Source organism: Rhea pennata, chromosome 1, assembly GCF_028389875.1.
Source record: "Rhea pennata isolate bPtePen1 chromosome 1, bPtePen1.pri, whole genome shotgun sequence".
Taxonomy (NCBI): domain Eukaryota; kingdom Metazoa; phylum Chordata; class Aves; order Rheiformes; family Rheidae; genus Rhea; species Rhea pennata.
Genome location: NC_084663.1, coordinates 57,147,753 through 57,251,020, shown reverse-complemented (window position 1 = coordinate 57,251,020; position 103,268 = coordinate 57,147,753). Strand labels below are relative to the sequence as shown.

General features: G+C 47.5%; 6 protein-coding genes across 13 annotated transcripts; 1 reads left to right on the top strand and 5 right to left on the bottom strand.

The window, feature by feature from the left end:
- The first annotated feature begins 447 nt into the window (after positions 1-447).
- On the top strand, positions 448-8,273 carry KCTD17 (potassium channel tetramerization domain containing 17). 3 transcript variants are annotated; one of them, XM_062588521.1, is made up of 7 exons: positions 454-660; positions 1,721-1,829; positions 3,634-3,725; positions 4,652-4,747; positions 5,155-5,280; positions 5,981-6,124; positions 6,299-6,488. In XM_062588521.1, exons 1-6 carry the CDS (start codon positions 454-456, stop codon positions 6,071-6,073), a joined length of 723 nt encoding a protein of 240 aa, XP_062444505.1. In that variant the 3' UTR covers positions 6,074-6,124; positions 6,299-6,488. The 3 variants fall into 3 exon arrangements, with proteins under 3 accessions (XP_062444496.1, XP_062444505.1, XP_062444512.1); XM_062588512.1 differs by lacking the exon at positions 6,299-6,488 and having other exon boundaries at positions 448-660; positions 5,909-6,214; XM_062588528.1 differs by lacking the exons at positions 5,981-6,124; positions 6,299-6,488 and adding an exon at positions 8,145-8,273.
- Positions 8,274-8,726: 453 nt separating this feature from the next.
- On the bottom strand, positions 8,727-31,780 carry TMPRSS6 (transmembrane serine protease 6). Of its 3 annotated transcripts, XM_062588484.1 has the most exons (18): positions 31,097-31,780; positions 29,253-29,409; positions 28,904-29,046; positions 28,643-28,710; positions 27,194-27,378; positions 24,218-24,259; positions 23,032-23,236; positions 22,525-22,661; positions 21,804-21,916; positions 21,215-21,324; positions 19,639-19,784; positions 18,616-18,714; positions 15,549-15,662; positions 15,187-15,303; positions 14,235-14,403; positions 11,945-12,216; positions 10,539-10,675; positions 8,727-9,836 (listed from the first exon to the last, which is right to left on the bottom strand). In XM_062588484.1, exons 2-18 carry the CDS (start codon positions 29,407-29,409, stop codon positions 9,678-9,680), a joined length of 2,373 nt encoding a protein of 790 aa, XP_062444468.1. In that variant the 5' UTR covers positions 31,097-31,780; the 3' UTR covers positions 8,727-9,677. The 3 variants fall into 3 exon arrangements, with proteins under 3 accessions (XP_062444468.1, XP_062444476.1, XP_062444483.1); XM_062588492.1 differs by lacking the exon at positions 24,218-24,259; XM_062588499.1 differs by lacking the exons at positions 28,643-28,710; positions 29,253-29,409; positions 31,097-31,780 and having other exon boundaries at positions 28,904-28,979.
- A 4,896-nt stretch (positions 31,781-36,676) lies between these two features.
- Positions 36,677-52,995, bottom strand: IL2RB (interleukin 2 receptor subunit beta). The gene is made up of 9 exons (XM_062588441.1): positions 52,791-52,995; positions 52,340-52,466; positions 50,516-50,621; positions 49,157-49,265; positions 47,932-48,080; positions 47,345-47,516; positions 45,540-45,636; positions 43,649-43,733; positions 36,677-39,627 (listed from the first exon to the last, which is right to left on the bottom strand). Exons 1-9 carry the CDS (start codon positions 52,870-52,872, stop codon positions 38,800-38,802), a joined length of 1,755 nt encoding a protein of 584 aa, XP_062444425.1. The 5' UTR covers positions 52,873-52,995; the 3' UTR covers positions 36,677-38,799.
- A 12,559-nt stretch (positions 52,996-65,554) lies between these two features.
- Positions 65,555-74,542, bottom strand: C1QTNF6 (C1q and TNF related 6). Of its 3 annotated transcripts, none has more exons than XM_062588462.1 (3): positions 74,484-74,542; positions 70,358-70,595; positions 65,555-68,731 (listed from the first exon to the last, which is right to left on the bottom strand). In XM_062588462.1, exons 2-3 carry the CDS (start codon positions 70,587-70,589, stop codon positions 68,184-68,186), a joined length of 780 nt encoding a protein of 259 aa, XP_062444446.1. In that variant the 5' UTR covers positions 70,590-70,595; positions 74,484-74,542; the 3' UTR covers positions 65,555-68,183. The 3 variants fall into 3 exon arrangements, with proteins under 3 accessions (XP_062444446.1, XP_062444455.1, XP_062444437.1); XM_062588471.1 differs by lacking the exon at positions 74,484-74,542 and adding an exon at positions 71,538-71,613; XM_062588453.1 differs by lacking the exon at positions 74,484-74,542 and adding an exon at positions 71,484-71,537.
- An 8,496-nt stretch (positions 74,543-83,038) lies between these two features.
- SSTR3 (somatostatin receptor 3) lies at positions 83,039-84,244 on the bottom strand. The gene has a single exon (XM_062569336.1). The coding sequence runs from the start codon at positions 84,242-84,244 to the stop codon at positions 83,039-83,041; it is 1,206 nt and encodes a 401-aa protein (XP_062425320.1).
- Positions 84,245-90,603: 6,359 nt separating this feature from the next.
- RAC2 (Rac family small GTPase 2) lies at positions 90,604-100,714 on the bottom strand. 2 transcript variants are annotated; one of them, XM_062569314.1, is made up of 7 exons: positions 100,525-100,714; positions 97,554-97,625; positions 95,689-95,806; positions 94,131-94,193; positions 93,175-93,334; positions 91,624-91,758; positions 90,604-90,852 (listed from the first exon to the last, which is right to left on the bottom strand). In XM_062569314.1, exons 1-6 carry the CDS (start codon positions 100,557-100,559, stop codon positions 91,628-91,630), a joined length of 579 nt encoding a protein of 192 aa, XP_062425298.1. In that variant the 5' UTR covers positions 100,560-100,714; the 3' UTR covers positions 90,604-90,852; positions 91,624-91,627. The 2 variants fall into 2 exon arrangements, with proteins under 2 accessions (XP_062425298.1, XP_062425307.1); XM_062569323.1 differs by lacking the exon at positions 90,604-90,852 and adding an exon at positions 90,865-91,042.
- Positions 100,715-103,268: the final 2,554 nt, after the last annotated feature.

The following is a 103,268-nucleotide window of genomic DNA, read 5'->3' as shown; positions in this document are numbered from 1 at the left end:
CAGTAGCCCCTTTTGCAGGGATAGTGAACTGGGGAAAACTACAATTCCCAGTGCCCTTTTGTGCATGTCTGTGCAAACTACATTTCCCAGAATCATTTAATGAGCCAGAGTTGATGTTCATGGAAATAAATGCTGAGGATTTTTGCATAACACCCCGCACCTCTGAAGTGCTGGCCAGCCCTTAACTTGACTAGTTAAAACTGGAACAGGGGAGAAGCCAGAGAGCATCTGCACTGCGGAGTTTCAGTTCTGCCATTCCTAATAGCAGCAGTGATATCCCACAGCCTACAGCATCCTTCCTCTCCCCCACTCCTGCCCCCCTTGGCGGACACAAGGACCCTAGCACCTCTGGGAAATACGGCTGCCACAGAAAGAGAGGCAGATGAACTACAGATCCCAGCATCCCCTGGCAGGCAGCACCTGCAGCAGTCCCTGCACACTGAGGGGATGAGGATGAGGATGGAGGGCGGGGAGGAGATGCAGGGCGCTGCAGGACTGCGCTGCACCTGGGACATCCCATCACCTGCCAGCACCCAAGCCAAGTGGGTGAAGCTCAATGTTGGGGGCACCATCTTCCTCACCACCAGGCAGACCCTGTGTCGGGAGCAGAAATCTTTCCTGTGTCGCTTGTGCCAGGGTGAGGAGCTGCAGTCAGATCAGGTAAGGCAGCAGGTTTGCCTCCTGTACCATGCCTCGCTGAGCACAGGGAGGGCTGGAGGGCTGGAAGGATGCTGGGATGGAGTTAGACCCCAATAGCTGCAAGAGTAACTGAGTAAAAAAAAAAAAAAAGCTTTTCTTCTTTCTCTCTCCTGGGAAGAACCTCCTCTTGCTTTCCTTGCCAGATGCTACCTTGCTATGTTACAGCCTTGCAGCTGTCTTTTCCATCCGGGGAAAAAGAGAGACCATCTCCCTTCCTTCCTGGCTGTCCTGTCTCACTATCTTGCAAGATCTCCTGGGTCTACATCCCAGCTATTGACTCAACCTTGTTGCCTGTAAGGGGCATGTCTGCTGTCTCACACTAGCCCTGTACATAGAGTCAGAGAAGGAGTCAGAGGCCTTTTTTTGGGGGTGGGGGGGTGGGGAGGGCTTTCTTAGCTGAATTTGTCCACGCTGAGATGGGCATTCTGGGGATAATGAGCCAGGAGTTAAAATCCAAGAAAGGCTGATGTGGACTGGGGACTTCTATAGTCCATCTCAGTAAAGTAAACTGCAGAATCTGGTGCCACTTACTATAGGAATTAAACTTTCAGAAAGTCAAAGTTCTACCAAAACATAAAAAAAAGCCTGGATTTTTCCTCCAAAACTTTGGTTTGATGTGACGAGTGTTGCAAACTAGTTTACTCTTCCCTCTGTTGGTGCAGGCCAGGGACTCCCTCACTTAGGCTTTGGCCTTGCACACTGTCTGGCTGTTGTCTTGCATAACTGACTGTATATGCATCTATTTGGGATCCTTATGCTTTATTTCCTCATCATCCTTCAGATCATCTCATAAAGAAGAAGCAATGGCATGTTTTTCTTCCACTGGAGAGCTGCTATGTGTATGGTGTAGTGATGGTACTGTAGAGAAGAAACCATGGGCCTTGCTCTTGGTTTCTAAGGAACCTTAGAAATGGTGGACATTTTTGCTTGGATTAGCATTTTCCTCTAACCTGGAGCATTTGAGGGTTGGTGAAACTTTTCCCATGGGGTTTTTCTCCTCATGGTCTGTCTCTGTTGCTAGGATGAGACTGGTGCATACCTAATAGACCGAGACCCCACTTACTTTGGACCCATCCTGAATTTCCTCCGTCATGGGAAGCTGGTCCTGGATAAAGATATGGCTGAAGAGGGTGAGTTTTGGAGCTCAGAAACTTCCAGTTCAAGATTGCTGCTGGAATCAGAACACAGTAGGACTTGCTGTCCACCTTGTTGTGTCCTGTTCTTCTCCTGAAGTTCGTTTGGGGAGATCTGAGAGGGATGCCTCAGCAGCTCTTGGAAAGCATACCAATGCCTCCTTTACTTAGGGGCTTTGGCGTAGGTGGGGAAGGCATCCTATAGTTGTTGTGGCTTCTCAACTGTTACTTCAGCAGAGCTGTCATTGCAGTAGAAGTAGGCAAGGTCTCTCAGCTTTAATAAATCATTTTATTACCTGTTTCTGAACCACTTTTAATCAGGCTTTGTGACTGAGGTATCCGTTAATAATTCAAAGTTTCTACTAGAAATGAAAACTCAGAAGATCAAATTGACCAAGCTCATCTCTTCTGCTGATTGTAATAATGCCTGTAATAAGATCATCATTAATCAGTGATATGCACTGATATGTTACTAGTGCCCTTATGAGTTGTAGGCTGCAGCAATTTCTGTGGAACAAGGCAGACAAATCAATCCCTCATTTGAGGTTGATAGAGTCCAAAAGGATAACTCACTAACATCATCTCAGGGTTGTCAGCTAGCAATCTCCAATGCTTTGGGGTTTTTTGGACATCAGAGTATAACAAGTAGCCAGTTCTAAAGACAAGCTGTGCTGTTCAGCCTCTGCCAAGTACAGTTTCTGCAGGTTCATCAGTCTTCTTGTCTCTCTCTTAAGTATTTTTATCTAACAAAATGATTTTTTTTTCAGAGTTGTATTATGAGTTATGATCACAAAAAATGCATCCAAGCAATGGTATAGAACTATAACAAACATGATTCTGAGATGCTTTCTACTTGCTACGTCTTGTAATCCTTGCATCAGACAGAGTTCAGCCACAGGTTTTAACATAAAAGCTGAAGCGTAACAGGAGTCTGGTTCACAGCTTAACATCTCCTTTTGTTCCTACCACAGATACTTGGGCTGACATGAAATAAAACTCATCAGACGATTCAGGGTATAATGAAGGGCTCTGAGTGGGTTAGACAGAGCCAGCTCAATCCCTCCTGCCTGCTTGGTCTGTGCACTGCCTTGAGGACATGTGAATGTTGGTTGCTAGCCTCCTTCCCTTCCTGACCTACTGTGAACCCACCTTGCTTCCTCAAAGGCCTTTAATAAACAGGAGAGTCTCACGAGAGGTGATAGATGCAGATAGCATAGAAAAAACCCCCACACATCTCTATTTACTTGCTTTGAGGTATAAAACACAGATGAGAGATTGTCTGAAATGTGTGGAGATGCTGGGCAGGTACAACTCCAATTGGCCCAAGAGAACAGTGGGGGTTTTCTAGGGTCTCTCACTGATGAGGTCAGAATAAGTCATGGTTTTCTACCTTCCAAAGACTGCCAAAGCAATATGATAACTAATATGCCTTAGAGAGAGGCTGGAGCCTACATTTATTCATGCTGGCCAGTAATCTGGTAGTTGTTGTTATACTCTCAGAGAAAGCCTTTCCTTGCCTGGAAAGGTATTAGCAGGCCTTAGCTCAAACCTTCACTGGCAGTGCCTGTTTCTGAAGTAGTAGATTGCTTAAGAGGATTGGGAGCACAATGCAGAAAGACAGAGTCAATTTCCTGGAAGAGGTTCCAGCAACAGAAATGTGTTAGTGAGTGGCTGGAGTGTCGAATCTCCTTGTGGAAGGGACAGGACCATGGGAAGCTCAGAGATGATTTTTTGCAAGTCAAAAAACAAGAACTGTCTGTTAACTTTGTGTCTTTGTCATCTCTCTGTCTTTCTTTCTCAGGAGTCCTAGAAGAAGCTGAGTTCTATAACATCGGCCCTTTAATCCGAATAATCAAAGATAGACTGGAGGAGAAGGATTACACAGTAGCTCAGGTATGGATGGAAATGGCCAGGAAAGATAAGAGTGGGAGAAGCAGAAAATGCTGAAAGGGAGAAGTGAGTCTACAGAGAGGGCAGATTTGGGAGAAGCAGCCAGGAAAGGAAATGTGTAACTAATTAGAGCTTATATGTTAATCTCTGCATAACAAAACCTTGCTGGAGACAGGCTACCACCATATTAGTTACGATAAAACAGCCTTGCTTTGCAGTCCCAGAGGTATTGCTGGATGTAACACTTGAAACAAAATTGGCTCCAATAACTTCTCAAATAAGCCAGCTGATTACTGTGAGATATCTAAGGAGAGTGGAAATACAGAGAAAAGAGCGGAGGAAATGTGGGGAGAATGGCTTTGGAGTGGGGAGCCCCGGGAGAATAATCACAACAAAGAATAGGGAGATGCCTGTGGAGGTACTTAAGGGGAAAAGAGGAAGGGATGTCTGTGGAAGAGTTAAATGCAGAAAATGAGGCACAAGGGATCGATCCTGCGGCAGAGTTGCACCTTCTGGCCAGTAACCTTTCTAAACCTGTCTTCTGGGAATGTTTGGCTGACGTCTCACTTTTCATCATGTCTGCCTCAGGTTCTAAGCCTCCAGCAGCAGCTAGTCATTTTGTGCTTACAAAACCCTATCAGCCTTTGTGACATTTGTATAAATGACTTTGTAATGACAAATGCAAACTCTCCACGGGAAAGAGCCCAGTATCTTCTGTGGACAACGTAGGAAGATCTTAGCTCAGTCCTTTCCTTCCAGAATAGATACAATTGTTCTTGCCTCCCTGGACAGAACAGTAGAAAGCTAGATTGCAGTTTCATCTCTCCTTTACACTTAAAGAGGGGTACTACTGCATTCCCTTTTGCATGAGGGCAACAGCCTTTAGCATGGGACCTGGGCAACACGATTCTCTGCAATTTTGCTTACAGGTGCCTCCTAAACATGTCTACCGCGTGCTACAGTGCCAGGAAGAGGAGCTCACTCAGATGGTTTCCACTATGTCTGATGGATGGCGATTTGAGCAGGTTCGGGGAGAATAGAGGAGGGTGGGCAGGAGCTTTCTTTTGGGGAAAAGATCACGGATACTGGGCAGGGCCCAAGCATGGCAGCACACCTTCCTTCTCTGGGAATATTAGTTCAGTCACTGATGGTGCTATCATGTTGGCTTCTGCCTTGCCTCTTCCTTAGAAGCTTGGAGGATGCTGTGTGTGTTTGTGGAGTGAATGAGGTTAAGGTGTTTGAATCCTGGCCAGCAGTGCGGAGAACCCTCCTGCTATGTTGTACCACTTTCTCTGCTTTGTTATGAGGCCTTTCTGGTGGAGATAGGGATTAGACTCCATGATGCATGAGGAGCTTTTTCTCCTGCTCTCTGGGTGAAGTGGATGTCTGTAGTAACATGGGTACGTGATCCTTGCCCTCTTGTCCTCTCTAGCTTGTGAACATTGGCTCATCCTATAACTATGGGAATGAGGATCAGACAGAGTTCCTGTGTGTGGTCTCCAAAGAGCTGTACAGCTCTCCCAATGGCCTGAGTTCTGAGCCCAGCCACAAAGCCAAGGTGAGACCAAGTTTGGTAAGGCTCTGCTCCTGTCACCTATGAGACCCTTCATGTGGTTTACTACCTCTTTCTTTCTACCCTCCACTGTGAGTGTGGGGCACCTCAGATTGAAATATGGGGCTTGCCTTGATGTTCAGCATCATGATATTATACTTGTTGCCCAAAAGGAGGAGTACATGTGTTGGAGGTGATGGTATCTAGCTGTGTATGGCAAATGGTTTTAACAAGTGACCTCAGCACTTCTCATGCTACTCTAACATCCTTCTTATCCTGCCTCAGGACCGTGTGTCACTCTGCCATTAGGGTGTGATTGCCACCAAGGCCTTACTGCATGCCCTTTCCTTGTTGAGCTAGGGGGCCAGGAGTTCACCTGGTTCCCTCTTAAGAGAAGGATAGAAACATATGCATGACATCTTGTAGGCAGCTTGGATATGGGAAGGAGTGTTAGCAAGTGATGACAGGGTTTGGGCAATAGGATCATAGCATTTGTAGATAGGTTAGATGCCTCTGACCTGATGACACAGAAGAAGACCAGTCTCTGCTTCCTGACCCAGAGCTGTCTTGGCCATAGGGAGAAATTCCTTTTATGCCAGTATCGTGAACATTGCTTTATGCCCTTGTGTGTGAGCAAGAACCACCATGGCTCATCTTGCAAGTGTCTCCACTCTTTCTTCCCTTTGTCCTGCATGCTGGGCCGCAGAGCACAGAGGAGGACCTGAAGGAGGAAGAGCAGGAAGTGGAGGAGGAGGAGGCAGAAGCAGAAGCAGAGGAGAAAGGTGCAGCAAATCCATGAGGAAAATGATAAAAATAACCCCCCCCAAGCATAGACCCGTCCACCTTTCTGGTGAGAGTTCACAGCTAGTGGCAGGGAAGCAGTAGGGCACGGCTGGGAGGAGATCACTCCAGGGAGCAGGAGTTGCTCTGGGGATGAAGATCACACGTGGGAGAGCTGTTGCCTTGGTTGCTGCTTTGTACTTTTAACATTTTGGTTTATTTATTGTTTTATTTTTGTTTGCAGACTCTCCATCTACTCAGGATTCCACTAAACTCTTTCTTCCTCTGGACCCTCCTTCCTGCTCCCCACCCTGTTCTCTACTTGTCATCAGGGTGTCTGTCTCCTTACAGTTACCTTCCTCCCACCCTATCCCACTTCCCTGCCTCCAGCATTTTTCTCTCTGCTCTCTTTGCCCCCTCACAGCCTCTCTTCAGCAGCCCATGTTCCTACCTCCCCTCCCAAGCCCAGGGCCCTGTGTGCTCCCTGCTCAGGGCCCTGTCTCTGCTCCTCACTTTTCCTCCTCTGCAGGTATGTTACCTGTCTGCACTGTCAGATCCTACCAGTTTGAGCTCTGCATGAGTGACTCACTTCCTCCCGTCTTACAGATATGGGCCTGGTTTGTAGAGCTGGGGGGTGTGGAAAGGGAGGGGAGGCTGAGTCATTCTTAAGGCAGCTTTTCTGATTGTCTTCATATATGGGTCTTAGTTGCCAAGCAGGCCTTACAGTGCTGGACTAGAAGCTCTGGCAGCAGAAGGGCAATTGCAGCTGGGAGAAATGAAGAGGAGTGGAAATAAATGCAAAGCAGGCAGTGGTGGCACAGGAGGAAGTCTGCCACGTGTCTGCCTGACATGCATGCCAGATCACTTCTCCAGACTGCTGTCCATACCTTCTTTGGCAGCCAGAGAGCCATTTGCAGAAGCAGCTTGTGATTTTCCCCTCCCTCCTCTTTCTTCCCTGGGCATTTCCCTCACTGCCTCTGCCAGGGTGAAAATGCAGAGGGAGCAGGTTCACAAAGACAGAGCAGAAGCTGCAGCTCCTTACTCCCGATGTTCTCACAGCTGTGTGTGAATGTGCCTCAGTGCTCTGTGTTGTGCTTAGGGAGGCTGCCTGGCCTGGGCTGTGTGAAGCTGGGGGGTTGGGACATACAGAAAGCTTTAAAAGGAGGATGCCTCTCTCTTACTGGAAAGCTTTGGGACTCTTGTTAACCTGGAGATGCTGAGTACCACTTCCTGTCCTGATGGACAGCACTTGTTAGTTGTCTGGTATTTCTCTCACCCTCTGTTTAAGAGCCTCTTTGTCTGTGGCTGTGGGACTTAAGTATTATTCTCTTGAAAATCAATGTATGTTACTCACACAGATTTTTCCCTCCTTTTTCTTTTTCTCCTCACCTTTATGCCTCCTTTCATTTTTTTATCTCTATTTTCATTTCCTCTGTCATGTGCTCTTTCCCTCTTCTTATTTCTCACTCTCTCCTCCATGCTCAATTATTCTTTTTCTGCCTTTGATTTTGTTTCTCTCTCTTCCATTTGCTAGCTGTTACAAGCCAAAGACCTGAGGATGTGATCCTGATCCAGCCTTTTAAATTGTGGTTTATATCTTTATTTTTGTACTGCAGTGTATAGCAGCCCCTTGCGCCACAGCAATACTCCCCTGCTTCCCCTTCACTCTTCACATGCAGCCTTTGGTTCTTACAAAGTTGCCTTTATGACTCAGGCCTCTGGTGCACGGAGGAAAGAGGAAGGAGGATGGCAGATGCTCCAAGGAGTCCCTGACCTGCTGTAGGATCAGGAGCCCACAAACACCTCCCGTGCCTACCAGATTGGCTTTCCTTAATCTCACAGAAGCCCCTGCCGGGGACATCAGTGCTCAGCCACTACAACATTCGTTCCTTTCCCATACCCTACCCACAGGACTAGGGCACTGATGTGGTGGTATCTGCTGTAGGAATGATGGCCATAGTTGCATGGGGCAGTTAGTCTGGGCTTGTGTCCAGAGGGGCACTGCATTTTTCTGAGCCTGCATTGCTTGTGGGGTGTGCCTGTGCTTGGTAATATGTTTGTTGGTGCCTCCCTCCCTCCCTGTCCCCCAGAAGAGCCCTGTGTTGGAAGACAAAGATGAGATAGGAATGCTGCCTGGGTACCTGTGGAGAACATGCTAGTGGCTGACATAGAGTCTGTTAGCAGGAGGAGATCCTTGACTCTGGGAGTGGGAAGTTTGCCTCGCCGCTGTGTCTAAGGACACCAGGTTTAACTCCTGAATAAATTTCACAGTCTGTTCCTCTGTGCTTTGTCTCTCCTTTCAAGTGGCAGAAATTTGGTGGTAGTGGAGGAGGGTGGGGACTGAAAAAGAGGAGTTGGATTCATCACCTGCAGCCACCAGAAGCTGTTTATGCTTTATCCTTTATGTTCTGGGGGTTGGCAGTACCTCCCACTGGATCTGTGTTGTGTCCCCACTGAATGCAGCTGGGCCAAGTGCAGATTTGGCTATTGGTGTTTGCACTCCTAACTCATAACAATGAGCAAGCACCACCCATCTAGCTGATAACTGACCCTGCTGTGCCCGGGACATAGCTACGGTGATGGTGGTATCTATTTTGCCAGTATCCAGTGCTATGCCAGGACTGGAGTTTGATCAAAAAAAGATCCAAACCCCCTCAGAGAAAGGCAAAACAGAGCAAAAAATATTAATTTTATTTCTAATTCCAGAGAGTGGCTCATTTTATATAGATGTGTGTGTGTGTGTGTGTGTATCTTTAGTTAAAAAAAAAACAACAAAAAAATCCCCATAGCAGTCACTGTCTAAAGCACTGTGCCCTTAGCCTTCTCCCTCATCTCTTGGGTTAACTAAGCTCTGGAAGCAGATGAGATATTACTTCATGTTAAAGATATTTAGTAGGGCACAGGGAAGTAGATAGAAAGCTTCTCAAATATTTTTACTGAGGGGCTAGGGCTTCGCCTGAAGGAATCCATTGGCAGCAGTGGAGCCTGGATGTTATTTCAGCAGGCAAGCAGGGACACATGCTTGGGGGTATGATGCTGGACTAGTGCCTAGGAGTCAGTGAGATGTGAAGAAATTGTCTAGCTGAGCTGAATAGCACATGCTAGCTAAGAAAAGAAGCAATTAGGGAGATGGAAGAGGAGGAGTAATGGGAAGGGATGAGGGGAGAAGGATGAGTGGCAGGACGGAAGAGGGAGGCAGATAGATTTCACAGTTACTGGAATCGCTAACTACATCAGTCACATTTTCTTTCAGCAAATATGCCAGTATAAGATTGTGGCTGAATCACATGGTTTGTGGAAAGTTCATCTCCCCTTATTCCTCTACACAGAAACCATCAGCTTGGGACCTTTGCTGTTTCCCCCTCCCTCCAACTGTTTTGGATGGCTGGCCTAAAAACATCTTGGGATGTTCCCTAGGAAGCACTGAGGGGGAAGAGGGCCTGCCTGCTTCCCTCCATCATCTCTTCTGTAGGCTTTCTTCTACCCTGCTCACAAGAGCACCCCAAGTCTGACAATATCCCACACAGAACCTCTCTCTCTCTTTCTGGGAGAAAAGTGAGCAAGGTCAGGAACAAATGCCATGTGAGACTAGGTCTGGTGGGGGAAGGCAGAGGTGGAATTTCTCAGCTCATGGTTTGATTCATCCAGCCCAGCACTTGTGTGATCCTGGTGTATACTCCGTAGTAATTTGGACGTGCACATCCCATCCCCCAGCTCACCAAACCAGCCAGAAACCACTTGCCACTGGGCTCCTTGCAGGCTAGTGGACCTCCAGAATCACCCTAAAGAAAGGGAAAGAAAAATAGGGTTATGGTGATCTACCAGCTTCACCTGCTGGATCATTACACTGGCTTTGAGACCTTCTGTACTCAGATTCCTGCAACCCCTTTTCTCATGCTTGGGACATCTGCAACATCCCTGGGTACCTTAGGCAGATGTCAAAGTCTCCTAAGGAAAGATATGATCTGTTATATTAACGCATTTCTTGGCCATGCAAATTCCTCTCCTTTAGCCACATCCCCAGAAGTTATCAGCTCTATTGTTTCCTTCTATTCCATATGACATTTCCAGGCTGCCCAAGTATTTGGAGAGTAAGGAAAGTGATGGATTGTCAGGTGATCGCCTGAAGCAATGTGAGTCAGAGGAATTACTTGGGGTTAATTGTAAAATACGCTGGTTCCTGTGTTTGACAGTTGCTGATGAGGATGAGAGGGGAAAGGATTGATGTAGACATGCAGATGATTTGGGAGGGGGAAATAAAGAGATGAGAATGGGTCAAAATAAGAAAAAGAGAAGTCTAAGTGTATTTGGACCCAGGCTAAGGCAAAGATACTGGGAAGAAGTGGCCTGCGAGCTGTTCCTCACTTAAAGGAATGGGGTGGGTGAGTCAGGCACCTTACGGTTTTCTATTGGAGTTCATTTGGGAGATTGGGGATACACTCCACTACCGCTAGTCAACCCTCATCCCACAACTCCTCTGTCACCTGGCAGGCATCTTTCTTGCCCTTGTGGTACCCAGCACAGAGCATCCTGGGAGAAATCATGTAGTGATAGGCCTCACTGCAGATGTCCTGCTGGATGAGCTGCACATCTACCTTCTGCAGGATGTTGCTGATGCGGCCTGAGGGGGAGGAGGGTAGAACACCAAGAGCAGCACAGGTGAGTAATGGAGCTTCCCGCCACCTCCCATCAACACCCAGACCACGTCCATCTCCATCTGCATGCTGAAAGTTGTCTTACGAATTTCCATTCTGCTCTCCCCTGGCATGACAGTCTCTGTCTTCTAGCAGAGTGCTTTGCCTACATGGAAAGGGTAACATTCCCTGTTCCCAGAGAGGTATGTTGTGGGCACTGCAGTTCTTGTGAAGAGGGGGATTCTAATTTGTGGCAACACCTAGGGTATCAACATTTGTGTTTACTTCTCATTGAAAGGAATGCTAAGCCCTCCCGGCTAGATAGGCAAACTCAGGCATGTCCAAATCTGAATAGAACCCCGAGTGCTTCTGGTTAGGAAGCAACTGGAGCAAGTGTGAGTGTGACTGAAGGCACTAAGAGGGACTGGGAGAGCACATCTATATTTCTGTGCCACGCAACACTAAGAAAAGAGCCTGGGTACATTTGCTGGCCCTATGGGCAAGGAAGAGGGAATAGTCATGTCCATACAGCTGAATGCTCTTCTCCCCACAAAGAAGAGTGACCTCATCCATACCACACCATGGGAACAGATATTGACCCATACTGTCCCTTAGTTGTATTTAGGCACTGCATGGCCAGAACTATGTCAATGAAGCATGCTAACAATTACACAACATGGTCCTCAGCAGAGAGTGCTCAGACCTTGCACTGCCCGCATTGAGTTTATTAGTACAGATGTTGCTGCAGAGACTCGGGTTCTAGGGTCTTTGATATGCATAAAAAATGCTGCAGGGGCCCCAGACAGCTGTTCCCAGGAGAACCAGGCTAATATGGTTTAATGAAGAGTAGTCTTTCATCTCAGCTCTATCCAGTCTGCTATTGGCCCTAGAGAACAACCTGACTGGAGCCCACATGTTGGTGCAGGCATGGGACTGGGCCTTGGGACTGGGGCTTTTCCATGACTCAGTCATGGCTGAACAGCCCTACAAGTCCTGCAGGGCTGTTGTAGTCTTTGGATGAGGGAACACATGCTGTTCTCAGGTACCTTCCCAGACTCTCATGCCTGCCTCTGAATGCTGTCTCTGGGCCCCAAACAGGCAGCTTTGGCCCAACCTGTGAACTGACATCAAACATGGCAAAGGAGGCATGATGTTTCTGTGGTGATCAGAAATCTATTTTGCCTACCCCACATCTGAACTTACGTTTCCACCTTGACCCTATTACAGGAGGTCACCAGCAGAGACCCTACACCTACCGCCCTCCTTGATGGCTCCCCAGCCAGTGATCCAGCAATGAAGGCCAGGCTCAAAGAGGTGGGAGGGGGCAGGCAAGCAGATGGGCTGGATGAAGGATGAGCTGATCACAGGATGGTCCAACTGGAGCAGGGCCACATCATAATCATGGCTGTCCTCCTCGTAATAAGGGTGGAGGAATAGGCGGTTCACCTTGAAGGACACCTCTGTATGACTGGTGGCATTTTGGAAATACTTGCCCAAGTAAACAGTCCAGACGGAGGGGGAAGCCAATCTGTTAGATGCAGCAGAGAAAACAACTTATCACTTGAGCAGATCAGGATGGGCAGAGCCTAGTGGCTTCTGTCATGCTCCTTTGAAAATATCTAATATGTGTCCAATATCTGCTCTGAATGATCTGTTCCCTCAAAGGAAATTCTTTTTCATTTAGCCACTGGTTTCAAGAAACTTTTTGAGACATCTCTTTGATGCCTTGACATGCCTGTCTAGTGGGACTGACTTTTGGCAAACACTCATATGTACACATTTGGTTATTTTCTTTAACAAAGCAGGCTAAAAGGTGTATCTTGTTAGGCAAATGAGGGAGGTTGGTCAAATACAAATGATTATGACAGGGCAGGGAACAAGGACTGAACAGGGAAAACAAAGCTGCAAGGACATAGAAGGGGACATGGGGAAGGGGAACAAGATTTAAGAAACTTCTAAGAGGCAGTGATATGAGAAAAGCAGCTCTGAGATGAGGACATTAAAAGGCAAGACAGCCCCTTACAGAAGCAGGGGCTAAAGCTGGGGACAGTCCAACAGGAGGATACCTCTGAAAACAGAACACCTAAGAGTTTTGTTGTGGCACCTGAGGGAGACGGCTGTTTCTGGCAGGAGGGTGAGGAGCAGAGAGAAACTCGCCCTGGATCAGAGCAGCATGAAGCAGCAGAGGACTGATTCTGAACTCAGGGTCTGGTCCAACTTGTGTCTTACACATGCTGTGCTTTCTCCCACACTGCCCCTCTGAGTGAAAAAAACTTCCTGTTTCAGTATGACTATCTCCTGTTCTAGCTCCAAACTCCCCTTTGGGATTCACCTCCAGCCTGTTTCTTGCACAGCCTACTGCCCTTGGCTTGATCCTTCACTGGCTTGAGCTATTCTTCTGCTTCACTTTCTTTCCCCTACTTCTGATCTCTCACTCCACCTAAATTCTGTCCCTGACACACACAAAACACATACACACATGTGCACTGCACTATCAAACAAGGCTGTGTTAGCTCCATCCATCCTACATCAAGACTCTGCAAGTGGCAGCCAGATGGTCAGAATCATCCTTCACAGACCACTCATACTCCAGTGCTGACGGGTTTTCTTGAAGGGCAAGGAAGCCCTGGGTGGTAGGATCATAGTAGGAGCATGGCAGAGGCAGAGTGAGGTGGGAAGTGGAGCTGTGAACTAGCCCCAGTTCTGCAGAGGTCTATTGTGCCATGCCGAGGACACTGGCAGCTCCCCTTGCCTGTGCTCACACAGCTTCAGGAGGGGAAGTCCATCCATAGCAGCTGGGAAGGGGAAGAGCAAATGGAAGCAGAAGATCCCTGCCAGCACACTTGCACAGGAAAAGGAAATTTTGGAGGAGGTGGAGGCTGGGCCAGAGGGAGCACACTCCTTCTCTCTCCCAGCCTGGTGACCCAGCATTGCTCTGAGCCCTCCTCCTCATTTCTTCCTGGTTTGAAAGAATGGGATGGGCCTCCTGATTTGTGTTTTACTGATGTTTTTGTAGTATGTGTGGACCATGAACATGCACTGGATAGAAGAAACTAGGAGAGAGTTAGAGCTTCTTCCTGAGAGGGCAAGCCTTCAGATGGGCATCATTGGATCTGAACAGCATCCTCAGCAGATAATGCTACCCCAACCTCATCCTCGTACCCATGGATGTTTCACTGGTTATGACAACATGAGGATGAGCCAGAGGCACAGCAAAGGCAGAACTGTGAAATATCTTTTGCTACTGTTGCTCTCCCGAAACTGCTCTGTGAATCCCAGCATATTTTCCCTGTGAATATATATGAATATATATGAATCCCTTTTCCCTTCATGCACACTCACATACTAATGCATGTATTCATACCCCTCTGGCCTTCATAGGCCAAATCCATTTTCTCTAGCTCCAAGCCACAGGTAAGCATGCCATGGGTACCAAATGAGAGGTGCAGCTGCTCCACAACATTCTCACAAGCACAATGAGGCTCTTGTCATGTATAACATGGAAAGTAATGCAAATTCTTCTCCTGCCCAGTGCTCTCCATTTACCTGTCATCCTGAAAGCAGTGTGCAGCTGAGACTACCCAGCGGTCAGCAATGAGTGTTCCCCCGCAAATGTGGCGTCCCCGAACTTGCAGGCTGGCTTGCCATGGCCATTCCCCTTCTACAGAATCAGCACCACCCACAATCCTGCTGAGAGGGGCTTGTAACCCACAGTCTGAGGAAGAGAAGATACAGCAGGTATTTAAGGGAATATGGTATCTCGTGCCTGCCCTTCGTTTGTTACTTAACTGACTGGAGAGTTTGAACTCCAGACCCTTGGGCCCTTGTCTCATCCAGCCAACAGTTGTTTTACATACTGTCCAGGAAAAACCCAGTGAACAATCCCTCCAAGTAAATGCCCCTGGCTGATGCTTGCACAACCTTCTCCTACATTATAGTGCCAGCAGCAATTTCAGTTTGCGGATGCTTTCTTGGCCATACCTTGTGTATACTGATACTGCTCGGTCAGGGAAATCTCACAAACGTTCTCCTTCACTGCTCACAGAGACTTCAGAAATACCAAGCAGGGCAATGAAAACAAGCTCTTTCCCAGCCAGTACCACCAGTCATGGGTGATTTCCCTGGCTGGGGCCTTGTAGGATGGCATTACTTCACATAAGCCATCAGTGGTCCAACAAGCAGCCTATAGGCAGGACCTGGCATGTGAGACACTTCTGTTTGGCCTGATGCCTCTGCCTGAAGGAGATGGGGAGTAGCTGATCAAAAAGAATAAAGTTCACCCTCACAGCTCAGCACAGAGAGCTGGCTTGTTGCTGCTGCTGCTGCCACCATGGTAGGATGGGGCAATAGGTACTGCAGTCATGGGGCTGGGGAAGAGAGAAGAGGTTGGAACAAGGGAGGGTGGATGCTTATGCTGGTGTGGCAGAAGAAAAAGTGGCTTGCATGTATGTGGCACCCTGAATCTGCCTAGCTGATGTGTGACTGAACATTTCCTCACCGCAGTGCTTCTCATCGGACAGGTCCTTGCAGTCCACAGTGGCATCACACAGAGGATTAGGTTTCTTCACACACGTTCCATCTTCACAGCGATAGGTGAAAGGCCCACAGGGAACTCCTGCGAAGGTGAAGGGGAGCCAAAGTTGAAGGAAGGTGGCAGGTTGTAGATGCAGCTGAAGGCTTTTGAGTGGCGGAAAAAAGGCAACACAAAGCTTGGGGAAACTCCGTAAACCATTACAGGGAATTTCCTGAGGAAATTCCTGATAGCTACAAACAGGTTCAGAGTGAACATTGTGAGCAGGTTGTGAGCCTTGTCAACATCAGAGGAAGGTATTCATCAGCCTGGCACTGTCCTTTCCCTACCTTCACTGCACTGCTCTTCATCACTCCCACTGACACAGTCCAGTTGCTGATTGCAGACCCTGCTGAACTCAATGCAAGTGCTGTCCTCCCGGCACTGGAACTTTGCGGAGCACACTGCATGGACGGAAACATCTCATAGTTAGACACACAAGCCAAGGCTAGATCTCCTTTCCTATAACTGGGTGCTACGTAATATTTGGCTAGTGCAGGGAAAGAGTTTCTAAACTCCTTGCTTTGCTAAAGCATTCCTGGCATCAGATGCAAAGAGCAGATGTCAATGAAACAGTAGGGGTAGATTCCCAGACTAGGCATTTCTTTGTGATGTCTGCACCAAAGTCCACCTCTTTCAAGTAACAACGTTTCAACCTTCATTGAAGGTTGAATTATAACTTTATAACTATAACTAGATTATAACTTTAGGATTCTTTCTGGCAGCTTAATATGCTGCTATGAGTTCTCTGGTCTGAGGAAATTGCCAAAGTGCAGACCCTTACTCTAAAAGAGCTGCAATGCTGCCCAGCTCATATCTCTACTGTGAACACAGCTAATTTCTTTTTCGTGCTTTCCTCAGGCTCACTTAGTTCAGAGTGCTTGTTCCCATCATCAGGCTTTATGCAGGCTATGCTCAGCTCTATCAGCTCTATCAGATCTACACTGCCTTCCTGAGAGTCTATTTAAGCAGTGAAGTTTACAAAACACATGACAATGTCTAAGAAAGTCACTCTGCAAACTCTGGCCACAGTATGTGGAATTTATTTTACCAGCTTGAAGAACATGTTTACAATGTACAAGGCAGTTGCTGATGGGAGACCTGCTAGGTCGCACTGGAGGAATGTGGACTCTAGTACCAGATATACAGATACCAACTTGAGTACCAGAAATTATGTAGCTGCATTAGCTGAAGAAGCTCAACTGCTCTTAGTGTCAGGTAAGTGATGTCAGGGCCCTAAGTGCAACAGGCTCTGTAGACTCTTACTCCAGCTCATAAAGGCCAGCTCTGATAAGGTGTAGGTGTGTCATCTTGAAGCAGACCACCATGATAAGAGGGGTGAAGAGGAGGAGCCTGGTCCCTTTGCTCAAAATCTGCATTTAATCTCAGGCCTGTGCTATTGGTCCTTCCCTGAGATATGTTGCAGGCATGCCTACACTCTGCCTTGTACCTTGGTGATCCTGACTTCACTTCTTTGTTTGACCTTTGATCTGCCTCATCACTATGGACTCACCTTATAGTAACTGGACTTTTGACTAACCTTGATTGCTATTACTGGACCTGCTCTGCTCGCCTTGCTCAGGTCCAGTGGGACTGCATCCTTGCTGGTGGGGTCATGGTCCCTCCTGCCTTGCTGTCACCCTCAGCTCCTGTACCACCTTCCCTTACAGAGTAGTTGCTCCTGTTGCTCTCTGATGGGTGAGTCCTAAACCCTGCTGGACTCCTTAGTGTCATTCCTTGGAGTTTTGGTACTTACTGAAGGAGGAGAGGAGCATAGGGTGCCTGCCTGTCATACAGTTTGATCTCTGATTGTAATTTTTTTGTGTCATGAACTCTCTCCTTGCTTTGTGCTTGTGGGTATCTATGATGTGCAACACCAAACATAATGAGCCAGTACCTCCCTGGCCTCATCTTACTACAATGACTATTTCTTCAGTAATTAGTTTGAGGCTTCCAGATGTCTAAGGACATACAAAGGTCTGAGGCAGTGTGAACTCTGATTTTAAAGACAGGAACTGTTCCATACAGACGTGAAATATATAAGCAGGGATGCAACAGTGGTGAGAATATAAGAATGGAAGCAAATCATGATGTGTCAAGAGGGATCTTATCAGTATCTATAAATGTCTGATGGGAGAGAGTAAAGGTAACTGAGCTAGACTGTTCTCACCTGTATCAAGTGATAGGATGAAAAGCAATGGGCAAAGAAGTTGAAATACAGGAAATTCAATTTAAAGTAAGAAAAATCTTTTTTTCATGGTAAGGATTGTCAAACATTTGAACAGGTTGGCCAGAGAGGTTGTGGAGTCTCCATTATTTGAGATATTCATAACACAACTGGACCTTACCCTGAGCAATGTGCTCCAAGAGGAGCACCTGCTTTGAGCAGGAGAATGGATGAGCCAACCCCCAGAGGTGCCCTCCAACCTGAGCGGTTTTGTGATTCTGCGAAATATCTCATACTTCAAGCATTGAATTAAAAGGGAAACTTATTTTAGAAAGATTGCTCCTTCCTTTTATGTTAATCTTTTCTGTATCTTCCTCTAAATCTTTTGGAATTGGTCTCAGGTTCAGGGACCGTTCTGTCTGTGAACCAAACAGCTATAGGGGACAACTAATGAAAAATCAGTGGTGGCAGCAATGTGATGAACACACAGGAGTGGGAGAGTGGCTGAAATGTGTGTCAAGTCTGAGCCTGAATAGCTGTTCCTGGGAGAATGGGTTTTTCTTGGAGTCCTCAGACAAAAATGACAGTGTCTGTGTCAGCATTAACTGGTGCTGGTCTGAGGAACTGATGGTGGGTTGAGGACACAGACACTCTCAAACTGGGGGGCAATATATGGATCAGGGCCTGTACAGTTCAAGTGTCTCACACACAACCTGGATGGGGTGGAGGGAGAGGGAAGAAGGGGGCTGAGAGCAGGACAGCAGATGGATTTGGTTGGTGGTAGGCAAGATGGGAGGACTGGGGGTGACACCGTGGACTGTGACAGTAGGGGGGGCTGTAGGCCAGGGCTGAGCTTCAGTGTCAGGCCTAGGAAAGAAAAGCAGAACATGGAGGGGAGAACCTGGGCAGGGGGGTCATTCAGTCTATATTGAGATTTTGGTGCATTGGGATCAGGGGTTTCTGCAGGGGAAGAATCCATTTTCAGGAGAAATTGGCACTTCTGCTCTGGCAGGAGCAGGCTGAAGCTGCCTGGCAGTGGGATGAGGCCTTTATGAGTACAGAGGTTTCTGCTCCCAGGGAGAGTACAGGCTGTGCCAGGCCACCTGAATCTTCTTCCCTCCCAACTTTTGGAGGGCAAGGAGCTGTGTCCTGCTGAGACCAGCAATTGGCAGAGAGGAGAAATCACTCACCACAGTTTCTTTCATCCAGCCCATTGGGGCAATCTTTGATCCCGTCACAGGCTGGGACACACAAGCCGTTCACAGAACACAGGAACTCCTCGGGACAGGCTGTAAAACCACAAGTGAATAATTAGTCCCCAGTGACTGGAAACCTCCTCATAGCAAGCACTGTGACTTGAAAGTCGAGCATGGCGCTACACACCTTCCTAACCACATGTGTGTCATAGCAGCATGCACATGGCACTCACTAAGCTCCCCAAATTCTGCCATCTTAACTGCCCTACACAAGGGCAAATGAAGCTGGGCTGTGCAACAGGACAAGGCAGCTTCCCTGTTTCCCAGAATATCAATGGGCAAGAACAAAGACAGTAACCCACCTAGCATGGTATACCTCTGCTTTAGCCCTGAGTGCAGTGGCAAAGCTGGAATAGATTCTTTGGGGCTGTTACTAAAACCCAGCTAGGGCCTTTAAGGGTTTGTCAGACACATGACACAGGTGCATGTGTTCAGGACTGTGTGAGGAAGACTGAGAAACCTTGGAAAGAAAGACTGCAACCGTGCCTTGGCATATGTGTGTATGTGTATTTGTGTGTGGTTTTATTTGTCTCTCACTGGCACAAATTCCAAGGTAAGCAGGAAACAGCTCTCTCTAAGGGCTTTTATAATCAAAACAAAAGCCACTTCAAGTCAGAGATACCTCACTGAATTCCCAAGGCCAGTAACGGATGCAGAGGTGAGCCTGTAAGAAGTTCTTTGATTCTGGCCTTGGAGCCTAGATGTTCTGAAAACACAAGGCAGGGCCGTGTGCAGATGCAGCTTCACATGTAAATCCCCTTTTCTGTGGCAAGTAGGAGATCTGTGGTGTGTGTTTCACTGTGCTTGTGAGCATGTGCATGAAGAGCAGTTGGCACCTAGGACTCGCAGGATGTGTCGTGTGTTTCTCCTAACAAAAGCCAGGAGTGCAAGGGGTGGCTGATAATCAGCTGGAACCTCCCCATCACACTGAGGGGCAGAGAGGCAGCTTGGACTTACGGTCTGACTGGTTGTACAGGCTGTAGGCAGCCTGTACGCCAGGGCCGGTTAAGGATATCTGTGAGGTGAAGGTGATGGTGATGTCAGCAGAGGATGTGACAGGAATCCGCTCAGCATAGGCTTGCAGGGTCCGCAGGCCACACAACCTGACAAGCAAACACAGGCATGATGTCCCAGGCAGCGAGGAAAAGGAGGGCTGCAAAGTGGAGCCAAGTGGCCTGGGAGGAGTTGTGACCGGATTGTGGGGAGGGGACCACACAGGTGGGGGGCAAGTAGGCAAGGCAGAATATCTTCACTATGGCATGAGATTATGAAGGGGCAATGGGAAAAGGCTATGGCCTTTTAAGCCCTGCCAGCACGTGGAAGAGCTGACATTGAATGTTGCTCTGCCTGGCCGTATCTTAGTGATTGTGCAAAGCCAGCCTGAGAAGACAGTAATCCTGGTGAAACAAGGTGTCCTCTCTGGCTGCAAGGCAGAATAACTAAGCTAGCGACTGGCCTGAAATAACTGCTGAAGCTGTGTGAGGAAGCTCCAGGGACAGAAAGAAACAGGAATGAAAAAAAAAAAAAAAAAAAAAAAAAAGAAAAAGAAAAAGAAAATCCACCACACATGAATACTGTAATAGAATTGCTTACAGAGAACAAGACAAAAATAATCTGTACATACCATAACCCAACCCTACTGTCAGGCCATGTGTGAGGCAGAGTGACCCTTTGTCTTTGGACATTTTCCCCTTTCTGGGCAAGCACTGAGTTCAGGCCACACAAATCAATACATTTCTTTTATATTTATCTTCCCTAAGTCATGGTCTAGAAACTGTGGTGTGACAGTTTAAGAGAAGGGCAGGGAAAGAAAATGTGAAAGCCTAAGCTTCCTAAGCCAGAAGAACAGTGTTCAGTAGCTTCTGGATCAGATCCATGAGGGGAAAAGCAGCTACTGCTACAGCAACAGTGGGGATAATGTTAATGAGATGAATTTTGCAGAGAAGGGGGCAATTTGGCATGGATCTATCCAGCTTGGAGCCTATTTCGAGGACATGGGAGTGCAGCAGCTGTCACTCCTTTGCAAATGGGCAGTGGTGTGCAACATCCCCAGCGAAGTGCAGGGACTGGAGTCAGGAATTTCTACAGGAGGAAGTAGCTCTTTTAAGAGCAGGAGGATATGGAGCTTGGTGGAAGATCTGTACAGAGGTGAATGTGAGGCAACGGCACATGCAGCTAATATTGAAGAGGTGGTGACAGGCAGATCTGCAAACACAGGAGATGTGGGAGGACATCAAGGTTACATACAAAGTAGAAAACTAGGAAGCCTGATGCAAACAGTAAGACTGAAAAGGCAGGCTAGTAGCTCAAAACAAATCTGTAAGAAATGTGTTCACTGGGAAGCCTGTGAACCAAGGAGGCTGAAAAACAAGTAGAAAAGCAAGAAGCACCAACACAAACAGTGGCCACTCAGTAGGTGATGGGATTTCCTTTTTTGGAGATGGTAACTGGCATGAGCAGAGGATCTGCAGAGATTTAATCCCAGCTCTGAGGGTGAGAAAAGAGAGACAGAAACCAGGGCCCCAGCACACACCTTCTGTTTTGAATTATCCACTGGCCTTGAGTACAGGGCAGGTCATACTTCTGTCTGCTGAGGGCATAGGCATCGAACCACAGGGTGACCCCATAGTCAAGAGATGGAACCTGCAAAACAGGGGATCCAGAACAGAAGGGAGTTGGCTCCTGTGAATGCTGCAGCCCAGCTGAGGCAGAAGAAGTGAGCAGAACATATGTGAAGGGGGAGCTGCCAATTCACACATTGCAGGCAAGAAGGAAGCACCATCCGAACTAGGGCAATGTAGTACCCCAGGGCAGCTCTATTGCTGCTCTCAAAGTGTGGTAATTTCTAGTAATCAGGTTCTATCCTGAGGAACTCCACCAGAGGAGAGATTTCAGATTCCTCCTCAGCTATAGTATCTCTGCTCTGGCATACATCTCCCTCCTCTTCAGCAACATTTACTGTGGGAAACATAGGCTGGTTGGGCTGGTTGTCACTCCCTACTTGCATTTCATGACCTTCTCATCAAGAGTGCTGGCTGAGTGCTGTTGCCCTTTTATGTGGGAAGTACCATATGGGTTTCAGGAAGGAATGGATGTTCCTGTGGGAGCTAGCTAGCTCTTACCGTCAAATGCCATGTGCAGTGCGTGTTGGGTGAGTAGTAACTTGGGTAGTGTGGCGTGCCGATCTTCCCCTGCAGTTCCAGGCCTTCTCGTAGGGTTATATTCACTTCGCAAGCTGTAAACACAGACATTCAAAGCCCCACTGCCTATCAGCTGAACCTCAGCCTAGGAATACCGTGTCCTTGTCCCATTGTAAGAAGCAAGAAAAGGGCCTCTAAGACCTGATGTTAAAGGTCACTAGGATGTTCCACCATTCCCCTACGAAACACCATTTCTACCTGGCAAGTCTGTTGGCTTTCTCCTCCCGATCAGAGAAGAATGATGATAATGTACTTTGCTGCTTTAGGCTCTCCCACTGAACTCACATTTACCTGCTAGTGGAGCCAGATGTGTTGTCCAGGCCACACCTGGTCTGTCCATGCGCAAGAACTTGAGATTGTTCCTGAGATATTATGATCACTCATGCTCTGCTCACCAGGGCTTGGTCTATAAAGCCTTGCACTAGACACTAACGAGACACTAATGAGTCCAAGGTGAGGAGCAAGCTCTAACCTGCTTTTTACTAACCAGCTCTAACCTGCTTTTACTGACCACCTCTACCCTTGCAGTCTTGAGTGAATTCTGCCCCTAATAGAGATGGAGCATCTCTAGAAGCAGTGGTGTTATAGAAGATAACCTATCTCCTTCCTGTATCTATGGCCCTCTTCCTCCAGCCTTCATTACCTTTGAGGGGCACAGCCTGTGCTGAGAGGATGAAGGGGTCATAGTAGCTGTACATGGCTTTCTTCCACACAATGGACATCACAGAGCCTGATGAAAGGACTTCCACAATGGGCTCCTGCCGGCTGCAACCATAGATTCTGAGGGGAAAGAGAGAGCAAAGGAGTGAGAAAAGGGACGGGAGTGAGTAAAGATAGTAGCAAGTAAAAAGAGAGAGAAGCACAAGAGAGAGACAAAGGGAGGGCTATGTTGTTCAAAGAGCATGCCTGTTGTGAGACGCTAACTGAATCAAATCAAGGGTTAGCAGAGAGACAGCTTGTGCTGCTGTAATCTATCAAGCGGCAGGATTGACTCTGTGATATCCCACATCAGTGACTTCATCTCATCAGTACAGACTGTGTATCAAAGAGAATTTCCTCTGATGTATTTTAACACCTTCCCCTACTGTGGCATGTTGTGCCATCCTGCCTGGCTTCCCCGCTGTGCTCATTCTGCTCAGCAGCTACCTACGAGGTGATGAGGTGGTTCTCCAGAGGCCCTGCTGCATCGTACATAGCCAGGCGATCCCTGCACTCTGGCAGAGTCCACTCCAGGCGTAGCTTGATCATGTAGCCCTTGAGGACATGGAGATGCCAAAGACAACTGGAGGCCAAGTAGTCAGGGCCCTCCAACCTTAAGACGTCATCTTCCTGGAGATAGCTATATCTATAGCAACCTGAATCCAAGGGGGAAAAAAAACAAACAAATAGGACTTAAATCTCAGGGTGAAGTAAACTGAAAAGAGGGTAGTTTAGTGGTGGTGTTTAGGGAAATTAAGTTATGGGCTTGTCATTTAGACTATCTGCATGAACCCGATTTTAGGGTTAGGCTGAGTCATCCCAGTGAACTCAGGTTACTTTCACGTTTGTTCTTAGTGACCCCAGTCATCTCTTACTGGTGCCTCAGTTTTTCTCTGTGAAAACTGTCCCCTCTCCCTTGATTAAGCCCATACTCCTTCAGTCTTTTCATATTAACGTAACACAGTTGTCTTCCACTTGTTTCATTTTCCTTTTCCTTTTTCTCCTCTCACCCTCCATATTCTTTCCTGCTTTACATTCCCTTTATCTGTTTTCCAGGGCTCAGCAGACTTCCAGGCCCAGACTGTTGAGTAAAGGCCAATTTAAATGTGAGTTTTCAATAGTACATTTGATGCAAGCTGCCAGCCACAGCACTTAAAACACTGACTGAAACTATCTGAAGCACCATTGAACATCAAAAGACATAGATGCCTAAACAACTTACACAGCATCCAGGGCAGAGTCATGCAGGAAAACTTCCACCTAGCTCAATAGGTTTGCTTGGGACCTGGAATTAATATTGTTATATTTGACCAAGCTAATCAGGGCAGGCACAAGACCTTATTAAGGTGACTACACAGCCCCTGGGAGCTGGTATCTCTTATAGTAGTGTGTTACAGAGTGCAAAGGTGTCAGACTGCAGCACTCTAGCATCTAGCTGTTTCATGCAGAGATGGGGCCATGAGTGTTTTGCCAGGATTCAGAACTGTTGCTTCCTTGCTACTGTTCTCATTCACCTTCCCAGGACTTATACTCCAGGAAGCCAACAAACTTTCTGGCCCCTGTAGAGCTCCCTCCCACAAAGTAACAAACTCAAAACAAAAGGAAAAAAAAAAAAAAAAAAAAAAAAGATAGCCTACCCAGAGTGGATTTCAGGACTATTATGTCTTTCACACTGGATTCTGTTAGAAAGGGAATATGTAAAGAAAGATAAACAAAAAGAGAAAACGTGACAGTATCTAAATGTTAGCATGGTAGATGATAACTCCCTTCCTAAATAATTGCCCCCTTATAACTTTGACATGGGGAACTCTTCAAGAGCTTCTCTATCTGCTCTCAGGTCCTGTTTCAGTCATGTCTTCTCCATCCTACGTCACTGGGAAATCTTCCTGGCCTCTCTCCCAAATCTAACAGCTCTGATCCATCATTTCCAACTTGCCAGAGGCTTTTCTCCTTGTTTCCTTTCTCATTTCATGGTGCCTTTCCTGGTCCTCCTTCTCCAGTCCACAAGGGCTGGGCAATAGCTCACATAGTCGTATCCCTTTCCTATAAGCAACATCAAAGGGACACAACCTCACTTCCCAAATAGATCACTGGCTGCCCTGAGAGGTCACTGCCCTAAGAGATCACTGCCCCTCTCCACTCTCCTCTTGCTGGAGATGGAGCACACATCCTTTCTGGTCAACAAGGAAGGGCTGAAATCTAAAGGGCTTTGCATCACAGTCTGTAAAAAGGTCTCCTGTGGGAAGACACTTCTGAAATGCAAGAGAAGCACAAGCTTAGGACAGCCTGTGAATTTGGCATAGCATGTGGGTATGAGTAGGTTAAATGCTAACTAAAGCCAGCAATGGCAAATAAAGAATGGGAATATACTCCTTGGATTCACATAATTCTCACTGAAAAGAAAAAAGAGGGAGGAATGCTGAAGGAGTGGAAGGAGGTCTCTTGTGATGATGACTGGTTGATAAAACACTGAATGGCCTTTTAGGTCCCACCTTTGGGGGAGAAAGATAAACAGAAAGCCTTCAGCCAGGACTGCAAACCTGTACAAAACAGAGTCTTTGGGTGGACAACCCTTTTAAAAGAATTAGGTCTTGCTTCACCCTCCCAGCTGAACTGAAAGCAGCCAGACATCAGGTGCTAAGGGGAATAATTGTCAACATAAAAGTCACCATGAGGTCAGCTGGATGTGAAAATTGCTGTTGGGGCCTTGCCTAGTTCAGGGGTTTGGTCTTTTGTAGCTCATAAACAGAGCTTGCAATTCTTTGGGGAGAGCTGAGCAGTTTTGTCATGATAATAACAGATGTTGTGGAAAGGGTGAGCCTACAGGCATAATGCAGACTCCTAAGGAAACACTTGTGCTTTAAGGAAGGACATGGGGGTGTACTGAGTTAGTGTTATAGTTGTATCTGAAGGTAATAAAACTGAGTCCTGGAAAGAAAGGAGAATGAAGTCCTGAAGTTCTTTGGGAGAAAGGGGAAGATAGTTTTCTGGTGTAAGCGTAGCCATTAATAAAATGAAAGCACTAGAGAGGTTAAAAAACATTCCTGTATCAGTCAGTGATGTTTGCAGCTCTGTATTTAGAGCTAAGCGGGTCAGCAAATGAGTCTGTTAGACAGTGAAGTGCCTTGCCATATTTTCAATCCTATTTCACACAGCAAATGAAGCCTGAGGTTAAGTCACTTGCTTGACATTATTATAGGCCAGCAGTGTAAGAATTTTTTTGGCTTCAGCCACAGATGCTAGACTGTGCTTCTGACTGGAGAGGGAAACAGAAAGGTCTACAGAAAGCAGAGGAGCTGAAGAAACTACAATGGGTGTTAATTCTAAGATGGAAGAAGTTGTGGTCTGCTTATGTAAATCTGCCTGAAATGAATAAAACAGTGAAACAGATGTGAAGGGAATAAGATGGAACTGGGAACAGCTAGAAGAATGACACCATAACTCTCTGTTTTTTTCTGGATTAAATTCTGAACTGAGTAGATAAAGGGAAATGCAAGATGGGCTGACTTGGAAACATTTAGCATATTATCTTACAACATCTTTCTTAAGAAAGTTAATTTAAATTGGCTGAGCATAAGGTCTGTTGTGCTGGAAATAAATCACAAGTAGAAGAAAGTGACTAATGGTGATTGCAGGAGGAGAGGGCTTCATGGGAGGCTAATGAAGATCCAAAATAAGATTTAATGCAAGGATGTGGATGAAGGAAAAAAAAAATTTGAAGGAATTTTTTCAGGCACCAAATAATCAACCACCAAATCAGAACAATTGAGATGTAAAGGGAAAAGTTAAAGAAAATATGAGTGGGATATATTAAAATGAGATTCATCTTAGAAAAATGCAAGATAACATGTGTGGGGAAAGAAACTTGGAAATGAGAAGCCTAAAGGAAAAGAATAAGCAAGATATATTAATCCTGTGTGATTTGGGGCTCTGTACAGAGTTAAGTCTCATTGTAAAGACTAAATCCAAATTCCACTCAACTTTGATGCATTAAGTATAGACACATGTCTTAGTCCTTGATTTAACATCTATTTTAGGAAACTTCTGTAAGGGTGTCCTTTTAAACGGTCTGTGATCTTCACTTTGGGCAGCAATAAATAATCCTTAAGATAATATGTCAAGAGCTGAAGTGGCAACAATACTTTGTCTCACAGAATAAGACTAGTGGTGACTTAAGTATGTTGCCTTTGTTATTATCGCAGTTAAGTGAACTTGAATAATCTCCCAAGGGAAAACAGGAATTACTTACTGTTTTTGAACTGAGATGAGCAAAGTCATGACCAGGGTAAGAAGTGACTACACAGAAACCAAACTTGAAGAGGGAGAGAGAAAAGAAAACTATTACCTAGGTGGTCATGGATGGTGATGTCTCCAAGAATCTTTAATCTTTGAGACAAGGATGCTGCATGTCAAACTTCAGTGCTCCTCTATGAGGAAGAAATGTACAATTCTCTCTCTTATTCCTCACATCTTCCCTATCCTCTTCAATATGCAGATTTTTCCTTCCCCTTCACAAATGACTTCTGGCTTCTTCTCATAGACCCACCTCAGCATTTTATAAGCTTCAGCCCATTTCTGACTACTCAGGCCACAGTTGAGCAGTGGGTACTTACCCAGCAGAACCAGGGAGTCAGGATTGACCTTATACTCTGTCTGATAGGACAGGCTGCTTGAGCTTTTGAAACGAGTGGTGAGTTCTTGGTGGAGCGTTGCATTTACCCTCTCAGCAGTCATCTCCTTTTGCTGATTCTCAGGGATTTGGAGGGCAAACCAGAAGAAGAAGGTCAGAGCCCCCTCCCTAACAGAGAAATAGTGTGTTAAATATCCCCCCCCTTTTTTTTCACTGCAAGTGAATTTAATATCCCTAAGAATCACTGGAGTGACAAACCCCAGAGATAACCTCCCACTTTCTATTTATCCACAAATCAGACATAGCTGTGTGGACTTTTCCAGCACACACCAGCCCAGCAACTGTGACCCAGAGGAAACACTGTGAGTAGGGCAGAAGAGCTGTTGTATCCAGCTCCTGTAGTGCTAGTTAATGCTCAGACCTTCAGGGATGGGAGAAAGCCATTTTGTGCCATATGGCTTTCGTGATGACCGGAGGTGTTCAAATTTGTGTGATAATTAAGTCAGGACTGGTCTAATGAATATGCTTCAGGTAGAAAAGACCTGTGGTCAAGGGTTGAAATTAAATGCTCAAGACTTCATTGTCTCAGCTCCCAATGGAGACAAGTGGATGATTTACAGCTTAGTACCTTACCACAAGCCATTAAAGCTGGGCAGGGTCAAGTTGCAGGAGACCATGACTGTGAAAGCTCTGTTCAACCAGCTGGCAGGGAAAATTTGCTGGGGGAGGGGGAAGAGATGTTGAAGCAAATCTTTTTTTTTTTTTCCAGTGACATGCTAAAGAAAAATTTCAAGTGAAACTTTTCTTTCTCTAGTTGAAAATGGAATTAAATCAAAATTGGAATAGCCATTCCATAGCCGAAGGACAAATTTGGCATATAGTTTTCCATGGAAAGATCAGAACCAATTGGATAGGCCAGTTTGGAAGCTATTTGTGCTTTCCTGAACTACTGTGATGATCTGCAAAACTGAAGACCCATATCTGTCCCATTCCACTCTTTCCCTGTTCCCAGGTAGACCATGCTTCTTGGCTGGAACACCTTTCCCATAGTGCTTTCTTGCCTCTTTGTTCTGGTGCTTAGTATCAGCCATAAAAATGACTTTCTTGAATTAGAGAAATTAATTTCCAAGTACTTAGTTTCTATTGAGAATGCCAAGCCCAGATTTTCAGTTCTTCCCAGTCATTTTTTTCCCTCTCTTGAACCTTTGTCTCTGGGAAAAAAAAAATCTCAATTTTGGCTTTTCTTCTTGACCATGAATGAATATAAACACCAAAATATCCACAGGACAATTGTGTTGGAACCATTCTGGTTCTGGACTGTCCAGCCTGGCCTAGAGCTCATAGTGGGGACTGCAGCAGTTTTCTGTGGCTGGAACAACTAGCTGGGAGTTTTCACATGTGAACAACCAAAAATACTGTGGGTGCTACTCACCCAAATGCATAGACTGTGCTCGAGTTGTAATATCGCCCCAGCTCTGTGGCACGAATCAGTTCCTTCAGCTGTAACGAGAATGTAATCTAATAACTATTGAATGATGTTACAGTGAAAAAGGACCTATAGCCAACTCTGTGTTTCAGCCCTCTTGCTGTACAGACCCACCAAGTCTGTCACTTTGATGAGCATACTTGATCCTTCCTCCTTCTACTCACTGAACTTTCTCAGGGCCAAATCTGGTCATAAAATTGCTCTCACCATCTTTTGAAGTTTAGCCGACTCTGTCCAGAAGGCTCTGGATTCTGACCGCCCGAGGTCTGCGGAGTACTGGCTATTGAGGACCTGGAGGCTGCCAGAGTAAACCTGCAGAATGGCTGGTTCTGGGTGCCGTGGTCTGTAGTCTGCCAACATAAGACACTGCTAGATTACCTTGCTAATATGAAAAAGAGAGGGGTTTACCTCAATATTTGTGTCTGTAAAGATCACTCAGAGTCACTAATGCTCTTTGGGGGATTGCTGGGCATTATCTTAATTAAATTAAATTATCTTAATTATCTTAATTATCTTAATTAAATCCTGTGCAAGACAAAATACATTGAACTGTTACCTAGGAAATACCAGGTTGCTGTGGCAGTTCCGGCCAGCAATAGAAAGGCTATGCAGAGGGGCACGTAGCGGAGGCGGTCACATGAGTTAGTCTCAGACTCATCCTTTGAGAGGGAGTTGGCATCTTCTTCTTGTTCCTCAGCCTCCATCAGGGGCATCTAGTGACACAGCATACTAGATCAGGCTGGGTTTTCTGCATCCCCTTACATCCGTCACTGGAAGTGCTCTGCCTCATCTGTACTCCTCTCCCATGACCTACAGCCTCATGTTGTCTGTGTGCTAGACACCAAAGATTTTCCTCAGTGCCACTGTGAGTAAAACTCTAATCCAGTGGGAAACAGGGTTGTAAGATACTGTCCTTTCTGTCTATTCCTCCTTGGCAATACTTAAACTTCCAAAGACATCTCCTAGGTTTCCATTTACTGTCCCCAAATTCAAATGAGTACAGTAACGAATTTCTCTAGAGACGAGAGTGATGTCCTCCCAGGCTGAAAATGGTTTTAAAAGTGATATTTTATTGACCTAGAGGTAAACACAAAAGAAAATCCTTGACCTCACATACACATACAAGTTGCGCACAACAGCCCCAGCGTGGGAGCCTGCAGTTGCACTCTGCCTTCTGTGCCCTTTTGCGCTCCATCCTTAAAAGTAAACAAACCCTGCCATTCCCACCAGACCAGGTGTCCTACAGTTAAGCCCACTCTGGCACAGACTCACTAGGTCTGCTAGTGAGTGAAGAGCACCTAAACAAGGTTGGGCCCTCCACCCCCCTCTTTTGGTGCCACGGAACACCTTCTGGCTTCCTTTTCCCTTCTTCCCCAGGCTTCTTGTTTTGTTTCCTCCTGGATGCTCCCACCCTGTCAGGCCCAGGGTCTGAAGGTAAGAAATGCCATTTCCTAAGAAAGTCATAGTCATCTCAGTTACCTTACCCAGCTACTTTCCCTCTCTCTTCATCTGTGATCATCTAATGCCTTTCTAATTTCTCAGCCACCACCAATGGCTTTATGTGTGGTTCCGTGGTTCCCTGGTTGGAGAGGAAGGGATGTAAATACATCTGTGTGGGAGGACACAGTGGTCTTGGGGAATGTCTCTGCACTGTGTGTGTGTGTGCATGCCAGGTGGTGTGTGCAAGTATGCTGATACGAATGCACAAGAGGGGCTTGCTGCAGATGTGGGAAGATATACGAAAGGGTCCCATTTTAGCCTGCCTGAGTACCTTAGAGTGTTCACCAGACAGGCTAACAGGCTTCTCAGTCTCCTCACTTTTCCCAAGTTACTGAGTATGGCCCTCAAATCCTCCAGGTTGCCTTGCAACACAGAAACATGCTCACAGAATGTCTTACATCACATTGCATTACACCAAGCAAATCCAGAAAATAATCACAAAAAAAGCTTAGCTAACATTAGTATCAAGACAAATGGTGGCACATTTGCTTGCACTAATGTATACTTCCAGAGAGATACATGGTACAAACAGGCCTAGCATGGTCTGCTCCCACTTTCTCTTCATGGGTGATCTTCCTATGAGCCCCCTTCAGGGGTCTTCTTCCCCTGGACCAGGCAGAGCAGTCTAGCAAAGCCAGGGTCCTTCTCCTCTATCATATCCCTTCAGAAACAAAAGGCATAAGCAAAGAACCACAAACCAAGGGGTGAGGGCAGGAGGGCAGTAAACAACAACAATAGAAGAACCTTTCTTTGTTAGAAGATTTAATGTAGGCTCTGGGGTTTCCCACAGAGCTGCAGACCTACCTCTGAAATCTGCTGCTGCCTGTGAGGCCAGGCCCACACCCCCTACGCAAGCTGGCTCACACACAAATGGGGAAAGAGAGGGAGGATAGTTTTTACCTAAGCTGAAGGTCTCCTCAGAGATCAATAATCTGATGCCATGTCCCTTCAGCTCGACCTTTGTCCTGCACCGTCCTGCACAAAAGGTCAGCACACCCCGTACAACTGTGTTTCTTTCCAATGGAGGCTTCAGAGGCTTGCAGGCGTAAAGATCTGCAGGTTCTACACGGAGGATCCTGGAAAAAGTCAGATTAAGAGCATCTCCAGCTGCGCAGAGAAGGCTAATCCAGGAGGCTGGTACAGATAGGTTAGATCGTCCTCCTCAGGGAACAGTGAGTTGCTGAGCAACTGTTGTATTTCTTAGTTACCCTCCTTAGTCCCACTGGAGGGAGAGGCACAACGTAGGGTGTAGGCAGGCAGAGTCCCCAGCATGGGGATGGAGCAAACTCCAGCTGACAAGTGGATTACTTGAAGAAGGAAAGGTGGCTGTGGTCAGTGAGTCTAGTTACTGCAGCTGTAGCATGGCTGAAGACAAAGTGTGGCGTCTCTCAGTGCTGACCTTAGGATTCCCTTTGTTCTTGTGCTCCTTGCCACCCAGTCTCCTGACTCACTCCAAGCTCCCCGTACTTGCTCTCACTGCCCCTCACTCCTCCCTCCAACATTTGATTTTTTCTAGCTCTGGGTTCTCCCCACATACTTTGCCTGCACCACCTTCTGCTTACAGCCCCACAGCTCTGTACACGCCTGTTGTATTTCCACAAAAAGCAACCCTTTTCCATCTAGAGCAAATAAAGTTATTCTGTCAATAAGTATGGGGGAGGAGGGAAGGTTTGTCCCTTTAGCCAATGGGAATGACCTGGGGCTGAGCTCATTTGGACCAGGGCTCATTTGAGCTCGTTTTATCAGCTGGGCAAGGATAGCCATTTTCAGCTCTATCACTGCTCAGATTTCATCTGGGACTGTGTGAAGACCAAAAGTCATTTCTGTCATGGCCTTGTATTGGATTCTAGTAGGTAAACATTAAATTTGATTTAAAGCTTGTGTTGTTTGACTGGGCATGCCAGTGTGGCATGCCAACTAACCTGTTGTTCTATATATGAGAAACTGAGACAAGTGGTGACAATAATAAATGTTTTCAGAACTGTTCAAGACATTTAAGAGACTAAATTTCATTTTTAAAAGTGACTTCAAGCTAGAATTTCCCCAGATAAATGAGGACCAATTGCATCTTTAGTTACATATGTATATGTGCATGGCTTTACCAACAGTATACTGTGAGGTCTTGCTGCAGTTACCAGTTGAGGGTAATTCCTGATGCCAGAGACCTTTCTTGTTATCCATCTTTCCTGGAAAGAAGCATCCTCTTTCACTGGTGTTTCAGCAGAATGAAAAATACAGAATCTCAATCTGATCTTTCTAAGCAAGCATACCACATCTATCACCACAATCTTTTGAATCAGATAAGGATCCAGAATCTTGATCAGAGCTGACTTCAGAGGAATTCCTTTACTGCAAGTGCCCCTTACTTTCCGCTTCTCCACAGTAAAGAAGGGAAAGGATGTGGAAGAAGATTGAGAGTGATATTGGCTTTCTATAAATGAGATCTCTTGGAAAGATGGAGACGAGAGACGGGACAGCTATCTTTGCTGTACCCAAGCTTAAGAGAAAAAGATCCATATGTCTGTGGCTGTTAGCCAAATATGTTCCACGTAGCACTTCAGTTCAGCTTTGTTATGACTCTGGTACTGGTGAGCACTATCATAACATCTCTCTGCAGTTTTGCTAGCATTGTGTGTTGCATCAACTTGGGAGAGGAACACAGAATCATAGAATAGGATCATAGAATCAGTAAGGTTGGAGGGGACTTCTGGAGATCATCTAGTCCAACCTCCCTGCTCAAGCAGGGTCACCTAGAGCATGGTAGACAGGGTTGCATCCAGGCGGGCCTTGAATATCTCCAAAGAAGGAGACTCCACCACCTCTCTGGGCAACCTGTGCCAGTGCTCTGTCACTCTCACAGGGAAGAAATTCCCCCTCACCTTCAGGTGGAACTTCTTGTGCTTCAATTTCTGCCCATTGCCTCTTGTCCTGTCACATGGGAAAACTGAAAAGAGTTTGGCCCCATCCCCTTGACACCCTCCCTTCAGGTACTTACAGACATTGAGAAGATCCCCCCTCAGTCTTCTCTTCCCCAGGCTCAAGAGGCCCAGCTCTCGCAGCCGTTCTTCACAGGGCAGGTGCTCCAGCCCTCTGATCATCCTCGTAGCCCTACACTGGACTCTCTGCAGTAGCTCCATGTCTCTCTTGTACTGGAGAGCCCAGAACTGGACACAGTACTCGAGATGAGGCCTCCCTAGGGCTGAGTAGAGGGTGCAGGATCACCTCCCTCCACCTGCTGGCAGCACTCTTCCTAATGCACCTCAGGATACCATTGGCTTTCTTGGCCACAAGGGCACATTGCTGGCCCATGGGCAGTCTGTCATCCACCAGCACTCCCAGGTCTTTCTCTGCAGAGCTGCTTTCCAGCAGGTCAGCCCCCAGCTTGTACTGGTGCTTAGGGTTATTTCTCCCTAAGTGCAGGACCCTGCACTTGCCCTTGTTGAACCTCATGAGATTCCTCTCCGCCCAACTCTCCAGCCTGTCCAGGTCTCTCTGAATGGCAGCACGGCGCTCTGGTGTGTCAGCCACTCCTCCCAGCTTGGTATCATCAGAAAACTTGCTGAGGAGGCACTCTGTCCCTTCGTCCATGTCATTGATGAATAAGTTGAACAGGATGGGACCCAATACTGAGCCCTGGGGAACTCCAGTAGCCATGGGCCTCCAACTTGACTCCACACCACTGATGACGACCCTCTGTGCTCTGCCTTTCAGCCAGTTCTCAATCCACCTCACTGTCCACTCGTCTAACCCACACTTCCTGAGCTTCTCTAGGAGGATGTTATGGGAGACAGTGTCAAAAGCCGTGCTGAAGTCAAGGTACACAACGTCCACTGCTCTCCCCTCATCTCCCCAGCCGGTCACTCCATCATAGAAGGCTATCAGATTGGTTAAGCAGGATTTCCCTTGGTGAATCCATGCTGGCTACTCCTGATCACCTTCTTTTCCTCCATATGCCTGGAGATGACATCCAGAATGAGCTGGTCCCTCACCTTTCCAGGTATGGAGGTGAGGCTGACTGGTCTATAGTTGCCTGGGTCCTCCTCCTTGCACTACTTGAACACTGGAGTGACACTGGCTTTCTTACAGTCCTCAGGCACCTCTCCAGTTCTCCATGACTTTTCAAAGATGATGGAGAACAGCTTGGCAATAATATCTGCCAGCTCCCTCAGTACCCATGGGTGCATCCCATCCAGGCCCATGGATCTGTGGATGTCTAGCCTGCCCAGAAGGTCTCTAATCCTATCCTTCTCAACCAAAGCAAAGTCTTCCCTTCTCTGGACTTTCTCCCTCACGTCCAGGCGGCAGGATTCATGAGGGCTGCCCTTAGCAGTGAAGAGTGAAGCAAAGAAGGCATTCAGTAATTCTGCCTTCTCTGTATCCCTTGTCACCAGGGCCCCTGCCCCATTCAGTAGCGGGCCCGCCTTTTCCCTAGTCCTCCTCTTGCTGCTGCTGTATCTGAAGAAGCCCTTCCTGTTGTCCTTAACATCCCTTGCCAGACTCAATTCCAACTGGGCCTTAGGCTTCCTTGCTGCATCTTTACATACTCTGACTGCATTCCTATAATTCTCCCAAGTAGCCTGTCCCCTCTTCCACAGTCTGTGTATTTTCTTCTTCTGTCTGAATTTGGCCAAGAGCTCCTTGCTCACCCACGCAGGTCTCCTGCCCCCTTTGCTGGACTTCTTACTCATAGGGATGCACCGCTTTTGAGCTTAGAGGACGTGATGCTTGAATACTAGCCAGCTCTCCTGGACCCCCCTTCCCTCTAGGGCCTCAACCCATGAGACTCCACCAATTAGGTCTCTGAAGAGCCCAAAGCCCGCTCTCCTGAAGTCCAGGATTGCAATCCTGCTTGTTGCCCTAGTTCTTTCCTGCAGGATCCCGAACTCCACCATCTCATGATCGCTGCAGCCAAGGCTGCCCCCAACCTTCACATCTCAACGAACTTTACAACCGGTTCCTCTCTGTTGGTAAGGACAAGGTCCAGCAGGACACCCTTCCTCGTAGGCTTCTCCATCATTTGTGACAAGAAGGTATCATCAATGCATTGCAGGAGCCTCCTGGACTGTTTGTGCCTTGCTGTGTAGTCCTTCCAGCAGATGTCAGGGTGGTAGAAGTCCCCCACGAGAACCAGGGCCTGTGATAGTGAGGCTACTTCCAGCTGTCTGTAGGAGGCCTTATCAACTTCCTCTTCCTGGTCAGGTGGCCTGTAGTAGACACCCACAACAGTGTCCCCCATGCTAGCGTGGCCTTTGATCTTTACCCATAAGCTCTCAATTGCCTCCTCCTCTACCCCTAGGCAGAGCTCGATGCATTCAGGTTGCTCTCACATAAAGAGCAACTCCACCACCTCACCTTCCTGGCCTGTCTTTCCTAAAAAGCACATAGCCATCCATGACATTGTTTCAGTCATGTGAGCTATCCCACCATGTCTCTGTCATTGCAATAAGATCATGGCCCTGCAACCGCACACAGATCTCTAGTTCTTCCCGTTTGTTCCCCATGCTGCGTGCGTTCCACCACGTGGTATTTCAAAACTGCTTTTGGGGACCAGCAGAGAAAGGGCCCCAAAGAACGGAATGTCATGCCTCTGGTATTCACAACCTGGGTTACTCACATATGAGACTACATGACTTTGTCTTCCTGGAAGAAAGGTCCAGTTATCACTAGATCTTATGTTGAGCACTTCCTGCAGCAGTGTGTCACACATTCACACCCAGTGTGGCTGCTAAGGCAGTGCTAACAGTTAGCCAGCTCAGAAAGCTGTCAGCACTTTCACAAGGGTGAAAAATACTGAACCAGCTGGATGATTTTCAGGTACTTGCAGCAGCCTCACTTCCAGCTCTGCTTTCTGGGAATCAGGCAAAGGGAATGTGGGAAAGAAATTTCTGAAGCACATTTACCAATATCCTCCTTTTTCTATGATGATATCTGAGGGATTCACCCCTCTGAAACATGTTCTCTTCCCAGCCCCAAACCTTCTGCCCACGTAGCTATCTTCCTTCCTTCCTTCTCACAGGATACAGTGATACAAGTGCCAAATCGTCTATGGAGTGTTGTATCTTCCCTGAAAATGCAGTCTGAACCTAGGCTTCTGTCTGAGATTTAGGCCTGACTCAAAGCCTACTAAAGTCAGTCAGGGATTTTTTATTCACTATGAAGAGCTTTGTAGGGGCTACCACAACTGATGTCTTTGGCCAAATGGCCCTTTCTACAAATACCTCCTTTCTACACCTTGCCCTCAACATCCATCTGCCCGCACACCTCTCTGACTGCCTTTGAATGGGAATTATCCCCTCTTTTAGGATGTTGAGTCTCTTGGGAAAGGAAGGAGGAGGAAGGCTAAAGGTCCATTGGTGCCAGCAAAGCTTTGCCTAGTCCCTATCTAGAAAAGGGCTGTTATTCCTACTCCCCCAGCCACCCCATAATATGAAAGACAACAAAATGTTCTGGCTCCATTGACATTTATTTTATTAACAGAGGCAAAGTGGGGTTTGTTTTTTTGTTTTTTGGTTTTTTTTTTTCCTCTTTTTTTCATCTTAGCAGCAAGGATAATTGAGAAGCTTATGAAGATGTACATAGGAACAGGAGAACCCCAGTGTAGCAAGGATCATCAGCCCATGTAAGATAGCATTTTTTCACATAATTTTCCCATCAGAGGTGAGGGATTCAGTGTCTCTTTATGAGGTACATCTGGGAGGCTTTACAAGGCACAGCAAATAGCTTGGCAAGCCTTGCCCTTGCTTATCTGGGAAACTGAGAGCTCTACTTCACCTGCTGTCTCCTGGAGATGATAGAGAAGTTCACATCTTGAGGTAGGCACAAGAGCTGGTGAGAAAAGGGATATAGCTTCCCTAGCCCTCTCAGCTACATTCAGGCCTAGCTTCTTTGAATAGTTTCTTCTGAGGTGAAATTCAAGCTAGTGGGTGGCCACCATTATCTGGGATTCATAATGACAATTAGGCTGCATTAATGCAAGATCATGTAACAATGTGGGACTAGGATAAAGGGAAACTTAACACTTATATAGACAGAGGTCAGGAAGAATTATTTCTGGGTGAAACTCAGAGGGATGACAGAAATACCAACAAGTTTGATACCTTTGAACTTTTTTGATCTAAAAACTCTAAGAACAAAGATCTTTAGTGCAAGATTGGTATTTTCCGCACTTCTGATTGGTCAAGAAATATGACAAGGAAATAGACAGACAGTAAAGGTGATGAATGTAAGGATGAATGGAACAAGAACAATGTCATCCTTCACCTCACCACCTTTATTCTGTGGTATTTTGCTATTTCTAACAACAGATCAGCAAATGTAGAGGAAAAAGTAAAAAAAAGAGTAGTCATTGCTATCTCCAGTTTTTGTGAGTAGATTGAGGTTTTCTTTTCAGCAAGGGTACTGATTTGTGAGTTACTTTTCTGGGCTCATTCACGTAGTCTTTGTTGCTAATTAGGCAATGGTTTCCTTTAAGCAATGGAAGGAATAGGCAGCACCACTGCAATGTTTTCCACTAATACAGGATGTGGGATGGGCTATTCTGCAATCAGCTTATCGTAGTCAAATAACTGTATTTTGCCTGAAGGGCAAAGAGGCTTTCAATTTCATGAAAAATATTGCAGCAAGAGTGGGAAATTGTGTGTATTCTTTCTACTGCCATCATTAGACTTGGGAGGGGCAGGGGATTTCCCCAGTATTTTTAACCCGATAATGGGAATTTATTTCAACATTGTACTGCTTAAACAGCTGGCATATTTTTGGCTCTAAGCTGACCTTAAAGATCTGACTCTAAAGCTGGACCAAGTGACTGAGTATGTAATCCCTAGTAGCCTGAAGTGGGGGGACCACAGAGAAAAACAGCACCCTTGATCAGTCAGGAGGAAATATCCTTATCCAATTTTTCATCAGCCCCAGCACTCATTGACAGTGCCACCATCCCTTGTACAAAATCTCACATCTACCTCCTTAGGCATTTCTCCTCCTCAGTAGAGGTTTGTGTACCCTATAGGCTGGGACAAGGGAAATGGAACATGTGGCTGCTCAACCTGAAAGCTGGGTGCTATTTTCACACCAAAATGCAGAGCATGGAAGTGCTGGCACAGCATCCCATTGGGAGCTGACAGGAAAAAAAACAATCTGCTGAGTTTTAGGATGGCACTTGAGCAGTGTGGGAAGTTATTTCTATGCCAGTGGTTCCAGTAATAGCAGAGGAACAGGCTTGGTCACAGAAGTGAGTCCTTGCTGTCTTATATTCCTAGGAATACAGTTTCTTTGTCTCCATTAGCTGTGTAGCCGCTGAACAATTTTAATGCCTCTTCATAATTTTCTGTGTGTAGTTTTATCTTTATTTTAGCTAAGTTCTCCATGCAAAAGGTCCTCTCATTTCCTGTGGTCTGCTTTACCCTGGAGACAAGTGCTACTCATATATCCATCCATGAATTTACATCTCTTCTAGCTTATTCCTTTTCTGGGTTTGCACCATTCTAGAATAACCCTGTCCTCCATTCCCATTAAAGGCCACAATCATGCTTTAAATAGACAAGTTGTCCATCTGGCCCTCCCTCCAGGAAAGGCCTTTCCCACCTGTGGGTTTCTGCAGGCAGATCCTAGACAGAGCAATGGCTGTATTGACTTTGGAGGTCCCTCAGAGAAAGGTAGGCACCAGTGTTTGGGACCTGGCTGAAGAAGGCTGTTCTGCAGGGATCCTCAGCTTGGGTTTGCCTCAGAGGTGTAGACTGACAAAAAGAAGAGCTAGTATATGCTGCTGGAGTGTCGGAATCAATTGGAGGACTTGCATTCCCATGCCTTTCTGTGGCCTTACTAGTATTGCTATCATGAAGGTCTGGTGGGTCAGGAAAGACTGCGTCTAGCTGGCACAGGGTCTCAGAGGGCTGTAAAGCTGTTTTGTCTGTAACCTCCTCATCCTGCTTCAAAGCTGGTGTTGGCGAGGTGCTTTCCATTGATGAGGGAGCCCGAGAAATAGCCATGGCCTGCTGGACTTCACCCTCTGTCTCTTCCACAAAGGAACCATTTTGGAAGCCCTGGATCCCCTTGGTGCAATGGAGGAAGCTGTGGGACAACACAGGCACATCCTCTGCTAGTGTGCAGAGGTTGGGGGAAGGCAGAGTGTGGTAAGACTTGCTGTCCTCACTGCCACTGTTCTCCTGGGAGAAAGGCTCGTAGGTGAAGTAAACCTGGCAGGGCTCAATCTCAAAGGAGTTGGGAAGGTGAAAGAAGAAGTAGCCTTGGTTGGTGAAGCAGCTGGACACAGAGTGCCCACTGGTTTCTAAGGGAGGATCGGAGGACAGCATGTCTTTGGAAAGGAAAAACTGAGATTCCTGATCTTTCTTCGGCATCACCTCAAGCATGGAGATCTCTGGGGTTGTGCTGCTCACGCAGTAGGAAGATGTGGAGAATGGGGAGGAAAGCCATTTCTGATGGGGAAAAAACATAGGAGAGAGACTGTTACACTCAGAATATAACACTTAGTAAGGAACTAAAGATCTCTCCTTCTGTGTGCCCAAAGCAAATAAGTGGTCTTTTCCCTGGCCAAGCAAGAGCTGAGGGGAGGGGGGATTTCACATTCATTGCATCTCATTTGCAGTATTTTCAGAGGGAGTCCATCTTTCTGTCACTTTAAAGCAAGAGCAGAGCAGATCCTGCAAGCCTACGTTTTGAGATTTATATGGGGAAAAGGGGGGAGGATTAAAGTGAAAGGAAGAAAAAAAGATGAAAGAAAAAAATATGGAATAATAGATAAAAAGACAAGATTGTAAAGAGGACTGATAGTGGAAATATGAAAAACAGTACCGGAATGGATCTCGTATAATATATTTCCATGTGCAGAGACAAGTTCTAATATACCTACACAGCCCCATGCAGATTTCTTGTCTAAACTGCTCTTTCAAGCCCCTTGTGTGCATTGCCGCACTCATCCAAAGTGGCATCTTGCAGTACTTCACTATCCTTAAAAATAGATTGATTTTGGTAATATCCAACTTCATCATCTTTATGTCTAGTAAAGCCAATTTTTCCAGTTCCTTCTGCACTGGGAAATTGACTATGAACTTTGATCACCCTCTACCCACAGTAGGTCAAGTTTTCTAATACATTTGCATTTAGGCTTTTTCAAAGCTTTGCAGTCCTCTGGACCCTCTGCAGTTTGTCTCCACCTCCCACGTATTGCATCAGACACTCCCTTTAATACAGAACAAAACTGTAATTGTTTTTTTGCAGCTGCCTGTGCTGAATGAGAAATCAGAAGGGAGAAAGGAAGGCAAAAAGAAGGATTACAGAGAGGAGGTACATGGAAAATGGCTAAGTTCTTGATCCAGGCAGAGTGATGGCAATTAACGGTAAGAGCATCGAGCTCTGCCTAGGCGGGGAGGAGGAGGAGGCAATTGAGAGCTTATGGGTAAAGATCAAAGGCCACGCTAGCATGGGGGACACTGTTGTGGGTATCTACTACAGGCCACCTGACCAGGAAGAGGAAGTTGATAAGGCCTCCTACAGACAGCTGGAAGTAGCCTCACTATCACAGGCCCTGGTTCTCGTGGGGGACTTCTACCACCCTGACATCTGCTGGAAGGACTACACAGCAAGGCACAAACAGTCCAGGAGGCTCCTGCAATGCATTGATGATACCTTCTTGTCACAAATGATGGAGAAGCCTACGAGGAAGGGTGTCCTGCTGGACCTTGTCCTTACCAACAGAGAGGAACCGGTTGTAAAGTTCGTTGAGATGTGAAGGTTGGGGGCAGCCTTGGCTGCAGCGATCATGAGATGGTGGAGTTCGGGATCCTGCAGGAAAGAACTAGGGCAACAAGCAGGATTGCAATCCTGGACTTCAGGAGAGCGGGCTTTGGGCTCTTCAGAGACCTAATTGGTGGAGTCTCATGGGTTGAGGCCCTAGAGGGAAGGGGGGTCCAGGAGAGCTGGCTAGTATTCAAGCATCACATCCTCTAAGCTCAAGAGCGGTGCATCACTATGAGTAAGAAGTCCAGCAAAGGGGGCAGGAGACCTGCGTGGGTGAGCAAGGAGCTCTTGGCCAAATTCAGACAGAAGAAGAAAATACACAGACTGTGGAAGAGGGGACAGGCTACTTGGGAGAATTATAGGAATGCAGTCAGAGTATGTAGAGATGCAGCGAGGAAGCCTAAGGCCCAGTTGGAATTGAGTCTGGCAAGGGATGTTAAGGACAACAGGAAGGGCTTCTTCAGATACAGCAGCAGCAAGAGGAGGACTAGGGAAAAGGCGGGCCCGCTACTGAATGGGGCAGGGGCCCTGGTGACAAGGGATACAGAGAAGGCAGAATTACTGAATGCCTTCTTTGCTTCACTCTTCACTGCTAAGGGCAGCCCTCATGAATCCTGCCGCCTGGACGTGAGGGAGAAAGTCCAGAGAAGGGAAGACTTTGCTTTGGTTGAGAAGGATAGGATTAGAGACCTTCTGGGCAGGCTAGACATCCACAGATCCATGGGCCTGGATGGGATGCACCCATGGGTACTGAGGGAGCTGGCAGATATTATTGCCAAGCTGTTCTCCATCATCTTTGAAAAGTCATGGAGAACTGGAGAGGTGCCTGAGGACTGTAAGAAAGCCAGTGTCACTCCAGTGTTCAAGTAGTGCAAGGAGGAGGACCCAGGCAACTATAGACCAGTCAGCCTCACCTCCATACCTGGAAAGGTGAGGGAACAGCTCATTCTGGATGTCATCTCCAGGCATATGGAGGAAAAGAAGGTGATCAGGAGTAGCCAGCATGGATTCACCAAGGGAAATCCTGCTTAACCAATCTGATAGCCTTCTATGATGGAGTGACTGGCTGGGGAGATGAGGGGAGAGCAGTGGACGTTGTGTACCTTGACTTCAGCACGGCTTTTGACACTGTCTCCCATAACATCCTCCTAGAGAAGCTCAGGAAGTGTGGGTTAGACGAGTGGACAGTGAGGTGGATTGAGAACTGGCTGAAAGGCAGAGCACAGAGGGTCGTCATCAGTGGTGTGGAGTCAAGTTGGAGGCCCATGGCTACTGGAGTTCCCCAGGGCTCAGTATTGGGTCCCATCCTGTTCAACTTATTCATCAATGACATGGACGAAGGGACAGAGTGCCTCCTCAGCAAGTTTTCTGATGATACCAAGCTGGGAGGAGTGGCTGACACACCAGAGCGCCGTGCTGCCATTCAGAGAGACCTGGACAGGCTGGAGAGTTGGGCGGAGAGGAATCTCATGAGGTTCAACAAGGGCAAGTGCAGGGTCCTGCACTTAGGGAGAAATAACCCTAGGCACCAGTACAAGCTGGGGGCTGACCTGCTGGAAAGCAGCTCTGCAGAGAAAGACCTGGGAGTGCTGGTGGATGACAGACTGCCCATGGGCCAGCAATGTGCCCTTGTGGCCAAGAAAGCCAATGGTATCCTGAGGTGCATTAGGAAGAGTGCTGCCAGCAGGTGGAGGGAGGTGATCCTGCACCCTCTACTCAGCCCTAGGGAGGCCTCATCTCGAGTACTGTGTCCAGTTCTGGGCTCTCCAGTACAAGAGAGACATGGAGCTACTGCAGAGAGTCCAGTGTAGGGCTACGAGGATGATCAGAGGGCTGGAGCACCTGCCCTGTGAAGAACGGCTGCGAGAGCTGGGCCTCTTGAGCCTGGGGAAGAGAAGACTGAGGGGGGATCTTCTCAATGTCTGTAAGTACCTGAAGGGAGGGTGTCAAGGGGATGGGGCCAAACTCTTTTCAGTTTTCCCATGTGACAGGACAAGAGGCAATGGGCAGAAATTGAAGCACAGGAAGTTCCGCCTGAAGGTGAGGGGGAATTTCTTCCCTGTGAGAGTGACAGAGCCCTGGAACAGGTTGCCCAGAGAGGTGGTGGAGTCTCCTTCTTTGGAGATATTCAAGGCCCGCCTGGATGCAACCCTGTCTACCATGCTCTAGGTGACCCTGCTTGAGCAGGGAGGTTGGACTAGATGATCTCCAGAGGTCCCTTCCAACCTTACTTATTCTGTGATTCTATGAAGAGCCAAAGAGGGCTGACTCTGCTAGAGATAAAGCTCATAACCAAAAGAAGCGTATCAGAGCAGGAAATCTGGGGAACAGTTAGGTAGTCTAGGGTAGACAAGCAGGACAGAAGCTAGGTGGGAGGGGATCTGAGAGACCAGGCTCCTCTCGCAGTTCCTTGTATTCTCTCAGGCTTTCCTGTCAGTAGAGAAGGGTGCTGAGGTTTGCATGATTTGCCATTTCTCATTAATTAATGTAATTAGAGATGCATCAGCTGAGTTGCAAGTTTTAGAAGTCAAAAAAATAAAACCTGAGCAGAGAACTTAACAGCTGGTGCTTCAGGAAAACGAACTGTGTGTGGACATGTACGTCCAAGGACCTGGTATCTGCACCAGGCATGTACAGCTGGACTATTACTTCCTTCCTTTCTCCTTTTGTAACCACTTGCCTCCATCCCTGTCACTGTACCTGAACATCTCCTCCATGAACTGTGATGAGTGGGGGAAAGAACTTTTCAGGGTCTGGGATGTGAATCTTCAGCATCTTCTTAAACCTTGAGAGGAGAGAAAGAGAAGGAGAAATGAAGTAGGACCTGATCCTGACTTCTTTGGCATTGTTGTAGGGGTTGGAGTGAGCGTTGCAGCTGTTGGGCACTATCATGGCATATGACTGAGGTAAAAGAACAAGCCTGAGGGATGATATCTTTGCTCTTCAGTGGCCTGAAATACAATAGCTGTTGGGTAAGGCTTCCAAAGAAGAGGCAGGTGAAACTGGCATTCGAAAATAATCTCCCCTCATTATTTTCTCTGGGGACGGACAGCCGACAGTTTACAGCCTTCCCCACCTTCTCTGGTCACCTTGGGCAACCCACCTGGCCCTCCCACTCTGCCAAGCTGGGCAGGTCTCCCTTGTTCCAAAGGTCCAGATGCTGTGAGCCACCCCTCTTTGCTTTGCTGCCCCACAATAGCTCAGAAGACCATGGGGCTTGAGCGGCACCTGTCAATGCCTGCCCTGTTAGCTAGGTCGCACTGGAACTACAAGATCATTTAAGCATGTTTTGCACCAGTCTAGCTGCTCCTGGTTTACTGGAGCCAGTGTTTTGTCACAATGGGGCAGCATAAAGCAATTTAATCCTTCTCCCTGTTACTTAGAGAGGTTAGCAGATCCTGTCAGCTGTTTCTTGAAGCTTTGCAGTGGGATGCTCTGAGAAAAGACCCTCCTGACCTCTGGAGGCAATCAGTGTACTCTCTGGAACATAAAGGTTCTTGCATATGAACTACCTTACATCAGTGCAAATGCTATTTTTATTCATGCATATCTCATCCTTCTTTGGATCTTTCCTCGGCATTATCCTCCATCCAATCCCATGGGTTAGCTATACTCTGTGGAGAAAGGAGTCCTTTTATCTAAGCCATACAACTAGCACTTCCTCATCTTTGGGTTATGACTTAAGGTAAATCATAGTGACCAATGACTTTCTCAGTACTCATCTTTAATGCACTCCTCCTCCTTTCCTTACAGAGCAGCCATCACAGACTCTGCTCCCTCCTTCTCTGAAAGCATTTCTTCCTGCTCCCTGCCACTGACATGAGCACCTTGTTTTTCTGTCCTTGTACTGAGATGAGGAAAGTACAATCTGAAGCCATTTTAAACCCTGGTTTGCTCAGAGGTCACCCTCTGTGTGTAGAGGTCACAGTCCTGTGGCTGTTACATCGGGTAACCTTGTGAAACACATTCAGTTCTGACTAAGAGAGCATCTGGGTAGAAAATCAGGCAGAAGGAGGAGGTCTTTATAATATCATATAGACGTTTATCAGCATGTGGTGAGGGAATTTAGGACTGCACAGGCCACATAAAGGAAAAAAATGTACTCCTCAATCAGGAGTCCTGTCTACAGACCAAATATCACTATATTCTGCCTGAGCTCTGGCTAGAGAGTTTAAGAAGTGAGAAGGCAGTAGAACCTATGCTTGCTTGTTCCTCTCTCTGAGAAGAGTGCTCAGCCCAGTGGCCTATTTTTTAAGAAGCAATTTTGGTGCATCTTTCTGAAGCATCCCTCCAAAGGAACATCACTCTAACCCAAGGGCAATTGAAAGGCCAAGGCAGCTATTTCAAACTCAACAAGGCATGGCTCCACACCACATGAGAGTGGCACAATATGACAATGTTACCAGCACCACATAATGTTGGGTTGTGATGTAGCTCCTCAGATTAATATTATCCTCAAAAGGCTGAGCTATGAACCATATGCGAGAGTCTCTTTTTATCCTAGGTAATGCTAAGTAAAAATTAAATTGAGTTTTGAGGAGACACACAGGAAACAGGACAGAACAGAGAGAAACAATCGACTCCCATTTACCATTTCAGGGTCTTCAAGTTAAGAAGGAAGGCAGTCCCGATGATCACAAAGATGCAAGTACTCACAATAAGAGCTGGTAGGACTGGGAGGGATGTTTCTGCAAGATGAGAGAGAAAGAAGGAGCTACTGTGAAAATCTAGCCAGGATTCTGGAGCTGCAGTCCTGTGGCTGTTCAAGCTCTGTTCAAGCTGTGCCTTTTAGTATTATAATATTCCCCTGCAAAAAAATCACCTGAGACACCAGTCAGATAAACAGGTTCTGCTCTGTTGTTTAGGATGCCTTAGAGCTGAGATGGGTTTCAGAGTCCATTTGGCATGGTTTAATAGATAGTTTCTTGCTCAACAGCTTGAACTCCTTGTTCATAATAGCACCTCAGCTGGGGATTACTGCAGATGAGGTGCCACCATGTACTAGTAAATCAACTTCAGTGGAGCTGGGGATATGGAAGGTGACTATAGGTTGATGGGGTAGACAGAGACATGAGATTCATGGATGTTGTTGTGGTTAGTAAGGCCAAGGATGGAGAAGCTTAGGGGTCATGGGCTTGGCTTTGGAGAGATATGGGAGAGTTTAGGGAGGCTAGGTAGGATACAGCCCTGCATCACATAACCATTTAGGTGCTTGGACTGTAGAGTTAGGAGAAGGAGACTGAGTTTCCACATACTCAGCTTTACCAGCCTTTTTTTTTGGGGGGGGGGGTGTTGGGGGGGGCTTGCATCATCTCAAACTTTTCTTAATCTGTTTCTTTTACACACATCTCCCCCAAGCACCTTTGCTTGATTTTGTTGTTCTGCTGCCAGTCTCCTTGGCCTGCCACCTCATCTTCCTCCATCCCTAGTGCCCCTAGGTCTGGACTTTTAGAGCTCCTCTGGAGTAGTTGTGAGGGAGCAGTGAAAAATAGAAGGAGGAGACATTTTTAGGAAGTTCTTTCTTTGCATGTCCTTGAGATGTTTCTAAGATCACTTTGCCTCCTCTGCCTCTGGTACCCTGGTTATCTTTGGGTCTTGGTTGCTATGGCAACTGGTTGCGGCTGTATCCTATTCATTGACATCACACACTGTCAAAATCTGATCGCCACAGCAACACAGTGCCCTTTCTAAACATAGCTCCTCTGTTTATACCAGTACCAAGCACAACAGGGAGAGGCTGGGCAGAGGCAGAGTGGGGTCAATGTGAGGAGGAATAACCTCTAGCTACCTATTTCCCAAAGAAGAAATGTCAGAAACCAGAGTCAATGACTACCCGCAGAAACTTGCTCAAGGCACTGTATTTCAAGGTTTCAGGAGGTGTCTTCCATGCTAGGTTCATGGTAATGACTGATACACATCTTCATGGGAAGCTTTTGGAAGAGGTGCATGCATGTAAGTCCCATTCACTCTCCCCGAGACTTTGATTCTTAGGCTCAGGTCTCCTGTCCAGCTGTACATCACATTGATCAATGGCTCCACTAAACTGGGCCATTCTAGCAAGTTGGACTTCTGTTCACAGGTCACATGGCCACTTAGGGAAATGACAGTCCCACCCACTGCTTCTGCAGGTCACACATTTAGTCTTGTGCTCTGGGGATGAAGGCACTGATCTACATCTTGTGGATCTTGTCTGGTCTTCCTTAAGCCCTATTAAGTCAGCCTAATTGTAATGAGGAGAAAAAGATCGTTTCCAATCTATGTATTACTCTTCAGTTAATGCAATCCTCCCTTCCCATCTTCCTCCTTCTTCCTAGCCTACTTTGGCCCTTTTCCTCTGTTTTCCTTCTGTAAGTCCCCCTTCCCCTCCAAGTCAGATTGCCTGATTCTGATCCTTACGGTCAGCATGTGTCCTCCACAATATTGTCTCACTCCAGTCACTCCACACGCCTTTGTAGGGACTTGAGGTGCCTGGCTTTGCACGGACAGCTGCCTCATATTTCAGGTTGGAGGAGAGGCTCTCGAACACTACCCACATCTGGTCCTGTAAAATGGTGAACAGCCTGGCCTCCTAGGAGAGGGGAAATATTTGAGCATCGTTACCACAATGCTGTGGCTCACAACCTGAAACATCCATCCCCATCAGGCCCTTAGAAAGAACCCTCCCCCCTTGAGCTTTGCTTGCTCATGCCGGAGAACAAGTCTTCTTTGCTCTTTTCATCCCTTCTCAGGTTTGTCCTGGAGCCGTCTGGATTCCTCTTGTCACAGAACCAGGTAAAATAGGATTACCATCTGCCTCCATGTCACCACTAAATACTGGCAGCAGGTGACACATCTAAAAGTGGGGGGTAATCCCCTCTCCAGCTTCACTAAAACTGTTTTTCTCCTGAGGAGAGGGTTGTTTTGCCCAGCAGACAGTCTTGGATAGCCTAAAGAAGGCCAGGAGTCATATGCTGGCAGGTCCCAGTCTCCTGCTCTGTACTTACCTCCCACGGCTGACTCGTGGTTCGGTACCGTACTTGATATTCCCGTGCACCATCTAAGTAGTGAGAGGAAATATTCAAGGTCCATGTTAGATTGTAGGTGTTTTCAGTGTTCCTAACGAGTTGAAGATTTCCTGGAGGCCTCAGCTTGACTGTAAAGAGAGAGAAAGAGAGAGAGAACATCTGTGCTGTCTGTCCATAAGAAGGCTCTGCTGGAAAACCTCATGCAGCAGGATTAGTGTCTTGCCTGCATTCACAGATTCCAGCCTAACACTGCTGAGTGAAATGGTTAATGAGTTCCTCCTCTCTGTTCCTCCTTCTTCCCCACTGACGCTGATGGCAAAAGGCCTGTTTTCTCTGGACTGCATTAAGGACAGCTCCTCTTGTGAACCTGAGAGTGTGGTCCCTGAAGACATTGCAATTCTACATGGCCAAGCATCCCATCTTATAGGGGTGATCCATGAGGCAATTGTATGGACAGGAATGGAGCACTGCTGGAGTGACAGCTGCTTCCCAGCTGCTCTTTCAGAGAGATACAGCCACAGCCACAGGGGATGGAGTTACACAGACTGGCTGGGCTGATCCTCCCAAACACCTGACCCCAGCCATGCCTTCCCATGCATCAACTTGCAGCAGCTCTGCTGGACCTCTTCTTGAGCCAGTTAAACTCACACATCTGGCAAAAAAAAGACCCAAGGGGATGTTTTTCTTCTGGATTAAAGAGTTGAATAATTTCAGCAAAGGCTATGACACAAGCCAAAGCTGGCTCAAAGGAAGGTGAAACATATGTCTGGGAGGAGGGGCATGAGAAGAGCAGCAATACTTTCTCTCCTTTTTGCAGCATATATATTTCAGAGTGTCAGCTGAGCTGTCATGGCCTATTGAAGCCAGAAATCCTACAGCAAATGACAGCTACTGAGAGCACTAGTTCAGAGATCAATCAGAGCCTGGCCCTCCCCAGTAAAACACTCTTACTGAACAGTGTTCCGTTTATAGGAGTGTCCCATTTGAACAGAGTCCCATTTATAGTGGCTGGCATGACACTGCAGGTCAGAGGTGCGAGTGATGGGATACAGTGTCATCTATCTCTGCTAGCTGTGTCAGGGAGCAAGGAAAAGAGGTAAGTCTAAAATCAGCTATGGGTGTTGCACAGGGGTGGCTGGGGAAGAGAAATTAGGTATCACTTCATGGGGAAGCTCCAGAGACTGCAAGACAGATGAGCACTTACTATTTTCAAGTGGTCTGAAATTCTCCTTTTGCACAAGTATAGTTCTCTTTTCTCCAATTTGGCAGTGTACAGCTATGGTTAGAGAGTCTGCAGTGGTGAAACATTGAGTCTACAAGGGAAAATTACCATTAGTAATACCCAAGCCTCATTAATAAACACTCATATTTCTATGCATTGCCTGCATATAAGAGGTTTAGGAATACCTGACAGTGAATAAAGATGAAATTTTTGTCTGAAAGGCCTAAGCCTCCGAGGTGAATAGAGAAACCAAAGATTTATAATTGATATAGTTGGGGTTTTTTTGCTCTTTGGTGAGCAGGACACTAAATGCTGTGATGTGTCAATTTCCTAGGATTATTACATCCTGACTAGGCAGGAAGGAAAGCTATTTTAGAAAAACAGGTGACATGTTTTGTGAGGCAAAGTATTTTGGCAAAAATATTTTACATTCATCAGTAAGATTAAGATAGGATTAAATTTTACTCCTGAAGCACAATGAAGTTACGATAAACAGATAGAATATGGTTCCACAGCAATACACATAGCTGTATGATACACAGTTATGTGTATCACACAGTAGTAAATATGCAATATATAAATTAGCTTGACTGGAAAGAAAAAAGTTTGAAAGAGCTTTTTTTGGACTTGTTTACCAAGCTCCACATTCATCTTTGTACATGAGGTGCAAATAGGAGAAAGCTTGTCTAGTGTTAGAACTGGTTGTGACCATAGCAATAAGGAGAATTAGCTCATATTGGTTTGTTTTTTCTTTCCTGAAAATGCAAAAACTACAGCAGTTTCTGGGTATGACGAGGGAAGTACCTAAAGAGCCTAACAAACTACCAATTTAAATAAATAATAATAATTAGAAGACGTGTCTCACCATTGGCTTCATCAATGTGCTGCCATTGCAGCTAGCATCTGACACATTGAGCCAGAGACTTCACAGTACTTAATGACTTGGAAAATGGTGTTGTCCTCTTCAAGGAAAATGAGGTCTGGAGGTGACCTCAGATCCAGTGCTGATATCCATTCCTCTTCAGAGGAAGGGAATAAGGCCAAGCCCAGGTAATTATGATGCATGTGATCTGTCTGTTCTGCACTTCTTCTACATGCATCATGACAGCATGGCCTAGCTCACAATGCATCCAGCCCCACCACCAGGGGAACCCGTAAAGTTGGTGGAGAATATCAACAACACACTGGACTGTGTGTTGACATATTCACGAGACTGGTGCCAGGGAACCTGTTTGGGCTCTTTACAGTGCTTCTGGATGTCACACTGTATATACATCCAAAATCACATACAGATCCCATCCACGTTGTCATTAGCTAGGACATCCCAGATGAATTACTTACATTACTGTTTTTGCTGAAGGTCTTGATGCATCTCCTAAGCCCTGTTATGTGTTCTGCCTTGGATAATTCACAGTGCTCCTTGAATTTTTCAGGTAAAGAATATGGCCTAGGTTTTAAGCAGGAGAAATCCAATGAGCTAGGGAGGTCTTTCAAATTGGTTTGCATCCTACCAAACTAGCTGAAAACATTACACTACAAAATCCTGCAATGGGAAACTTCTTCCCTCCTCACCACATCATTCAGCCATATCTTATGGATTGGAACATGGAAAGTCATTGCATCCCAGCTATTTCAAGTCAAAAATGGCAAGAGGTTTCCAATCTCCGAGGCTTCACAGAAACCTCTGGCTACCTCCTCTGATTCCTGTTGATAACAAAGGGCATGCAGACCTCAAACACTCCTGCTCCCCACAGCTGTGTCAATGTGGCCCTGGGAGACAGACATCTGTTTTATTCCTTCTATGCTTTACAGGTCTCCTTCAAGCTACTGACTGTCATGTAGTGTCTCAAATACTGAGACGTATCCTCTGAACCAGGTCCCATCTTGTACTCAGCCAAGGTTGTGCCTCATGCTTGGCAGTGCTATGCCACAGCCCATCTTCTGCTCTGCGTCCCCTGACAAGTGTAGCTGGACTATATAAGGTGAGATATAGCACAGGGGGCAATATAGTGGGAGAGCAGTGGAGGGGTTGCAGATGAAGGAGTATCATGCTGAGCTGGCTGCTGCAGTTGTTAGGTCAGACCAGGCCTGGGATTTGTCAATGGTGCGAAGAGGAGAGCTTTGTCTATAATTTTCCTTGAAGAGACAGCTGTAACCTAACCTCTTAGGGCTGCAGGCCAAAGAGCTTTGAAGGGCAAAAGGCCAGTTGGTCCTCTTAGCAAGTGGTTTGCTGCAGAGGAAGCAAAATAGACTGCACACACCCCTGAGGTGTCTTAGAACCCTGGTCAGCTTGGCACAATTCCTAGTTTAGTCCCAGTTCCAGGTCCAGCTCTTTTGATTCAGTCCCCTGGAGCAACAGAAATGTTTTGGGCTTTTTAGTTTCATGCACCAGCCCTAGAGTGTATCCAGCAAACCCAGCCCCATTATGAGATATCGCTACCAGAAGTCAGGAGAGACCTATTCACTACTAGAATCACACTGGGCCTCTTCTTGTTATGGGCACCCAAGGAAGTCCTAGAGCAGACTGGCTCCTCTCTTGACTGAAGATGTCAGAGTTGGAGACCACAGAGACCCAGGCAACCCCTACTGCTGTGCCAGCTACATGTCTATCCCTGTGATGGGCAACATATGGCAAAGGAAAACATCATGAATTGGGAGAGGTGAAAGGGCCAGGGGAGACTCTAAGGGGAAGAACATTTTCCTCTTTCATTGTCACTGAAAGTATGGCATTCCTGTTTTGTCCATCCTTACAGTGGGCAAATGGCTCCTGTATAACTTTACACAAACATACACACACGTGCGCATACACACACACACAGACCAATCATATACTTTTCTCTGTATATCCTTCTTTTCAATGACAAATGCCCTTCAGTCCAGGGAATAGAGCTCTTTGGAAAATGAAGCATGGCAGAGCAATGGAGGTGGAATATGGGATGTACTGGTCATTTGAGTACCATCAGAAGGTGATCACTGAGCACAGGCTGGCATCTTAACCAGCATAGGGTTAGAGAGAATGAGAGTGCAAAGGCAAAGCCCCTTGTCTCTGTGTATCCACAGCACCTGGCCTGGAGAGGAGTAGCCTAGATTTACATTAAGAAGCAGACTTTGCAGGACATTCTTCATTCAAAGTATTGGCTTTCCTCAGCCTTTCCAATCACTCACCTGTCGCAGAAAGCAAACTTCGATAAAATTTCCAGGTGGCATGGTGCTTCAGCAAGGTCCCTGCCTGAGTTCCAGGCGCAAAACAGAGCCGCCCGTGAGTCATACCAACAAGTTAGATTGGAGGTGCCTGCCAGTGGACAACAACAATGATGAATTAGTAATACCTTTTGGCATTAACTGCGTTCATAGACAATTCTACCCCCTCCCAATCTAAAGACTGATTCCTCTACTGGATAACTGCCTTCAAGTAAGAAAGAAGAGTCACTCACATTTCTAGCTGCTCTGTGTCCTTGGAGCATGACATACTTGCAGAGACTTTTATTGCAGTCTCCTTTGGTCGTATGTTACAATGCAAGCATTTTTTAGTGACATACCATTCCACACACTCTTCCCTGACTGACATCCTTCCCTATTAGTCCCACTGCCACAGGTGAAGAGAATCACTTCTTACCTTGTGTAGAGTCTGATGCCAGCAAGAGAGGCACGAGGCTGAACAGCCAGAGGTGGCACAGAAGCAGTAAAGAGGGCTTCATCTGTACTGGTGACACACTGGAAGACAGAAGACCACCCCCCGCCCCAACATGGCTTAGCAATGCACATTAGGAAGGTCTCATCTCAGACGATGACTCCTCAGTCCTGGGGCAAGGCTTGAATCCAGTGCCACTCTTCCAGGCTCAGAAATTCATATTTCTCCCATCCAGAGGCTACATTTTTTTCTCAGCATCTCATAGTTTTCCTGCGTTGGGTGCTTTGCTCAGCACTGAAACCATTCACAGTGCAAGGTGCGCAGGCTGTTTGCAGAAGTAATGCTTTCTGGAAATGCATGTGAGTGCACATCACTCCGCATGTATTATTTCAGACTGCTTGCTGACTCAGGCAGAGGGTGGTTGAGCACTGCTTGCATTTTGAAGATTTACTTTTTTGTAAGCCCTATAGCTGAGATAGCAAGGTGTTGGCTGAGTAAGAGAGCCCTCCAGCTGCCAGCAAGAGTTAGTAACAAAGCACATAGCTTAGGAGATAGATTTTGAATGGCTTTATGGGACAGGAATAAAGATCAAGGAGAAAGAGAAGTTTATCAGGTTCTGGAAAGTTGAGGCTTTGCTATACCAGAAAATCAGACACACTCGTGCACAAATCATGCATCATTCTTTCCTAGTAGACCCTACACTGCATCAGACTGAGCCTTGCTTTAAGTGTAGCAGAAAATTCAGGCTTTGTAATTATGTAACCCTGTAGAACTCCTCATCTGCCCATGGCAAAGGAACTCCTTGTCCTGCCAAACCTGTACAGCTCTGGCCCATGTAGGATGGATTGAGTTTTCAGGTTTCTCATCCATAAAATTCCAAGCCTCCTCCTTCCCCCATCCCTCTGGACATCCATACTTTTCTTCCCTACCCAGAGAAGAAAGGATCATCCTCACCTCTCAGCAAGTCTGGAGCACTGGCAGGGCTGAGCAAAGCAAACCAGAGTGCTGCTGAACCCTCCTGGGACTGCCAAGGGAGCAGGAATAGAGGGTTTTTAATGGGCTGGCATGAAGCATAATATAGATTCCATTTATGATAAAAGACTGGGTTCAGAAGAAAAACAGGATGACAACACATTCACAGACAAGAGAGAGAAAGAAAGCAGCTGGGGTGGTTGTGAGATGTGGCGTATGATTTGAGAGGACTGTGGAAAGACAGAAAGATAAATATATGCTCAGCCCTCCCCAACAGCATGGATCAGTTTGTCAGACTGAAACTCCTTCCAATACACTGTTCAGAGCCACCCCTGTGTGGGAGACAGTTGGTATCACCCCTTTTACCTTCCAGCTCCAGGCACCGGCTGCCAGGCGGTCCAGATGAAGAGAGTCTCTGGGTACTGTGTCGCTGGGTTTGATGAAAGTAGGCGCTGGCTGTCAAACTGCGAGGGGAACTTGGGGAAGGGTGAGGGATAGCGGGGAGGATCCTCGCTCAGTGCATGTCCACCTGTCTGCCACTGCTGCTGGCATAAGACGAAAGGGGCCTCCAGCCAAACAGTTCTGCAAGAGCAAAAGGTTGTGGAGCAGTTTCTCTTGTACGTGCTCGATCTCTCTGTCTTCTCCCTCTCACCTTTACACAGGAAGCTGCTGCTTGCTTGCCTTGTCAGACTGAGACGAGGCCCTGAAGTATCGAAAAGGCTACCAAGGCCGAAAATAAAAAGCCCCAAACCACGTCCTACTTCCTGCTGGTAGAGCAATAGGTGCAGAAACAAGGGTGGAGGGATCAGGTGTTAGTTTGTAGTGCTCAGTTATACTGGGGACCAATATGTAACTGTTGCTGGGGAACAAAAGAGAAAGGAAAGGGCCTGTCTTCCCAGGACTCTGACAAGAGACCCAAATACACAGACAGACCACTCATATCACTCTCAAGGTCTGCACATGTGCACAGATCAATTTGAAACTGGATAGGAGTCAATCCCCAGTAGAGACATGTGGGCCAGTTTGTGAAAAATTAGTCATTGACCTAAGCAAAACCAGAATGAAACCAGCCTCCCATCCATCGTCCCAGTTTCACAGGACCCATCCCAGGTCAGATTTAGAGTGGAACACAGATAGTACGGTGTATAAGAATGCTTGAGGCACAACCCTCATGCTTATGGATAACATGACACCACAGCAATCACTGTTTTGCAGCCAAACAGGCCTTCACTCCGCAGGAGGTGAAGGAATCATCCTCTCTGACCTGAGCCTCTTATTTAGTTCAGCCAGGCAAGACTGCTCTGTAGTAGCTGCTGTGCTTGTTTTACATGGCTTGTCCAAGAGGCCACAAGGTATGGAAAATATAGCCACCTTCTTCTGAAACTTCATGTTCCCTCTCCGCTACAGATAGATAATCCCTCACAGGCCCTGTGGGGAATGTTTAACTATAGATCTTTTCACCATAGGAGACATTTCCCCAAATACACATTGTTCTCACCTTCCAACTCAAGATATACACACAAACATAAATCCATAGCCCAATAGTTGCCCAGTTCACAAATAGGCATGGACAGACTCACATTTCCCCACACACCTCTCATTTCCGCATATAAATCGAATTCTCTGAAGTGCAGCATATCACGTTTCCTGTCCAGTTTGGGCTATGTGACGATGGCCTCTGGTGTGAGGCAGGAAGATGAGAATATCCTTTTATACACACAGTGGTCACTGTGCTCTGAGTTCCTCACCTATCTCTCCTAGAGCAGCTAAAGGCTCAAGCTCATCCAGCAGCAGATTTTGCTAACCAAAATTTGCCAGAGGCTAACCAAAAGTCTCCAGACAGTTCCTTTTTGTGGACTTTATAAACCTTGAGAATGAGGCCTCATTTAATAACAAAAGAATACTGGTTTTGAGTATCAAAAAAAGGGGGCGGGAGGAGAATGAGGTTTTAGTCATAGGCAATCCAGTGCAGAAAGTAGATCTCAGAAGAGATTAGACCTCAAAAAGAGAGAATTCTGGAGCAGAACAGGAATTTGAAGGCATGGGTGGAGACTTTTTAGAGGAGGTTGCAGTAGTGGATCCTCATGGCCATTTCTGGCAAACCATTGCAGTCCAGCCTCCACTCAAGCACCAAGCAATCACTTAGAAAGGCAGCAGTCTGGAGTGTAACACCTCTCTTCTCCCCATACATGGCATGAGAAATGGTCTGAGAACCCAGTGGTCTGAGAAATGTCACTTGGATGCTTTTGCTAGCCAGCTGAAAGCTTCCACTATGGCCAGTATCTGTGAGGGAAACCGGGGAATCCAACCAGCTAGCCTCTAATGAAGAGGAGCAGGGAGGAGGATGGGTCATATACACTCTTGCTCTTGTCAATCACTAACCGCAGTAGTTACATCTTGGAGGCTGCCACTATGATGGAGCTATAATGGCCTGCAAGCTGCAGGAAGGCAAAGGAATGAGTGCCTTGGAGCCCCGACCTTCCCTTATTATATATGCACCTATTGAGTTCATTTCTGCTGAACCCAAAGAAGTGATCTATAATCCTACACGTTACCTCACTGGTAGCCATGTCATAACCCACAGAACATCAAGAAATGTCTGGACTCAAAGAGACCATCTGTTGTTCCTCATCCTCATGTCGCTACTATTTTTACTGCCTCAATCAGGCACACACTAGTTTTATTCTAGGAGAAGGAAGGATCAGAAGACAGAAAACTGAAAGTTTAGGAGGGTATGTAAATGGCTAGCTGTAGATTACCACTCCTCATCTCATGCCTGTACTGACAGAAAACGTTTTCCCTCCGTGTCTCTAAGGGAAGTTGACCAGGCTGCTGGGGACATCTGGGGACAGCTCTATGGCATGCACATGTGCTTAGTAGGTGGGAGCTGTGTGAAAGAAGTTTGCTGCAGAGGTTTGTGCAGAAGGGTGGAGGTGGAAAGGGGAGGCAGTGCCTGAGGATGAGATAGGCTCTGTTGATGGTAACGCCAGGAGCATTGATGAACATATCGCATTAGAGCCGCACGTGCAGCAGCTGCTCCCATCTTGTTCTGAAACCTATTCCTGGCTTTGAGAGCCTTCCTACACCAAGTTCAGGCACAAGGGGTTCCCAGTATATATTAGCAAGATGCAGTCCACCTTTTCCAGAGACTTTTAAAATCAGCGCAGCTTACTCTGCTGCAGAAGTCCTTGGCTGAAGCCACGAAGTACTTTGTGAGTAACTTCTTGGTTTCATCAGCTCTACAGCTGCAATGGAGGGTTTACATTAACCACCATCTTTCCTGTTTGTCATTCAGACTGAGACACCTGCACCTTCCTTCAGGCCAGGGATCACTTTGGGAAGTAAGAGCACAAAGCATCCATTTATTGTTCAGCTTATCAAGACCACAGAAGCCCACCAATTCCTTTTTTTTATTCTTCTTCTTTAATATATAATAATTAGATGAAATTTGTTTTGCACTGAGGCAGCTGAAATAGTGGAAGAGTAAAACTTAACATGCGGTTAGTTCTTAGTGAAGATGAGCTGCTGCTACTGTTGAAAATGAGGATTTGTCTGGCCAGTAGTTCACTGAAGGTTGGTTTCTTGTAGATATGTGTCTCCATGACAGATTCCTATGCAGATTTTCTGTTTTCTAGTAAGGATCAATGTCACAGTGATGGTCCTAACAGAGAGCCACCTTTCCTTCTTCCAGCCTTCTTTTTCCAGCTACCTTTTCTTAATAGTAGTAAGGGATGTATCTTTTTGTCAAGTGTGACTAGGATTGGCTGACTTTTCCAAAACTAAGGGGAGGAGGAGCCACAGTCTGACTGCCAGCCAAAAACCCACGCGCTGAGACAGACTGCCTCAGTATAAATCTATTTTCTATAGGAAACTAGGTTGAAAGGACAGTAAAACAACTGCATGTAATAAGCTCCTTACACATTCACAATACCATAGCTGTGTCCAGGTCCCAGATGATTCAGACCAATATACTTGCTTTCTTCTAAGACATGACTTTTAGACTTGATTGCCCAGAACCTCATGCTACTGAAAATTTGACACTTTTAAATCTCCTTTACCTCTGATATGTTAGGAATGGAGCCATTCATAACTTAAACAGCCAAGCCAAACCATGGTCAGTGATACATGCAGGATATCCTTGTGATTACTTTCCTGTCCTTATAATGGCAACTAAGACACGCAAACTCACTAGCAAGCTTTGTGAGTACAAATCACAGCAGATCATATTCCAGTGTTTCTTCCCTTCCAACTTCTCTCCCACAGTGAGTCTCCTGACAGATCTGCCTGATAAAAGCAGAAAACATCAAATATATACAGAGATATACAGAATGTTCAAAAGTAGGAATTCCCTAGCCCTGCAGGCTATGGTAGAACATGGATGAAAGTAGTAGGAAGCTGAGGCATTTGAAGGAACTCTCACCTGTGGCAAGTCTGAGGCCACGGGTAGGAGGGGATGGAGGAGGTGTTCACTTTCACTCCCTGCTGGTGGTGCTCACAGGCCCAGAGAAGTGGGGAAACAAGGGTGGGAGGGGAAGTATGCTCCTTTCAAGCAGTTTCACTCTTAGCCTGCCTGGCTGTGAACACAAGCTATGAAGTCATGAGCATAAACATGACCACAGAACACTCATGAGACACTCCCACTTGGAACCCGAGTCCCGGCTCCTCATTATGTTTGCATAGCACTAGACAGAATGTGAGGACTTTGATCTGAAGGGCGAGAGCCCAAGCAGTGAAGTCAAGGTTTAACGGACCTCCTAGATGTGGATGTCTGCCTTCCTGATGTGTTTGTGGATTTCTGAGAGCAGGCACAGCTATCACATTGGCATAAACATCATCTGCAGTGCCACCTGGACCACTCATCACTTCCTAGAGCTACTCATCAAAGACATACATTCTCACCCTGGGCCTGGTCCTCTGTGTCCATCAGTACTCTTTGACTCAGCAGCCTGAGGCCAAGTACCTATGCACTTGTCTGAGCACATGAACATAGCGTGTGAGGCAGAGCATGTGTTTGAGGCAGGGTGATGTGACAAGTGATCTTTGTCAGCTGAACTGTGGTATCTGCGTATGCAGATAGTCTTAGCTGGCACACCTGCAGTGGAAAATTCATCAGCGTGAACTGGAAAGAAGGTGGTGTACCCACAGGACAATCAACATATTTATACAACTCTTACATCCTCTCTGCATCTCAATTCTGACAGCAGAAAAAGGAGTATAAAGGACATCTTCCCATCTTCAGGAACCAGAATTCACAGACCGGGGACCAGATACTGCATCACACATGGGTGTCTACTGGGAGGGGCATTATTAAATCAATTATTCCTGTTAAATGTTACATTTATATTATGTTTATAAATTAAATTAAATACTCTCATTGTTAAAACTTGCCCACACAGGTCCCTTAGGATTCCTCTGACCTTGAATACTGAGAAAACATGGCCAGAATGCCTTGTGAACTTGCTCCCAGGCCTGTACTGAAGAGTAGGTATTTGTGCAAGTGAGTCAACCTACAGGAAGGCCAGTATTGGATTCAAAGACCAGTATCATACCAAATATGCATCCCAGTAAGGTAATCAGCAAGTGTTCAACTGGCTGACTGGCTGTTCAGCACCAGTGACCTCTATTCTGCTCAGAACATTCCTTGCTCTTTCTCCCTTCTCTTCATCTTTATGTCTGAGTTTTAGAAAGAAAGCTAATTATATTGATGATTCTATTTTAAATGTTTGATGATGTCATGTTTGTCCAAAGGCAATTCCCCCACCCCCTTATTTAAGCCCTTTGAAGGTTACTGATTTGTGACTATGTATTAAAACACCTGAACAGAAATTACTTGTTTGGAGGCAGCTGCCTATTTCCCACAGCGCTATACTTGGGAAGTATGCTCCTCCCAAGGACTTGAGGACAGTTCATACCCCTAAAGGACGTACAGCCTTGTGAAATAGATTAGCACAAGGGGCTCCATATCCTTTTTGATAACCTAACTCTACCAGGGTTTCAACTCCATGCCTGCCCACTGAAGACTTTTCCTCCCAGGGAGTCCTTCTGTGAGGTGAACCACCAAGCGACTCTGCAGCTTGACAAGGTTTCTGAATATAGCTGTAAATAGTTGATGAGGTGATCACTGATTGGGGGTGGGGTGAAGTAGGAAGGGTTGCTTGTTACTGGAGACTATGAACCTGATCTTTGTGAACACTGCATGACCATCACTTGGAGAAAAAAAGGAACACATGTGGAAAAGACTTTTTTCCTCACTTTGGCCATTGAAGAGCTTGAAGGTGCTCCTTGAGAGACAAGACACAGAGCCTTTGGCATGTATGACATTTCAGGTCCCTTGCTATAAACACAAAGACTAAGCCAGATCTCATCACATTTGCCCCATTGGCTGTGCCCATATTTGGTAACTGGGATGTGGAAGCCTTAGAGGAGATGAGACTTGAGTCCTTGTGAGAAAGACCAGACCAGTGTATCACTTGCTTCCTCTTTTGATTCCTGAGAATGACGTGTGTGGACAGGAGGGAAAGGTCTTCTAAAATGTTATCATATCCTGTTGGTCCAGCATCTCCTCAGAAAAAATCAGAAAAGGTCAGAGCACTGAGGAAGTTATCCCTCTCCCTGAAACTCAGAAATGCAACTATAGCCTTCAGTGCCAGCACTGGGCTAGAGGACTGTTTTAGTCAGGGAACAGTGCCGCACAGTTGGCAAGAGGATGGGGGAAAGGTTTGGGGAAAAGTCCTCTTTCTGCACCTGTGTACACATACACAGTGACACAGCTGAGTGGGGAAACACTAAGGTTGATCAAGCATTTGGCTCCACTTGAATGTTTATCCTGGAAACAGGCCAAGGATGACACACATCCAGAGGCACCAAGGTCCATTCCCTTAGCTGTGGTCTGCTGAGGTGATAGCGTAATTCTAAGGGGAACTTGCACTGTTGCTTTTATGCTTTGAGGACAATGGTGTCAACGCATTTACCAAGTGCTGATCTTCCCTGCATGACAAGAGAAAGGATTCCCTTTCATTCTCCCCGTGCCATCTCCTTTGCAGGCAGCAGGTTCTTCATCAGAAGTGCACAGCACCCAGTGGTAATTTGCCATAAATGGGACAGTTGTAGGAGAAGGCTCAGGCCTTTTATTTTTTCCCCTGGCCTTGGAAATGATGCTGGCAGCCTGGTGCAGTAGCTCTCCCTCCTTCCCCCACCTCAGCCCCTTGTGAGGGGGGAGGAAGAGCGTGGGCGGTGGAAGGAGCTGTGGTCCCCAGATGTGTGAATTACTGCTGAGAAAAAATAGCACAGCACGGACAAACAGCAGAGCAGTTCAGCTGAAGAGAACCATCGCTCTGGGCTTGTGTCATTGACCTTTTCCTCTTGCCCTTCTCAGTCCTCACCTGACCCTCCCACTGTTTCCCCTGCACTTTGCACTGAGGGACCTTTCTGCATAGTGATTTGCAATGGTGATTAGAGCTGGCACTGGAGTTTAAAGGAGGGAGGGTGGAAAACAAGCCCTGCAGAAAGCAGAAGGCAATGCTCTTCATTTCCCCAGAAGTCAGGTTGCCATCTTGCAGGACAAGAAAATCATTTGCTGACCCAACACACCACTGTCCCCGTCTGGCCTACTTGTTGCAGTGAAGGCATAGCTATTCTGCCTCTGCAACTGGCAGGGTTATTGGCAGAGGAAGAGGAGAAAGTTTCTCATGGGCACAGGGGATTGCCTCAGACTCTGAAATATCGTGAAAAATTCAAAACCCTAAAAGCATTGCAAACTCTTGCAGGACCAAGCTTGAAATGTGATACAGCTAAAACAACCTGCACAAGTCTTCTAAGAGTCAAACAATGCTGCTGAACTACCACATGGAGAAAGAAGTGGGAGCCAGTGTGAAGTGAGGATTTGGGAGATATTTTGGAGTATGTGTGGAATGGCAAATCTGTAGGCCCTTGGACCAAAAGATCTACTGAACTGCTGCCTATGGCTGCGGGAACAGGACTTGGTTGCTTGACAAGTCCTTTCTAGTAAGCTGTTCTATTCCACTATTTCAGGGGCAGAATCAAGGACAGATGGAAAAAATGGGCAAATGAGAGAATGCAATAAGCCTAGAAATGTGAGTGTGTGTCAAACAGGAGAATGCAGTGAGTGCTAGGCACCCGATGAAACGTGCATCCTCTGCAAAGAAGTCTCCTCTGCTGTCAATTTGGTCTCCCATCACCATGGGGCCTTATGTAAAGGAGGGTAGAAAAGGACTGAGCAACAGAAAGTTCCTGTGCTGTTGCTTTGGAGGTACTTTTCCTTAGCCTTGCATGAGGACATTGGTATTGCAAGCATCAGGCCGGACTTCAGAGCAGGGAACCCAAACAATGAAAATAATGCCTGCAGGATAGGTGTCAGTGAGGTAGACCTATTGTCCTCTTTCATCTTGCTGGGGCATTCCCTTTCCCATCTTCTTTCAGGCATTGCCACTGACCTCAGAGGCAACCAGTGGGGCTCAGGCACATCTCCCAGCTCAGAGGCCCACCGAAATTTGCATTGTCTGCACTCCCTTACAGTCAAGGGTCTTCAGCAATTTTAGGTTGATGCACGTCAGCCGCATTTCCTGAAGGCACAGATGCAAGTGGATTAAAGAAAATCAAGTGCCAACACAGCCCCACAGCTCCTGCTCACCCAAAACTGGATTTGCAGCCTTCCCAGGGTACATGAGGAGTCCCATACTCCTTAGTTTCTCTGCTCACTCTCATTTTAGTAGCTGCAAGCAGAGACTTGGAAAGATGTGAGATTCTACAATAACTCCCTGGTCATTTGTGAGTTAGTGACACATACGTGAGATAGGACTGGCCTGTGGGTTGAGAAGGTGTCAGAAGCGTTTAACTTGAATCTTCTGTTCTGGCATTCACTGTGGTGTAATTGAGGGGAGAGAGATCACAGAGGGGTTGTGGGAGTGGGAAGGAAGGTCATGATGCAAAGGAACTGTGCTTGTATAGAGGAAGACTGCTGCCTTAGCCCCCTTCTACCCACCTCCTGACAGCACCTTCAGAGAGAGCCAGCCTTGCAAAGGGCAACTGTTTCCGTTGGCAGGAAGGCGAGAGATGTCCATACGGGTTTGGTACGTATGTGTTTAGAGATGTGTGGGTGAGATAGCAGAGCACTGCTCTGAGCTGGCCTCTGAAACCTGGCATGGCCCAGTAAACGTTCCCTTTCTTACTGTGGTCAAAGGAAGGCCATGCCATACTCAAAGCCTCGTGTGAGATGGTGGAAGGATTACCTTCAGTAATGTAGCCATGCCCCATCCTCCATGCAGCCATGGACACGGTCTGCAACCAGCCCTTTGGGCCCAGCATTGGCTCCCACATGGCAGTAGAAAAAGGAATATCAGAAGGAGAGGCGCTAGGACAACTTTAACCTACTGATGGTCTCTGACTATGATACGCTGTTTGGGGCTCTACTTGCAGCGCTGAGCATTGCTGAGCGGTGCTGTATTGCCCCCTCTCTACCTCTGACTCTGGGATACCAACAAGGCAGAGGGTTAAGTGAAGCAGGCTGTCTGAATTATGCGGAAGGGAAGGACAGAGAGCAAGTTGGAAAGGGGGAAATCCACTACATCCCGGAATGGTGGCCTCTGAAACAGTACTCCTAGCACAGAATCCCCTGACATGGGGCAGACCCCACACATGGCTAAAAGTTGAGGTGAGGCTCAAGGGGCCACTTGAGCCTTCTCCCACAACTGCTCCATCTATGGCAAAGTCTGGCCAGGACTAGAGGAGATGCAGAACCAGTTCCTGCCACCCTGGACCCCTGCCCTCCCTAGCAGTTTGGGTACTTGCATATGCACCTACATCTGCATGAGTACTTAGGGTCTCCTTCTAGGTCCCCTTCCCTGGTGCTAACCCTGCACCTTTCCTTAGGGCCTTTTATATCCCTTTTCTCCCTGCCTTTCTTTCTTCTTCTTTCCAACAGCTGTCATGGGATGAGGAGCTATTGGAGAGCCTTCAATTCTCCTGAGCTGGGCCTGACATGCATTTCCTTCGCCAGAGACAGCACAATATCCTGCCCTTTACCTCCTCTCTCCCACTCCCTCCCCCTTCATACCTGCAAGACCACAAACCCGCAGAAAGCCAGTTAAAGGGCCAACCCCTCAGCAGATGCGTTGAGCATACAAGCCCTCAGTGCCCTTTGCAGCAGGGCTTGGATTGGTTGTTCAGGGAAAAGAGAGGCATGACCCAAGGTTAGTGCTATCACTGCTTGGCAGTGCTGCTCACCCCAGGGCATGCTTCTTGTGCAAGCTCCATGAAGGGTCAGGTCTTTGGCCAGTGCAACAGGCATGGCACCCATGCTCCAGGTCCATATATCATGGAGTGGCCACTGTGGCATGGATAAGGCCCCAGTGTCAGAGTGAGTGAGGTGACTGGAGGCCTCATGGCCTGTGAGACACATCTGCATCTGCTGGTTGGTCATTAGGGCTAGCCTGACCCCGTTCAGACCTGGGCCATTCCTTCAACAGTGCTGCAGGCCCACCTTGCCTGAGCTGAACCTTGCCCATGGTGACTCACCTGTCAGCTTCCATGGTGTGATGGATGGCACATGCTACAGACCCCTTCCAGGGTTGTATGCATCTTAGCCTCAAGGAATTTGTCTGAACAGCCTCTTCTGGTGGCACTTTCCCCTTCAAGAGGGCAGGCTGCAGGTCTGAATCACAGAAAACTTTTCTAGAAGGTACACATGCCACCCCTTCCTTGTTTTTCATCTTCTGTAATTGTGACAAAAGCACCTCCAATCTACTAGCATCACATACCAATGGGCCAGGAACATGCACAGGCACAATCCCTGCACTTCTTGAGGATATATTTCTATTTATTTGCTTAGGAGAGAATAAAAAAAAACAACAGAACGCTGGGCTCAGACTGCTGGATTGTCACACATTCAGGAATTTATGTACTGAAGGCTACATATATCCCTAGCTCTGGGCCTGATACAGGACCAAAGAGGCCTATGAAGATGTGGAGACAATGTGCTTATGCTTTCCACCCCTTGGCAAACAAGCATCTGGCACACATCAAACCACAGGAGATGTTTGAAGATAAATAAGACTCAGAAGAGAAGGTCCTGTATGGGCATGTTCCCTTGCTTTCTTGTCCACTCCTCCACTTCAACAGGAGTGCTGGTCCACACAGTGCAAACTCCTAAAGACTTTGTGAGAAATCCCATTTATCTTTTTGTTCTGCACTGAGACCTCCAGTGGGCCTCCTGCTTGTCCTCATGACCTTACCTCCCTTGTATCTATCACCCAAACCTCCAAGTCTCCACTCCCCACTGACCATCAAGTCTTCCCATTCTCCCCGAATTTATGTGCAATTATCACTTGTTCTTCCACCTCTGACCTAAACCTCAAGCCATTCCCATCACACAGAAGTCTTCCAGAGAGTGTGTCTAGTTTAACTCTTGAACTACTACCCGCCCTATTGTTTCCAAGTACAAGTATCTAGTTAACAATTTCCCTCTTAAGTCTACACTTCCTGGCTTTACCACTTGACAGAGAAAATAGAAACATCACAGGGAAAACTCATTCTTATCATGTTTACTAAGCACACAGTAGAAAGGTGTTCCAAAATTTTCATAAGATAAAGGATCTGGTCCCTCTCAAAAAGTGTCCAACCTCAGCCCAGCCTTCCTGAATGAAATCCTACAGTGTATTCTATCTCCGTCTTATTTTGGTAATTTCCAAAGAAACCTTCCCTCAATTTGCTTAAAGTCTTCCCAGAAGGAAGGAGGGAAAAGTGCAAATCAAATGCAAAACAACCAGGGAGAAAAGTTTAATAACACTGAAAAAAAATATATATATACAAAAGTTCTTGGATTTTTGTTTGGTTTTGTCACATAAAGCACCATTAATTCCACAGTACATCACAACTCAGCCTACTACGCCTTCCAGGAAGCACCCAAGACACTTGAAATATGATTTAGCACCAAGGGATTGCCATTTTGTTTAGCACCAAGAAGCCTGTTAAATATATCCTTTGGTCAGCCTGCCATCCTCTCTCATGCACGTCAGACACCATCTGGCTCATGGGCAGCACATGAGCAACAAACCTGTCACTGGCACTCAAAAAACAAATGAGAAAGGAGGAACAGAGAAGTTCAGGTCTGGAGATAATTCAGTGTTAGAAAGGCTTACCTCTGTTCAGGGAGACGGAGGGGCACTGCACACGGTAAATTCATAATATCTGGATTTGCAGCCTGCAGCTCAGGAAGAGAAAAAGGGATTTGGTCCTAAATACCACCTCCAGCATGCTGCTTCCTCTCTACTGCCTGAAATTTGTCTCTGAGCAATTCTATATACCAGCCTGCCAATGGAGAGGAAGAAACTCAGTATCCTTCTGTTCCTATGATCCCATCACCACATGGTTCACCAGGGAAGACCCAGCTTTGCCTCAGCTGAACCTTGTTTTTATAACCACAGTGTAAGTAAGAATGGTGATGAGGGCCAGGGACACAGAGTCTGAAACTCATTCCAGTCTGTACAACTTCCTTAGCAAAACAGGCAGGATAAGTAACCAGCACAAGAGAGTAAATGGCCTGCAATTCTCTCAAGCTCATTTTTAGTGTTTAGCTTAATGTTCTGTGCCTTTGCGATCCTGGGCAGAGTGTACCTGACAGGATCCTATACAATAATCTAATGTATATCTCTGATGGGAGAGCTCTGGTAGTCCCAGGTACTATAGGCAGAGACCATGGCTAATCATGAGACCACAGGAGCTAGTTAAGTCAGAAGACTTCATTATTAGTTATGGGCAGAGGAGAAATACAATTTCTCCTGCTTGTCCTGTCCTGAGACTCAAAAAAGAGCCAACCCTTAGCACTGCTGTTCACAGCAGTATCAGAACACATGGAAGTAGGTTTCCCAAAGTGCTGAGTCAGCATCATCTGCTTCCCTCCAAGACTGTAGCAACTCCAAAGGGATGTGAGTGAAAGCAGAGTGAGATCTGTGCTAGAAAATCCTACTACCGGCATCCATTCTTACCACCTCTCTAACCTGAGAAGAGCGAGGATTTGTTTTAGTTACATGCTTTTCCCAGTTATTCTGATGAGGTTGCCAGAAAAGGGCATAGAACACGTGACAGGGATGTTTATAATCCTGGGGCAAGGTCCCAAAGTCTCACCTCTTTCATGCCACCATTTTGCCCCTACTTCTTTTCCCTCACAGAGGCAAAGAGGCGTCAACCTATCCAGGTTTGAAAAATGTGGTTTAACTGCAATAGGTCCTGAAACAGATGTCCCTCCATAGTGATGTGGAAGAACTACCTTCAGGAGGATTGATGTGATGGTGTACAGGGGCCGTGGTCCTGCCCCGACTCTCCCCTCAGATCCACAAGTATTAGAGATAATTGCTGGCATCATTGGAATAGCATGGATGCACTTCTGCCAAAGAAGACAGAAGAATCAGGTCCATCATCTGTACTTATGAAAAGGCTGTCCCATACTGGACAGGGTTGCCTTCCCCAAGCTGGGAAAATTAAACTGAATAGCACTCTAGGGAAGTTTGCAAGGGTTCTCTCTCTCTCATTCTGTGCTTATGATCCCTAGTGGGGATGGATAAAGTGGTGGAGTCTAATGATTTAGTGAGAAGATGCCTCTGTAGGGTCTGACTGAGGGTCTGTCCAATTCTCTCTTTGAAAAGCTAGAGCTAACACAGCAGAAGACTATTGCACCAAGCCTAGACCTTACTGCCAGCCTAGGCTGGGGAAGGGCCTAGGTTGGCTGTAAGGCCAGAAGTCTGGTCTGTAACCTGAGGGCTCTGTAACGCAAAATAGTGCCTAAGGCAAGTCAATAACATACTTTGGAAGGCCAGCTGTCCCCTATTTGGAAAGACAGTATCATCTCTCACTGGTCCTACATTTTCCTCATGGTGTAGGGGGGGCAGCAGACTCCAGTCTATTCTCCAGTCTACAGGCAAGAGACTTGACAATAGAGTCAGGTTGCAGGCTGCAAAACTGGCATGTCCAGTCAGGACAGAGAGAAGCCAGGATGCACCTAGGCAGTGCTCTTTCCATAGGAGTACTTTGTGCATGAAATCCCAAGGAGGGAGTATTTTAGCATGAAATCCCAAGGAGGGAGCATTTTAGCGTCCCTCCTGCCCCAGGACCCATGTGCCAGATACAGCTTGCACATAGAACAAGCCAGTAAAACAAGTTCGGGTAATGGGGTGAGGGGGTAAGAGATAGCAGTGTTGTGCTGTAATGCACCGATACAGGCCTGTCCGCAAGAGAGGAGAGAGCATGAGGTGGGAGCCAGTGTGGCAGGTCTCACGCTCGATGCCTGAGACTTGACAGGCCCATTTCCAAGTGGTTTGCAGTAGCTACGGGCAGTAGAGAGAGAGAGAGGGGAAGAAGAAAAAGCCCAAAAAAGCCCGGGGGCAGGAGGGGCAGTTAGTCAAGGCTAGGCTTGACCAGGTATCCACTGAAGGTGATGTATACATCAACATCATCACTGTAAATGGCATTCTCCCGCTCCCGCTTGTAGAGCCTCACCCAGACCTCATCGTTTTCCTGCAGCTCCAGCATGAGGCTCTGGCTCTGCATGATACTGCGGTCACTGGGTTGAGCATACAAGATGACTGCCTCTTCTTCATTGTGCATGATATGCATATAGGTCTCCTTGAAGTTCCAGGTGTGGACATTGAGGCTGAAGTAGTAAAGGCCTCCTACGTAGCAGTAGAACTTGCCATTGAACATGTCAAAGTGCCTGTAGAGGTTGACGAAGACTGTGTCGAAGATCAAGACCTGGTAGCCTTCGCTGCTATGCAATGCTTTCTTGCGACCCACGGAGAATGCAGCATACTGATGCTTGCAGGGGTCCCCTGCTGTACCCATCTGTCCTTTACTGCCTTTCTGGCCCTGGGCACCCCGCTCACCTCGTGGCCCTTCTTTGCCCCATTTCCCTGGCATTCCAGGCTCTCCCCGGTCTCCTTTGTCTCCTACAAGAGAAAGCAGATACATCCCCCATGTAATACCAGCGGGAGAAGCAGAAGTGGCAGAGAGACAGCACAACAAAGAGACAGAATTGCTTGAGGATGGGCCAATGCCAGCAGAAGGAATGCTCTCGAGTCACAGCATCATTGTGCCTTATGGGAAAAGAGCCGGCAGAGCTCTGGGTATGATTAGGGTCTCTTTTCTTGCTAACCTCTTGCTAAGAACATGATATGATGTTGTTGGAGGCACTAGGACCTCTCCCTATGGAATTCCACCTCAAGAAGCCCACAGTGCAAAGCACTGCTGGGGCTCTTGGCCTCTTCCTCCTTCTCCACATTCTCTTATGCTCACCTCAATCCCTGACGCCCAACACACCTCTCCCATGACACAGTTACCCACTTAGTGGAAACACAGTTCTTATTGTAGGCTGGGGAAGAGGGAGAAACACTGATGTCTATGCGAGAGTATAATTAGAGAGTGACAGGGTGTTAGGTCAGAGGGAGAACATTCAAGCTGGACTTGACAGACGGTGAAGTACAGGTTAAAAGATTGATACTGTGACAAAAACACAGCATCATTTGGTCCTCCTGTATATGTAATACCACAATCCTACCTTGGGATTGGTGCATTGCATCTATACTTTGGGCAGGCATCAATACAGACAGAGAACAGCACAAGAATGTATTTTATGTGTGGAAAGGAGACAGGGGTTTGAAGAGCCTCCAGCACAAGTGCCAGCATCCCAAATTTGTACTTTGTTCCCGTTCTCCCCTCCTTCCCTTGTGCAGCATTGCAAAATTGCTGGTGCACATTTTTCCTGCAACACCTCACCCTTGTCCAGGCCTCTATCTGCCCTTGAATGCACTTCTGAGCTTTGAAAAATTGCAGCTATTTCCAGGATGGGGTGAGAAAGGGAGAACATTTGCCCAGCCAGTCCCGAGGAACCACAGAACAACAGTGAGTGAGCGGAGTGGGATCCAACTGGGAAAAGACTTTTGCCCACAGCAAAGGCTGAAAGGGGGGGACTTTAAAGGAGCTGATCTAAAATAGGGAGCATTTCCCCTTAAGCCACACTAGCCACAGCAGTGTGGAACAAGCTGAGCATCACTGCCAGTTAGCTTGAAGGTACATCCAAATATCTGCTGTCCCTTCTTGCCCTCCTCCCTCCCCTAGATGCACATGACCCATGGAACCAGAGAAGGCTCGCCTATAGCCATGCCTGGCACCACTGTCTTCCCTCCAAGCCTGCATACTTTGCAGCTGGATAGAGGCTGATCCTTCCCTCAGGCAGTACAAGACACTCTAGAAGTCTGAGGCAAGGAAAGAGGCCTGTCAGCCTGGCAAGAGGCTGCCATTGTCACTCCTCTGCTAGCAGGGAGGAAGAGCTGGCAGCAAGCAGCTTCCTGAGACACAGCAAAGATATGCACTCATTTCCTCCCTCAGGCTACTGTTGGTCTCAGGACAAAACATCTGGGCTCTCAGCAAAGTGTGTGTTGGCACATACCCTTCCTGATGGCATCTGGCAGTCGGTCAGGTTAACAAGGTTGCCAGCAACCCAGCTGTTACCTCCAACACAGTGCAACTGATCCCTAAGCAGGACTCAGTACCCTGGGGCTAAGCTTGGCACTTACCTTTCAGTATGGTGATGTTGATATATGGACGGACCTCCGGCACTGGGTAGGGCAAGTGGTGGTGACTGGGAGAGAGTGGTGGGGCATCTGTGGAGGAGTCCAGCGGGTCACAACAGCGCCTGCAAGCACCAGGGGGTGGTTCTGTGAGGTTGGGTTCATCAGTGGGTGCCCCAAGCACAATGAGAGGGAGGACAAGGAAGACCAGGGATGTGTGCAGGCAAATAATTTCCATGGTCACCTGGGAAAATATGAGGAAGTACCAGAATGAGACATTAGGAGAGAACACAGGAGACAGTAGCAAGGAACAACAGATCTCGGTGGCTGGAGCCAGCAGTGGGATGAAAATGGCATTGTCTTGTGGAGGGAGTTGTGTGCTTGATTTCCCTGGAGTTTCAAGGCTGCAATCTGAGTGGAAACCGCACAGCTCAAGAGGATGTCCCACACCCTTCAGTCAGACCAATGGAGACTAGGTATTGACCCTTGAGGAAGGCTTGATTCTCAAAGCCACCAGACAGACCACTGGAGCCACGTCGAGATTCCGTCCCCAGGCTGAGACAAAAGGAGAGATGGCAAACCATATAGCCTCTTTTAGCAAAAGCATGCTCTGATAGTTGCTGAATCTGTGGGGAGGACTGTGAAAAACTTCTCCAGACCTCTAATCACTCTGTATCAACTCTTTATGGGAGTTAACTCAATCCTCCCAACTCGGGTCTGACCTACACTTCTCTGCAGAGAGGCCCCTTCAGCTAAGGGCTAGGAACCTAAATCAACCTCCTCCTTTCCCCACAACCAAATCACTTCTGTCTCCATGCTTCAGTTCCCACACCTAGGGTCATTTTCCTCTTTTTCTGTCGTAGGAGGAGAGCCAACCCCCAGCACCTTCCCCAAAAGGAACTGTTGATCAGCAGGTGATGCCAGGCCTTTGGAGGAAGACTAGAGGGCAGCTGCTCTATTGTGGAGGGAGAAGGAAGCTGAGAGCAGAGCAGGCTAGCTGCAGAGAAGTATGTGTACAAGAGACAGACATGCAAACAAGCCCAGAGGCACCCCCCCAAGCCTCCGGGCCCCCCCCCCCAAGCCTCCACCCTCCTTCCCTCTGCCTGCACCCCAGTGCAGCGTGGCAGCTCACCCTGGAGGCTGAGGGCTCCCCAGTATGCTCCCCAGCCCCTGCTCACTGGCTCACCTCCGCCTACAAAGCCGGTCCCCAGGCCCATGGCTTTAAGAGAGCTGGCTGTTGGCACATGCACTGCTGAGTGTTGGCTGGGTGCACAAGCTCAGCTTGGACCTACTCCTTCCCTTCTCCTCTCCCTCCCTTCCCCTCCTTGGCTTTGGGCGCTCTCCATTGAAAACGGCTTGGGTTTCAGCGCTTTTTAACTCTTTCCTAGGGAGTTCCTCTCTTCTATATAAATTTCATCTTCCTTTTTCCTTCCTAGACTAGCCCTGAGCAGCAAAATGCAGGCAGAGCAGACTGCACTCTGTGCAAGGGGCAGGCAGGCAGCATGGTAGTACCTCAGACTGAACATCTCAGAATGGGTAAAGTGGGGTCCAGAGTGGCAAGGGAGAGCATTTCTTTCAAGTGTGATGATCCGGGACTCTAGCCTCACTCCTAGACCCTTCCATGTGTTAGCTCCTTGTCCTGTGTATTAGCCCCTCACTTGGCTTCCTGTGTTCTGTCCCTAATTTTTTTCATCTTTCTTTCCCTTCTGCATTATTTCTTTTGCATGTCTCCATGCTTTTTATCCCCAGCCATGACACTTTTAGCAGGGTTTCCTGCCAACTGGGAGACACATCAGCTTTTCCCGTTTCTGGTCATCCTCTCAGTCTGGGCAGAGCCTCAATCCTTTGCACTTTGGCATTTTTCCACTTCCAGTCACCTCGCTGGCTGAGCAGTTCATTTTGGAGGAGTGTGCCTGGCTTGGAGCTCAGCCTTGCTACAGGGAGCTGTCTCCCAGCAAAGCTGGGGCTCTGGAGCAAACCATGGCCATAGTCTTTATCACCAGTCTAGTGCCAGGCCAATCTACTCATGCCATCAGGGCCAGGGCTATATAGTAGTTTTGAAATCTGGGAATGAATGGCATTTTGTGAGGAGGAGCAGGGTAAGGGGAAGCAGGGGACATTCTTCACTCTGCAAAATCAATTGGAAAGAGGGTTTGGGGGACCTCATGCTGCAGCAAAACCTGATTTGGGAATCTATACCCTGTAGGGGTACACATGTGTCTTCAGGAGGCAGAAGGAAGGATGGGCTAGCAATAGCTCTCGTCTGCAGAAGCCAGAAGTGAAGTCAGCACTGTGTCTCCAGTATTTTCAGAGGGAGGCTAGAGAAGGCTGGTAGATTTCTGAGCGGAAAAGGATCTTCTGCATGTGTATGTGCACTTGCATTTTTTTTTCTCCTTCTCCCAGTTGTTTGGTTTGGGAATGGGAGGCCCTGCTTCCCAGAGTGGTTGGCGCTTGGCAGAACCTCAGCACTGCTGGAGAAATGAGCAGAAAAGTCTGGGAAAATATGTGCTGCAAGCTAGGGGAAGGGAGGAATGGGGGTTGGGAGGCCTGGAGATATTCTCAGGCTGCCTGTCAGCTTGCAGTTCAATGAACATGGAGTGAACATGCCTCCCAGCTGAGGCTGGGGGAGGCCCATGAAATTCACTGCAGCACTTGTGAGTTCCCAGCAGAACTCCAGCACGGACACACAGTGAGGCCCAAAACAAGCCTCACATGTCTGCCCTGTGCCTCAGTTTCCCTGTTGGGAATTTGAGAAGGAAAAAGGGGAAAGGTTAGGGCAACATTTCCTGCTAAAGGAGCCTTGCCAGGCTACAGAAGCAGGTTTTCATGACCAATTGTATTATCTACTTCTGCCTGCTACTGGTGAGAATTTCATCAGCTGACAATGCCATTGCTGCTGGACAGTAAGTTATTTGGGGTGCAGAAAACTCAGAAACTCTCACACTGTCAACAGAGCTCATCTCTGTCCATTAAAGCTATTACAGTGCCTCTTGTCTCTGAAACTATGGCTTATTTCCAAGCATGACATTTCTTTTGAACCCACTTTCCACAGCTCTGTGCCTTATCTCTGGCCACACCTATCTTTTGAAGTAGAATAGGCTACAGGGAAGGCAGTTGTCCTCATTCCTGCCCTGCCCTTGAGGAGTTCACAATCAAGCAAACATTTGTCACCCAGGACCTCAATGGCCAGAGCCTTTGCCTTTTTCCCATCTGACTGTGACCACAGGCCAGAATGGGGAGCAAGCAAGACTTTGTACGGAAAGTATCATACAAGTTGAACAGGGTTCCTCTGGAATGCAGCACATGAAGACTTGTTCTTCTGGCATTCTCCAGCTGGGCAGCAGTTTATACCAAAAAGGCACTTTTGCCAGGGTAATATTGCCATGCTCTCTGAAGGGAATGAGCCATACCAGCAACATTTTGCAGTGTGCCGCATTTGTGAGAGGCTTTGGCTCGTATGGCCAGGTGCTCAGCAACAGAGTTAGAGAATGCTGTCCAGCTTCCCTGTGACAGCCACACTTCTAATATAACCCAAGCCTGGAGGCACCTTGTGTACTCAGCTCTCTTCACTCTCCCTGATCACACACACTCTGCCTTGGAGGCAGCCCAAGAAGGCACTGGCCAGATCAGACTCCCGCAATCCCTAAACAAAAGTAGCTACTTCCTCCTTCTATATTTCCTCCCCTCTCCTGTACCCCCCACACCCCCACGGGCAAAGCAAGAGGTTAAAGCCTGGTTTCCTCCAGTAGCTTCCTGCATCCTATTACCCCCATCCACCACATGTAGAGAAGGAAGGAAATTCCCTTGCTGTTTCTTCCCCTTCCATCTATGTGTATACAGCTCCCCTTCTGCAAATATGGATCCCCTGATCTCCTATACATACTCACATCTATGCCAAAACACCCACATACTTGCCCTTAACAGCTCCTCCCCTAGCAAAGCCTAGGCTCTTCCTCCCAAACAAAGGTATTGTTCACATCAAGAGGCAGGGAAATAGCCCCTTCTTTTTCCTTCCTGGCTGCTCGTCCTTGATCAGAGCAACTTTCTCTTTCCCCCTTTTTGCACCTCTCTGTTCTGAAACTCCAAGAGCAGTGCAAGCAGGAAGAGGAAGAGGAAACAGAAGACCTCTTACCTCCACACCCCTCCGGAGGGGTCCTGCGCTGGGTTATGTGTATCCTCAGCTGCTCCTTGTTAGCACTGCAGGGAGGGAGGGCTCATGGGGCCCAGCTGACTGTAGCCAGATGCTCGCCAAGAGCCGTTATGTAATTACTGTCTTTTCCATCCTGCCTTGGAGGCCTTTCTGAGTACCTCCCCCACGCTCTGGCCTGTGTCAGGCTTGGCTCTTACTCCCCCCCTTCCTTCCCCCCCCCCCCCCCCTTCCCACACCGGATCATGATTTGTTCAGCTCAACAGCTGATTCCTTCTGGAAGCAAAGTTCATGATTTTGGCTACTGCCATTGCTACCCTTGAAAGGAGAGAGCACATGAGTTGTCAAGTGTCCGGAGCTCGAAACCAACAGGCAGTATTCCTCTGGGCTCTCCTCATCTCCGTTACTGCCTGACCTTGACTGCATTCCATCAGCTTGCTCTTCCTTAGTGTTCTGATCTGCAAATGGGAAGGAGGGCTTCAGCTGCTGAAAAGTGGCAGTGAATTTCATGTTTCTATATTTTGGGATGCCCCAAACTTACCTGGTAACAGCAGGAGTCCCTCTGGTTTATATTTTGGACAAATTGCAGAGGGGGGTTGAGAAACAGAATTTTTTCAAGTCTGTGTTCTCCATGGCCATGCACAAGAGTTGTGTCACAGCCAATCTCTGATACCCCAAATGCCTACACTGTACAAAATTACCAAAGGAGCTGGTTAAGACTATTCTGTACACCTCTGAGAAATTGTAAGCCTGTTTAGAGCCAGCTGAGTGGCTACATTTCACTCATAGCTTCTGCCCATGTGGGGCCTGGATCAATCAGGAACATCCAGCCCCCTGGCTCTGTGAAGGCTGCCGCAGAGTTTAAGGGTACTTCTGCCAGCAATGTTTTTTGCTGCAGGCTGCTGTAAGCCTTGCGGTCTGGAGTTTCTTACTCAGAAATCAGGGCCTGGCAATGTTGCTGCATTTTTTACTATGCACTGCTCAAATGCCACGTGGCTGAGCAGTAGCTGGAAGAGCAGTTTATCTATGCTCACTTCTAGGGCAAAGCTAGCTGTGGGCCTACCTAGCTGGTAGTCTCCACCACCAAGTCAGTCTGAGATCTCACATGTCTGTTAGACACAGCTGGATTGTACATCAGAAACTTGCTGACAAGTTGGGTCCGTTGATGTGCTGCAGCTAAGGGCACATTATCCAGGCTGCCCCTTTCTCCATTGTCAAACCTCACTGGTAAGTAGCTTTCCCCATTTCAGCCTCCTACCTGCTACCCCTTACCACCACCTTGTAGTCTTCCATGTGAGCCCCCTCCCCATGCAGTGAGAAAAGTATCCATCAAGACTCTGGCAAGTGACTTCAAGTGCTAGCCCTACTGCAATCAGTGAGACTTCATTACCTTGTGAGCACCTAGGCCCAATACTTGGGCTTGGTGGGAGATAACAGGTGTTGTTACAACCTGTTTGAACTAGCTCTTAAAAATCACCTCTAGCCAAGCCCATTTCCTTCTCCTTCTACACCTTTTCCTTAGACACCTCCCTCCACCTGAATACTTCCTCCTCCTTCTATCCACTCTGATTTAGATCTGTGAGTTTCTGCCCCTGTGTTGTTCCCCTCCCACACATACTCCCATGCCCTGTGTTGGGAGCAGGGGGCTATTTACAACAGTACATCACTATTTGGGACATCTCAACTCTCACATGTGCTGCTATGAAAAGTGGACAGTGGTTAGGGCAAAAACATTTTCTTCAGAGGTTCCCGTGAACTTTCCCACCAAATAAACAAGAATTCTGCAGTAAGATAGGGATAACCAGTGTTCATAGAGCTCATAGAAACTCTTGGACTGTGATGGATAGGTCCTGGTAATGAATCCATTCTGACACCTGTGGGTCTGGAACAGAAAGGTCCCACCATCACTTGGAGTGCTGTCCAGAGTCCGATCCTAAACCCATTCAGCAAAGCAGAGGCCTGCCACATTCTCTGGGCATTTGATCCAGCATGATCAAGTGGGCATGTTCACCACTCTGGCCTTGAGACACAGAGCACAGGCACTATTCAATACTGGTGCAGCAGAGCTCAGTGCTTCCCACTACAACAAACCTCTTCTGAATATGTATCATGCCCATGTGGTAGCTATAGTGCCTCTGAAAGCATAGTAGCCTGGCTCTGCAGGGATTCTCCAGCTCCATACACTTGCATGGTGAATACATAGGATTTCCAAGAAGATAGTAGTGGCAGAGAGTGGGGAAAAGCTACTGATGAAAGCCTGACAATACCCCTTGTTCCTGCAGTCAGTGCACAGCCAGGTGGGCAGGACTATTGGGACCATGCATTTGTGGGCCTTCACTGCTGGAGAGAGCAATGCCTCAAATCCAGGGATTTCCAGGTGGGGGAAAAAAAATGTCTGTGACATCTAGTCACGGGTTAGCCGCAGTATGGCCAGCTCTAACGCTCTTCGGTTTTGCAACTGGAGGCCTCCCGGCCCCCAGCTCCCTCCCGTGTGCCTCCGGAGCAGGAGGAGCTTGCTCGGTGCCGGGGACGGCAGGAGGCGGATCCAGGGCCGCCGTCCCCGGCGCAGCAGCAGCCTCGGTGGGTGTCGAGTCCCCTCTGCAGGAAAAGCAGCGCAGCGCACCGAGGCTCCACGTCGTCTCCCCGGTCCCCGGGCTGCAGGGCCCTGGGCTGCCCCCACGTTGTGCTGGGCCCGGTGTGCCACGCTGCTGGCAAACCGGAGACACCCTGCTTGTTGTCGAGTGTAGTGTGAGGCTGCAGAGCTGAAGGCTGTCAGTACTGGCACTACTAATCCCAATGGATTCGACCTGTGGCTCAGTACAGGAAGACACTTGGTTTGGGACAAGTTCTTTCATCCCCTCAGCAAACCCCCCTCTCAGCTTAGCTGAAGCTCTGATTAAAGACCTCAAAATGAAAGAGTGATGGGACATAATTTAAAATGTCTTTGTATACGCTGTATGTGAGTCAAGGCATATAGATTTCCTTCCCACACATCCCTGTTTGTTATTCATAGAAGGACATGCGGCAGCCCAGGTGCATATCTTCAACTGGCTGCACTGACGTGCTGGGTATGTGTGTGTGTTTGTGCATGACATGCTAAGCATGAGGTCTGGGTGAGTTGGCTGTGTTCTGTGTGGTGTTTGCATATTTTATGCTTGGGAAGGCAAAGAACACTAAGTTTTCATGAGCAAATATTTGCATATTTTCCACTCATCTGAGCAGATAAAACAGCTCTCTCTTGCATCCTCAGGAGACCCAGGAACATCTTTGGAAGGGTGTTTCCCTTACTTGTATCTCCCTGCTTTTTTACTTACTGGTTCCCCTACTTCAACAACAGATTAAGCGCTTCCAGCCCCCTCCTCACAGCTCCTCCTTACACACTGCCATACACACTGAAGCAGAACGTGGCCTGGACAGCTTTGCGTTTGCCTGAACTGAGCCGCTGTGTTACCCTGCAGATTGCAGGTACAGTTGCTTCCTGATAATAGCTTCAAAGGACATCAAGTGTGGGTTGGGCTAGTTAACAGCCTGGAAACACACCCTCTCTTCTGCCACTGGAACCTCTCCTCTCTCACTTTTCCCTGCCCTGCCAGTTTCTCTCCAGAAAAGCCACTGCAGAGCTGAAGAGACAAACTGAGTGGATCTGAAGCCGCCTGATGCCATTACTAGATAGGCACGAATGGGCTTGGGTGAGCACGCATAGTGGATATGAGCATGGGGAGGGTTGTTTGCAAGGTCAGATTGTTAGCTCCCTATTACAGCCTATGCCTTGGGCAGTGGGGAGGAACATGCTGTGTTCTTGCATATGTGATTAGGCCAAGAGATAGAGGCAGGTTTAGGCACACACGTATCTTTGTGGGTGGTCACATATGATCTCATGCACGAGTAGATAAACATAAATTAGAAGCACCCACTCATGTGAATGTATATACAGTCATATGTACCCATACATACACACATGCGGTCACATTAACGCTTGTGTAAGCATGCATATACATCACATACACATGCCTTTTCATATTTGTTCTCATGTACTCTGTCATGTACATACAAAATCTTTCAGTGGCTGGCAAAATGGGCTCTCCATGTCTTTAATACCCTGTCTATGATCAAACATTTGCTGGGAAGAGACATTGCCCAGTGCTGCTGGAATCACTGCAGCCTTTTGTAGTCTTGCAGCTCCAGTCTCTATGTGATGAGAATAAAACCTTTTGTGCAGCACAAGGCATGATGGAGCCCTTATCTCCGTGTCTCTGCACCCAGAAAAGAAAAAATCATTTTCCACGTCTGACTGGAACAAATCCCCTGAAAACAGTCAGAATTTCACTTAGCCAGTGTGCATGGTCCCTGTGGCTCCTGGGTTGCCCAGAGTCAGCCACACTGCTATTATGAGGGGGAAAGGGATCACAAAGTATTCAGATTAGTTCTCTTATCACAGTGCTATTATCTGTCTCCAGGATAGAGACAGAGCTGAGGAGAGATATGGGGGTCAGGCAACAGTGAGGTAACATCCTTAATTCCAAATGTCTGTTTCTATGAAAAACAGCCTTTTAATTAGTGGTTATACATTGCAGAATTTTGTAGTATTCATTTTCTCCTAATGTATTTCAGACAAAAAAAATCCTTTTTATTTTCATTTCTCAATGAAAATGGAGGGGGGGGGGTGAATAGTCCTTCTGTCCCCCCAGCTCCAGCTTCCAGAGTAGGGGGGAGAAGAAATCAAAAGGTAGAATAATGTGATACTTGTGACTCTTTTAAAATTGCTCCAAAAATAGACTCCAAAATGCTTACAGATGTCCCCAGAACATGTTTTGTCTTCCCCAACTGACTCCTCTGCAGGGCTGCCTTTCTATTGGGCTCAGACTCTATTTCCAATAGAATGTACAAGGTTTCCTTGGAGTGTTGGCATTCCAGTGCTTGAGCTTTTCAAAGATGCAGAAAAGTATTTTAAGAACCTAGCCAGTCTGTGGAGTTTATTGAGTGGTGACTTGCACCACATGGAGCTGCAAAGGCATGTGAAATGAAGTTTCAGCTCAATTCAGTGGTGAAGGAGAGCATCTCTGATAAGCGTTGTTGGCAGTGGGAACTCCCCCACCTCCTCTAGGCAGCTGTACAGCCACTCAGTGGAGAATGAAGCCTTTTCTATATCTGCTCCCCACTCGTCTGAGCCACCTCCTGTAAAGTCCTAATCCCCTGTCACAAACATTTCTCTGCACATGATTATTAACCACGGACAACACTACATTGTTCATAGCTAATACCACCTCTTCTCTGTCCTTACGTTCTTTCTGTGCCAGTGGTGCCCAGCATTCACCTTGCTCTGCTACTGACTGCAAGAGGAGCAATACAGTCCCCCATTTAAACCACTGTGTTGTCCCTGTATCTACCCACTTGGTAGCCAGGCCTTTTAATCTTTCTGCTTTTTCTTGCCTTATATAGAGGCAGGAGCTCTGGCAGTTTATTTTCATTCTGCTGGGATTTCTGTGTTGCCCTTCCTGCCGTTGGATGCTGCAGGAGTTCCCCACGCAACGGAAGAGGCCTTTTTGATCCAATAGATGGTCTATACCATTTCTAGGAACAGTTTGGCTGCTTTCCCTATCTGGCCCACAGTGTAAGGATTTTTGGTGTGGACGGAAGGAAGAGGAGGCACAAAGAGGTAGCAGAGGGTAGAAACTGGCTACCAGGCACTTGAAGTTTTCTTTTCCCCATGAGGTGAGCCTGCACTCCTGGGTATGTGCCTGCACACAAGCTCAGGGGAGCAAGTGCACTTTGCAAGAAGAGATGAGCAAGTGGTAGCACTGGTAGCTCAGCATTGACTCCTGAGGCTGAGCCTGCAGAAACACAAAGGCCCAACCTCAGAAAGGAAAGAAGAGGTTGGAGGAGCCATAGGGATGAGTACTCTGTCAGGGAGGTGGTGGCTGCTCCAATGAGTGACAGACCAGCTGAGCTTCTTCAGCTCTTACATTTTACAGTCCCTCCCTGTCCTCCCTCTGGTCTCTGGTGTTGCTAGGGCATGTTTCCTCACCGGTGCTCTGCCAAACCCTTTTTCCACATTCAGGTCCCCTGCACTTTGGTCCCCTGGTGCCTGCTAGGCCCTCGTTCCTACTCACATTGCCTTGGGGTGATCTCAAATCTTGCCTCTTTGTAAGGCAGTTCTATTCCCTTCATCCTCCAGCTAATGCTGCTTTGTAATTTAAGGCTTTTGTCTGCTGTCCCGGCACACCTGGCCCTTGTGCCGTCCCTTCATACATCATGGCTTCTTTGAAACTACCTGTGACACTTTTCCATCACCCAGCCAGCTCTAGTCACTGACACTCTATTGGCCATGTCCTCACTTCCATCTCCTCACCTCGGGGAGGCCTTTCTCCTCCTGGTAGGTCTCTCACTCTTCTTTCCCATTTCTCTGAATTACTTATGGAGAAAAGTGCCCAGATATCACCAAGGGCTCTGGTATAAGAGTCTTGTTCATGGCTGTAACTTAGCAACAGCATTTGTGGAGAAGTTCAAGGTGTGGGGAGAGACATTTAGCAGAGCCTGCAGGAACGTAGCCAAAGTAGAGGGACAAGCCTTCATCCCACTTTTGTACATCACTGCTCCTGTAGCCTGCACACACTGGCGGGCCCACCTACAACTTCCATCCACCAACTGACATGAACACACACACCAACACACATCCTCTCACACTCTTACACAACCAGCTACGTGCACACACACTTCCATACATACTAGGATGCCTACACAGACAAATCTGCTTTTAAAGATCACACAGTTATATAAACATACTTCCTCATCTGTATTTGCACACACTTATATAAACACGTATTCCCCCTTACATTTGTACACACCCCGCAGCCACACTCATACATACACATACACGTGCACACATACATACACACACACACACACACACAAGCTTACAGAAATGGAGATTAACATCAGTGCCCAATCCACACCCTAACTCCCACAACACTGGCTCCTTGATCTCTAACCCTGTTCAGCCGTTCTCAGAGTCAAATCAGTTCCTGGCACCTGGAAAGCAAGCACCCTACACACATGCTTTTGGGCATATCATAGAATCATAGAATCAGTGAGGTTGGAAGGGACCTCTTGAGATCATCTAGTCCAACCTCCCTGCTCAGCAGGGTCACCTAGAGCATGTTAGACACGGTTGCATCCAGGCAGGCCTTGAATATCTCCAGAGAAGGAGACTCCACAGCCTCTCTGGGCAACCTGTCCCAGTGCTCTGTCACAATATCTAACTCCTGTGCCCATAGAACATGCAATTGTCCTGTACAAATTCTTTCCAGCTTCTCCCTGCTAAGAAACTCACTTCCAAGGTTGGTACACAGCCAATCCTATGCACTCATATGGACAGGCTCATACATACAGTCCAGGGATAAAACTTTCCCATATAGCCTCCTTTATGCACATACTGACATATCATTTCTTCTCCATCCTGAGCCAAATACTCAACCATTCCCCATAAGATAAATCATTTCATAGTATCACCATGACTCCCTCACTCATAGCTCACACATGTGAGAGGCAAACACCCCACCAAGGTACTGACACATGCCTTGATCTCCTGCACCAGCCAAGTACCCCTCCATGCAGAAATCAGTCTGCCTCACAGACATTTAGATACTAGTGTATATTATCAGGAGACCCAAATCTATAGCATTCTACCTCCCCTAAACACAGAGTGGTCCTGCCCAGTTAGTATTTAAGTACAAAGCCTTTTTGTTTATTTATAGTGAAACTTAGGGAAAGGAAAGGGGAAAGGGCATTTCTTGTAAGAAACCCTGCTCCCAACCCATTGGCTTATTGGCCCAGAAGCTCGTTGGCTTATTTTCCATCCTTGTTACCTCATCCACCATGGTGCAGAGGCACCAAGAAAGCTCCGAGAAATACAGAGTTCAGGAAAAAAATGTTCCATTTGGTCCTCCAGATAAGTCTCATCAGCCTGCCCAGAGATCATGAGAACCCTAGAAACAAAGGGGAAACTTTGGGCAGTCAGAATGGTCTTCAGTCAGCAGTAGTGCAGGTGGAGAAGCTGTCCTCAAGACAGAGCTATAGAAGGGTCAGCCATTCATGCATCTGGTTGGTATGTCCAAGCTGCAGAGATTTTTCATTCCTGCTCTTCCTTCAGAGAAATCTGGTACTGGGATGTCCATTCTAGATCTTCAGTAGCTGTGGCTACATGTTCCCTGTGACATTTTGAGGACTTCCATGAGGTGCCACAGTCAGATGGCAACTGATGCCCTTCACAGTTGGACAACCTGATGATGGATCATGCTGCTGGCCTTCCTCTCTCTATATTGTCAATGCCCATCACTTCTCCAGGTACCACACAGATCCAGGGGTACTTTCCAAAAGCAAATACAATGTTTTGCCTTTTCCACAGGCTCCTGGAGCCCTTTTCATCTTTAAGCAGTCTTGACCTTTAGTACCTCCCTTGTGGCAACCTCTCCCATCTGCTTCAAGCTGGAGTAACACAGAGGTTAAAAGGGATCCCATGTCCCAACCTCTCTTTCCTTTTATCATAAATAACTGACATGCAACCTGTTGCTCTTCTCGCAGCCCACAGGCTCCTCAGGGAGTGGTTTTTGCTCATTACTTTCTCCTGTCCCACTGCTGAGGGGGTGTTCCTGCCTGTCATTTCCATTTTGGGTGATCTTGCTGATCTCCCTCTCTTCCTCTTCATCATCAGTCTTCTCTGGGGGGCGTGCTGGCACCTCTTGGCTTTGTACTCGGCGAGATGGCCTGAGGATGGCCCTCCGGAAGCCCTGCTTGAAGCGGTAGGAGAGAAAGCCATAGATGATGGGGTTAGCGCAGCTGTTGGCATACGGTAGCACCACCACAAGAAAGTAAATGCCAAAGAGGGATGGCTCCTCTGGCAGCGGGCAGACAACATTGATGATGTTGAGGACATAGAAGGGGAGCCAGCAGAGAACGAAGACAGCCACAACGGCCACCACCATGCGGGTCACCCTGCGCTCTGAGAGCTTATGCTTGGAGGATAAAGCCCTCACCCGCCTGCCAGAGGAACGGACCTTCACAACGATGAGCAGGTAACAGAGACAAATCACCAACAGTGGCCCAAAGAAGCCAAGGGTGGCAGTGTAGACAATGAAGCCAGCTCTCCACACTGAAGCAGGCTCTGGCCACTGGATGTGGCATGTGTTCATACCTAAGGGGACATCTGAGAAGACCACCACAGGCAGCACTACCACAGATGACAGCATCCATACAGTTGCACTCACAGCTTTGGCCACCCGTGCTGTCCGCCATTTGGAGGACTTTCCTGGGTGGACTACAGCCAGGTAGCGGTCAACACTCATCACCGTCAGGCAGAAGATGCTGGTGAACTGGTTGATGGCATCCACAGCCATCACGAGGCGACACATGAAGGACCCAAAGGGCCAGTAGGACAGGGCATTTTGTGCAGCCAGGAAGGGCAGGCCCAGCATGAAGAGCTCGTCAGCTAAGGCCAGGTTCAAGATGTAGACATTGGTCACCGACTCACTCACGGAGTGCCGCAGGACCACATAAATGACCAGAGAATTCCCAGCCAGCCCCACTATGCAGACAATGAGGTAAACGAGGGGGATGAGGACACTGCTGACAACCACACCAGGGCTGGCGGTAGTGGAGCTGTTGGTGCTGGTGAAGCCTGCCCAGCTGCTAGAGGCATTCCTCTCTTCTGACACTGCTGGGGTAGGGAGGCTGAAAGCAGAAGCGTCCATAGCAGAGACAGAGAAGAGGGAGGGGACAGTCTCCCTGCAGGATCAGTTAGCAGTCTAGAGATGAGAGGAGGAGAAGAGAGCTATTTATACTGGGGATAGGACAGCTGAACAAACCACAAATAAAATTACAGTATTAATGGTTGGCAGCATGGACAAGCATGGGAAGCCAAGGTGGGTTTGTGAGTGCTGGCAGGCACTGGAACATTTGGGATAATATTGGCATCATTCACTCCTGGAAGGCTCAATGAGCATGGAGGAACAGACAGGGGCACGGCTCAATGCACAGCCAACAGATCCTGTCCCCTAAGGAATGATCCCATGGGGAAAGAGCCACAGACCAGTCATAGGAAGGGTAGATTCCTCAGTTTCTACTAATGGCTCTATCACTGGGGAAATAGTCACAAGAACCCTGGTTCTCATTTATGAGGGGTAATTATCTTACAAAAAAAAAAGGGGGGGGGGAGGAAGAGCATACAGTGACAAAGTGCCAGTCCAGCTCTGGCTTCCTAATTCACTAAGTATCCTCTTGCTTGCTGAAGCTTCCTTTGAACTAACCAGATTACTGTGTGGTTGCTAGCCTCACCAGCAAGAATGAAAACACTTCTTCCCTCATTTCAAGCCAGAAGCTAGGCTCTGCACCTGAGCTGGAGAGGAGATGGCTTATGTTATGCCAATTTGGGAGTAAAGGAAGAGTCAGATCGTTTTGGATAAGTGAAGAGGGGCTAGTCCAAATCTCTCTCGTTGTGTCTTTCCCTCTTGTATTCCCTCTCTCTCCTTCACCCTGCAACACACTGCTAATGGAAGAGGCTCTGTCTGCCTCAGCCATTCAAAACATCAAAGCTCTGTCCCAGCACTCCTAATCTGAGATGACAGATTGCCCATCACATCAAGCTTTGGCATGGAAACAGCACACAGGTCACTCAGAGAGAGCCTTGAACAAACAAACTCTCCACTCTCTGTCAGCTCTCAGCTGACATTAGGCGAGAAGTTGCAGGGACCAAGGAGACAGCGGAAGAACATGTCTTTTGTCATGGCACTAGACACATGACTAACAAAGCCCAGCACATAGTCAAGCTTGGAGATATCCTAGCATACCTTATGCAGGCAGATGTACATGATGCTGTCAAAATCACCAGAACTCTGGCAAAGTGTGCTGTAGGAGTGAACTGGAAGGGTGACCCCTTAATGAATTAGCTTCATGGAAATAGGAATGACTTGGATGGAAGAGGACAGGGACCTTGAGGGTCATCTGTACCCATCCCAGCAGATTTTTTTAGAGCTCTGAAGCTTCTTTGACCTTGAAATAAGAGTTAGGGATCTCAGAGGAAAGTGCTCCCAATATTAACTACTTTCAGGAGGCCAGAAACATTCCAGAAATTTTTCTTCCAGATAGGATTCTCCATAGCATCCCAACTTTGTTCACGCATGTCTTGATATTACAACTTTTATTCTTTTATGCTGATGCTATTCCAACTTCTGGAAACCTCAGGGAAGACCTGAGGTTTGGATGGATTCCTAAGATATCTGGTAAGCAAAAGCAACAGTCTTCACAAATGTACCAAATCATATGCTGATAGAACCCAATCTGATAGGCTGATGCGACATCTGGGCAGCCATGTCTGAACCCCATTCTTCCCTCATTCTGTTAGGCCAATGCATGAAATACTGAATACTTTTCTGCTATATTTAAATGATCTTTGAACAACTGGAATTATTTAGGCTTTCCTTATTTGCACGTGCCTTGGCCTGTGACATAGTGTCTCAATGGAAGCCTGTCTCTTAGAATCCTGCAGCACTGGGTTGTCCCATACATTGTCAGTAGCTGCAACAGGTGGGCAGGGTGAAAAGTGATTTGATTATCTCTATTTCTTATTTTTACAGTATTCCTGCTGAGATTTTTTTCTATTGCTGTGACAATGATGCTTGTGCCCGTTAGCTGTTGGAGTAATAAGGAGGGGTAGTGCCAGCCCTGGGGACAAAGAGCCCTGGGAAGGGTACAGAATAGTGTTCATGACAAGATGGTCCTCTAAAATATGGAGACATGATTATGGGTCCCTGTGGATGTTCCTTCTGCCTGCATAGGAATTTCCAAAAAGACATTTGGATACAGAGCCCTACAGATGTTAAATACGGCTGGGGACACTTCTTATGGGGCTGTAGAGTATCTGGGGAAGTGTCTGGGGACCAGACCTCAAAGCTGATTTCTCAGGCTGTGGTTTAGCAATACATCCAGCTTCATGGCTCATAAAACCCTATCAGAAATGCTAAGGCATGCATCATAAAGCACTGATTTATTACAGACAGCTGTGATAGAGAAACTTTGTCCTTAAGAAGGCATAGTCAGTCTGTGCCTTTCTAACTTTATCAGGTACCATCTACCAGCTTAACCACCATATTACACACACCAGTCGATTGGACAGAACAACCATTTGACATCAGAGCCTGATCTAGGTATGATCCATCCTGCTGGGTACTTTGGCAGTGCCCCCACCTGGCAGGAATTGATAGGAAACTTTGGCCTCAAACTGAAAATGTGTCACCACCTGTTTGGGGTCAGCCCTTGCTGACGTGAACAGCACCTAGTGCAAGAGGTTTGGGATCCCCAGACAGGTGATGCCAGAACATAGATGGTCTATACTACTGGAGAGCAGGGGATCAGAGGAGTAGGAGGGGGCAGTGAATAGACGCTGCCATCATTTTTTAGGAAAATAAATTCTTATTTCTGTATTTCTATATAGAATAAGAGGAAGAAGGGGATGCTAAAAGCTGAGCCTATATCTTATTATAAAACAGCAATAGAAGCTGGGAGGGATCACTGAGTTCAGTAACTTGCAACACTTGCCACCCTCCCCTTCCTTTCAACTTGTTTCCCATGGTCCCATTATAGCTCAGCTCTCCCCCTGCCCCACTGCAGGGCTGAGCTCTGTGGTGGGGCCAGAGTGGGGAGGGGGAGTTAGAAGTCTTTCTTCTCTGGGACTGCAGAGTCAACTTCTGCATGGACTCATCCTCGCGGGAGCCATCTGGGAAGAGCAGGCAGAGCCGCCTGGTACTTACGTGTCGTTGGGATGTACATTTTCCTCTGCTTCATCAGGAGAATCCGTGTCATATTTTTCCCCTTCCCCTTTGTTAAAAGCAATTGAGCAAAGCAATCCCGGGAGGGAGCCAATCCCAAAACGTACTATCAGAGATGCAAGTCTTTCTTCCTGGACCTGCCCATTGCCCCCTTTTTTACTGACGTGGGATGTCTCCTCCTCAGCCCTGCACCCCACGCATGTGCCTGGTGATGGCCAGCCGGCCGTACTTGCGTCCTTCCAGGGTTGTGAGGCCCCTCACACTGATGGCTTGACAGACCTCAAACTCCCCACGCTCCCCTTGCCATCTGCCGAGTGGGGGCTTGTCTGCCAGGGTTAGGTAGATGGAGTGGAGTGTCAGCTACTCCAGTAAGGATCCCGGCAGCCAATCGGTGCCACGCACAGAAACACCAGCAGGAGAATAAGAATGAGGGGATTAATGATAGGGCAGGAGAACAGGGAGAAGGGCGGGGAGCTACTGGGATGCAGAGACTGAGAGAGAGAGAGATACAGGAGAGAAGCAAGGAGGGAGAGGGGGAGAGTAGAGGTGGGGGTGGGAGAAATTGGGAGTGACAGATGGAGAAATAGGAAGTGCAATAAAAGGAGGAAGGAACCGGGGAGAGTGGAGGTGAGACAGAGAGGAAGAGAAAGAAGAGAGAGATGCAGAGAGCAGCTATATGTTGGAAGAGTGGTGTAGCAGGAGGGGGTGGATCAGCTCGGCTCTCCTAGGTGGTGAGGGATGTGGCAATGCAAAACACTCTGTTAATGCCCACAGGCACTTCACAGACACATGGAAGGGACTCCCAGCCTGGAAGATCTTTCAGACTGCACCCTCAGGGCTGCAGGGACTGCACAGGCTGCAGTAAAGCCCTCTGGATGGCAAGATACCCAAAAAGGAGGGGGGAGGTGCAATGAGCACACAAATCCTTCTTCCTTCTGCCTTGCCCCACAAGCACTTCCAGATGGACCAGGCTGAAGGCAGTTGGGAACACAGGGGACTGCCTGTCTCAGTTCTCTCCCTTCCCTGGCTCCCTGCAGAATCACGTACATTTTTTACTTTCACTGGGAAAAAGCAACAACCTCTAATTCTCCCACCAGAACTCATCTCTGCTCCATGGTATGGACCCATAGGAAATGGGGCAGGGAGAGAAGGCAAGCTTCTTTGTTTGAGCACTTTCCCCAGGAAGGAGATGAAGATGTCCCCATCCCTTCTGCTGCACAAAGTGCTTCCTTTTCCTTTCCACCCCCTTCCATGCAGTCAACAGCAGTATCCTTGTGCTGCACAGTCACCCAGCTCTTGCCATTTGCTGCTGCATCTGAACTCCTAGGGCAAATTTCAGCCTTGACAGAACCAGGGAGTATCTCTGTGAGCAGAACATAGCTGGGACTACAATTGTGCTTCCAAACCTTCTTGAGTAATTTTATGTCCAGCCAGTGCTGCTCAGAAGAACTGCTGAAGTCAGTGCAGGATTACAAAACTGTCAGGATAGCTTTAGCCTAGGTTTTGGCCAAGATGGCATCTGGAGATGAGCTAGAGAAGGCCTCGCTGGGGAAGGAATGGTGTGGTGCAAGTATCCACACTGCTATGCAGAGAACACATGACTTGTTTCCTAGAAGAAACATAGCCATGCAACAGCAGAGCTTTAGCCAGGCTAACCACCCCTTTGAAAACTTGTTAGCGCAAGCACAGAGTTACGTGATCACTACTTCTAGGTCTCCAGCTTGCTTACTCAATAATCACTGAGAGTTTTGCCCCAGTCTTTGCCTCAAACAGCATCAGCAAGGGTTCTGCAAGCTACTTGAATTGTGTTGGAACGAGAGCTCAGCATGTGCCCTACCGCAAGTACGCAAATATACAGATTATGTTTCACACACAGCAAGCCTCTCCTCTCTCTGCATTGCTGATATCCGATAGGGCAGAATAAAACACTGAGAAGATCAAAACCAGGGCTTGGGAACTGGAGAGGGAATAAGAACCCTTTAGGAATTCAGTGGTTTGAATGATGTTTAGGATAAATAAGAATGGCTAGGTCCCAGTCTAAAGGGCTTTGTGTCCTTTGCCCTTCCATAGATATGTATGTGTATATGACAGTCTGTTGCTGCTCCACTGGAGTCATGCTGACACAATTTATGTTACTTTTGGACAGGGCTTGGGCACTTTGTCTAGCAGCCCATGTGCAAGGCAGACACTTGTGGATCTCGCTGCCACAGGATATCCTCCAGAGTTGTTCTGCAGATACTAGCGCATAACGTTTCATGTCACTGAATTGAACTGCCTTACTCAGATCCAACCATGAATTGAACTTCCAGAAATTTCCTTGCAGCAGGGTCATTCAGGGGTTTCACTGAAGCAGGTTGTTGTTGAAGCTACCTGTGCAACTCCTCAGCGCAGGAAGCAGCCTTTGAAACTCAGAAGCAGTGCTGCACTGAGGAATGGTAAGCTGGCTCAACTCCACAGTTTCTCTGTGCCCTCCTAAGACTGCAGGATTTTGCAGTGCCAATCATTTCACCCTGAATCCTCCTCCCACCTGCAAACAGTGGCAGTAGCAGTCACCCTATAACACTTCTTACTCTCAAAGCCCTGCAATGCATCAGTAAAGCAGGTGCTCATAGCTGCCAGATCCATAGTACCTCTGGGAGCACTCTCTTCAGCTTAATTTTAGTGACTTAGAGGCAATTTATCTGGACTGGTGACTCATTTCTCTCTCCTTTTTTTTTTCTGCCCTCCCCCCTTCCTTTTCTCGCTCTGCCTGTGCCTGGCAGTGTGCATGAGTGCCAGTACTGATATGACTGCCTATGACGTGAGTTTAGGAGAGTTAATGCAGAACTATTTTGGTGAAAGGGTGTCCCCGGCAACCTGCAGGGGCAGTCTCCACAAAGAGGAAACGAGGTCTGGATGTCTCCTCCCATAGCCTGCATAGGAGGGAGAGGCTTACTAGGCTCCGTCAGGCCAGGCCTGAGGGGAGAAACTTTTTCCTCTGAACACACGGAGGCTGAGAAATGGAAGGGCAGAAGCTGAGGCATGGTCACCCTGCTGCCTTTGCCTGGCATGCTATTTACTCCATGCTGAGGAGTGCTGGAGGCTCAGCATAAAAGAGGCTACATGCATAAAAGAGGCCACATATCTTCACCCCATACTGGCTGGGGCTTCCCTGTACCAAGCTCAGCATGGCGCTGACTGGGATGTCACTGCCAAAGAAGGGTACAATTAGAGTTGCCTTGGACTCTCCAGCTGTCCTGTTGCTCAGTGAGTCATGGCTGTGTCCCCGAGGTGCAACAACACAGACATAGCAGGAATGTACAGTCTGTTTATTGGGTCTTGTGCTATACTGTGAGGGAGGGAAGAAGTGGCCAGGGTGGAGTAAGTGTGGGGAAATTGTGCAAATAGACAAACCAGTGCTACAGACCCACAACAGTCTTTCAAGCCAGCAGAAGTAAAAAGCGCAGTGACTGCCACAAGGTACTGAGCTCCGGGATGCTGGAGCCATTGCTCTCCTGTGCGTCGGACAGAGCCTGGCATCGGGACAGGGCCGAGATCTGTAGCCAAAACAATGACAGGCCTCATGAAACCAGCTCAGCCATTTTCCTGCTCTCCCTCCCCCTGTCCTGGTGGTGAGGGAATGATGAAAGGGCCTGGATCCTGGTTAGAAAGCTCCCTCTCTTCTCTCTCCTCAGGCTCTGACCAGTTTTGCCTCTTGTCCTGAAGTCCCTCTCCTTCCTCAGCTGCCTTGAGTTGAAGAGGAAGAACAGGAGGGGATAATATGAGAAGTAAAGGAATCCTGGGTAGGGGCAGCAGCTGCTTGCTGTGAACAGTGATACAAGAGACCCCTTGAGGTTAGCAGGGAGTGATAATGGGAGAGACTACCTAGTCTGTCATTTATGGTTCACATAAATAAGGAAGAGCATTGTTTTTCCTTTTTTTTTTTCCTATGGGCAAAGGCTGCAGCTTCACAGATCTCACAGAAGGTCATCTCTGGGGCAGCTTGGACACTGTTCCCCCTGTGGCAGAAAGTGACAGACAGCCCTTCTCCATGCGGGCAGAAGTGGAAAATCTTGTGCCTCCACATGCCAGGTGATGAGGGCAAACCTGCACATGGGCAGGCAGTAAGGAGGGGCAAGCAGATAGTGGGCTGTATGTTCCATCATACTATGTCCGGTCCTCTCCCCATACAGGGCTGCTATCTCACTCCTTTCTCAGGATGACCCAACCCACCAGGCACAGCAAGCCATAAGTACCCCCTGACCATCTGGGTTCAGGAGCAGGAAAGGACTGGCAGTATCCTGCCCCAGAATCCCTTTCTCACTTACCCTCCTAGAGGAGGTTGCATATTCGTTTCTTTGGCCGGGTGGGCTGAGGACAGAGCACTGCTCGAATGGCCTCATCAAACACTGTCTTGAGGCCACGCTGCGTCAATGCCGAGCACTCAAGGTATTTCACAGAGTCTGTTAGGAGGAAGACAAGTGCTGTAATGAGGAAGAAGGGAACTGGGGGTGGTCAGGGTGGGCATCCAGGAGTTTGTTGTGAAGGGCCCTCACTCAGAAGAAAATCATACAAGAGGAATCTTGTCTAACATGCTCTAGGTGACTCCGCTGAGCGGGGAGGTTGGACTAGATGATCTCCAGAGGTCCCTTCCAACCTTACTGATTCTATGATTCTATGAATACAACAAATCAATGTCAAGCAGAAAGATGTGCACGTGTCTGTATCACTGGTACATGTATTTCTGGCTCCCATGACCTCACAGTCCCAACACACTCCTCTCACAGTGCATATTTTACAGATGGAGTCCTGAGGCACATACACACCCCCTAAACACCAAGTGAGTCTCATCTTGACAGGTCTTATGCTCAAGCTTTCAGTGTTATTCAGACTACCTGGCCTCAAGGACCTTTGGTGGCATCTTAATTCATGTGTCCTCTCCATTTTGGGACTCTGGATTCTTACATTCTCAGAAGCCCTGCACTGCAGAATAAGGCACCTAGCTCTTGCCTGAATCAGATAAACACAGTTCAGGTGCCAAAATCTAGTAAGCCAGAACGCACTTCACTCACTCAGGCAGCCTTGACCTCAGGATAAAAGTTTGCTAGCTGTACAAGACCAGGAACTGTTTTTTCTCCACCCTTGTGGTCAGAGCAGACCCATCATGTGAGGCTGTCTATGTTATGTTGGCTGGCCACCTTCCCCTAGTTGAAATCTTCTCTCTCTTAGGCTAGGTGTTTCACCCTCTCTGCCATCTCTGTGTGCTGTTTCTCAGAAGAGAGGTTACCTGGCATAGGCATCTATGCATGTCCCAAGCATGTGAGGGAGGTGATGCCCAGAGATGAATGCTGGAGTTCAACATGTACTTGGAGCTGCATGTATAAACCCAGTTACCAGAGGCAGGAACAGGAAGCCACAGTTGCAACTCTTCCTGAGAGATGTTAGAAAACTCATTCTTCCCCCTGTTTCCGGATGTGGAGGAGAGGCGTCTGCCCACAGAGCAACTGTGGCTTTCATAGCAAAATATTGGCCCAGATAGAGGCAGAAGAGAAAAAAAGGAGGGGACTGTGCAAGTGTATATGTATGTGGGGGGAGGGAGGATGTGAAAGAAAGAGGCATTGGCTGTGCAGAAGGCAGGAGCCTGAGGTACTGAAGTTCCCTTGAGGACTAGATCTCCTTCCTGACCTTTGTGAAAAACTTTGTTCCACAACCCTTGATGTGATTGGTAGACACATTAAGGGTTGTGGAACAAAAGATGCTGTCCATGATCTTTGACCACTGTGAGATACCTCCAAGGAGGCCTTATTAGGCTAGGGGAAGCCACTATCTTCTGCCTCTCTCTTTTCAGTAGGTCCAAGATGTTAGCCCCAAGCACATACCGATTTCCTTAGCCAGGGCAAGACCCTGAGGATATGTAATGGGGGATAGCTTCTTTTCCTTCAGCTTCTCAATGGTGTCCTTGTCATCACGAAGATCCAGCTTTGTGCCCACCAGAATGATGGGAGTATTGGGGCAGTGATGCCGCACCTCAGGGAACCACTAGCAAGACAGCAAAAAGGCAAAGATACAAGAGGAAGTCAAACAGACATATATTAGGGAAACAAAGACGCATCCCTGAAAAAATGACAATAAGGTGGCTAACACCATTTTCTTTCACACTGCCCATTCATCCAGCACTGGCTACTGTAGTCTGGCTGAGACTATCCCCTTTTACAAGTCCATAGAGGCAAACTCCTTGACTTGGAGCTCAAAGCATGAATTTAACTCCTCAGGACTTCAAATACCAGAGTAGTGGAGTGGTGAGGGGGGGAAGAGAGAGCCACAGCTAAGCACTGTCTGTTAAGCAAGAGCACAAGCAGCGCTCCATCCTTCATGGCTCCCCCAACCCAAGAAGGAACCTGAAGGTTGTAGAAAGGAAACACTATGTTGTTCTCCTCTCCCTCCATCTCTTCACTCTTCCCTCACTTCCCAGCTAAAGGCTGTGTACCTACTTCTCATATTCTATAGGTCTGTCCTAAAAGTAAGAGCTGTGCTATGACTGGCTTGAGTAAAAGATGCCCTCAAGATACAAGTCTGTGGTTCACCTTGAAGTATCCCAGCAAGATGAACACTAGCTCTTTAATAGGGTTGGCATCTCCTTCGAGATGAGCCGGAAAAGAAATCTGTAGGAGGCTGATATTTTAGTTCCCTCTGACTGATACAAAAAAGATACTACCTAGCTGGGTCTAGACAGCCCATTAGCAGTCTCCATCCACAGTCATTCTCTTTTCAAGACTAGCATCAATCTCCCACTCATCCTCCACAACCCCTCATTCACCAGGGTGCTTTGTCTCACCTTAGCTCGGACGTTTTCATAAGATGCTGGACTGACAAGGGAGAAGCAGATCAGGAACACATCCTGTAGACTCACAATCATAGTATAGAGTTAGGGTAAGACCATGGGATTGCATAACAGGAGGTGGGGGGGGGGGGGGCGGGAGGCAGAGCAGGGTGGGCAGCATCCTCTCTCTACAGCAGAGAGGGCCATGCTGGGGAAAACTGTCCCTTACAACCAACACATTTCTGACTGCTGCTAATTGCCTCTAGAAGAAAGAAGAGCATTTGTTCCCCTGACTCATGGTAACCATAGCTATCACTATCAGAAGAGCCAAACTGTTAACTATCGAGGATGGGGTTTTTGTGGTAGGCACACTCATCCTCATGGGAAATGGTCTGACAGCGTCCTGCTCCTTTCTCACAGATCACCCAGGAGCTGTCAGGACAGAATAATTTTGCCTGCTCTTGATATAAGTCTAGGTTCGATCCAAAAAGTACATGTGCAAGACAGAAATGAGGCAGAGTCTTAGGTCTCCACATAAGCACTTCTCTTGTGCACTTCCATTACAAACAAAACAAAACAATACAAAATCAGTTCCTCAAGATAATATTTATTTCATCCAACTCTCACTATCTAAAACAACAATCTCAGGCCCAACTTATCCATTTCCATACTTCTACAGTCACCAGAGATGAGTATCTCAGAGCATAGTTCCCCCTTACCTATCCCTGGCACTTGTCCAAAGGTAGATATAAGCATGTGATTGAAAAATATGTTTGTCTGCCCTGATTGCAGAAGGACCCTAGGCAAGTAACTTACACCAAGTGACAAACTTCTATGTGACTGAAACTAGCTGAAAGAAATACTGCCTCAGTTCCTCACCCTTTTGTTTGCAGCGGCAGCCTTCAGACAAAAGCATGAGGCAGCAGGGCCTTTCTGAGTTAACAGAAGACTGTTTAGAACAAGATCTTCAAGAAAAGGTAACCTTTAAACCCTGAAACCACTCTGTCAACATGGTGAACAACTAGTGAACTCTGTCTGAGCAGAAACATCCACTTGCTCTGTTAGAGGCCTGGGCTTAATTGAGGCATCAGTGGATCAAATACACATATCTACACATTACATCTCTTTTACAAGGCAAAAGCCAGAACAGTTCAGGCTCCCAAACAGAGTTCACAGAAACATGAGAAGCTCTTGTGTCAGCTCCTACACCCCCTAGGCCACTTCAACTTCATAAGAACAGATCTTTTTTTTCTTTTTACCCAGACTCCATGAGGTATCTGTCCCCCATTGAAATCAATGTCAGCTAGGCACATAAATACCTTTGAGGATCTCAATTTTCTTGCTAGGTGATACCAGTAACAAAGTTTAGATAAAGGCTCCAAAATCTTCTTAGATTCCCTTCACCTATGTAGTTTTCAAGTACTTGTATATCAACAGAAGTATCCCCAGAAGAGGGCAGAGATAGAAGGGAACAGTTCTGTCACGACTGTGTGGCAAATGCTGGTTCTGCAGCAGGGAAAGGGGGCACATCTGAGGGAAGCACAGAGGAGGAGAGGCATAGAGTGTGACCCACCGTCTGTGGGTAAGAGAGGGGCCTCAAACGGTCATAATCCTCTTGTCCAGCAGTATCCCATAGCCCCAGATTTACAGGCTTGCTGTCAACCATCACGTTGGCGGAATAGTTATCAAACCTGAAATGAAGAGAGACAGGCCATGGCTCGAACAGAGGAAAAAGGGGCCCTGTAGGGTGAGCTGCACAATCCCAGTAAGTGCACCCCAGAGCAAAGAGTAGTTATTTGCTTTTTTAGCTCAGCTGGCTGATGTTGGTTTCTTGTGAACTTTTACCTTAGGGACTTTTCACTCAGCATCACCTCCTTCCCATCACCCAGCTGTTCTGTATAAGTGCCTGGCTGCAGCTTCTCCTTCTCCATCTTGCATGCAGATCCTTAAACTCTTTTTCCACTTCTCTCATCAATACCCTTCCCACAACTGTTCCAGTTCTTATCAAGCCTCTGTCCTTTTTCTTGTGGTCTAGAAACCAACTTTCTTCTTTAAAAGTTACACACTATGTCTCTGTAGTTTCCCCAGAGCCCTGCACTCCTTAACGCTCCTGATGGAATTGAGGTCAATATGCCAAGATTTCCCCCCTTCCCCCTTACTCTTTAAAAGCAGAGCATGAAATATTTGAGAATTGCAATCTGAACTGCATGCTTTAGAGCAAACATATTGAAAAAACAGCTATTAAATCAACCGAGGTGTTGTTCCTTCCCAGGGTTTCTAGAAATTTTTCTTTCCTGTCCCATTTGGTATATTTTTCGCAAGCTTTCAGGCTAAGACAAGGGAAACCAGTGATAGGAGAGAACCAATGGAAAGTACTAAATCATATGTCTTAGCATATGTGTGAATGTACCACGGGCATATGCTGCCCTCTTTGTCAGGGAAGCCATGCTGCTCAGGAGAACAAAAGGACCTCCCTTTCCTCCACACACAAGCCTCAGTCATGAAGAGAAATGGTGTGCAGCACACAAAAGGCAGGGCCACGTCATGGCTACATGCTAGGAAGGGATGGTACCCTGGCACAAACCAATTTGTGAAGAGAGATGGGTTCTTGCTGCTTCAAATTTGTTGCAAATGGTCTGGAAAAAAAGTGATGCTCTGAGCTTTTCTTGTACCTCTCCTTTCCAAAGGGTCTGACCCTGAGCTGACAGTCTGACATCCTGTGCTTAGCTCCTTTTCTTACCTTAGAGGGATCACCTTAGCCTGATTCTGCATTGGGTACTCATACTCCATACTCCAATGGTGTATGAATGTGTGCAGTATGTCTCCCCAAATGCTGTGGAGAAACAACTCCTTCTGACTCAGCCTAAGGCAACACTAAACTCATTCCCTGTTCTAGCAGGCTGCAGATCTGTCCCAGCCTCACACATGCATCTGCTGGATTACATAGAGCTTCTACTCCAGCCTTTAGCTGAATCCTGCTTCCAGGACTCATATGTTGGCAGCTTTGGTGGCTGTACTCTTACCATCAGGGTTTTCAGTGCCTGTTCCAATGACAGCAGGCACCTTGGGGCAAGGAAGGAAGTGGCGACCCTTGCTCCCTGAAGCCAATCACCTAGGCTTCACTTGAGTCCTGCACTGTCTTTGTAGCCTGATTCCTAGTTGTTATGCCTAGCAGGACCCTACCTACTGCCTGCAAACTTAGGAGGCAGAAAGACCCTTAATGTCTCCCAAATGTCCCATTTATATTAGGGCTTTTTAAGGCCGGTGAAAGTTAAATGACAGATCAGAAGTATAAAGGCACTTTTGCTAGTTTGACAGCCCTTCCTCTGCTAGCATGGAAACTGACCCTGCCTTCAGAGTGCAGAACAGGTGTTTCTGCACCCCTTAGTACCTTGCTTGCCTCTCACCCACTCCAGGCCCTGTTTATGTATCACTCACACAGTGGGGATGTATTCTCCTGGGAAGGCATTGGTGGTATAGCTGATAAGGAGACAGGTTTTCCCCACCGCTCTGAAAGATAGAGAGAAAAATAAAACAGGAGTTGTAGTATAAGCAGTCTTGCTAGAATGAAATGGGGCTGGGGGAATCCTTACACACCTCAAGCTAGCAATAGCAGGAGACCAGTGGAAGGGGAGACACATTCAAGTGTGCATAACCACAGGTTAGATAACCAGCAGAAGAAAAGACAGGATGTCACACAGAACTGTTGTCTTTCAGCATGAAGGCTTGTTTTGACAGTCTGGTACAGAGATCACTCAGCTAAAATGTATCCACTCTGAGATGAAGGTTAGAGTCCATTTTCAGGTATGTGCACCGTGCTGTACACTCACAGCCAGGATACACGTATTCATTTTGTACAAGAGTGTCAGAACAACGCTTCCCAGGTGGTTACAGCCTCTGAACACAGACACTCATGCCTACTCCTGCAGGTACTGTGGCTGGGAGCTGAGATCACCTCTTGCTGACTTCCACAACACTTGCCAGTCTGGGCTATTTGCATGACCCATGAGCTGCTGCAAGCTGCAGTGTCACCTGCAGAGAGAGCTGTAAGAAGCCAGCAAGGTGCCTCGCTTTGTAGCTAACTGCGGCTGCTTTAGGTGTTCTGAGTGAGTAGTTGATGCTTCCTCTGGCCTCATCCTTCCCCACCCACATGCTACAGCAGGTTGGAGCGCAAAGAGTCAGTGTAGCAGCACAGCCCAAACTGGACGAGAGCACTGGTGTGAGGTAGCTGGGAAGGGAATGGGAAGAGATGGCTGTGTCCTGGGCACAGGAAAACCTACAGTGAAGAAAGAAGAAATGAGAGAGAAACTGCGAGAAGGTAAAGCAGCCAGGACAGATATGGAAAGGATCTGCAGTATACTTGGCTGTCATTTCTCAGGTCTGTGTGGCCTGGGAAAGTCTATCTGTGCTTTAGTTTCCCTATGTGTAAAGTAGAGGTGGCAAGAGCAACCTGCCTCCTCAGCCACTGACCACAGTTGCAGAACCAGGGAGAGGCTTTTCCTGAGGAAAGTGAGAGGTTGGACTGCCACTGATGAGGGCACTTTGACTTGTCATGGATCCCGGCTCTGAACATCCTAGTGGTACCTGCAATGCCTGCTGTGGCAGAGCTGCAGTCCTGCCTTTTGGCAGGCCCCTGGCATGCTCAGCTGGCATTTTGCCCTGCTCACAAGGCACCTGCCTCAGTTGCTGCACTGCTGAGCAGCTGAGAAGGAAATAGCAGTGTGCTCTGACACTAATTTCTTCCTCCTGCCACCTCCCTTTCTCTGATCCCTCCCTATCAGTCCTCTCTGTTTCCCCAGCTCTCCTGCTTCCCTTTCATCATAGATGTATTGAAGGAAAGCCTGGGGGCTGTGTGCTTCCTGAAGCTCTGTGTGGGAGAGCTCAGGGTATTTATGGCAGGGAGAAGGCATTATTCATGGAAAAAGGGGTATAGTTCTGAATTAGTGTGGTTGAACTGAGAGGAGCACAAAGGGTCAGTGAAGGGGTGAGAGTTATAGCAAAATTATTGAGGAATGAAGTGGGATTAGTGCTTTGGACACCTGCAGGTTCTTGAGATTGAGCTCAGGGAGTGTTATAATGCAAGTGATGTGTGATAGAGAAGGATATGGGGTCAGAATTGCTGTAGGAAAACACGAGGGGCTTAGTGAAGCAATGGCAGAAGGTCCTCTGATTGCTGAGATTGAGCCAAAGGAAGGTCTGATAAGGCTGGGAAGGAGGCTAGGAGATAAAGGGGGAATGAACCAAGAGTAAGTTATGGAACTTAGACAGTTACAGAGTTGGTGCAATGTGTGGGCAGGAAACTGAGGGGTTAGCAGGGCACTGGGAGAAAGTCCTGTGGATCTAGTCATCCCATTCTAGTTTCCAACCTGCAAGGAACTTTTCTAAGAGGTAACAGTGTTTTTCTGAGGTTCATTCTTCTTCCTTTACTCACCTCCTCCCCCCCCCCAGCCACTTGCCACAGCCCCTGAGAATACACCTAAGATATATTGTTATATCTGTAGACTTCTCCTCCTCGAGCTAGTTTTGAAGGCGGAAGTGACTATGGGGAGCAGGGCCGCTGCAAATGTCTCTTCATCTGCTGTCTGGTAGCTGCCCCAGGTAACAGCTCTGCCAGCTCCTAGCTGGGAAATGAATTAACCTACTCCATGCAAATATCCTGCCCAACTTGTGGACTCTCCTCTGCTCCCCTCATCAGCTCATCTCACAGGGCAGGGAAAGCAGAGGCCAATCCCTTTGGCAGTACTGCTTTACTTATTAATAGACTAGACTGCCCCATTTCCAGTGATCACAGGACATGGGCAGTGACACTGCAGTGCTGCAAAGGCAAGACTGTGTTACCTTGCATGCCCAGAGGTATATACCTGTGTCCATCTCAGTAGAAATGGCTCCTCCTCCTTGTGCTCACAGAACATCCTTGCCAAACACTCACATCCTAACACAGAATTAATGTGTTGAAAAGAGCTGAACACAGAGATATTGGAGGATATCTCATTAGGACCATTGTGCCATACCCTACCTCAGTCAGCCCCAGTGAGCAGATGGCTTTCAAGGAGCCATGCACCTGCAAGAGAGCGCATGCACCTCCCAGGTTTTAAATCTGATTCGTGCCTACAGGCTGAATTTGGCAGCAATAATACTACCTCTTGTGTGTTGGTGAGATCTGCCAGGTCTCTAAGTGACCGTTCTACTTTCTATGCCCCTTTTACAGATTGCCCTCTACTCCACCCTCCCCCAGCCCTCTCAGAGGCAGGCTCCTTGCCCTGATACAGGAAGAGAGAGCTAGAAAGAAACGCAGTTTGCAAGAGGTCAGAAGCAAAGCTGGGGAAGTTTCACCAAGCAGCGACCTTCTTGCTTGCCCCTTGTCACCACCCCTCCCTCCACATCCACAGAAAAAGAATGGGATACATACCCATCTCCCACCACAACACATTTGATGGCTTGCATGTCTCTGGACTTGTGGCTGAGGACAGCACCTGGGGCAAAGGAAAGTCAGGCCAAGGCAAACAGCAGGGACACACAGGCAAATGTAAGTATCAAATCTTGAGCTGAAGTGAGCGGCAGGTTGCAGGGAGGGAGGAAGTGGAAGAAGGAACTTTACTCAATCACCCTCTGGTCCCTCCTCCCCTCCCACTGCAGCTCTGCACCAAGGCCGTTAGTTGAAGGCGGGGCCTTCATGGCTTTGTGGTTTAGAAGATTATTGCTGTAATTTTTTCTCCCTGCATGTCACCCTGTCACCCCCTCCCCTCCCCCCCTGCCCATCCCAGTGAACAGCTGGGAGAACCAAACTGCTTTTACATGGTTGGAGAGGAATTAGAAACTGGAGGAGCAGATATACCCTGCCATCCTTTGTCATCCAAACTTCGGAGCAAGTGTAAAGAGGCAAGCAAATCTGAGATGGGAGCAAGAGATGCAACTTGGTGCAACAAAGATTTTTCAGGCCTTCCTGGTGCCTCTGAGGGGCGATGGTGAAATGTCACAGGGAGCAATGTTTGCTGTGAAGGCTGAACAAGGGACTTAAGCAAACTCTGAGAAGCAGCAGCCACCCCATGGATGCTCTGTCTCTCCCCTCCTATGGTAATAAGGCCATATTTCACTTCTCCATTTGCTCAGATTTCTAGTGAAAAGAAGTAATACAGGTACCTATATGTTCACCATGAAGTGGTGCAAACACATCAAAGAAGGCAATGAATTTTTTCATCCCCTGCCACTGCTATAAGAGCCAAGACTGGTGATGGAAAGGAATCCCTACAAACCAGTTTCTACGAACCAGATAGCTGCTGCTACTCCTCTTTCATCTTGTCCTGAGAAGAAAAAAAAATAGTTTTAGAGCTAGGCAGCAAAGAAAATGGAGGAATTGCTTTAAGCAGAAGAGACAAGTAGAATGATCCCAGGAGGCTCTACTCCTTCCTTCCCTTTATTAGTCCTCCTGAAAATAAGGGTCTGTCTACTCTCTCTTCCTTCTCCTACCTTGAAATGCCAATCCTTGAAAAAGGTATATGTGTGCATTTCTGTTGTGCTCCAACCTGAACTGATGGGTGAACAGGCAGGAGATGCACTTCAGAGGAGAATAGATGTAGCGAGACAGGGTTAATCGAATTCCAGGCTTTGTTAGGTGGCCAGTGAGACCAAGAACAGTGGGTTTTTATCTAGGGTATTCATAAAGGCAAGGACCTTTGAGGGAAAGTGTTTCTGCAAAGGTTGGTGACCTTTATGCTTCAACAGCCGTGGGAAGTTGTTGTGGACTGACCGGCTCAGGAGGAGAGCTCTCTCATCCATCACTCAGTGCTGGCTATAACCCAGAAACATTTGACACTGGATCCTTTCCAAGTCTTACAGCTATTTCAGAAGTGCAAAGCTACCAGCTGTACTAGGTGTTCCCTCTGTGGGTGGTAGCAAAGCAGGGAGAAAGAAACCCTCTTACTCCTCTGCAAACATGAGGAGGAAGGAGCTGTGGTAATGCAGGGAACAGAGGTCAGGAGAGGACAGGCGGGAGAGGGAGAGTGGTTGTTATAAGAAAAGTAGCAGTAGGAGCTGTAAAGGACAGGCAGGTGCAGAATTATAATGGGACAGGAGATTGGGGCCTAGTCAGAACAGAAGGCAGCTGTATTTGGTTCTAGAGAATGTTACTGGTGGATGGAAAAACATTTCCATCCTGAATCAGACCAGGAATGCTCAAACCAAACACTGCTGTTATTGCTGGCAGTGTGCTATACCTTTCCCCCAGACCCTAACCCAGCAAGAGTCAAGGTGTGTCTGCAGGCCATGGGAAAAGGGTTGTAGCTGTGCTGCAAAGCCACAAACCTGTAAAATGCAACCCATGGGCACAGGGGCACAGCTATTCATGGTAAGTTCTGAGCTTTGACAGTGGTTCATCTCTCCAAATCTCCACATCTCAGCTAGAAAGCTTTGGGACATACGATTGGAATTTATTCCCTAAGAAACTGAACATATTGGGAGCTCTCTGTGACAGACACCTGGGTAACTATTGAGGACCCAGGGATCCTGAAGGTCCTGGGAGCTGGGACTGGTGGAATCTTAGGGACTGAGGGAGCACTGTCTCCCTGGGACTTGGTCAGGTAGCTGGGGACAGGCAAACAGGAAACGAATTCTTTCCTATACATTTTTGAAACTGTATTAGGAATCAGTTTCTATATAGGAATGTTTCGATTTCCACCACATCTTTTTCTGTAAAAGTTTCTGTTAGGCACTAGGAAAGTGCCTGGGGAGAAGCAAAGTGAGCAGAAAAAAGAGTAGACACCTCAAGTGGAAAGGAAGTAACTGAAGAGAAAAGTGCTAGAGAGAGAGATGGAGAATGCAGTGAGTGTTATTTGGGGCGCAGTAAGGGTCATGGACGCAGAAGAAAAGGAATGAGATTTAGGCTAAGGGATACTGGACAGAAAACTGGCCAGTGGCATGGTAGGACTTGGTGTCAGGAAAGAACAAGGACCACTGACCTGCTGACTGCAAGTGTGTGTTTCTGTCCTTGTAGTCTGGCATGTGAGTCTATGGGATCAGCGGGTGTGGGAATGAGCAGGGAAGGTGAGAATGGTGTTAAAATGGTCATGGAGGAGTGACTGCTGTTGAGACGTGTCCAGGTGAGGCTCATTTCTAAGAGTCAACAGTAATCTATGGCAACAATGAGCTGTGAAAATC

Excerpts from the sequence above, each read along its gene's own strand:
- KCTD17 (XM_062588512.1), top strand. The coding sequence starts at position 448 with ATGAGGATGAGGATGGAGGGCGGGGAGGAGATGCAGGGCGCTGCAGGA. Across the intron at positions 661-1,720 it reads AGGAGCTGCAGTCAGATCAG|GATGAGACTGGTGCATACCT; the intron begins GTAAGGCAGCAG and ends CTCTGTTGCTAG. Across the intron at positions 4,748-5,154 it reads ATGGATGGCGATTTGAGCAG|CTTGTGAACATTGGCTCATC; the intron begins GTTCGGGGAGAA and ends TGTCCTCTCTAG.
- TMPRSS6 (XM_062588484.1), bottom strand. The coding sequence starts at position 29,409 with ATGCCCCTGATGGAGGCTGAGGAACAAGAAGAAGATGCCAACTCCCTC. Across the intron at positions 27,379-28,642 it reads AGCACAGTCTATGCATTTGG|GGAGGGGGCTCTGACCTTCT; the intron begins GTGAGTAGCACC and ends TTTCTCTGTTAG. Across the intron at positions 10,676-11,944 it reads GGGAGCCATCAAGGAGGGCG|GCCGCATCAGCAACATCCTG; the intron begins GTAGGTGTAGGG and ends CCTCCCCCTCAG.
- IL2RB (XM_062588441.1), bottom strand. The coding sequence starts at position 52,872 with ATGAAGCCCTCTTTACTGCTTCTGTGCCACCTCTGGCTGTTCAGCCTC. Across the intron at positions 47,517-47,931 it reads CCACGAGTCAGCCGTGGGAG|GAGGCCAGGCTGTTCACCAT; the intron begins GTAAGTACAGAG and ends CCCCTCTCCTAG. Across the intron at positions 43,734-45,539 it reads AACTTGAAGACCCTGAAATG|GTTTAAGAAGATGCTGAAGA; the intron begins GTAAATGGGAGT and ends TCTCCTCTCAAG.
- C1QTNF6 (XM_062588462.1), bottom strand. The coding sequence starts at position 70,589 with ATGGAAATTATTTGCCTGCACACATCCCTGGTCTTCCTTGTCCTCCCT. Across the intron at positions 68,732-70,357 it reads CAACATCACCATACTGAAAG|GAGACAAAGGAGACCGGGGA; the intron begins GTAAGTGCCAAG and ends TTTCTCTTGTAG.
- SSTR3 (XM_062569336.1), bottom strand. The coding sequence starts at position 84,244 with ATGGACGCTTCTGCTTTCAGCCTCCCTACCCCAGCAGTGTCAGAAGAG.
- RAC2 (XM_062569314.1), bottom strand. The coding sequence starts at position 100,559 with ATGCAAGCCATCAAATGTGTTGTGGTGGGAGATGG. Across the intron at positions 95,807-97,553 it reads GGAGAATACATCCCCACTGT|GTTTGATAACTATTCCGCCA; the intron begins GTGAGTGATACA and ends TCTTCATTTCAG. Across the intron at positions 94,194-95,688 it reads CCCTCTCTTACCCACAGACG|GATGTGTTCCTGATCTGCTT; the intron begins GTGGGTCACACT and ends GTGAGTCTACAG.